This window comes from Dermacentor albipictus, chromosome 2, assembly GCF_038994185.2.
Source record: "Dermacentor albipictus isolate Rhodes 1998 colony chromosome 2, USDA_Dalb.pri_finalv2, whole genome shotgun sequence".
Classification (NCBI taxonomy): domain Eukaryota; kingdom Metazoa; phylum Arthropoda; class Arachnida; order Ixodida; family Ixodidae; genus Dermacentor; species Dermacentor albipictus.
Window position 1 is genome coordinate 73,105,623 of NC_091822.1, and position 111,479 is coordinate 73,217,101.

Genomic DNA, 111,479 nt, shown 5'->3' on the forward strand with positions numbered 1-111,479 from the left:
GTCCGCTCGAGCTTTGTCCGCGTGGCCCTATTATGACCATCGGCGGAATGTCAACAAAGCCCGCGTAAAAGCATTTTCTCCGAGTCCGTTTTGCGCCTCTGCACCGCGCCCCCCGCGGCGGCGCGCGCCTCGGCTCGTCACCCAACACCACGCGGGCCGTCCGACCCCTCAACCACAGAAACGGTTGCCGCCCGAGGCGCTGGGGGGTGGACGCTTCGCCATTCACAAAACGCATGGCCAACTCGCGGCACTGCAAAAGTATATACAAAACAATCATGCAGCCCTACGCCGTCCATTCTTCCTGTTCGACGATGAGCGGCCTAACAACGCCCTACTTCGTGCATTTCTCCGCCGCGGTGTTTGCTAACTTTTGCGCAGTTCGAGTGGGCAAATGTGCGGCCACACTTGCCCACCTAGATGGGCCAATGCCCGAAACGGTGCGTGGAACATCACCAAGGCCGCGGAGGCGTATCCGGTCGATTTCACCCACCGCGCGATCACATCCGCTGCGACGCTCGTCAGTCACGCACTGCGACAAAGCCGCACGCCGACCTCCAGACGACCCTCGGGATTTTTTTTATCAATCTGTAACAATGTGCCGTTGATTGCACTCGAGTGCACGCCGTGTGCGACAAGCACTAGGCAGGTGCGACGCGTACATTGCAGCGTGCGCGGATATGAAATGGGACTCAGAATCCTCTGGCGACCCAGTGACTTTCGCAAAAACAGATTAAAGCAATAGGGGTGATCAAATGGCGAAACTTATTTCATCGAATGCGACTATTCCGCAAAAAAAGCATTCAAATATCGAATCTAATGCCTATGATATTTTGCCATTTCTAAACAAAGTAATATACAAAGGTTCCGCAAAGTTTCTTTCGTTAAAAAAGGAAGCTGCATGTACATTGCTTGACGCTCGTAAATTTGCTCAGAACTATACTTCCGGTCAGCTTGTAAATGAGGACTGGCTGAAATGTGCTCGTATCTGGCGCAGCGTGACAGAAACTGCAAAAAACACAGCAACAGCTCGTCAGGAGGTGGTGTAGAAGCAAGGTATAATACTATAAGGCACCGAAAATATTGTTAGAGGGGTGCAAACACGTTGAGAATGTCCAAATGTTAGATTTTTTCTAAATCTTGAAACTAAATGTGTAGGCCGACGAAGGCGAGGCATCTGTAAGGACTGGAAATGATTGAGCAGTAAGCTCAAAAAAAACAATAAAAAATTAAAACGAAATAGCTCGTGATGATGGTCAGGAAGCTGCCCCTGACGAATGATTCAGCAGTTTCATGCGGTAGAATGCCTTTGGATTTCTCATTCTTTGCTACAATAAGTGGCATTGTTCATTATATGCGAACGGAACCGAATGTTCGACAACTCCGGGCAGAGTATTCGAATTTCGAATTTCGCGAAGTCTATAAAACACGGTTCTTCCCGCATACTTAGGTGCTCTGCATTTTTTTTTTTCATGCGAAGGAGTAGCGAGGCATCCCGTTTCCATATTTCTGCGTGGTTGCATACACGTAAGGAGCTTGAAGTTTATTTCAGCCTCGGGTAGATACAACGTACTCATAAACATATTCCGGGATGCATTGTCGAGGAGTACCAAACCAAAAATAACTGAGTCATCGTACAAGAATTCGTAGCAACATTGACAGCAGTTAGCAGGGCGAAAATATATCAAATTCTAGAATAGAACGGGGCCCAACAAGTAACCTCGTTATGATTTGCTTTAAGTCAGTGTGTCATCATACAATCACCTCGCAATCTTGGTCTCCGATTCGCTAGTGGGAGTATCTTGAGGAACCTGCAGGCGATGTCGGCTGAGGACAGAGCAGACCAAAACGAGGTGCTGAAGGTTCAATGAAGGTCTGTCGCCCTGTGCAATGCAGTTATTTAACGGAAAAGGCACTGTTTCCAGCAGTTCACAAAGCGATCCACAAAACTGCACCACGACATAAATCAGTGGCAATCCCAGTGTACTTGATAAGACAGCACACGTGCTAGTGCTGATATTTTAGGCTATCGGTCCAAATATCCCTGTATAAGATTTCCTTAATACGTAATAAAGTTTATTTAAAAAAAACAAGAAGAAAAAACGATGTAAAAGCGTTCCTCAGTGGCGCGAACGCCATCACGCAGCAAGATGCGACCTAAAGAAAACGCAGACGATGCAAAACCGAGCATGCAGCCCTTAGCTGTTCCGCCACGGTATCGATCGCGTGCTAAATATGAACCGTAGCCGGCGGCCAGGCCCTTAGAGATACCAAGAGCAGTCGGGATCCCACGGACCGTGAGAAACACAGCAGGACTTCGTGCTTCATAGTAATCATTCGGTGACCGGTGAGCAAACACGCCCTTCTGTTGTTGTTTCTTTCTGCGCCCCTCCGGAGATTCATTTGCATGTCAGCACTCCACTGGGATTCTCGATGAACCGGCAAGCAGTGACTAATATCCGCAGTCGCCCGACGTGCTACCTCCGTCCGGGACCGCCCTGTCCAAATACAGCTTCACTTCTCTAAAACATTACGGCATTCCCTCTTAGACATGACGTAAGGCCAACCGACAATGTTGCCAAGGAAAGCACCGGGGAAACTGGGTCTGGTTGAAATTGGATTGTAGAAAATAATGAAGGAAAGGGAAATGAAAGTGTACGAACTTGTCGCTGGTGGGAGCCGAACCCACAACCTCCGCATTACGCGTGCGTTGCACTGCCAATTTTTCTGTGGTGACGGCTATGAGCTTGCCCATTAACTTGGGTATATATACCAGATCTAGCCCTGGGAGTGTCAGCCAGTGCCATTCAAAACCATGGTGGCCGGACGTTGAACATCCTTCTTTAGCCCGATGGCGTTACGTCAACCATGACGCGGTTGTCTGTTGGCTTTATGCGGCCATGATTAACGAAATCGAGCTTCTCGGTTCCTCTTCTTCTCCCTCTTAGAGAGAACAAAGCTAATATCAAAAGGATCAAATTTACCTCTTCAAATATTGATAAAGCCGATTCAACTGATCAGCTAGTCGGCGACATCATCCCACGACACTCCCTAACGCGCACCGCCTGCGCGCAGAACCTGATAGTCGCGGAGCACCAGCTCATGCCCGCTTCTGCCCGTTAAGGTTGCAGACCATTTTTCATATTGATGCATGCATATTGCGTGTTTCTTGTGGCCGATGCACGCGGGCGCCCCTACGAAGACGACGAACGTTCTCTGGCTCTCGAGCTCTCGGCTGAACTGGCCAGCGCTGCATTAACCTTTGTAAATATACTTTGTAAATACTCTCCAGTCTTTATCCTTCGTTCGCTTTATCCTTCGTTCGTTTTATCCTTCGTCCTCGTGTCTGGTTCCGGACACACGAGGACGAGATCTCTGGCTGGGACGCTTTCAAAGAGAAGCTCGTCGACCTCTTTGGAAATCCCACCTGTCGGCAGCTGGCTGCTAGAAAAGAGCTTGCTACCCGAATTCAGTCTTCTACTGAATCGTATGTCTCGTACATACAAGACGCTTTGCCGGAAAGTCGACGAGAAAATGGCCGAGGTTGAAAAGTCGGCCACGTACTCAAAGGCATCGAGGACGACGCGTTCAACTTGTTGGTCTTCAACAATGTGTCCACCATCGACGTCATTGTCAAGGAATGCCACCGCTTTGAGCTCGCCAAAAGCCACCTCGTCATTCCACAGTTCTCCCGGCTCCCTAACACGGATGTGACGTCGTCTTTCGTCGACCTTACCGCTTCACCACCCTTAAGTGAGCACGCCGAACGTATTGTTGGCCGTGAGCTCGAGGCCACCAGTCCTGCGCCGTTGCATCAACGCCCACTAGACCCCACTATTGACCAACCAGCCCCAGCGATCTCTCTCATTCAGGCAGTTGTGCGGCAAGAATTTGCAAACCTAGGTTTTCCGGCTGCAAGCTCAGTCTCCCGACCTGACGCCAGACCGGGGCCGACTGCTACGCCTCACGGCCATCTGTATTCCCCTCCCAGATACCGTAACCCTATCGAGTGGAGAACTCCGGGCGACAAGCCCATTTGCTTCCGTTGCCTCCGCATTGGCCACGTCACTCGCCACTGCCGTACCTCCTGGACGTCGCCGTATTCAAGCTCCCTTTCCCGTATCCTCGCCCATATGCCGAGCTGCGCCGTTACTCTCCTCGCCGTATGCCTCCTACCTCTGACGTATCCGTCGATGTCAGTCGTCCTACTCGCTCGCCGTCACCTCAGCGCCATCGGTCCCCGTCGCCACAGCCTCGCCACTATTCGTCGCCGACCAATTATGGACCCTCCCAGACGAACAAATAGATCATGCAGCTCCTGGAGGTAGTGCTGCACTATCTTCGTCGTGTCGAAATCCTCCATTGACCCTCCCAACGAACCATAACTTACTTGATGTTCACGTCGACAGTGTCCCTTTGACGGCGTTAATAGATACTGGAGCCCAGGTGTCCATAATGAATTGTAACCTCCGTCGTCCACTGAGGAAGGTTCTCACGCCTCCTACTATTCGAGCCGTACGCGTGGCCGATGGCAGCACTGTTGACGTCACCGGAATGTGTACTTCCCGTATAAGTATCGCCAACCGCCACGTTCCTGTTCTTTTTACAGTGCTGGCCAATTGACCCCATGACCTAATCCTCGGACTTGACTTTCTTACGGCGAATTCAGCTTTGATCGACTGTTCTGCCGGTACCCTTTGCCTCGAACTTCCTCTACTCGCGCACATTCGTGCCGAACTGCCGCACCCCTTAAGTACGACCGCATTCGTCCGCCTGCCACCTAAAGCCTTGACTTTCGTCGATTTGGTATAATCTTTTCCTGTGCCCAATGGTTATTACGTCGCCGCACCTGTTCCTGAGGTGTTTTTGATGCGCAATATCACTATGTCCCACTCCATCGTCACCGTCGCCGATAATCGGACATGCCTCCTCGTCGACAATTTTGTCCTGACAAAGGAAGTTCTACCCAAAGGCATATCGGTTGCAACGCTCCGTGCTATCGGAGATGACCGCGTCAAGACGTTTTCCGTAGACGTCTGCTCCGATTCTTCACCATGTCCCCAGGATGCTATTTGCACTGACGCAACATTTCGGCCCATGATTACTGCGGACATATTGCCTGAACAAGCAGAAGCTCTGTGTCGCCTTTTAATTTCCTACCACAACATCTTCGACCTCAGCAATCGCCAAATGGGCCAAACTTCAATTGTTAAGCATCGCATAAATACTGTTCATGCTAGTCTTACTCATCACCGGCCATATGGAGTTTCTGCTTCAGAGCGTAAGCTTATTCAAGATGAAGTGAACAAGATGCTTGCCAAAGGTATTGTTGAATCTTCGTCCAGCCCTTGGGCATCACCCGTGGTGCCTGTTAAAAAGAAAGATGGCACATGGCGTTTCTGCGTTGATTATCGTCATCTAAACCGCATTACCAAGAAAGACGTCTACCCCTTGCCTCGCATTGACGACGCCCTCAATTGCCTCCACGGTGCCAACTACTTTTCATCAACAGACCTGCGGTCTGGTTATTGGCAGATTTCTGTCAATGAAAAAGACAAAGAGAACACCGCGTTCGAGCGTATGATGGACTCTTTGCTTCAAGAGTTCAAATCGTCAACATGCCTCTGCTCGTTAGACGGCGTTGTAATATTTTCGCCTACATTTGAGACACACTTTGAGTACTTATCAAATGTTCTTCATGTCTTCCGCGAGGTTATGCTTCAACTAAATTCCTCGAAGTGTCACTTCGGTCGTCGGCAAATTACAGTGGTGGGCCACCTCGTCGATGCTTCCTGTATTCAACCAAACTCGGAGACAATTGGTGCTGTCACGTCTTTTCCTGTACGTCAGTCTGTAAAAGACGTCCGAAGTTTTGTAGGACTCTGCTCCTACTTCCGACGCTTCGTTAAAGACTTCGCAGCGATTGCCCGACCTTATAGTGATCTTCTGAAGAAGAACGTGCTGTTTATGTGGGGCCCCGCTCAAACTGCCGCGTTTGCCCACCTCACCAACATTCTCATCACGCCACCTATACTAGCCCACTATGACCCGTCCTCCCCTACAGAGGTGCGTACCGATGCCAGTGGTCACGGTATCGGAGCCGTCTTAGCCCCGCGCCAACAGGGTCAAGATCGCGCTATCGCGTACGCTAGCCGCCTCCACACTGCAGCGGAGCGCAACTATTCGATTACAGATCGTGAATGCCTGGCTCTCGTCTGGGCGGTTTCCAAATTCCGCCCGTACTTGTATGGCACGCATTTCTCTGTAATCACGGACCACCACGCGCTCTGCTGGCTTTCCTCACTCAAGGATCCTACCGCCCGGCTTGGTCGCTGGGCTCTGAGGTTACAAGAATATTCCTATGCAGTAGTGTACAAGTCGGGCCGATTACATCAAGACGCAGACTGTTTATCACGCTATCCTGTGGAGGAACCACCCGCCGACCCTGGCCCCGGTACTGACGCTTGTGTTTTCTCCGTTTCTCAGCTGCTACACGCTGCCGACGAGCAACGCCGTGATGCCACTTTGCGTGCCATCATTCATGGCTTGGAATCTTCGCCTTCTGATTCGTCTTTTCACCTGTTTTTTTCTACGGTATGGTATATTATACCGCTACAATGTACGCCCCGATGGTCCTGCCCTACTCCTCGTCATTCCTAAGCAGCTCCGGTCAGCTGTTCTCGGAGAACTTCACGATTTACCAACGGCAGGTCACCTTGGCGTCTCCGGCACCTATGACCGGATTCGCCGACGCTTCTTTTGACCAGGCCTTGCCCACTCCATCCGGAAATGCGTTGCGGCGTGTCAAAAATGCCAGCGCCGAAAAACGCCATCGACGCTCCCTGCCGGGTGCCTTCAAACGCTCGACATTCCTTCAGAGCCGCTCTTTCGCGTTCGCTTGGACTTACTTGGCCCTTTCCCTCTATCCACGTGTGGGAACAAGTGGGTAGCTGTGGCGACAGATTACGCCACGCACTACGTCATCACCAGAGCGCTTCCAACAAGCTGCGCCACAGATGTCGCCGATGTTCTTTTACGCGACGTGATTCTGCAGCATGGTGCTCCACACCAACTGCTCACAGACCGTGGTCGGACATTTCTTTCTCAAGTCATCGCCGACATCCCGCAGTCCTGCTCCACCAAGCATAAGCTGACTACGTCTTACCATCCACAGACCAATGGTCTCGCTGAGCGTCTGAATCTCACCCTAACAGATATGCTTGCAAAATATGTCTCGTCCGATATTATTGATTGGGACCTTGCCTTACCCTATGTCACTTGTGCATAGAATTCTTCGCGTCACGACACTGCCGGTTATTCCCCTTTTTTTCTGTTGTTCGGCCAAGAACCTGCATTGCCACTGGACGCATCCCTTCTATCGCCTGACCACGTTTAGAGACCTCACCCAACACTACAGACTCGGAAGGCGCACATTCCGGCCACCACATGATAAATTAAACAAGAAGCAGGCAGTAACGTTACGCTTGCTCCAGACACACACCTACCCTGTAACACGGCTTTATATCTAACAGATGCGTGTAAAGCTTGCGTACAGAGAGCAACGCTGCGACACATGCTCTGGGAATGTGCCGGCAACCACGGTAAAACCACCTCCGTTCGCAACGCGTCCGTAATCGCGGCCGTTGCCACAGTACGGGAAGCCTCGAGCTCGCTTCTTCCCGACGCCGCTCCGGTTGCGGGAGCCGCCGGGGACCTTCTCCGTCGGCATCGCCGCCGCTGGGAGGCGGCTCTCAAAAGTTCAGAGTTGGCAGAACAGCTCTGGGCCGTGCGGCAAGCCGAAGATGCCGCCCGAGTCCAAGGACTTCGAGTCGCCACCTGAGGCCACCACAACAAAAACTGCCGGTGGTGGTGATGGTAAACTTTATTGAAAGGGGGAATGGTAAAAGGGGACGTGGCTGAGGGATCGGGCCCAAGTAAGGCTCTGGGCCTGCCTGGCCTTCTTCGCCCAGTCCACCAATTCAAGTTGTCGGTCGACGTCCCCGGAACTGAGCCAGGCTGTCCAGTCAATCTCGCTGTTGACGGGGGGATGAGAAAATGGGAGCGAGGTGCATTCCCACATTATGTGTGTAAGTGTTTCTTCTTCTTCTCCTGTTCGGTCCTGAACCCACACTGCCACTGGACGTATTCCTTCCATCCGCCGCAGCAGAGGCCAGCGAGTATGCACTTGACGCCCCCACCAGGGCAGCCCAAGCACGCGAAATTGCCCGCGCTCGCCTCCTGACCTCTCAAGAGAAGCAATGGCACTTGTACGATCACCAATACAGAGACATCTACTTTTCGCATAGATCTCTGGAACTCCTGTTGTCCCCGAATCGTCACGTTGGCCTGTCAGAAAAACTCCTGTCTCGGTACACAGGCCCACATCGAGTGCTACGGGCCGTGACTCCAGTTACCTACGCAATCGCCCCAGTCAGTACCAGTGTTTTATCTGCCCCAAATTCCACTGACGTTGTGCATGTCGCACGCCTCAAGCCATATTAGACTCTGGTTATCACCGATATTTAGACGCCCCGGGACGGTGCTTCTGCCTCCGGGAGTAATGATACATGCATACTGCGTGTCTCTTGTGGCCGATGCAGGCGGGTGCCCCGACGAAGACGACGAACGTTATCTGGCTCTCGAGCTGTCGGCTGAATTGGCCAGCGCAGCATTAACCTTTGTAAATATATTTTGTAAGTAATGTCCAGTGTTAATCTTTCGTTCGCGTAACAATATATTTAAGGAGCAAAATCCCCCGCATTTTCTCTCTCGTGCCCGCTCTCGCGCATGCGCACAATTTAGGCACCCTTGTTTCGCAATATATGCAAATTTGCACGTGGACTTCTTTGTTTCGGTAAGGTGCATGTACAATGTAGGCAACGTAGTGTTTTTCCCGTCAGGTTATAATATCATCTGCTTGTTTGTTCACGTAAGTTCGCAGGGAACCCAACTACTGCTAGAGAAACATATAGAAGGCTGCGAACACGAGGGTTGAGACACTTAACGTGGGAAAATTGGATTCAGAAGAAAAATTCAATGAGACAATAAAATGTTCCACGTTCTGATAATTTTTCACATCGCCCTCACCAACGGTGAGAAATTTTGCAGCATCCGCGTTTACTTAAAGTATTTCTGCGAGAAAAATGTACACTTGAAAGTCTAGAATTAATTGAACGACTTGTGTGATAAACTGCGGCGGAATATTCTACTCGCTTGAACAAATAATGAAGAAAAATAATGGAAACCAGTAGCGAGTTGCACTATACCTTAACGCGCAAAAAACTGTGAATGAACTTTCCAGAATTTATTTGCTACCACGTTATTTAAGTACTCTAAGAACTTGCTGAAGATGTATGTAATCTTTTTTCCATTAAAGTTATTCACAGGGAGTACAAAGCGACACATCAGTGACCGCTGTCGAAAATCGACATATTTTTGGTGCAGCAACAAAATTCTGCAGACGACTCTGCCTCTAGGCACAGACACCTGCCCATGGTGCGGGGCCACACCCACACTATATCATGTCACATGGGAATGTAAACAAAATCAATCATTCCACCAACACAGTAACCCGAGTGCGGAGCAATGGAAGAGTCGGCTTACCAGCTGCGAGCTCACGGCCCAAAGGGCCTTAGTGCAACACGCTAGTGAGGTAGCTAGGCTCAGTGGAGCCCTGGAATAGGGCCCCACCCTTGCCGGAAGAGGCTCCAAGTCGCCGGCGCCCCCCCCCCAAAAAAAAATTATGGGGTTTTACGTGCCAAAACCACTTTGTGATTATGAGGCACGCCGTAGGGGAGGACTCCGGAAATTTCGACCACCTGGGGTTCTTTAACGTGCACCTAAATCTACGTACACGGGTGTTTTCGCATTTCGCCCCCATCGAAATGCGGCCGTGGCCGGGATTCAATCCCGCGACCTCGTGCTCAGCAGCCCAGCACCATGTCCACTGAGCAACCACGGCTGGTACGCCGGCGCCCAAGACGACGACCGAGACCTCGAGACGCTAAATCCTTGAAGAAACCGAATGAAGTTTCTCTCTCTCTCTCTCTCTCTCTCTACTCTTGAAAAATTTAAGCAACTGTACCGAAACTCTTCTCATTGATTCCTCCTGGGATTGCTATACAAGGACAGCTTGGATACCTGAAGATAGTCTAGTGAATTTTTTTCTGCGAATTTCGCACCAATTCAGTAGGTTCCAATCTTGGTAGCACGATTGCAATGTAAATATCTTTCTAACTCTTCATCATGTTGATTCGAGTCTGTGATGTCTAGCAACTCTTGAAGTTTGCCTTTCGCTGCCACTCCCAACCGCCCTTATGTTGATAGGCTGGGCCAATGACGAACTCACAGCGCTGCCTCCGTCGAACGTCGGGTCATCCGTCTCACGCCTGAGCATGATCACCTCTGGGAATCCAAGGTCTTAATAACCTGGGAACAATCTTGACCAGACCTTTTTTAGTGCCGCGAAGACGAAAGATTTCCAGCACAACCCATCTTAAGATGGCTACCGAAGTTAATGCGATTAGCATTCACGCAACGTTGAGATCTCGTAGCGACACACCGCATTGACTAAGGCATGTTTGTTTCCAAACTGTATTGGTTCTCCCGAGATTTCAAGCGATTCGGCTATATGCGACACACACTGTCTCCGCACCGTTTTCTCCGTGGCCGAAGAGCGCCGCCAATTTGCAAGAACTTGTGCAGCGTACAACTGCTATGTCGTGGTCTGCCTGTCTCGGCTTTCTCGTAAACCGACAGACACCACTGACCTAAAATTTGCATAGGGCTAAAGTTTTTATAGTCCTCAGTTTTGTGGAGTTGAAAATAGCATGTCCGGGCCTAATCCGGGCCAGACTGAGGCACGAGCCCGACCCGAGTCTGGCCCGGGCCCGGGTGAACAATTTCTTAGCCGGCACGAGCACGGCCCGCGGTTCGGGGTAGGGTTCGGGCTTGAGCACTGCCCGGGCCCGTGCAGACCTCTAGCCTCGATGTCATCCTCGCCCGCCACTCCGTTAAAGGTGGTTACATTCTTTGAAGGAGCTGTCGACCTCCGCGACCGATTTTCGTAGCCGCTGTGCGTCATTGCGTAGCCCACTTCCCGCGGAACCAGCACGTGTTGGCATTGCGCGGCCGCCTCGCCGCGGTTTTCGGCACCGAATGTCCGGGCGCTCTGTGCCGTCGAGCCCATACCACTCCAGAAGTGGTTGGAGAATGTTTCACTTTCCAACAGAGCCGAAAAAACTTCAGTGGATCGTGAAAGTCAAGTGCGTCAAGCCTCGAAAGTTAAACGTCGTCAAAGCAGTTTACTCGGGTGAACATGTACAAGACGGCAACAGCCTTGGGGTCCGGCAGCAGCGAGTACGCATATCTGACAGGGCTGTAAAAAAAAATCATTTGTGACGGAAGAGCACCCCAATGTACCGTGAAGAGCATTCCTGGGGCATGACCACATCAACGGATAGCACGCTCACCATGAAATCGTCAGTTTAGGTCTTAACCGCATATCGGAGCAACACGGTGCGGTCAAATGTGGAAACGTGCGAGCAGCATAAGGATGTCTTGCTGCCGTGGAGAAGATGCTCATCTCAAGCTACGCCAGACTGCGGTTGCGCATACATCTTCGTCAAGTTGGAGCAAGATGACAGAATATTTCAGAAAGAAGATAAGAGCGTAAACTTGTAGAAGTTTTGTCCTGAGAGGTGGACGCTAAGGGCCATATCTATGAAGTCGATGGTTCAGAATTATCTTATCTCGCTTCTTCATGGCCTAGCATCAGAAGAACGGAATGACGCCGGAGCCACAGCCAGTAGGTTTCTGAAAGCGCTCTCAAAATTCGACACATACTTCATCCACACGCTCCTAACACTCGTATTTTCACGATTAGACACAGTAAGTATACTTACTGTGTCTCTGCAACTCAGTATACTGAGTTGCAGAGAGCAGCACTGAGACTTGATCAAGCAGAAAAAAATGGTCAAGGCCGTCAGGGAGAGCCCGTGCGGACTTAGGACGGAAGGATTTCGCCGATTTTGGAACACGACACAAGCGGAAGTGCGTGAATTGAAACTGAATAATAAAGCAAAAGAAGCTCCTCTGCCAAGACAAAGGAAAGCTCCGCAACGGTATAACGACGGGTCAGTACGTCAGGTATTTCTTAGCAGAAGGCACGCACCATCAGCGATTTTACGAGGGGTTGGACACAGTAGATTTCTGGCTGGACGAGAGGTATCCACCAGAAATGTGGCAACACATACACAGATTTAGCAGTTTTTGACTGGGAATGGCGACAGCACGAACCTGTTTAAGTTCCACGGGCAACATCTTGAACGTGCACGGCTCAACGTTCACCGTAGCATGCTCATAGACACAAGACAGCGCAATGAACCCTTGAAAGCGTTGCAGGATGTTGTAGAGATGCTTTCGGGCGATAACTTCGAGCAGCTGCGAGATCTTTTGCCCGAGCTGACTAAGCTTGTCAAAATTGCATTGACTATCCCAGTCACGTCATGCACATATGAGAGATGAGACGTCATTTTCATGCCTCCGTCGCGTCAAAACGTACCGGATGTCAACGATGGGACAAGCGCGGTTAAATCACATAGCAGCGCTCCATGGGCACAAAGAGCTCGCCCGCAAAATAAATCTCAGTGACATCGTGGACGAGTTTATTCAGAGATCAACAGCGCGTAGAAAGGCATTCTCGACTGTGCGGTTGCCTTTGTGTGGAAGGACAGTGAACTTCATCGGAGTATAAGGCGTCAGCTTTATTCAAAATGTCACAGCCCTTGACATTAATTTAGCCACTCCCATAAAAGATGCACTTCGTCCTTTCGTTATTACAACCTCTGCCCTTTCAGTATCGTTCTTGTCTTTTTGTTTTGTATCAAATTTGGTAATTCATTTACATTTCTGAAAGGACGAGAGTTTATGATCTGTCTTTAGATTTTATATTCTTAGTTGAATGTGGAAATGTTTGTATTGTCCAGTGGTTCTTACAAACGAAGGCTTTGTGATGAGTTTGTAATATTTGAATTGCTAGCTTTTTGAGGAAGTGTTCGCGTTGTCCGGTACCTTCTCTAATTTTGACCAAGGGCGTTATAAATGTCTACCAAGAGTTAGCGTATTTTTCAGTTTCTTTCATTTATTTATTTAGTATCTTAAGAACTACGCGGTCATTCTTTCTGGCATATTCGCCCGGCTTTAGAAACAAATAAAACTGACATTTGCATATATTCCCTCTCCGCCTGTGTATATCTCCTTCCAAGAAGCATGCGCGGAGGGAGGGAACGAACGGAAAAAAAGAGGGTGCGAAATGGGCTCCAGCTGCCACCCCAGCAGATAGAAAACTCGGCGCCTATGCGTGTGCCTGCAGCGCGCTACTGTATAGATATGAGTTAACCAATGGCGGGATGCGTAGCAGACGACGCAGTCGAGCTTCGGGCGAGCGGGACATCCAGCCACTCTACCAGCTCGCAGTTCCTCCATCTTCCTATGACGTCACAGAATTTCGCATTGCCTCTTAGGCTCATTAGTCACTGTTGACGAACGAAACATGGATTGCATTGCTACAAAAAGTAACTAAAGGATCAACTTACCAACACCAAGGTAAGTGAAAACTCAGCGATATTCATTTGAGACTGACGTCATCAGCGCCGCGATTTAAGCGTGAAATTTTGAAAGGGAGGTGCCACGTACATTTTCTGCGGAGTACGACCAACCTTCGTCACTGCTAAATATGCAGACATTGTGGCGAGGCGTAATCTACAGCTGTCAACTGAATTGGGGTTCTTGTGTTTGCAAGCAGAAACCCAGATCCGTACTGGTTCTGGTTCGGCATCGATTGTGCCATGTAAGCTTTGCTCTGTGCACTGCAGCTGCGTTATCGCGCCAGAAAACACAGACAGTCAACCACATTTCTTGTGACTAAGGCGTATCGCACGCAGCTAATGTCATCGGCAAATGCCACGCATGAGAGGAATTCTGGACGCGACGGGCGCTGAACCCAATTCATTACGCAACTTCTCTGCATGTTCGTTCTTAAGAACGGGTCGGGCTCGCAGCAACTTTAACGAGGCAGGTTACTGCAGTCGACGGGCCGAGCATATTCCCGTGTCACTTTTGGAACACAGCGAAAGCTTTTCCCATTATCGGTCATCGCTGGCACAGGGACATTCTACTTTTCAGGGGAAAGCGCACACGGAAAAATCGCAATGCGCGAAAAAGAGGACAGTCAATACAAAATAAATTGTGCAGATACCACGTACGCATAGTGTTGCACCTCAAGGGCGATCCTACCGCTAGCAACCAGTTTGTTGCATTTGTAGGCGATCCCACTGCTAGCGACCTGTCTCTTGCGTACTACAGGGTAGCGTAGCGTACTGCTGCCGAGAAGTAGCGACGCCTGCCTTTCGAAGCTCGACCGACCTTTCCTTATTGGGTAGCGTGGCGTTGTCGGCGAGCTGCAGGCATCCGGTAGACCATGGCAACCAAGCAAGGGCGAGACGACGATTTGCTAGTGCGAAACTTGCACTGTTTATTCAAAGGTAGTTGAAAGAAAATAAGAAGAGAATGAAGTATGAAGTATATATCAAAAGTTCATTTGGGAGCCCCTTAAATAGGCTCTCTACAATCGTGTGGGCGGGATCTTGCTTCCGTCGATGACACGTGACAGGCGCCGAGAGAAGGCCCCTCCTCCTGCAATACCTAGCACGGAAAGGAGAAGTCGATCCTCTTTTCGACGAATCCAGGGAGAGGGTCGGGTGAGTGACCTCTCCGGCGCCGTGGGGTCCGGACATGAGAGAATAAGGGTATGACGTAGCACCCACGGTGCCCCACCATGAGAGGGGAAGGGGATGACATATGGCCTTTGGCGTCCGGCCATACCTAACAATAGCTGGCAGTATAGCTTCGTCTAGCGTTGGCCAAAGTTCAGCCAGATGACATGACACGTTTGCGTACGCACAAAGAGAGCGACTTTGTGTGTTGGCAACGATGGCCCGACGCCCAGATAGCCACTATGGTACACCGTGACGACGACGGCAGCACGAAGCTTGCTGGGTGCGCTGCGGCCTCTGCGCCTCCTGTCTTAGCGACATCGACATAATAAAACTCCATGCTCTAGAACACTGCTCTACTCAGCCGCCCATTGACGTATGCGGTCACCGCTCTCCATTGACGCCATAGTTGATTATATCAGCTCTATGACTGACGCTCCAAGGCTATTCTCGAGAGAAGCGTAGCGTCCTTTTCAGTCGAGGGGTGGCGCTGTGCGCAACTCGGTTGAGTGGAAGAAGAGATTTGCACGGAGGGTCGTGGGTCGTTCGAGAACGCTGCTGTAAGTTCTCGGTGCCTCGAAGCTGCGGGAGAAACTGCATCGCGCAGCAGCTCTCCCTATTCAACAAACTGTCGTTATGAGACGAGACGCAAGCGCCGTTAGTTTGAGATCGCTCGCAAGGAGTGCGGTTATTCGCCCGTTTCACGCCAGCGCCTGTGGTGTAACGCGTCGGCCAATTGACATTAGGCCTCAAGTGCAGGCCTGGAAAGCGTGAATGATTGTCAACATTGCAGCACTCATTACCCCGTGGCAGCTAGTGCTACGAGACTACGTACAGGCTAACTCGCGCATACGTTCGTTCCCACCGTCTGCACCGTACATTTTCTCCGGAGTACGACCAACCTTCGTGCGACATGGGCGTAATTTTGGCTTTCTGCTCTTAGATCAGAACACGCATCACCTTCAGTGACCAAACTGGTAGCGACATCACATGGCATACCCTCGGGTAATCGCACACGTACGTATAGAGGTTTCCCTGTCGAATTTCGTTACGCGAGCGTCATACGTGAATAACGTACGGAGCTTGCCGAGGGAACAGAATCAGCATACGTTGCCCTGCTCCGCCCCCCCCCCAACCCCTTTCCAAGCTTAACGTACGTAATGCACTGTCCAGTTCCGACTCGATGGACCAGCTCAACCTGGTCAACCGAGCGAGGACAGCTAAGGCCGCTGGACTTCTGGGCTGATGTATAACCACTGCTGCGGAGCGGAGGAGCACCCTACGCACGTGTGCTCTTCTCTTACGAACGCTACGATTACGTTTAGCTTTGACAAACATGCGGCAACCATGGCTCTTGATTTCTCTTATTCAGCGTCATTTGTGATGAGTACGCTTTCGGTAATCGATAGTCAATAAATGGTGAATTAAGCTTTCGTTTTCTCTGAACCGACACGTATCGGAAGTAATTAAGCGGCTAGCGTGACCAATTTCCGAAATCTTTCGGCGATGCTGACATCCATATCTTTCACGAGAAACGCCGAGGGGCATATAAACCGCAGGGCGGTTGCATTGTCTTAGTTTGCCAGTTCTAAGTTAGCTGTCTTAAAGGTACACTGAAGGCAAATACTAAGTTTATGTGGCCTGTTTATATACCATTCGAGAAACCTCACAATGCTTGTTCCGTGCCAAGACTTAGTTTACGAGAAAATTGCATCTGAAGGGTCTGAATAACTTTATCACAATTCAAATCTTCCGGCACCCCACCAAGGGTGGCGTGCATGGTGAGTAAAATGGCGCCCGACAGACGGCGGTACCGAGCCAAGACAGAGCGGTGAATTCGCCGCTGCAGCTGTTCCTTCGTCAAGTGGTATAGAGCGTTCGAGCATACCGCGACATCACATGGAAGCTGAATTATTTGCTGCTTGCAGTTTGTGCGAGTGTCGCGAGCCGGCAAAGCCAGCACAGCACTACGCGATAACTAAACGGTGAAGGCTTTCTATAAAAATAAAGAAAAGGACAAAAGTATTTTTTAAAAAGCCATTTATTTGATCTCTTCAAAAAACCCGGCACAAAAATCTCTTCGGGTACAATGAGGAAGGAAGGTAGGAATATATATAGGAACGCGAACAAGAATCCACTGGGTGGACCGACGCGAAGGATAAACAGAACGGTACAATAACAGCTAATTCCCGAGGTATAGAAGGAAAAAAAAAAGAAAGGTTTACTTAAACTTTTAAAACACTTTTTGGGCCTTTTACGCACGAATGTCGCTGACTGATGACAAAAGCGCATCCTTTAAATCAACTTTTACGCAGGGTTGGAGGAAACACAAGACGAGGAGATGAAAAAAAAAAAATCAAGGCTGGAAAGCAGCACACGGATTGTCTTTGGGCAAGGAAAAAGAAAATAGAAGACAACTTGGAACCCGTGGCGAGACGCACACAAGCCTGCGGAGGCCCATCCAAAGCTCGAAGACAAGACTTCGTTTTTGGGGAGGGGCCCCCGCCAGCTGGAACCCACGTCGTCGCCGCACGCCGCGCGGCAGACCACACAACCCCGGGAGCGCGAGCAGCGAGGAGTTGGGAACCACAGAGCCCGTCGCCGTCGTCCGGCACGAACCGCGTGTGGGCCCGGGACTGCCTCGTTTCACCACACGCCCCAGGCGCGGGCCCGGCGGCCCAAGTGTCTCGAAGAGATCCGAGCTCACTCCTTCAGGTACTTGCGGACAGATACGATGTTATCCAAGGAGCACGTCTGTTCGCGAAGGGGAAAGAAAAAACGGGATGTAGATGCGGCTCAAGAGAACAGACATGGTGGGCTAGCTGGTACTGCATAACTTTGAGGCAAAGCGCAAAAAACGCGAGGACAAGAGAAGGAAGGCACCGTGTCTTCGTTTCCTTCTCTTGTCCTCGTGTTTTTTTTTGCGCTTTTCCTCAAGTAGAGGGGGCGTCCCGAGTGGAGCTTTAGGGGGGTAATGAGCAAATACATACGCGAAAGTTCTCCATAGGAATCACGCTCAGAAAAATGCCGAACCACGGCAAAACCGGGAAACTCGTGCGTACTAATATTTCAGTAAAGGCACATATACTTACATTGGCGTTTTACAGGCATTTATTAACGCTCACGCTAAAATCTGTGGAGGGACGTGCCACAACCAAGATCTGGTGAAGCACGGCGTCGTGGTGAGAGCTCCGGATTCATTTCGACCACGTGGGGTTCTTTAAGTGCGCACCTAACAGGAGCGAGATTGCGTTTCGGCCCCCCCTACTGAAATGCGGCCACCGCGTTACGGATCGAACCCGCGAATTGAAGCGCAGCAACGCAACGCCATATGTAGTCGGCCTCGCACGGTAAAAGCGGCTGTTCTGCTACTGGAGAAACGTAGTCAACTAACACAAACTTGGCGAGACCCTAAAAAGAAACGCTAAATCAGTTTATACACTGGTAAGACTAAAGAAACTAAATGTTCGTTAATTTCTCGATAACAGGTCGATTGCCAGGACAAAGAACGCAAGTGGTAGTTCCAGTATTCGAATTTCGCGCCGACACCCAAGCGCTGGTCTGTCAGTGTGACGTCACAGATGTCAACTTTCTTTTTTTGCGGGGGGAGGGGGCATTGCCGGGCACCGTGGTTCAGTACGAGTACAACGAAGGCACCAAATAAAACAACGGACGAAGGGAGGAGACACGAGACAACCACGTAGCGCCTACGTGGTTGTCTCGTGTCTCCTCCCTTCGTCCGTTGTTTTATTTGGCGCCTTCGTTGTAATCATGCATAACCAACTCGCCCACTAGCACGAGCTCAGTGGTTCAGTAAATCTTCTCGAAACTGCTTAATTCAGTCTGCCTTTTAAAATTCCATGTCGCCCATCTTTACCGATAGAAAGTAAGTGGCCCCAGGGCAGACGACGTCAAAAATTCGTGACGTCTCATCCCGCTGGTGCGAGAAGTTCAATGCGGCGTCACCACGTGTATTTTAGTTCTTGCGTCCTTTCCGGCTTGCCAAGCTTTTCGCAGTAAGACTGGATTTCTTTCTTTTTCTTTTGGTACGGTCAAAGGGTAATTTCCTAACAAGGTTTCAATAATCTGTACACTTTTGTACACCTCCTTACAGCGAGCCTTATCGACAGGCACGAGTCGGTGGCGTGTTCGAAAGAAGACTTACCACTTGGAGCTGGCCGTCCTTGACCTCACGGACGATGGTCACCTCCTTGTCGCCCGACTGCTTCTGAATAAGCTTGCCATCCTCCAGCGTCACTTTAGACTGCGGAAGGTAAAGATGAGAAGAAAAAAAAAAAACGGGGTCGTCATCGAACAAATTCGCAAGCATTGCACAGGTAATACAGATCAGGAATCAAGTCTCGGTCCATGAGCAGCGACAACGCAGAAAGACTTCAGACAATCGAATTTATTAGACCACATACATGCGCAGTAATCCTCAAGTGATTTACAGGTTTCCGCGCGAGCCTCAATTACCAAATAACCTTTAACGTCAGTTAACTTCAGCGCTGATCACAACGACTTCATCGCTGTGAGAATTCCAAGCGGACGCATGTTGAGACCTCAGCGCACGCCGCCAATCTAATGTGAAGCAGAACTTCCTGGTGCAGAAGCCTCAAATATGCACCCTTCCCGAGTATAGCAGCCATATGTGCTTTTTATTACGAGTGTCACATTACCGTCGAGAGTAGAGGCTTTGTCCAGGTTAAAGCTTGCAGTTAGGGAAACTAAATCTCGCGTACTTTTTTTTTTTCAGTTTTCCAGTTTTAGTAGAACACGCTCAACTCTACAGTGAATTCCTCCGCCTTCTATTCTCGTCACCAAGTGCGAATGGAACCGCAGTGTTGAAAGCAACGAAAAACAAGATCGCCAGGTAAGGCTATCGACGCCAAGCGCTCGCCTATCGCGGGGCAGCTTGCAATGTAAGCCTCTTGCGAGCGAAGTAAGCATTTGCAAAGTTAATCTGCAACCAAGAAGAAAAAACTGCACTGCAGGTGCAGTGCTCTTATCGCGCTAACTCTGTTCAACTGCCTACTTAAGATATCCCACGAATAAACGGAATAATCTGCACAACCTGAACGAACGGCCCACGTAATCTTTGCTATTTAGTAGACACTCCAGATAAGCGACAGTCCGTTAGACTGGCAGTACGGACGAGCCAATGTCAGCTGAGAAGAGGGCGGCGCGATGAGACTGGGGAAATTCGCGAGTACAAGTCGAAAACCGCTGATGCAAGAACAGGTATAAGTGAAAATCGCTGGGAAAGGCCTTTGTGCCGCAAGCGCAACTGAAATAAGTACTGGCGATTACGATAGTAGCGATGTACTCTAACGTACGCCAAATCTCCTTAGAAATTAAAGGAGCTAGACGATAAAAGAAATATATCACAGCGAAATCGGAGCGGCAGTGACAGATTACGAGCATCCACAGGAGAGGTCGCCGTCGAGCACAGGTAGACGTGCCACCGGGCGGGAAAATTAACAATGGCCATTGTTCGTGGAGGCCCGGAAACCGCTACTCCGCTATCGCTACTCCCTCCCCTCTTTTTTTTTTTCTTTTGATACCAACGCGCCGTCGCTCTCGTTCACTTTTTTTTTTCCTCCGCCGCCAGATAGGAAAATGCGTCCTTCACAACGCCCGACAAAGGAGGGGTCGTATATCAGTAGTCGCGTAGCGGAGAGCACAGCGACGCCTTCCGACGACAAAAAAAAAAAAAAAAAAAAAAAAAAAAAAGCGGACCGTCCACTCAAGTGCGTGCGTTCGAGAGCGCGTGCGCGCAAGTGGATTTAACAGTAATTTACTGTTCTGGTGTAACTCCTGCCCCCTAGCACTCATCCCTCTCTTCACTGCTGCTGCTGCTAGACTATTCTATTGGGACATTTCCCAGTGCTACACTAGTCCTCTTGCCACCGATGGCTGCGCTAGTCCGGCGTATACTCTTCCATGCTCCTACTACAAATAGCGTACTATGAATGAACTCGTTGAAATAAGTCTCGCGTCATTGTTACGCAGTGACGGCTTACCGTACGAGATGAGGATGCGTGAACATCGTGTGGCCAACGCGAGTGACGCCGATGAAGTGTTTGCTGGAGGGGCTTGTGTCCCCTAATGGTAACTGCACGATTAATTGGTTCAGTTGCAGCGAATGCATCGTTTACGCATGTTAATGAGCACCACTACCGTCGGCGGTTATATGCTTTCCACAGCAAGGTAGGCAGATACGTAAATTTGAAAGACAGATGTATGGGTGGATGGATGAATGAATGAATGGATGGATGGATGAATGGATGGATGAATGGGTGGATGAATGGGTGGAGTTTTGTTCACACAGCTGCCTGCGCCACAAACCGTTTCGTCGCTCAAGTGACGCGGAATGTGCAGCTGTGCGCCCACAAGAGGGAACGAAATAAAATCGAGCAATCCATCAACCCGTCTATCAGCTCCCTTATCCCACAAAGCAAGGCGTGCGGTGACATAACTCGCACCCGAGAGTTCCGCGAACGAGCTTGCGCGGTGGAAGGGCGCACGTACAGCATTCGGCGCCGCAGCGATAACTACAGAAATGCGCCTTGCCGGATCTTACAGCGGTCATAAAAGTTGCACAAGTCTCTCGCGCAGCGTATAGCTGCAAACAATGGACGCGCAGGCTCCCTCGTACTTTACGACCTAACACGCGGGCATACCGCGTGTCAAAGTATAAATAGACACTTCGCAATTTCACCCAACGTGGGACGCACGCGGGCAACGATAACCCGCGAGATTACCGGCGATATCTTGCGCTTCTTACGTCATAGCTTCGATTCGCAGAACTGCATTTCATGCCTTCCTTCCCGTTTATGCTTCCCAGCGAAATTGTATAGCAAAGTTCTAAAACACTTTTTTTTTTCTTTGCGGCGGATGGCAACGGGTGGGTCGGTACCGGATGTCGGCCAGCAACGTCTTAACGAAGCAGTCGGAACGCGCACTGCAGGGCACAGAAGCGCCCGCCGAATGTGCGAGAGTATAGAAGTACTACAGTATACACATATACACATATGGAAGCGCGGGTTTGAAAAGCCACGGGGGTATAGACTGCGGGGAATGCCTAGCTAGACACCTATAGGACTTCCGAAGCGTGTCAACTCCTTACGATGTATACAGGTTCGATGTACCAGCTGCTCGAATTTGCATATCGGCGCCTCGCAACTGCTAGTCCTCTTGCTAATACTAGTAGCAATCCTACTTGGTATACACGAGTTGCTCGGATCTGCATACACCTGCGAAGCTTTTATATTTTTCCTCGTTTTCGACGGTACGGCGCTTCGGCAAGGCACAGACCTATGGGGGACCGGAGCCCGACGTGTGGCCACCGGATGATGGCCCGGGAACGGGTCGGTATGCGGAAAAATTCGGGCACGAAACCGGGCTCAGACGATGGCGCCACTGTATTTGCCGAAAACCCAGGTATAGATATATGCCACGGAGCTAACGCTGGGGCGTACAGAGCGTATCGCTTTCCGCTCCGCTGGGCGTCGCCAGCGTACAAACGAAGAAAAAATAAAGCCCACCGCGTGATCGAAACCGAAAGTGCGCCAGTCATACTGTGACGGAAACCCTGCGCTTTCATCTCGACATAAAATAAAATGTTTCGCGTTAATCGCGCACCTATTGTTCAAATATCGCGGGAAAATCGCATTTATTGTTCCTGCTTCTTACATTAAACACCTGGCGCCGTTAACTGCGTCGCTTGCAAAGAAGGAAGAAAAGCGAACTCGGCTTCGTCCAAGGCACCTCGTGACGTCCACCACATCGCAATCCCTCGGCGAGTAAAAGCGGAGCCGGAGTGAGTGTCGAAAACGTCACAACGGTCCTGCTCCTACCAGGTTACCACCTTCTGCGGCATAACGTCACGGCACCGCAAGGTGTTGCAAAACTATTTAGGGCGCCCCGAGACCCGTTAGGATTTTTTTTTTCCCTAGGGTGTAGAGGTGGTCCTGGACCTCCATTTAAGGCAAAATAAAAGTGTCCAAAATATGTCAGTACGCCTTTAGTTAATCTAGGGACGCCGCACAGCGGGGGGCTCCGGGTCTCAACCTCGACCACGCGCTGTTACTTAACTCGCGCAGTGTCGGAGCACTTCGTTCTACATTCCGGCTCATCGGAATGCGGCCGCATACGAACAGAATGTGTGTATATATATATATATATATATATATATATATATATATATATATATATATATATATATATATATATATATATATATATATATTGGGTCCGCATATCACTGTTGAACCAGCCAGCACGGCACGTTAATTAGGGGAGACCCATGCATAAAGGTAAGCCATTCCTGGCCTACTCATCATGTTGGCATTTCTAGACAAAGTGGGCGTGAACAGTGGGCGGGGATGGTATCTGTTATGTGGCACTTTCGCGTCCTGCTTTCTTTTCCCGTTTTTGTATATACACCTTTGCACCAAACAATAAAATTTCGGTTGGCAACAAGCGCTCTTCCTCGTCTTTTTTGTGTCTGTCCTGCTTCGCGCTGCGCAACTGAACATTATGGAAAAGAAAAAAAAATGGCTGTGGTTTAGCTAAGGTTAAGCCCAGGATGCGAAGCATACTAGCCTTTATTTTAACGCGACAGCGTTAAGGAGCTCGTGTCGCAGAAAAGCCGGTGTCGTCGGCGTCGGCTCAGGCGTGCGGCGCTTGCTCAGGCGCACATTTCGTTGTCGCGCCGAACGCTGCGTTGCTCGACGCTCACCGCGTCCGATGCGGGGCGCGTAGTCGCTGCGCCGTAGCAAAGTCACCTAGAAACAGTCTCTGCAGCACGCCGCAACCTTCGCTTCTCATTCCAACGAGCAGCTCTGTCTCCAGGAGGCATCTCACCTCGTGAGTGTCTAGCAGAGGCAAGCGCAGCTGCTTATATACCGCCGCGACGGCGCGAGTTGGAGCCCCGTTTCTCCTCTGTCGTGACGTCACGATGTCACGTGGTATTGAAGGCGACACCGCCGCGCCTATGGAGCTGGGTTGAGCTCTCGTAATATGCTTCGCATAAAAAAAAACTAGCCAAAACAGCCACCCTTATTAAAACGTAAACAGAACCCGCAACTTCGCACTCATCAGCGGAACGCCATTAGCCACCGAGCCACCACGGCAGAGGTAAAATGAGGCCTTGCTCCGACGTTCAGGCGAAAGCAAAGCAGCGGTAACAGTATTCTTGTTTTTCTCGTCATAAAGATAAAAAGCGTGACCGACCGTACGCGCCTATCGGACTATATTTGGCCACACACATTTTTAACGACATAACATGCACTAAACCCCGAAGCACTGCGCTGGCGACAAAGATGCTGCAACTAACGGTTATCGCCGTTCACAGATCCATGACGCCGGCCGTATATGATTTACCTGCAGCTTTTAATGGAAACAACGCTTCGCAAGGGCAGGTTGTGCAAGGTTGACACCGGAAGGCTCCGACTACACTGCATTTGGCCTCGACGGCGAGGTATGCGTCAGGTAAAACGCCGCAAACAAAGAGGCGAGGCAACGAACAACGCGTGCGGATAACGATGCGAAACGAGGCGAGGCAAACGACTACCGAAGACGGAGGAAGTTGAAACAAAAGAAAGGGGGGGGGGATGAAACGCCGCATATGCGTATGCGGCGTAAGCGCGCAGTCATCTTTTTATTTTTTCGGAAAAGTCTCGCCGGCGACTCGACTGTTTTCCTCTTGCGATCAGGGATACCGCGAAATAGGCTTATGCACGCTGAAGATGTGGACGGAAAAAAACGAAAGAAAAGAAAAACGAGTTCGTGGGAGAGGTGGCGGGCAGATGAAGCCCTTCTGTCAAGTGTTTGGTTGATTGGCTAAATCAGCGGAAGGAGAGTGACCGAACAGATTGCACCACCTGTTGTCAGCGTTACCGTCACTGGTCATCCCGTAGAGGAATGCAAAACTGAGGAGAACGCGCGTCACCGGTCCAGTCGGGCGTCCGTAACCCCACACTTCTGGAGAATGAGCACGGAGCTACATCGACCAACGAACGAGCGTCGGCACCAGCGATTCCAAAAGTCAGTGACGAGCAAGAAACGTAACAGAGGCTCATTCGAGCAATAAATAAATAAATAAATAACATGATGTGATTGACAAATGTCCCTCCACCCTTCAAGTAATAAGTTCATTTACAAATGCGCCAGGTGCCCCAGCAGCACGGCGACAAACAACGAGCACTACGCAGACACGCACGATACAGCCAAACCCGCCAAGTACGAGGAAGAAAAAAAATGACAGGCCACAACACACGGGTTTACTTTACAAACGAAATTGAGAGAAAGGACCGTCCATACATGAGCTAGTCAAGATCCCGCCACAGAGGTGCCATCATACATCACGCAGCTAAACCCTCTAGGAATCGCCCCTATGCTATAACAATGCAACTGAAGTGGAGGACGGTAAGAGATAAGTCTATAGACGGCAGGGAGGTTGACAAGAATAACGTGACAAGGCCAACTGGCGCAACGACCATCGCAACTGACGGTATCGCAATCGAAACTCGCGGAAGTTCCATTATCCGGTCGGTCTGAAGCCATACTCAACACCCTAAGTAGGCCACGCGACGGCTGATTACAGTGACGCACGTACAAAAAAGCTGGGGCGCCTTTCACTGAATACCGAAGTGTTAAGATATTACCACCGTTATCACGACAGTGAGAAGTGTCTGAGAAGGACACTCGGACACTCCAGAATCGCAGTATCGAGGCCGTAACGACGAGTGTCTTGTCACAGCTGCCGTAGGTACGCCCGTCAAGTATGGACCTGATAAGTGGAACCGAAGACGCCCACCGACGCAGGCAGTGAGAATCGGCGGATCCTGTTCTCGGAAAAAGTGCACCTCGCAGTAGGCACACACACCGACCCAACTGTTCGTACAAGCGCACGCGCGAACACTCGATCCCGTCGCCGACCGCCCCGAGCACGCGCTTCGAGCGAGAGCCTCGCGTTGGCATCTTCGCCGCTGCTCCCGGAACAAGATAGTCGCGGCGGGAAGAGGGGGGGGGGGGGGGAGGGGCTCGACAAAAGCGAAAAGAAACGCCCACCGAGGCGTCCTCTACTTATCGCTCGAGGTCGCGCCCGCAGGGGGGGCAACGAACAGTGGCGGGTAGATTTCCACAAGCATCGGAGGATCAGCTCCCATCGAACAACCGCAAGTCGGAGACCGGGTCCACACCCCGCAACACCACCGAGTGCTCTGGAAAGCGAGACAGAATGGAGCGGAAGCGCGTTCGAAAAGAAATAAAGAGACAAAAAGGAAAAGCTCGAAGGATATTCCGGCCGCGCCATTGTACGCGTCTTCTTGAGAAAGACTGCGCACACGGACCAACCGACCACCCGAACCACACGCACACAATCGACGACGCCGCGAGTCTGAGCTCGGAGATTGAGTTTTTCAAAGACCAACGTTGAGACACAATACGGGGTGCACCCATTGTGTGCGCCTCGGGCAGACGGGGCGCGCCGGTATATGGCTCGAGGCGCTGGACAAAGGGCTCGATGAGTAATGACACCACGTGGTCGAGAGGGGGGATGACGACATCGGATGAGCGTGGTGGCGCTGGTAACGAAGAGAGCCGGGAGTGGTGACGCGCGTGCACAAAAGGCCGGCCACATACCGACGACATGGGGATCCGACGAAAAATTGGACAGACGAGAGGCGCTTTAACACGTCCCTTTTCTACAGAAGCCCATCCGTCGTCAGTTTAGATGGCCACGACACTACGTCTATTTAGATTGGCAAAGCATTCGTTCGAAAATCGGCGTTCACTGGCAGCAGAAAAAAAAAAATATCGATTACTAGCGGAGAAATCGAATGTCGAACTGCACCCCCTAGTTAATTTGTTATTTTCTTTCTTTGGCATACGGACGTCACGGTCTTCGAGGTATCTCCTCGTACTTCACCGATTTCGGCGCAGGCTATACGTTGTCCAAACTTGCTACGTTCAGTCAACGGTTCGTCTGAAATTCTTTACTGACAAGCAACTAGACTCGAGTACACTGTGCGAAAAAAAAAAAAATCCCCGCGCTGGTTCGAGAACTTGATCAAGCAAGCATCTGCCATTTCGCTCTTCGCGAGGTTTCCGTCCTGGGTGAGCTCCTCTTCGGCGTGGCCTCAAGCCTCAATGGCCCACGAAGCCGAATCAACAACACGACGAAACACCCCCGAGCATCCCTGAACGTTTGACGCGCTGCGACTCCCGATGAATCTGGAGTGACAAATGTTTGATCGTTTGTCTCCTGCGACACTTACTCACGGAACATACACAACCTGGGCATGGAAGAACGCAGAGGGTCTACCTAAATCAACGATCCACGTTCAAAGCCTCTGCCCCACGCCAACACCTTGTAACTGCTGCACGGCGCCAAATGACACTCGTGTCGAAATGACGCAAGCGGTCGTAAAACAGCTTTCTTTGCACATCGCGCGCTCACTTGGAGCGACACGACGCAGGCGAGGCCCATTTGCGCCTAAGCTGTTATCACACAGCCACGGCCCCGTACGGTAAATTAACTGTAATTAGCACATAGAAATACCAACGCCACGCCCAGTGGCGTAGCTAGGTCGTCTGGCAACCGGGGCCCATAGGTCTTTTGTCACCCCCTTCCCGTGTGTAGCCGGCGGAATGAGGGGTGTCTTCAGACGTATATGACACCCCCCCCCCCCCCCTCACTGGCCCCTTGCACCCGGGGCCCACGGCCCCCCGGCCCCCCTGTTGCTACGCCACTGGCCACGCCGCAACCTCCGTCACAAGTGCTAGGCGGCGCCCTGTCTTTCCGACCCCTAGCGCCATCTGACGAATAGTTGGGCGAATGTGGTAGGATTACTCGCGGCGTCAGCAGCCCGCGCTGCGTGTTTAGCGTCCTGTGAAACGGTAGCGATGGCGCGAAACAGCGTGCCGATATTAATTTATCCGGGTTTCGGGAATTACAAGATCTTCATAGCTTTTTTCGTGAAAAGAATTTAGAGAAAGGAAGTCGTCTATTTGAAGTGGGGCACGTCTACGATGTGAGGGAAGTGTTGAACTCGCACTGATCGGAAGTGACTGCTAGGTGTATTCCGCAAACGAAAAATAACGCACCAGCGAGATGCGTGAAGCTCAGCGTAAGTTACTTCGTTATCTACGGTGTGGACGCATGAAATTGTAGGCGACATTGATTCTTGAAGATCAGCGACAGCAGACAAATCCTAGCGGGGAGCTGCGATTGCCGTGCTGGCATAGCAGGGAAGTGCAAGGACGCCGCGGTAGTTTCCCTGTACATACAGGACGGCAAATACGAATCCAAAACATCTCTTCCAAGAAGGTGGGGCGTACGAACGACTCGTAAGACCTACCAGAGGTATTCTAACGTTGCTCTCCCCAAACACAATAAAAGGGGAGGAGCTTACCAGTTGTGTTAGACTACGCTGGGAAAATATTTTCGCCCAAGTTACTGGAAGTGCGATACTTTTATGTTGCGATTTTCCAGTGCGTGCAAAGAAGGTTCCAATAGACCACGCCGTCAAAAATTTTTGTGATCTCAACTGCCCCTTAGTTGATATGCTGGGCGCAGAAGGGAGTGGTTCCAGCTCAAACAGCTGCAACCCCTCCTCAAATCTCTCAGCAAGCCCTAGCACTCTTTGAATGGGAGAGGATTGGGAAAGAGTTCCACTGCTTTATTGCGGTACAGTGTGGAGTGAGTGAATAAACTTTTATTTGGTCCAGCAAAGCGCGATAAAACGCGCACCTGACTAATCCCACGACGGGACTGACAGATCTAGTCTGCCGGCCCGATCGCGGGCGCGCTGGACGGCCAGGATTTGATCCTCAAAAACGGGACTTCGCAGGAGGGCGTCCCACTCTTCCTTGGTGAACTTCGGGCCCAGCGACCCGCACTCCCAGAGCATATGAGGCAACGTAGCTACCTCACCACAGGCCACGCAAGAACAATTGGTATAAATCTCTGGATATATGCTATTAAGGGACGCCGGATTTGGGTACGAGTTCGTTTGCAGAAGTCTTAGTGTGACCGCCTGCGGCCTGCTTAACTTGGAGTGAGGCGGGGGGAAAACCCTTCTCTCTAAGTAGAAGAATTTAGTTATTTCGTTGTGTGTGAGAGGAGCGTCTCGGTGTCCGGGGAGAGAGTCGCCCGACCCGAGGGCAGCGCGGTCGGTAAAACCACGCGCAGCCTCGTGGGCAGACTCGTTGAGGTTCAGAGGAACCCCCTCAATCGCCCCGACGTGTGCAGGGAACCAAAAAATCGAGTGCATGGAGGTGTTGCCGTGTTTGGCGCCTTTCAGAATTTGAACTACCTGCCGGGCTACCCGGCCTTTCTGGAATGCCCTGATGGCGGCTTTCGAATCGCTACACGCCCTGTCTCTCCGATCGCAAACACAGTGTGGAAACAAACTACTTTGTTTGCTGCATATCCTGGTACACACTGCAGGTGTACCGTCATACGGTCGGCTTGGAAACCTGTAAAACTTCGTTTCTCGTGAGTTTGTGTACGTGCTGTTTCAGCACACTACGCAACAGCTCGTGTTGCACTTCGCCATTGCTCAGAAAAGGCAACAGCTACGCGCGAAACAATGCGCAGACAGGCTTTCCGAACGCAAGCGGGCCGATCGTATCCTGCCAGTTCCGCGCTCGCCGCCGCGAGGGGCGCCCTTGTAGGCGCGGGAACTACGTTCGCAACCTGCCTATAGCGCTCGCGCCAAATTTGGACGCCACGCCTCCGCAGCCGTTACATACCGCATGAGTATACATATGGTGCCTTCGGGCGACGAAGCGCACGCATGAGCAGGCTATGGAGAAATTGCTGTCATAAGAACACGCCATCGGGCAACCGTCGTTTCCGCCAAAAATAAGGCAACGCCTCCGGTCGCAAGGCGATGTCAACAGCGAAGGAATGCACGGTCTTACGCGATCGGAAGAAGCGACAGGGTACCGCAAATCGACACTCCCTACAGGCAGCGCTGTCAAGAAGCCGCATATACGACACGATGACGAAGGATGAATTGAGGGAAGCGACAATACAGTTATATTAGTACCATATAATCTAGGCGCAACACAAAAATATATAATTGTACAATATATATTATATATTTTATAATATATATTATATGTTATATAATTATATATATAATATTCACATGAGCATCAGATCCAGCTAGACAGGTGTCCGCATTCAGAGATGCGTTTACGATCAATTTAAATCCACGAGCTCGGCTCGGCTACCGATTATTGCACTTATACAATCCAGCTGCAGGCGCACCCGCAAGCAGACAGACACTGCAGGTGTCAATTTAAAGCAGACGGCGTAAACAGCGTCGCTGACTAGTCGTGAATCGGCACGGTGGTTTGGGGGAGCGTTATATATAAATAACGCAACGCATGCAAGAGACCCGGAAGCAGCCTGTGTCCCCCCCCCCCCTCCCCCGCGTCTCCGCACTCGGGTCCAGAAATACTGACACACGCGACTGAATAAGAACAGCGCTGTTAAGCTTTCCCATGGACTCGGGGCTCACCTGTGGTGCGACCGCCTTTTTCCAAGTAAAATGCGTCAGACAAATCGTAAACTACGACTTGCACACAACCTGCAGACATGATAGCGTCGGACTGTAATTTGAATATACGGGAAAACAATTACATTACGCGGAAACTCAAAACAAACCCCCTTTTTTGCGTTTCTACTATTAAAACCTTTTTTTTCGGCGTTACTACTATTAGAACCCTTTTTCGACGTTTCTATTATTAGAACCCTTTTTCGGCGTTTCTACTATTAGAACCCTTTTTCGGCGTTTCTACTATTAGTACCCTTTTTCGGCGTTTCTACTATTAGAACCCTTTTTCGGCGTTTCTACTATTAGAACCCTTTTTCGGCGTTTCTACTATTAGAACCCTTTTTCGGCGTTTCTACTATTAGAACCCTTTTTCGGCGTTTCTACTATTAGAACCCTTTTTCGGCATTTCTACTATTAATGGAGCGGTCACGGCCTCCGAAGTCTGCGCGCGCCGGCACGCGCAAGTCTCGAAGGCCATGAAGCCACGCGCCCGATCCAAATTAAAGCGCTCGCCTCCGCCTCATTGCGGCCCAAGCAAAAAGCCGCGTTTCAACCAGAAAGCACGCTATCGTGCACTGCGGTCGCAGCCAATGTGTCCCGGTAAACATTGCGGTTACATAAGCTGCAGTCTCCGGGAAGTGCGAGAAGCAGTCGGGGATCGTTGAATGCTATTGCGTTCCGCTCTTAAAGGCGAAGTTTAAGCGTCCTACAAATTTTCTACCGCTGCGTTAGATTGCACCACCTTTCGGATCGGCCCACGAGAACGCTTAGGCAGTTAAAAGAATTCGCCGTCAGTTCAAAATTCCGATACCGGTGTCACACGTACACAATTTTCGACTGCGATTGGCTGTGCGAAAAGGAGCCAATCACGACCGAGAAATTAGACCCGGATCGGGCTTGATCGCGATCAAAAGTCCGCCATTTGACACCCGTATAAGAAAAGCAAACGAATCCGTCCCTCGAAACTTTAGTAATGCGAAGCAGCAGAAGCTTGATGCGGCCGAGTTGGTTTAACACACTTGAAGAAATTAGCCTACAAAGAAGCGGACTAAGAGAAGAACATGTACAACGGACAAGCGCTCTTAGTCCGCGTCTTTGTAGCGCACATTTCTTCAAGAAGGTGTAGAGTAGAGAAATGACAAGGTCGAAATTAGCTCGCACGCGGTCCGATGAAAAGACAGGCCCGCTTCCGCGTGTGCCCATGCCTTACCTTGACCTTGGAGCCATCCATGCGGTCCTCGTCGAACTCCTTGCCCAGCGTGAACTTGAGGTCGGTCGTCTTCATAAGGGTGTGCGTCTTGATGGACCAGTCGTCGCCCTCGACCTTGATCTCCACCGTGGGCTTGGACGTCTGGCCCAGCTTGCGCCACGCCAGCCCAACGCCTGTCGGTCAGAGAGAGGACAAGCACAAAACGGACATTCGGATTAGACACACAACATGCGAGATGGGGCACATGGTGAACGGATTGCGGACAACTATGTTCGTGCCGAGAAACTCAGCTCGTAAACCAACTCACGCAAGGGAGAACACAGTGGAATAAGGCTAAGATGAGCTAAAGCGGCGCAAAAAAAGATCACCGACCTAATGAAACTCACGGGACAGAGCGCCAACTTCAACTTCCCGAAATGATTCAGTTGGCAATAATCGCCCAGTTCCTGTCCTTAACTGTAAGAGGACACGGTGCTCGAGTTGGAATCGGATAGATCACTCGCACAGTAAAAGTCTGTCATCGATTTCTTTGTGCCAATGCATGAATCTGTCACGTAGAAAATGGCCGCCGAAGGTCTCGCTACTACACCTCAATTTGAATGGTCGGCGCCCAAACGACGTGATCTTCACGTGATGTCCCTCGCTGCCACTCTTTGTGAATCGGGCAGCGCTAACGTCGCATGAGGGCATACCTATGTTTCCTACTACAATAACTATAGAGGGAAATATGACGCGGCGATTTTTCAACCCCCATGGGAGTGACGGGTAGCAGACGATTTTGTCTGATCTTCATGCGTTTATTAGGCTTTATCTAGACCTAAACTGGACAAAATTTCAAAGCAATCTATACTTTTGTTTAATGCACAAAACAATAAAACTCCGTAAGCACGCATAACCGCTGGTAATTTCAGTAGTTTCGCTTGTCGACGCGTCCATATGGCGCAATGGTTTCAATATCGAGCTTCTGTGCTAGAGGTCCTTGTGTTCGAATCCTTCCATCAGATAACTTTAATCTTTATTTCATCATTAGTAACGCAGTATACGCTCTCAAGAATGATCACCTTGCAAAGTCACGTGGTCACTTAAAGCCAGAAGGACGAAGTTTAGGCAAACCTAAGTGCTGCCCGTCATTCCCACGCTGGCTGAACTCACGCAGCTCCTGTAGACACCAGCGCCACAGTTCCCATTAGTAATTGTATGAAACTGTGGGCGTAGCATAGTGCGAAATAGGCGGAGCCATTGCGATTTATTCATTTTCGTCAATTTCTCGCTTACGAAAGCTCTGTTCCGCGATAACTAATTCTTAGTAGCAGAAGCCTAATCTTTCAATCCACAGCTCGACTTAATATTTTTTCTTTGGTGCGCCTCTACGGGCGTCTTTGTTTCCGCCCCCTGAAAGACGACAGCTCGAACGAAAACTCTGTAGCATGATTGAACAACCACATGTCTCGAAGCCACCTTCGGTATATAATTTAACGTCTATGCACACGCACATATTCGCGGTTTAGCGCGGGAGAGTGTGTGCATACGCCAATGGAAAGTTCCCCGCTCTGGCATTGCTTTTCCCCTCGCCTCCGCTTAACAATCGGTACGTTCGAGGGAGTCGAGAGTCACGACAAGCGCCGAGAAGGCGGAAGTTTACTATACGAACGCATAATTGCTTTAATAGCGCAAGGAAGCCGACGAGGCGAGAAAACGACAGGAAAAGCGTTCACTTGACAAACTAAAGCTGAGCCCCGACAAAAAGCATTCTTTCTCGAAGCACCGGCACAAAAATATTAACAAAAAAAAAACAAGAATCATGGCGCATCTACCTTGAGAATAACTACTATCCAAACATTATCCGTCGCATTACTGCGTATAATCGGAAGAAAAAAAAAGACGTCGCGGCAATAAAACACGCTACAGCTCGTGCGCTTGCAACAAACGCATAGACAGTACCAAGCTGATAGTACAGCTACACGACTTACATTTTGTACCCTTTATGAAGGCTTATATTCTTCCGCAAGGATTATGTTCCTCCCTTTGGATGCACTTCCTTTTTCGCAAACTGATCTTGCTCATTTCCCCGTCGAAAATGCCAGGTCAGGCTGATATGCAGCGCGCATACAGCTCGTGACCCGCAAGTATGCATTGGGAGCGCCGCATCAAAAAAAGGAAACGCAAGCATCGATGACGATTATCGTTGTGGCACAAGCCCCAAAGAGAGCAAAGTTACTTTTTTTTTAGAGTGTAGGGTAATCGCGATGGGTTGCTAACACGCGTGGGGTCATTTTATTCGATGCAGAGGAAAAAAAAAAAAAGGTCAACTATTTACCGAGCGAGCTTAAAAATGCTCATATTTTTTTTTAAATGTTTCTGCTTCGGCAGTTCGAAAAAGTGCCTTTCGTCGCGAATGAACTTCAAAGTTTCAAACCAGCGCTTGTCCCGTCCGTCTTCTGGCATTGTCTAGCTCGCGCTATTACATTACGGCAATCGTGGAAGTATGCAAACTCGCCCAAATTTCAGTTCTAGTATACAGTACGCACGTACGGCGAAAAAAAAGAAAGAATATTTAAAAATTAACGGACGAAGAAACACGAAGGTCGAGCGTGGCCTGGTCCGTGCGCTTGATCACTTTGCCTCTTTAAGTGCGGAGCCAAATTACTTCAGCTCGCAGTTATTTAGATACCGCGGTCGAGCTCACGCACAGCCGCACAATGACCTCGCCGCGGCAGGCGCTACACAGGAACTTTTAATAAGAGCCTGTTGAACTGCCAGGCGCTTTTTATTTTGCTGCTCCTAAACGTAATGTGTGTGTGTATATATATATATATATATATATATATATATATATATATATATATATATATATATATATATTGTATTCGTGCGCAAAGGAACGCGGGTTCAACGCACTCTTCACGCGGCTAGCTGGGCGACACGTAAGCACCTTTCAATCCGCAGCGCGAAATAGTTCGGCGCTTGCGGTTCGGGTTTCGCGTGCATGATTGCACTGGCGGGGTTTTTTGAGAGACGGGCGGAGGAGATGAGGGAACGCTCTTAAGGCCGACGGGACGCACGTTGCAGGCTTGCTTTGTCGCACATGCACAGGTGGTACCCACGCCGTTTTCGGACGCAGAGAGCTCGCCACAAAAGCGCTTGTGCGCTGCGCCTCCATGCAGGCAGCTCCGGATGCGAGTCGAACGCCGCGGGGGGCGCTGAACTGGGTGGGTGACCGCGCGGGGGGCGCCGTCGCGCACGCCCGTCGAATAAAACGCGCAGGATTGGAACACCGCAATTTAGCGTTCCCAATTAAAGCTGAGTACGCGTTCGAGAACGTGGAAAAAGAGAACTGTCGCTCCACAATATGCGGTGACAGCCTTTCTGAAGGTGCGCCGAGCATCGTGGAGAAAAGCGAGCGGCTACGCATGGACGATGCATAAAGAGTGACATTTTAAATGTTGGATACTTTGTTTTTTTATACGACGCTTTCCCACGACCTGCATACCTTTCACCGGAGTGTAATGAGAGAGAGCGTAAAGAACTGGGCGTTCTTGCGAGTAAAATCACGCGGGATGGTGGCTCCCGGTGTTCTGCCCGTGTTTTCTGTGAGCAAAACAAGAACAAAATAACTGCAAACGCGTGGCGGGCATTGGCTGCCCGCTCAAGAAACCACGGGTGGTCAAAATTAATGAGGAGCCCTCCAGTCCTTTCCTCGTAAGCCCTCCTGCGTCGCTATGGGACGTTAAACACCTCCGCGCCATTCACACGTGGAGGATCCTCGCCCCCTGCGCTTCCCGCACAGAGGCCGCAGCGCAGAATGCAAAGGAGCTTAGGAACAGCTACGCCGAGATGGCAACGCCGAGCGTGAATCGGGCAATCACACGAGACAAGCAGTCGGCAGCACAAACAGCTAATCTAACAGCCTGTCGCCGAAGATAGAGGACCCGCCGCCGCTTCCCCGCAGCGACCGAAAAAAGCATCAGCAGCTACTCAAACACAGCGCGAGGGGGCAAGCGTTATCGGCGCGTGCACTGGGGACCGACCGGCGGACGAGCGGTGCGAAGGCCACGGAGGAGGAACAGGAAAGGAGGCGTCACCACAACGTCTCGGGCGATAAGATGCATCGCTACCGGGGTCGAACACGCCGGCGACGGGAGAGAAGGGAACCAAGTGCGCTCGAGGAGGAGAGAGCGCGCGCTCGACGGCAAGAGGATCCTCTTCACTGTCTGTCCGTAACCAAATATATGCGGGACTGCGAGCACGTATACCACGCAGGCACGTGCCGCGTCGGCGGCGACAGCCGAGACACGCAGGAAGGGCCACACGTACGCTCCGCGGATAGTATCGACGACAGCGACTGAGGGGAGGGCGGCGTAGAGGTGGTAGGTAGAGAGGGGGGGGGGGATGCGACAGGAGGCGTCACATTCATGAGAAGCAACAAGAACAGCAAGCGAGCACGTGCTCGGACTTGCGCAAGCACTCGTCCGTGCCTAAACCCAATCGAGCTGACAAGTACGGACGAAGAAACGTGGTCCAGTTTAGTCTGTAACATCGTTAAAAGCCTTCGTCTGAAGTCGATCGAAGTAGGAACACCTTTCGTCGGCCACTGTGTCAAGGCGATGCGCTTCTGTAGTACGGCGCTCCAGCGATCGTAAAGAACTGGAAACGCGGAAGTCTCCCGCTTCTCTCTCCGTCGTCGTAAACAGCGACATGGATGGATGGATGGATGGGATGGATGGAATAACTTTAATGAAAGGTCCTGCGAGCTGCGGGGCGCAACGTCCCATAGAGTGGGGAGGAGCCGTTGGGACCGGGAGACGTTGGGACCGGGAGTTGTAACTCCCTCGCCGCATCGTGGGCTCGCTGGACAGCCCAGAGCTGCTCCACCTCGTCCGTGTTGCCTAATGCTTCTTGTAGCCTGGCGGAGTCTTGATCCTTGTCGGCCAAACGTTATAACACCGCATGATCAAGTCCCGTGGCGCACACAGGAATTTCGGAACTATACTCTCTGGACGCTGGTGAAGTCAGTCTCGCATCAAGTGCGTTCCGAGAGAATGAAGCAATGAAGCGGAGAGAGACTCGAAGCTGTCGAGCACTCCACTATAAGTGCATACTATAAGAGCACACCTTGGAACTGTCGAGCCGTCAGTGTAACACAAAGCGCAATATAATCATGAACAGGGGTAGCAAGAGGTTATAGGGGTATTACTCAGGCTCGCGCGTGCGCACCTGACCCTTCTCTGGATCGCACAGCGCCGACGGAGCGGCAGTCGCTCCCTAGCACTTTCGCAGCAGCCCTAGCAGTCAGAGCTGTGACCCCTAACCCGCGGTTCGCAGTGAGTTGCGACCACGGCGGGTTCAGGCCAGTGGGGACAGGGTGAGTCTCGACCTAAGGTGTTTATTCACCTTAGAGTACAAAGATTCCAACAGACAACAGCCACAACACACACAAATACAACACAACACAAAACCTCAGCGGCGGAGCATTCCGCACGTCTGGGGCGAAACAAACCGCACAATGTGGGAACCACAAAAGAGGCTGATAAGAGTTCAGCTCACCCAAAAGTGGATCCGCGCTCGGGCCCTGGGGCGGTGAGTCGCACACAAAGGCCGGGCGCAACAGGGGGGGGGGGGACGGCGTGCGGCGGTCTCAGCGGCTGATTTGAGATGCGGCCGTTCGCAAGCTCTTCTACCGTGAGACAAAAATGCGTCGGGGGAATAGCGCTTCTACCCGAGCGGCGGAGAGGAGTCTCCCCAGTTCCAAGAAAGGGAAAGGAGGGAACTGGGTGCCTTGGCTGCAGCGTCGCGGCCAGGCGCGAAGTGTAGCGGGAGCGGCGGGGGTGCCCTCTCCCCGCTACCCTCCGCGAGCGAGCACGTGATTATCGCGTGATAACCGCGTGGCCGCTCCGGAGATATCGGGATGCGCGTGCGATCCCCACAAGGTATACCCACGAAACGTACACGCGATCATCATTCTTGTCACCCCATCTGCCTCTGCTGAACGGCAAGGCCATAATCCTTGCTGCAGAATGTTGTTGGTGCGCAAGCAAGGAAACGCACGTGCCGGTATGTGCAGGAGGGGAACTGCTAACGATGTGCTGGCAAATGAAGGATTGTAAGCAATCCATGACGCAAGAGTGAGAACGACCTTGCCGGAAAATACGGATTCATCGAATGCGCGTAATTGAAATTTTTTTGTGCGTGTGATGAATGAATAAAGTTGGTGACCTTGACCAAATATTGTATACTATAAATAGCCCCCTTTCTCTTCCCTGCTTGTCATTCCTTTCTCGTTGCCCCATTACCCTATTCCAAATATGGCGTATGTTCTGGTGTCAACCGTCGCTACGACATTTACGGTACGACCAGCAGAATCATCCCCTACTTTCCGTTCTCCTCTCAATTACAAATAAATAGAACAGCAACCAGAATAGTTATAACCACGAACATCCTCGGCTTACACAATTTTCAGCGAGAAGAACGTGCACTTCACCAAAATGTCGTCCCGTTGGAAAGCGGAAATGAGAATATTTTTCTGGAACATCAAATGAAGGCTGCAATAGCACGTCTTACGGACGGCGAACTACGAGAAGAGAGGCTCACGTGGTGAGCCACAGAACGCACAGACAACGTCCTTTTTGTACCGCACTAATGCGTGCGTCTAAGGCACACACGCTAACGAGCGGTCACCGTTAGAACAAAGTCATGCAAGCGACCTACGCAGAGTCGGTCAAGTCATATCCAAGGGGGGCGGCAACGAAACGCGGGCTGTGAAATCCAGGACCAAACGGCCGAACTGGAACCGCGGTTGCGATAAGGAGGGATAAACTTTGATTGACGTGGAAAAAAAAAGGGGGGAAGGGAGCGGTGCAGGGTGGGTCCCTATTCCAAGCCTCCAGTGGCCACCGCAACCCGCCCAGCTTGATCCAGGAGGAGGCCCTTCTGGGTCTCGAGACCAGCAAGAGCGAGGATGGCCTCCCAGGACTCCCTTAGCGAGGCGAGCACCAAAGGTGAATTAATAGTACGAGGACTTTTGGCGCACTCCCATGTTACTTGAGGCAGTGAAGGCCACGACCCGCACCACGGGCAAGAGTTATTGCACAAGGTTGGGTTTAGTCTATGGTACCTACCTAAATGTGGGTATGTATGCGTCTATTCTATATTTCTGCGCCTGCTCTACACTGAGTAGTTTGTGTGTTGGGGCGTACTGTTGTCGGGTTCTTCGATGGTGCTCCAGTATATATCGCGGACCAGTAGGGGATCGCCTTTTTCATCGTTGTGCGTATCTCCAGCTCTGTTTGTAAACCCTCGAGCTGGAGTGTGTGCCTGTTCGTTTCCCGAGATACCCTCGTGGCCAGGACGAACAGCTCACAATGACGGACGCGAACAAACAAAAGCTCACGGCGAGGAGAGAGCTGTGCCATTGACGTGACGAACGCCAGCTGCGCCCGGGGGCCTCGGGTGTTGCTGTCATTTGCAGCGTGAGCGCCTTCTCTGTTTTAAGCGGTCGAACAGGAAGGAGGCGCCGAAGTGAAACAAACCGATCGCTTTCGAGCTCACCGCGTCCGCTAAATTAACCATATTCGCGTTTCCACACAGTTTCCAAGGTTTCCCTGTCACCTCGCACCAAAGTTACCCGGCGCCCACAACGAGACTCAACGTTTTCGGGAAAGCCAAAGCGATTGTTTTTGCAAAGCGTCGACATGTTGCCGTTAGCCAATCTCTTTGGAATATTTCTGTGCAGCGTGTCTTCAAGATAGACAGGGTGCATGATTCAGTGCTGCAACTAACAGCACGCATTTCACATTCTAAGCACTACTCGGGATATTGCCAACGTTCACAATGTCTTGCCTTCGGGGAAGAAGAAAAAAAAGCTTTTTTTTTTCTTTTTTAGCCATCGTACTTGTCTCACTATATATAAGTTAACAGAGTTCCCTAAGGGCCATTTAGTTGAAATTCTCTGCCTTTTCCTCACTGTTCTTTAACCAATGAAAAATGTTCCGACTATGCTGAGCCTTCGCTAATGGCAGACCCTCGAGAACGTTCACCACAACGGCGTCCGGTACACCCAGAACTTCACTCGAGGCTGTTTTCAATCTCCCTATTAATACCTGGATTGTTGCAATGGATGTTGTTTCCATCTCTCTAGCATACTGCGCCTTTTCTAAAGGTATGGTCGCACATCACACCATGGACCAACAAATTTCCGTAAATTACGAAACCCATTGTACATTGCTTCGAACTGGAAAGCGATTGCGCACGGTATAAATTATGCACATGTTGTCAGATGCACTTCGAATTGTACGAAATTGGTCTATTTGCCGGGCAGCTTCTGAGAATCTACACTAATTTGACATAGGCCGTAGTGTCGTCACAGACAACTAAAAACAATCCATGAAGAGAGTTTCGAATACCGCGAAATGATACGAAAATCTAGGAGGCTACATGGACCGTTTCAAACCCAGGACACAATTTTGCATCTTCACATCTGTGTTTGTGCAAGAAGACAAGCAGTTTGTACCGTATGAAACACGAGGAAAAGTGTTACTTTGTCAATATACACACTGAGGTGCTGCATCTGGCATCTCAACAGTGGCATGTAAACAAGAAAACAAGCTTCTTTCACGTTCCTAAAAATACTTTTCAGTAGCAAAAACCGACTTGTCAACGTCGCTGCCGCCCCCGCCACCGCAAATCGGATGAGCGTTTCACGTCCCTGCGCTTGCCTTCGTGCAGGTGTAAGGAGAATAAAGCAAAAGGCCCGAAACGTGGGAAATGCGCATGCGCAGTGGACTAGCCGGTTCTTGTGGTTCTGACGGGGAGGGGTGCAGGTGGTCGACGGCGACAAGTTTGAGGAGGTTTTGTGGGGCCCAAGGGAAGTAGGGTTCGCGTTTGTAGCTTAACGGGCCGCGCAATTTAACGAGGGTCGCGTTTCACTTTAATGATGTGAATGAACGACGTCTGCGCGGGGAATACGACCAGTAAGTCGGGCATTGTGCTCCATGGCGCGGCGACGGCTTTGGGGCACGGTCAGGTACAGGGTCGACGGGAGCGATGAACAGCTTTCCGTCACATCTTTTTGCCAGCGGTAGCTGGTGCGGCGACAAAGACGTTCCCTTTGTGTCGCTGATGGCGAGAAGCTACGTCCAATACAGGCAATGGTCGGTGCAGTACAGCTTTGTCGTTTTTTCCTCGACTTGGCTTCTCGTCTTGCGGTTCGCCGAAGGGGAGATTGACGGGTAAACAGAAGCGCAGTGAGTAGGGGCGAAGGGAGGTTAGGGCACGGCCGCGAGATTCGGTGACGTGCTGTACGGCCGAAGTACAGAGTCGAGCGAGTCGGCAAGGCGCTCGGCCAAGAGGTGCTGTGCAGGAGAGATCAGCGTGCTCTTGGACATTCGCTCGTCGTTCAGTCGCAGCGATTGAATACGGTTCTCCAAGGGCATCCAATCTGCAGATTCCTGCGTAACGAAAGGGCCCTCGCAGCCAGGTCAGAGTCTGGCCCGACGATGCCATCGATGCTCTTTCGCGACATCCTTCCTTCGTCACGAGACAATTTAGTTCGCGATGCGAGGAGAAAAATAACGTGACATCATTGGTGACTTAACAGAGAGAGGTGCCCCTCGTTCTCCGACTTCTACCCCGCCTTCGCATCCGGAAATAACGTATCAAACGCCAATTTGCCTGCCGCCTTTCAGGGCCCTCTTGCGGCTGGTGTAGCGTGCAGGGACGCAACATTGCGACATGCTTCTTAGCCACACAACCATTGCAAATTTCCTGACATGATCTTTGGAGACGACATACAGAGGAATCTGTCATGAGCTCCATAGAAGAAGAAAAAAAAAAAAACTTGTCTAAACGCAGACAAGGTTTTTGCCTGCCATGTCAAGTTACCCAGGAAGCGCAAATCGAAAACGCGAGATTAAAGCGGACAACAATGTTAAAACATCTGTGCACGCGTGCGACCACTCGGATTGCCCGCTTGGTAACCGCTATAGCTACACGCGGTAAGTCCCTCTCTGTCTCTCTGTCTGATAACGGTACCGCCGATGACGGTGCCCCGAGAGCGTATCTGCCGCTGAGAATGGCGCCTTCGGGGCGAGGCCCGTTGGCAACTGCGTGCTGGCGGGGTCATTCGGCCGCCGCGCAGCACACATAGCATAGCGTGCACCTCGCGAAAACAAAAGAGGACGACCGCACCACGCATCCGTTCGCGATGCAAGGCTGGCGAGGAAGAACGCGACCTCACACAAAAGGGTATGCGCGAGCACCGCTGTATGCGCCGTACGATAACGCGATCGCGCGCAGCTGCGTAAAGGCGGGCGCAGCTGTGTAAAGGCGGGCGCAGCTGTCTCGGCGGGCGCCCGCGTATAATTGAGGAAAGCACGGCGCGAGTTGGCAACGCGAGCGGTGGACGAGACAGCGAGCGTCACCGGGAAGCGGCTGTTTCGAGCACAACAACACACCGCCCCTACAAACGCTGCCCATAAAGGTTTTATGATGATGATGATGACGCTCTTCGGATAGGCATGCGCGCATGGAGAGCTGTGCGCGCAATTCTGCGCAACAAGATATGGCGAATGAAAAAAAAAAGGAAAGTAAGAAAGGTCACTGCTGAAAATGATGCACATACTTGAAACGTATCGCATATACACGATAAAGCCATTCTTTTATTAGACCTGTCGTGCAAGTTCGAATATTATGCGTTAACGGTGATTTTATAAATCCAGGCGGAGTGTAATGTGGCTAGAAGTTGGCGCACTTTAGTGTCATGTTACTGGTTCACGCGTCTTTCTTGCCTGTTAAAGCAATAGCTCTCCGTGGGTCTTGAACCAGTCCAGCCGACTGTGAAAGATTATATATATACATATACATACATACATACATACATACATACATATACATACATACATACATATACATACATACATATACATACATACATACATACATATACATACATATATATATATATATATATATATATGAATGACCGGCGAAGTTGATGCGTCATTTCTCGCTCCGGTGTCCAATATTTGTTGCTCCAGAGCGAGACTCGAGAAGCAAAAGCAGCAGCACACAAAAGCACTCGTCCTTGCGACAGACAGAAGACAAAAAAAAAATTTAAACAAACAAAAGTTAAACGAACAAGACGGAAAGCGACAGACTTCGCCACGGATTGTTCTAGCGTAGCTCTTGAACTGCGTAAGCTCCGTACAACGCAACCTTTTGTTCTAAAGCTCCTCTTTCAACATCGAACAACGCGACAATAAGAGCAGCCGCAGCAAGCCGTGTCTACGAACAAGCAGGTCGCAAGCTGAACAGCGAGGCTGTTCGCCTTGCCGCCGACGCGATAGGTATTGCAGACGCCAATTCTCGCAATGAACAGCCCTTTACATTCCCCCGATTGCGACAAAGAACTCATTGTTATTTTTTTTTTCACAGCATCATAACGTCCAAGAATTGCCCAACAGTGAGAAAAAGGAAAGAAAAAAAATACGATTCAACTCATTGGCACCTGCAGCCGCGTTCCAGCAATATGTGCCCACGTAGTGGGGGGGGCGGTGTTTACTACTATTAGAAAAACTCAGCTCAGCGGGAGCAGCCACACGGCACTGTCCGCACCGGGGGCCACAACAAAGTCAAAATCGATCGCGCGTCACAAGACAATGAACATTGTGCGCTGCGAGTCTTCGCCTGCGCATTGCTGTGCTGCAAAGGAAGCCGGACGAGTCACACGTGCACTGCTACGTCGTGTACAATGCTAAGCGTGACAACACACCTCGTGCGTAAGACACTGCCTGAATGGCGTTCGCGCAAGGCACTTCAGAAACGGCGAAAGAATGTGTCGGCGACTACACAGACGTCGTCGACGTTACCAGCCCAATTTCCACTGCGGGAACGAAGGCCTCTACGTTCGGTCTCCCTCCTATTACCGCCGCCTCGCGACAGCCGGCTCCCATGTTCGCTCATTCTCGCTCATCCCTAAACGCGACGTAATCACCCGTCATCCTCGATTGATTTTTCACTTCGCTTGGCACTTGTTCTCTTACTATGTAGTATATGATACTTGACTATCGGCTCTATGCATTTCATTTATCACTCCAAACTCGACTTCCTACTCTTAATCTTAACTAACGTGAGCCACACACGTTCGATCCCTAATCCATGCCGCCGTTTTTGTGTCTCTTATTAACGTTAGCATATTTTCGCACAATTACTAGAGCGAACGCTGGTGCTGTGACGATTCACGCACCAATAATGAGAACGATGGTAAGAATGCGTGCATTCGTTGGATTTTTAGTGTTCGCCGCTTCAAACTTTCTTGAGGTGCCCCGGCCCGGTGCCCATATATTGATGTGGGCCAAGACTGACGTTACTTTAATCCCAAAATTCACGCCTCGCCAGAAACTTCGACCTTCACCGGTTGCGCACGCGCGCACCTGACTCGATGACGAACGATGCATTTTTGAGACCGGTGCCACTTGTAATGCACGAGGCGAACTTACAGCAACCGTTGGAACGAAGGCCACAGAGCTAGCAGGTTCCCAACGCTTGGGACTCAACTGCACATAGACGCAGGTTGGCAACTGCAAGACACCATCTTTATATTAATCGGTGCTCCTGCGGTCCTCCGCTTCTTTCTTCTCCTACTAGTTTCATCTGTTTAGTACTGACATAGTGCGCCGATTGTACGCAATTCAAAGGTATCACAGTGTCTGTCGTGTTCACTCCAAACACATTTTTATTCGTCCGGGTGCCCCTGTATCCACTGGGCCTAAATAAATGTAAATGCACTCTTGCGCAGCTACAAGAGACGGCGACTACCTATCGTACAGCTCGTTTCCGCGTCAACGTACTGGACATTATACCTTACATAGCCTTGTAATGCTATATCCGACTTTCAACCACTTCAGCGGAACGATCGACAGACACGAAGACATACACGAAATTGTCAATCTCGCTGTTTACAAACAAACTACCGACAGGCGCCGGCGTTACACACGTACGTTGGCACCGCGAGCCTTGCATTCATATTCATGCCACTGGCTTGATTTCTTTTCACTTCGCAATTCCCGTATTGAATGAACAAATCCTGTTTTTTTAACGTCGCAATCTTACAATGTAAAATACATAAGTTATAGAAATTCACTTCATCGTCGTATTGTGTTGTACAAAAGGGCCTGCCGGAGCCCCGTTATAGACACGCCGTTGGAACGAGGGAAGCAAAATTGACGCTCTTGGCCTAAAATAGATGAAATTCGAGGTAACGACCTTCCTCCCACATACCCGTAAAATCGCAACAGTTGTCTTCGCTCCTTCGGTGTGCACACGTGGAAACTAGCGAACGGGCGTTGAGGAAACACTAAACGATGACCGCGAATACAAGGAACTTGCCGTCGACAAGGAACGGCGCCTGGACCGAGCCAGGTGATCAACCAGGCGGGTCCGAATGGCCCATTGGAACCGCGAGAGGCATTTACGGAAGCAAAATTTGCGGCCGCAATCAAGGCGCATTGGAAAGAATGCCGTCGTTCAGGGAAGAAAACACTCGTGCACCAGCGGCGGCGCGTCAGGAAAATACCAGGCTCGGTTCACTATGCGAGAGAGAGAGAGAGAGAGAGAGAGAGAGAGTAGCCGATGGATATTCCAAGATTCAATGTATGCCACACGTGGCCACCAGATTACTTCCTCTGCAATGGAGACGTCAAATGCGCGCGTCGGACGCCGAAAGTGCAGTCGGCACACACAATCGGCAGCGCCGCCTTAGCAGGCCATTCAGTTGTTTACAGAACGACGCCTAGCCATGCAAAAAGAAATAAATAAATAAAATAAAAGAACAGAAGAAGTAGTAAAACTACGCGTTTATAAGCCGCGTTTACATGAATGCGACAGTGGCGCATCGCATTTCTAGCGCAACTCATTCATGTGAACAGCTGTAATGCGCTAGGAACGCGCATCGCATTAATGCGTGAGGCGAGGGTAGATTTACGGGCGCGAGTGCGTGTGGCGCGGCGTTCGCGCGATGCGCTATGTGAACGGCGTCGCGTCGCCTTTCTCAAATGCGCCTGGAAATGCGATGCGCCACTGTCGCATTCACGTAAACGCGGCTATAGATTGTGCGTACACACACGCAAAATACGGGGAAAAAAACCGCGAATTCCGTTTACGACAGCCGAGTCGCTAGCATCGCGTCGCGTACGGAAGCCCCCAGAGCGGAGAGAGAGAGAAGGAGATTTTTGATGATGGGAAGGAAAGGTTGGAGTAAAGTGCAGCGCAGTAACTGTCTCTCAGCAGAGGACACCTCAACCGCGCTGCACAGGGTGTAGGGAATGAAAGTAGAGGGAGAGAAACAGCGCGCGGACGAGACACGATGCGCGCAAAGGAAGGAAAGGGTGTCGCGAATCCCCGCGCGTGTCGAAAGGAGCCCGTGCGAACGAGACCCATGATGCCCCCTTTCCTGCTCCCTCGTCTTGTCACGCCGGCGCTGCGACGAAAGGGGGCGGCTGCGGAAAAGACGCAGGTGGTCGTGGAGGCGGAAGTTCGCGGCGGTGGCGGCGTCGCCCACTCCCCCGGGCACCAGCGAGGCGACGTCCAAACCGCGGGAGAGCGGCGACACCTCGGGCGACGAAATGATGAACGGAGACGCCGACAGCAGGGCGCTGCGTTCCCGCCCACGTTTGGCTCGCGCTAACTCCTTCCCGATGCTTGCAAAAAGAACACGAAAGCGAGCGAATTTAGCACGATTTAATTACTGCGCCGCGCAAGGGTGCATTGGGGTGCGCTATCCATAAAAAAAAAAATTTAAAAAATGAAATAGAGTTATGCCATTTGACGTCCCACGAGCTACGAGAGAAAGCGAAACGACTCCGGAGAGTCGGATTTTGACCCTTTGAAGTTTTAATGCGATTTTGGATTTTGACTATGAAGTTTTAATGCGAAAGACTGGGCTAGTTGGTCATGGACGAGTCAATGTAAGACGGCGCGACTTCTTGAGCGAGGACGGAACCGAAGAACACTTTGTCGTTCGTCCGCGTTTGGTTGTTTCGTTTTTCTCTCTATTTTCATTCATCTATTTTAATTTCGCCCCTTCCTCCCCACATCGAAATGCGGTCGCCACGTCCTCAGCCGGTGCGTCTATGCACCGCGAGAAGGCTGAAGCCGCTCACCTCACATTGCAAGCATTGGCCTGAATGTTCACGCATACGAACGTCACTTATTTGCAAAGCTCGCGTTATTGAAGATTGCTCGGCCCGCCGACACGAAGTGTGCGTCCGCAGCTTAGTCGCTGAAAAGTTGCGGACAAAACTACAAAAACAAGCTTAAACGCAATGAAGAGAAAAGCACATTCTTGGACACACGCGCTTGGCGATGTGAAAAAAAGGGTCAGCGCGCGTTATGGACATACGTACATGAAAGGTCAAAATTAAAGATGGCAGTATCAAACTGCAATGTACTAGAACGATTCTGCTCCCCCCCCCCTATTTTTATCGGCGTTCGTCATGGACTCGACGCGGGTTCAGTTGCGGAATCTCGGCGCCGGAATGCATTTAGCTCTCGACCACAATGGAAGCAATCAGGCGTAACAGCTGGGCTATCCTGCATTTCAGTTTCCCTAAGGGTTTTCGATTTTTCCTGACGGCATGTCTCTTCTTTATTTTCCCTGCTAATGGACAGCGTGAGGGTGCAATGACCCCTCAATATGACCGACTACCATACCGAGAGCTTCGACTAACGCACGCTCCACTGACTGAGTCAAAAACTCGAGGCCGCAAAAACAATGACGCCAATGTCAAAAAGTACCGAGAGGTGAAAGCATAGCGAAGCGCAGCAAGAGTGATGGAAGCAGTTCAGAGCAGAAAAAGAAACAAGAAAGATGGTGAAATTAAAGAATGACAGCTTTGAGAAATACGAATACCATTGCTCTGTCAAACCAATTTTGAAAGTTTTTTTTTTTATTTTGCGACAGCAGACATTGCTATTGTAGGGATGAAAATTATGGGCATCCTGCAATTGAGACGGGAATGGTTGCTGACGCCAAAAAGCTTGTTGGAGGTAACCTGCTCTGTATTATACGTCCACTTCAAAACGATTTTTTTAAGGGCTCTATCGTTTCTGGACATCGGCGGCACAATATAACACGTATTCATCGAACAAAACTGAAGTTTGCGCTCACGTAAAATCCTTTCACCGTCCTCAACCTACCCAATGATGCACAATACGTAACACAGTAACACAAACAACTAGCTCACATACACATTAATTCGCACATAATTTAACACGATTCCTCACGCTGAGGCTTCTTTAGTGTTATACACGTTTCCGCTTTATTCGTTCCCCAATAGAAGTTATGTCCACATAGACTACAAGCCGCGCCCGAATGCGCTACCATCTGTGCTCGAACATGAGACGACCAGAATTACGCAGCGTGCCAACGAATTCACCGAGCCCTGCGGCAGACACCTGCCGAAGCCCTCGATAACCGCCGAAGGGCTCGGAGCGCCGTGTTTACGTCATCCGCGCAAAGCAGCTGCCGCGAGTCCGCTATTACATTGTTACACGTTTGAGTGAGCAGCTTAACGATCGCCCACCTGTGCCGTCCATTGAAGCTAGACAGCACACTATAATGCACCGGTGGAAAGCGTGTGGCAGGGTACGAAACACGTCTGCCTACGCATCGGGTAAGTGCGCTATACCCCCCGTGGCAGCGCGCGCGTAACCATAACGACAGTGAAGCCAAACCAATTTTACGCTTCTCGGCCTCGCGTTTCCATTCCTCACGTCGCACAATAAAGGTCCGGCAACAACAAACACTCTCCCCACGCGAAACGTTCGACAAAGGTCAATCACGTCTGCTTGAAAAGGCAGTAATATATATATTACACACCCACCGACAGTGCGAGCTAAGCAGAGCATGCCAAAGAAACTATACCACATCGAGCTAACCGAGAACGAGCACTCAACACGCACGCGGTGGCAGCCAAGGTGCTCTAAGCACGCGCCGCACCGCACACCTGCAGCAGGCGTGCGGTCGTGCGAAAAACTACGCATGTCGGACGCAGATGCACAAATTTCAGTTTACACTGTTTGTGCGGACCGAGTGTAAACCGAAATTCGTGCAGCTGCGAGCGACACGTGCAATTTTCTTTCGCACGACCGCACGCGTGCGGCAGGTGTGGGACGCGGGTGGGGCGTAAATCGATCCCTTGGCGATCCCATTTTGGCGACAGCACGGGGCGGAAAGCAAAGTGACTAGTGAAAAGAACGCAGAGGGTTGATCGAAATAACTCGCACTCGCCAGCGCTCACGTCAGTCAAAGTGTAAAGCACGCAACGATGATTCCTATAGTTACGCACTTACGAGAGAAATTAAGCAAAATTTGCGGTTGCATAACAATGCGAGAGCCGACTTTAAGTGGCAAGGCTGTATACTGCGCTCTATAACTGCATTGCCAGGAGTTGGATTCTGAATAATCCAGCACGCAACGAAATTATGCACACAACTTTGTTGCTTTCCGACGACATGGTAGTGGGGGTACCGCAGCCATGAGTCCAACCCACGACCTTGAGATCAAGTGAAGAAAAAAAAAAGCACCGCAGCCGTTGATTCACTGCGTGGGAGGTGTTGCGGATGACTGAAATAACTGCTCGCGAAAGAAAGTCCAGCTCCACCGGGCTGCAGAGGACTGTCCCGTTTATAGTGTCCTTGGAGTCGCGCCGCACCGAAATGCCTACACCGATCTCAAGACAGGAGCCGATGCCGTGATGGCCCCCGCAAGGGCACGGATAGACAAATCTGACAGCGATGACCGCCGCCAGGCACAGAGGCGACGCGTCAGGAAAATGCGTCACGCAATAAGGACGCGTAACATCCAGCCAACGAAGCTATCCCGTAATAGGTACACAGAGGCGAAGCGGAGAGTCGCTCTTGCGACTGTACAATAAAACCGGTCTCGCTCGATGGTTGCAACGTTTCAAGTGCTGTTCTCAATTACAATGGGCAACCGCTAGTCCATCTCCAAGGCCTGCAAGGCGCGTTCGCGTGGTCCGTTAGCACGCACGCATGTCACGTACTACAGGTAATCGTTATTCGGCAGACACTGTCTCGGGCTGTCCTACAGATCGGGTGACGGATTTCGGTCCATGAGCGACGCCGTCTGAAACTGTGGAACGAAGAGTCCTATTCGAAACGTCACTACGTCTGATTTCGTGCAGCGGTAATTTCCTCGCAGCACAAGAATCGCACATTTAAAAGAGAAGCCTTTTCTCAGCGAACATCGGCGGGTTTCGGGACCGCGGGCGCTGTGGCCTGGCTGTATCCTTGCCGCAGAGACCAACCAATCAGAGCGGAACACGCGCGCCGCTGGGTTCCTTGCAGCACCGCCTGAGGGCGCTCGCTCCGCGGCAGTACGGTAAAGTGAACACTACATGCGGACAGAATGGATACGGATTGCGCTACGTACGTATGTGCATGTTGCCCCTGAAACCATGACGCGTTCAAAGCGTCCGTCGTACTCGCTAGTAGTCAGTGGCTCCGCTTAAGAAAGCTTCGGTACGATTTGTATGCGTCTCTCTGTGTGTGTGCGTGCGTGCGCGCGTGTGTGTACGCGTCTGTGTGTGCCTGTGTGTGTTCGACTCTATATGCACTTGCACAAAGCTCCGCTGTATATAGATTCCAACCCCGTATTTGCTGCAGTTTCTTTCCTCTTCATTTCAACCAGAGGATGAGCCACACTTGGCTCGCTCTACAACCCATACAACCCCCCCGTTCACGCCCATCAACGCCACACCTGCGCCGTTTGTAGCTCGTCGTTGCACGGTCGTCAGCACCGAGTGCTGTCTGCAATCATCCACATAATTTGGAGCTGGTGGAATGCACCGATAGGCAACTCTTGAATGGCCCGTCGAAACTTGGTCACTTACGTTGCAAAGTCATTCCGCACCTTGTAGTGATTGACCTGCCAGGTGTGAGAAGCCTTCAAACGGGCTTTCCCACGTTAACATACTTGCCCTCTTTTCCGAATCGACGCCACCTCGTTCTCCACGAGCTGACACAAAAGGATAGAAGCAGAAACCAAAGTTCAAGATGCCGTCACCTCTTTTTCTCCATGCTGACACCAAGGATGGGCAAAATGGAAAGACGGGCTCCGGAGGAAGACGGCGACGACGACAGGCCTGCCAGTGGTTACTTAAGGCCGTGCTCGCACACGTGTTAATAAGACCGCTCGAGACTCGTTACATCCATGTACCAATGAAGCGAATACAACCTTTTAACTCTTTTTTCCATCCTCACGTTGCCCGGCTTCGTCGTCGTTTGCGGATTCCTGCGGTGAAGACCCGAACCTCCCCCCCCCCCCCCCCCCCGGTCGAGATTATATACTCGACCCGCCAGTGTAGAAGCGTATAACCAACACGACCTCCGGGTGACACCCGAAATATTGGTTATATTGACCTTAATGCAGACGCCAGCGCTTAATATCAAGGTTCCTCGCCGATTCGTTAATCACGGGCGTCACTATCATAGCAGATCACTTTATGAGAGTATCCGCCATCTATGTACACACAACCGATCCACGCGGTCAATTTAGAATGCTTGCGCGATTTCTTGGGAACATCGCCCTACACACGTGAATGGTGGGAGGGACGGGAGTACGCCGCACAACGTGGACGAGTTCGCGGGAGCGGACGCTGTCGAAAGCAGGGACGGGGGTGCCACAGGACGGGTCCCTCGCTACTCAAAACAGGCGAGGCACGGATACAAGACATGGCGACGACAGACCAGATCCTAAGCAGGCGGAGCCGAAAAGCAGCAGGGGGAGAGAGCCTCGAAGATGGAATCCACCACGATGCCCAGCATGTAGGCAGAGCGTCGCGGTGCAAAATGTTCGGCGGCGGATGAAAGGAGGGAGCCTCCACACGCGCGAGGGCAAAAGCACGACATCAGCTGGCCCCTTTCCCATCAATCTGTCTCTTCTGCCGCTACAGCCACCCGTAATTCGCATTTCCGCCTGCCTCCGCTCAATTAGACGCCGCCGCGCAGTTTGCGTCGTCGCAGTGGTGCGAGCGCTGTTATGTGTTGCACAAGAGGAACCCGTTGAGAGCGCCGCTCTCGACGGACTCCCTCCGCCGGTGCCCCAGAAAGGGGCCACGTCGGCGGTCGGTGCCTCCACCGAGACACCAAGGCTCTCGAATTGCGGCGAAGGAATGCCAGGGACCAACTGTACACACTCTGAAAACAAGACTCGAACTACAAGGAACCGGTGCCAGAAGACAAGGGGGCGGGGGAGTTACGTAGTAACCGTCGCCGACAGACCGCGTGACGCATAAGTGCACGACGGGCTGAGCCGAGACGCACGTCGCAAGAATGCGCCGAGGGAGAGGGTGAAGGCCACTCCGCAACAGAGCGGTGCACACAGCATACTGTCGCGAGCACCGACCATTCATTCATTGATTCATTCATTGGGGCGGCGCCGCAGCAGACGCGGGATGCTTGCGTCAAACGGATGAAGGAGAGTGGGGGGGGGGGGTCGCTGAGAGACGGCTGGCACTGGTACACTACATAGGGAGCATACACACGCACTCACAACGGGCGACACAGGCTAGGCGGGGTGCGCAACGGCACGGGAAACTCGCTTCCTGCATCCAGCCAGCGTAACGGAAGCACGCCGGCGAACGCACGGAGTGCCGCGGCGGTGGGTGCAGTTCGCTCGCCGCTAGAGCCCCTCCCCCTCGCCACTTGCGCTGCGCGCCCGCTAAGGTCGAAACAGGTGGCGGTGGAACCTGGCGCGGCACGGATTTCGGGGTGTGTGCGCGCCGTCCCGAACTCTGTTTCCACTCGAACGTGTCGCCACAAATTTCACGAGGGGGTTAAGCTGCACGTGTGCATGAACACCTTTTACTGCGCGCTCCGCTCCGCGTGCCGATGATTCGCGCCAAATTACATGGCCCGTGATGAGCTGCGTTTCCATGGTTTCCACGCGGATTAACGTTACGAAAAAGTTACCAGCGATGGCAGCCTGCGCCTGCTGCGCGAGCAGCGCCACCCAACGTTACTCACGACCGTTAATTCTACTCGTCAGCCAATCGAAGTCGTCGCGCTTCTGAAACGAAGTCACACTCCACTCCAGCGGAGAAAGCAGCCCGCACTAGCAGACGATTCTAGCCTAAACCATAGGCTTCGGCAATGACGTCAGTGCTACGTCACCTTGCTGTGTCATCTTTGTCATCGAGAAACAGAAGCTTGCTTGTTCCCGTGAAACAAGTTGCCTTGAATAAACTGCAAGCACATAATAGTTTCGGTTTCAGTTAGCTAGGTCTCCATATGATGTCATAGTTCAAGCGATATTTAAGAAAGCTGCTTCGCCGAACCATGGGATGAAGTTACGAGGTAAGAAACGCAATACAGCCTTATATACCTCAAAAACGTGCCACTAAACCCACGTAGGTGCCTCTAAGTGTAGGCGGTTGAACAGTCACGACACGTGATCATCGGGAACACGAGACTCGCTAAGCCCTTTCTGAAGGCCGCTCTGGCACGAGGGCAATGTCCCATTGACTGTACACCGGGGTTTCGAAAGGAAGGTTGAAGGAGGGCGCTAACGAGAAAAGCAAAAGCGGAGAATGCGCAGTTCACGGCTGTACGGCGCATCGATGAGCCAACGGATCCCGTGGTGACCGCAGACGTCGTCCCACTTGCATGGGTTTCTTGCGGGGCACCAGCGGCCGACCGCATCGTTGGAACAGTCACGCGGCACTTAACGCGAGGACACGTTCAGCTTGTGCAAGCTGCAACGCGGGTTAAGGGAGGCGAGAAAAATCGCACCCACCGCGCGCTAGGGCGATAAAAACCATCTCTCACGATGCCCGCGTGGAAAAAAAAAAAAAAGAAACGCGCAGCATTCGGGCGTTGATAATCGACACTAACCGCAGCGGTGGGGAAGCGAAGTAGAGCGAATGCGCGGCGGAACAAACGAGCGATACAGCAGAAGCTATGGAGAACTCTGAAGGTAAGCAACCCTCTCCGTTATTGGCGAACGTAAGGAACGGGACATTGTTGAGAAGACGTGGAGAAATATGGACGTGCTGTCATAGATCACGGGTGGTAAGTATTCGTGTGAAGTGACACCTGCACACTGAACACCTGAACACAAGCAAGCCTCGAACATTTAGGAGGGGAAAAGAACTTTTTTTTTTTCGATCTACGAAACGCTAAGCGGTAGGATCTTCCTGCCTTGTAAGGAGAAGGCGGGTGGGAGGGGATGTTCATGGCTGGATTCCTGAAACCCAGGACTCTGGAGACAACAGAACTGGCGCGTCTTGCAGCGCGTTGCAAATTGATAACAGTGATAATGTAATGAAAAGCAGTCACCGTCAAAATGCAAAACAATGTACGGAGAGCAGGGGGGGGGGGCTGTACTGTAAGAGTCCACCTAGTGGACTCGATTTTGGCCGCTGCCGATTGGATGCAGCTCTACGAGAAAGGAGGCGACGAGCTGCCCTAGCCAATCAGCAGCGGCCGAAATGGACAGTCCACTAGGTGGACTCGTACAGAATAGCCCCCTGGTGGTGATGGCAAACTGATCTAAACCGGCTGCTGTCGGGATCAGTTGCTATGACGGTCTGCAAAGTCGCTGGTTCAGCGTGCCCGCATTTCTTAATGAAGTCGGAAATAAAAAGAAAAAGACATGTGGCTGAATTGAGTGCACGTTACAGAAACCCGGGTAGTCAAAATTAGTACGGAGCACTCCACTATGGCCCCCGCCAGCTGATGTGTTTCTTTTGGACATACATACATAACCGCACACTAAACTCAGTAACATTCCACTCTGTGATGGATGACCAGCGAACCTGTGCATGGGGGACCCTTACTGGCAAACTGCGCCTCCGCCGCTGGTCGGCTCGGCATTGCACTATCTTCGAGATATTGTTCTACACGTGGACGCGATAGTGGGGGAAGTGCTCTCAACTGCTCCGCTGTAAAAACCCCCAGCGCACTAACTGCACAGATATGTAGCACCAAGGGCCGTTTGCTATTTTAGTGCACAGAGCACAAACGCGGTATAGCGAGTCGGATCGGGTTGGCCGTTCGTAGCCTGTAGCAGCAAATACCGGCACATTCCCTGATCGCTTAGGTTCACTTTTCACATATGTGCAATGGCCGGACGGCTATTCGGCAGCATCTCTCAGCGCGTTCGCATCGATTAATAAGCAACGCATCCTTCCTACTACTGCCTCGATTCGGCAAGGAACTAACCTAAGGAAAGCGCATACGACAAAGTGGCAATCGTTCGCAGAGTCGCTTCAGTACGGCGACGGCTCAAGAAAGGCGCAGCCTGCCTAAGCATTTCCAAACGCGAAGCCCGAGGCTTTCTCTCGACACATGCGGCCACGCGTGACATCGTCGCCGCAGAATTACAAGTCTCGGCTCAAAGCCACCAGAAAGGCACGCAAGGGGAAGATTACAAAACCGGAGGGCAACAAACCATTCCCGGCAAATAAAGTAACAAAACGAAGAGAGTGCAAGTTGCGTAACTCCAATCGAGCAAAGCTGGATTACCCCGAGGCACGCAATTCTCGCGGCCATCGCAATTAGTACACGCTCCAGAACGCACACATTTAAGCGATCGCCGCGTCAGCTATGGGAGGAACACGGCGACGTGCAAGTCAGCCGTCGGAACACGTTTGGCGGGGTTGAAGATGACTTAGGGCAATTGCGCAACGATAGTATATCAACTCTCGCGATAGCTCACTGTAGGGGTTGGAGGACGGGACTTCGGGATGAAAACCACAAACTTGGGAGGGATTTATTCTACATTCTATGTACAGGGAGGTGAGCGTCAATTAACAGGCGTACACTCATTACGGGGCGGCAGCAACTCGGACGCTGCGGCCCGCGGCAAGAAGTTCGAGAGAGGTGAATCAGGGAATCAGGGCATGTCCCAGAATGCTCAGGTCTCTCTGGAAGGCTTCTTATAAGCCCTTCGAGCACTGCAAGTCACGTCATGTTTGACCAATGGGAGAGTCCACTCCGATGACGCCACTTGCAACCAATGGTAGGCGCCCGTGTCGCGGGGCACACCTGTCGGGGCTCTCTGCGGTCTTGCCACGCAGACTGGCAATCACTTCTAGGCCGGAGAAGGAGGGGGGCCGCACCTGCTCCATTGTCCGATGCCCACCTGCAAATCCCGGCGACTCGGCTCCGCAGCGGTGGCAACAGCCTTCTTCAAAGACGAAGGGGGTCGAATGAGCTCCATTGTCCCAGGGCCCCTTCTAATCCCGGCGGGACACGACCTGGGGGTCGCAAACTTGTTTGCACGTGTCTTCTCTGGAATGCGCTTTCCTGCTTCTGCATTCCTCAATTAGCTGTGCTGCAATCCGATGTGGTCTGGGGAACTCGAAGTAATCGCAGGAAACGGCGCCATATCTAACAGCTCGTCCTCGCCCCGGTAGTTCTGAATGGCCGGTGAACTCAATTCGCTGGCCATGAGGAACGCTGAAAGAAGCTGCAGGGTACTGGGGTCGAGCCTCGTTTGACAACCCTCGGGATCCTGGACCCTGGAAAACATACGTCAAACAAACCAAACAACACAGCGCTGCCCCACGTGTAAGCGCAGGCTCTTCACCCCTGACTCGCCAGGCTAGTACTGAGTCAAAATCAACCCTGATCATTTAGTTCCCCAATTTTGACAAAACAGTTGTAACCACCCTTCCAAACAGCCATGCATTTCTCCTCGATTGCCGACAAGACCAGAGCACTATTGTTGTTGCAAAACAAAAGGGTCGTCGAGGATGCAAACAACAAATGAAAACAGCCGAACATAACATAAGTGGCCTAACTACACGAACAGCATGTTTCCAATCTATCGCAGTGGCGTACTTATCACACGTATTGGTGCCACTGAACAATCTGGTCAACCTTACAAGTACGTAATCACAAGCGCACTAGCCTTGCGGTCACTAAACAAAACGCGTACTTGCATTGTAGGCAAACTTTTCATTTACGCTTACTCACGTTTCTTTCCTGAAAGTCCTGCAGGACACGTGACATAAACGAACAATTAAACTTGCGGGACTTACACACTCCGCAGAACTCTTAAAATGATGCGTCTTCTACTAACTCTTTCCACGCACGTTCACTAAAGAAGTCAGAATACGGCTGCCCTCAACACACACTAGCAACCCAGTCATAAATCTGCTTCCTTCCGTCCACACAGGACACGCGCTAAAGGAACTAAAAACGCTTCTCCGTGCAACTCATGCACTCACTGAAAATCTACGCGCTTAACCTTAGAAAATTCAAAAACACTTAAAAAGAAAAGGTTAAATAACACACGCGCTTTACGATAGGCCTCTCAACGATAACCTTGACCTTCAGGTTACTCACACAAACACAAAAAAAGAAAGCCTATCTACTTATTAATGAGCATCTCGCGAGACTACATGTTTACATAAAAACGCGTCTTTCAAATCTCGGAGCTTTCTCAAACGAAAACACAAACAAAGCTCAAACCTTACACATTGAAAGAAATCCTAGTCTCAATTCGCGAAAACTTTCCGATGCTCAAAAATAAAACAAAACAACTCGCTTCATTTCTACGGAAGCTCTCCTGGCCTCCTTTTCCGAACGCTTACGACTGACTCATACTTTCAGCCTGACCCGCGGTGGGCGAAGTTTCAAAGCTACTCTGGCTGCCGAGAGACAACAAAAGGGCCGATTCACTATGAGCTCCCCCAAGACGTTACGGTCTCCTGCCAATTTGCGTCCTCGCGCCCCGCTTTCAACACAAACCCGATTGACCGCGTCGCTTCTCCCCACCTGGTCTCGTCCTGCCACCTTGCGTTTCTTCGAACTGCACGCTGAGCTGTGAAAAGAACTACGGAACGACGAGGAGCTTAACTGCCTCGTGCCCTTTGTCCGCGTCCGTGCAGAACATTCTTCGCGGTCCCCCTTTGACCGGTGGCTCGACCATTTTGGATGCGTCAACATCGTCCTAGACGACCGCACCTTCTTCCTCGCGCCCTGCCCTCTTGGGGCTCTCGCCATCTTTGGCGGCGCAACATAAGTTACCGACTTTCGGTCTTTACCGCGCCTCTTTTTACGGCGCTTTCTCCTTGCACTCGTTTTCATGTCGCCTCGTGCCTCGTGCTGGCCGGTACACATTTCGTCGGCCCGGATCGGTCTCTTACCCGCACAGTCTGATTGATTTTCCTTTAAATCAACATTCTCTCTGCCTCGACTGGCGGACAGCTCAACCGACTCTGGCACAATGCAGTAGGCTTTACTCGAGTAAGACAACTCACACTCTTGCGAACTGCCCTCTACTACATTGCCCAGCTCACGCTGTGAATCGGCACACAGCCCGTCGGTATCGATCGCTGTCTCACGCGCACAGTCCGAATGATTATTAACTGAACCATCCCTCTCTAGGCTATCTAGACTGGCGGAGAGCCGCACCGATCCCTGAACAATGCAGTTGTTTTCTCGTGAGCTACGGAGCTCGCCACCCCGAGAACTATTCTCAACTGCATCGTCCAGCTCGCACTTCATTTCTGCATGCACATCTGGCTCTACATGGGTGCTCCCTTCTGTCTGGTCAGCAGTACCCTTTTCCTCGCTAGCAACCTCGCTAACCTTACTAGCGACGCACACACGTGGTAACTGTGCCAATTTGTTCGCAGCTGGCCTAGCTGTCTCCACAGTCATCTGTTGGCACAGCACCTCGTCGCTCTCACTCTGGCCTTTAACGGCCTCTATTGCCACTAAGGCATCGTTAGCAGCTAGCCTTTTCCCTTCACTTATAAATCTGCAGCCAATCTCACAGGCACTACTCTTTTCGTCGGCTTCTGGCGAAAATCCGCTAGACACTTGCTCATTCTTTCGCTCTGTACTTCCTACAGAATTCTCAGACAGCCGTTGTCTCTGTGCCAATAACTGATCACAATACTGTATCTCTTTGATCAGTGCTGCCTTCTCTCTCTCATACTTTTCCTCTCGCTCACGTTCGCGTTCATTCTCACGTCCGTGACGCTCACACCTAAGAGCAAGTTCTTGAAGCTCCTGCTTCCGTTCATTCTCGCGTTCTTCACGCTGACGCTTACTCCTAAGTTCACGACGCTCTCGCAAACGTACACGACGTACACGCTCCCGTGGCTCCTGTATCACTTCCCAAGCAAGCTCAATGCTTTTGTCATCATTGCCACTATCATTAATCGCCTTTATGATAGCTGGCGTTTCCATCCGTTCGTCCGCCTCAACTCCCAAATCGTCGCACACCAACAACAAGTCTAACCTCGTCAACCTTCTAAGATCCATGGCAGCTGCCCCGACAGGTGGTTAAAACTGTTTTCCTTAATTAATTTGTGCAAAGACACAATGCAACAAACTCCCGATTCCCAGAACTATCAAAATTGAACACACAACCTTTGAGTCTGGCGAATCATAAGGAAAAAACCCACGCGCTCACTTACGGTTGCAGCACCCTGCCATCCGGTTCGTTCGTCCGCTGTTGCCGGTTCCTTCCGGACTCCCTGGGTCGAAGGCTCGCTCCTTCTTCGATACTCCCAGTCTCTTCGGACCTCTTTCGACGAAGGCTCTCTCTTCTTCGCTCTTCCCGGTTCTTTACGATCTCTCTCGACGAAGGTTGATTCGTAGCGCTGCCACCAGCTGATGTATTCGGAGGCGATCCCACCGCTGCCACCAGATGTAGGGGTTGGAGGACGGGACTTCGGGATGAAAACCACAAACTTGGGAGGGATTTATTCTACATTCTATGTACAGGGAGGTGAGCGTCAATTAACAGGCGTACACTCATTACGGGGCGGCAGCAACTCGGACGCTGCGGCCCGCGGCAAGAAGTTCGAGAGAGGTGAATCAGGGAATCAGGGCATGTCCCAGAATGCTCAGGTCTCTCTGGAAGGCTTCTTATAAGCCCTTCGAGCACTGCAAGTCACGTCATGTTTGACCAATGGGAGAGTCCACTCCGATGACGCCACTTGCAACCAATGGTAGGCGCCCGTGTCGCGGGGCACACCTGTCGGGGCTCTCTGCGGTCTTGCCACGCAGACTGGCAATCACTTCTAGGCCGGAGAAGGAGGGGGGCCGCACCTGCTCCATTGTCCGATGCCCACCTGCAAATCCCGGCGACTCGGCTCCGCAGCGGTGGCAACAGCCTTCTTCAAAGACGAAGGGGGTCGAATGAGCTCCATTGTCCCAGGGCCCCTTCTAATCCCGGCGGGACACGACCTGGGGGTCGCAAACTTGTTTGCACGTGTCTTCTCTGGAATGCGCTTTCCTGCTTCTGCATTCCTCAATTAGCTGTGCTGCAATCCGATGTGGTCTGGGGAACTCGAAGTAATCGCAGGAAACGGCGCCATATCTAACATCACCCAACCCGATAGTGATCTGAGCTGGCTTTATGAACCAATTCGAGGCAGGCGAAAGGGAATAAACACCGGGCGGTGTACGGTGATGGAATGTGCATACGTTAGCAGGGATTGATTGCATCCGCAGGGGGAGGGGGGGGGGGGGGACAACCAGTGTCGCAACGCACAGTGCTCCGTCCCGGAGGAACGTGGCAGTGCGTGAGAGGGGAGGTCACGCATGCACGATCGCGTTGGCCGTTGCCAGCGCAACGCTGGAAACCCAGACCAACGGCAAATATATCGCATGCCATGTACGTACTGGCAATGCATGTCTTTGGGCGCCGGGACTGCGCGCCAATCCCTGCAATTTACGGCATAATCCTTGCCAAATGCTCCCCCCGACTCGCCCACGACTGGCACAGAGAGGTCCAGATTCGTTTCGCGTTCCCCTTGCGTTAAAGCAGGACCGCTCGGGTCCCAGCAAGACTATAGAGCACAGTTCGGGTGATGTCGCGTATACGTCATTTCCGGTATATATAGACCAGCTTTAGCGTACACACGAATGCCGCCGGTGCTCCCGGAATCAACGCTATCTAATAACGAGAGCTTATTGGTGGGATCGGTGCCCCAAATGGATACGGGAGACGCCGTATCTTGGAAGGATCTGTCTTTTTTTCGTAGCCGAAGGCGGAGGGCAGATAGAAAATGGTGTAATCTAGGCAACGCTTTCTGTCTATATCGAAGCAAGACGCTAATTAGCTAGACGTCTGCTGCCGCAATTGCTTTGCATGTTCACACCGCTCTTCCGGCTGGAGGGAGCGGGGAGGGTCCGGGTCTGTGGAGTACTCCGCGAACAGTTATCTTCGTAGATGGGGGACCGCCGTTGCTTTTCTTGTTCTCCACACGCATTTAGTCGCTGGCCAGATAAGCGAGCGTCTGATTGCGAAGCACCGCGTCCTCTTAATCTCAGCCGTCACGAGGATCGTGACAACGAGTGACGGGCGGCCATGTCGAAAGCGACGAACGCCGCCCGACGCCGCAATCAACGCGGTGACACAAACACATGCCGGTGCGGTGCGGGGAAGGGGGGTTGAATACAGTGCTTACGCTCACAAATGTGTCTGCTGCAGAAAAAATAAAGGCTGTAAGTAATTCCGCACGTATTTTTGTTAGTGTCACGAGTATGGTCAAACGACCCCGACGTATTTTTCGCAAAACTATACACATCCGTGCTTTGTCGGATGGCGTACAGTATGGAGGGCTCCAGATAAATTCTTACCACTCGGGGGTTTAGCGAAGAATACGCACCCGGCAATAAATACCATTTTCTTTATTCTACATTCCGCCCCCATCGGTATGAGATCCCCGCGGCTCAAGAACCCAAACCCCGACCTCGTGTTCTGCAACGAATCGAGCTTCCATCAAGAGCGATTCAAATGGGTCGCGAAGAACCGGAACGAAAAGCGGCCCAGAACCAATTGTCACCGCCACCAGCAAAGGCGGTTATGGGAGCAGTAACTGAAGCGTGACTTATAGGTGGGGAGGGAGTAAGCATTAGTGAAGAAAAACTTTTTTCTTTAAATTGAAGACGAGACAATTTGAATATATTCTAGGAGACGAAATTTCTAATTCATTTTATATACATCTTGTCCGGAAAGAAAGGATTCTTTCATTCTGAAATTAGAAATTAATGCCAGTTTTGTTTATAGCGCCCGCTAAAGTGCTACGAAAGGCAGGCAGCTCTTGCAGAATCCAGAAAGGCGCGGTCGTATAAGAGTCCACCCGCTACACGCCCCCTTCACGCGTCGCGCTCGTTTAATTGCTCGTCAGCGTTTCGAGTTCTGGTGCCGTTGTGCTTGCAAGGTGCGTTTCAACGTCGGTAACGCGTCCAGTCAGGAAAAAAAAGTAACGAGTTACGACCGCCAGATTATTTTTGTCACTTAGCTGCCTTCGTGCGGCTGCGCTGGCCGACGGGCTTGGCGTCCGACGATGCGACAATCATTCAACACCGAAAGCTCTCTTCGGCCCGCAAACAAACAATGCGTCGTGCGTGGGTGCGACACCTGTTCGCTGCGTCACTTTGCGCGTTTTCAGCGCGCAATGACCATCGTAATGACCATGAGCATGCGCCCTATACCGTCGCCCCCGGTTCTTGCGTACGCAAGCTGCTTGCGTCCCCAAACTAAAACTCTATTGACTTTGGTTTCTTCGTATACAAACAACCGAATTGGCTAGCTTCCACGTGTGGCCGCATATTTGTGCAAACGCAAAAGAGCAGAAAGAAATAAGTCAAAGTTAACACTCGTTCATCTATTTGCCTTATTTTGGTGTTGTAATTAACATGTTTACGTCATCTGTTCCGCAGTTTAAGCTAACGCGGATGACAATATACGAACGATGCTTCCCAAGGCTAAGCTTCGTCCCCGCACACATGCCACTTCTCAAGATGCCTGGAGGCCACCAGCCCACGACGGCGTCATTGGGTGACGTAGTGTTCCGCTGTGCTGCGGCGAAGACGCTAATGCGTGCAACATCCAATCGTATTTCGCTGCACATTCTGAAACAATAAGGTTGTATCTGGAACGGTGCGGGCATCAGGATTTCCGACACGCCTTTAGACACGGGAACTGCTAACGTGCGACGCGCTACCAAAATACGGCTTAATAGTTTATAATAGAATAGTTTAGTTCAAACAGCTAATCGGCGTATGTTACTTAACTTCTGGAGTTGCACTTGCGAAAAACGTGCTGTTGGCGAAAGAATTATTCTGTTCTGGTCATCAAAAACGTTTACTGGTCTCTGCAGGATCTTTTGTTGTAGTCTGTCGGGGTCCCCTTGCACGCTCTTGACTGTTTAGCATGGGTGGGGCCCTTTGTCCAGGACTCCAACGGCCCCAGAAGCCCTGCGTGCTCGCCGCACTAGACTAATTTGGTCCTCGCAGCGGTCGCTGACCAGCAGTGCCTCCCATTGCTCCGCACTTGGATTTACGATTTTGTGGACTGCTGTTCTAAGTTGAACACGTGGTGCGATACAAGGTGGGCTTCTCTGACCGCACCCAGGGCATTTAGCTGCGCGTCTGGTGGGGTACATTTCACTAAGTAGGTTTAAGTTCGGCAAGGTTCCTTTCTGCAGCAGTCTCCAATCAGTGGCCTCCGCCCTGGTGAGTGATCTATGTGGGGGAGGATATCGTATCCCGGTTCCCCTGTAGTGTGCCAATAAAGCCGAGTATTCATTTGAAACAGACGGTAGACTTTCGAGTGTGAATTCTCCGGGTTCTCGGATTGCAAACCCTCCAGCAAGCCTGTCCGCCTCTCAGGTCCCCGCTATTCCTGCATGTCCCGCACCCGAAGCATGTTGTGTTGGATCGGCTGTAATTGTGTCGTGTTACGCCGCCTGTTGTCTCGAGGAGTACACGGTGGCTTGTTCTACAGTTCAGGAAATGCTGGCAGGCCTCTAGAGAATCAGTTAGAATTGCTAAGAGATTTGCCGGTTCTGAAGCCCTCCGCCGCGGCTAGAATAGTCAGTACATTTTTTTTTCTGTTTGTCTCTGCTGGCATGCGTTATGAACGCCCTCAGGCGCACAAACATTGGACGACCTCGTGACGAAAATCTGTCGCATATTAAAATGCCGATCCATAAGGCTGCTTAAGCACGCGTCAATTGCTGTGAATCTGGTTGGGCCAGAAGGCTTTCTGCAAATAACAAATATATAACGCGACCCCGGCGTAACAATGACCGAGAAGTTGAATAGCCACTGCGTGCCAGTAAAATAAAGCCCGTTCCTGGATATGTACCGAGATAGCATGCCAGACAACGACACAAAAGTGCGCTAAATTGGCCTCCCCGCCGGCTTGCTCAAGCATTGATGGGGACGAGACAATGGCCACAAAAGAACGGGCGATCAACGAATGTGAGCGTACCATGTTTTTGTTTGTTTTTTTTTTCCTTTCTCCTTTTTGTGAGTGCTCGTGCAAGTGATGCGTTGGGGACGGGACAGTAGGAAGGAAAGCGGGAATCGACCGTCATAGATGGACAAGGAAGAGGGGCGGTGACGTCACGCTTTAATGGTACCGTTACGTGCTTAGGAAGCGCTGGATCAACATAAAAATGGGACGAGGAAATAGAAAAAAAAAATTGCCCCGTCTGTCGGCTAGAGAAGGGGCATAGGGGTCACGGATGCGAGGGGGGCGTCAAACACATGACGTCATGTAGCCACCCCAGCCCAAAACACACACACACAGAAACACTCGCATTCTTGAAAAGGGGCGCGACCGACACTATGAAACCGCGTTGGAACTTTGTTTGCGCTTGAAGTTCTGGAGGGAGGGACTACGGCGGGTCACATAGCTTAGTGGAAAATGGAGCACGAGTTGAAGAAAACGCCCCGAGAAAGCGCACGGTGTGGCGAGCCTGCCCGAGTTAAACAGCGAGAACCGGTAGGCGACAACGGTTCGCGCGCCGAGACGATGTAAAAAAACAGGTTCGCCCCTGTGTGGTGCCTTTTGTCGGGCGAAAAGAACTGTGCACGCGGTTGGGCGCTCGGAACGACGAGCTAAACGATGGAGCTCAATGCAGCCTGCCAGAGGCACTGAGCCTGCACAAGCTAGCGGCAAAATGCCGGGCGCCGCGGCGTGGCAAGATCGCGTGACACGCCTTCCCCCGACCGTCTCCATCTTATGCTGAATAACTGCAGCGCCTCGGAAAAAAAAAATGCCGGTGCAAGATTAAGCCGGCAAGGAAGCAAACGCAGTTTCTTTCGCTATCGACAAACAGTTTTGCGAAGCAGCAGCAGCGGATTTTAATTATTTTTTTTTTTACCCCCAGCACCGGGACGAAGTTCGGCTTTCCGGCCGAACACCGGTCGTAGTATGGCAGCTGCCACTGGGAGATTCCGGAAAGAAAAGGCCACGTGAGACGACGCCGGCAGTTGGGTGGCGTGATACGACGGCGCGCCGCTATATTCGAAAACGCGGTACCTAGCGGCCGCGATCGATGATATCCGGAAGAAAAAAGAACGGAGAAAAGTGAACGAAGCATTGGCGTCCGTTGCCACAAATGTTTCTGCGTTCGCATAACTTCTTTTGATTCTAGACGCACGTGCAAGCAAGCAAGGTGGCCGCGTTCCAACGTAAAAGAAAAACCATGACAAAACTCACCGAGCGCCTTGAGGAACTCGTCGAAGTTCTCGCTCTCGGAGAGCTTCCACTTGCCGACGAAAGCTGCTGCCATGGCTCTAGCTACGGGTGGGTTGGTAGGTCGGTGCTGGAGGCGTGAGACGCTGGCGGAGGGGCGGCTGCGAGCGTTCTGAGCGGGACGGGCTGCAGTCAACTTGTGATGAGGGCTTCGCCGATCTTGCCTCTCGAGACTAGCTCAGCACGGTAGACGGAGGCGGGTGGAGAGGGCGCATGGGCGCGTGCAAATTGGCAGGGAGAGAGAGAGAGAAAGCGAAAGCGCGCTGGACAAATCACACGCACTACGCGAGGAAGAGGAGCGGTGCCGCGATCCCGCGAAGCTCTCCTCCTCCTCCCGGTTTCTTCAGCAACGCTAGTTCTTTTTCACCCTCCTCCGCGTTTTCACCCTTTCAAGTTCAAAGCGCTTGTGACAAACAGCAACTGTCGCCAGCGGCACGTGGGGAACAGTGCATTTACCCGGGCGTTTTGAGTAGAAATATGCGGAGCAAAGTTCGAGTGGATCACGCGTTAGTTATCGTTGGTTGATGAGCAAGGACCGCGTAGTGAAGGAGCGCTTGATACGCCGCGCCGGAGGCTGCACCGAGGAATAGTTCTATACAAATAATCACAATGTGTAACACACGTTGCTGTTAATTGTTGTAGTTTCCACTGTATCTGCTCTCCGTTTTTTATAAAAGTGTGTAATTATTTTTTCTTTGTCAGCGAGCTTTCTCGTATCGCCACCGGGGGGCCTCTTGTCGCAGCGGCGTTCGTTTTTGTTCGATTTTTGCTTGGCTCGTTCGCGAGTGCTTGCACTGGTTGTAGGCACTTACGTCGCAGTCTGCGAAATATTATCCAACGGTAAGAATGGCTTTCGTATGAAGAACCTCTTAGAGTTATACAAGTAATTAGCGTTATGCGCTGAAGTACACATTCTAATCGTGCGCAAAGTACGTAGATCTTCACCAGCCACCCAAAAACAACACGGGAGTTTGGGGCGTTAGGCCTAGCGTGTTGCGAGCTAATACTCGTCGTAGCAAAAACGATGGCTTGTTGCAGTCGTTATAGTGCAAAGGGCTCGAACATTCTTCATTCCAAGTTGCACTTGCGTGTTTTCTCTTTTTCACAGATGACGCGCAACTCGCCGACGCGGTCCGACAGAACGCCACCGAGCGCCTACAGCCGGACGGTAGGCCTCACTCCTAACGGAGCCCAGTTTCCTGCCTCTTTTTTCGAGCTTGCAAAAAAACAAAAAAATAGAAAGTCTGCCTGCTCTTTTACGATATTTTCACTGTCGCAATCGGCATGTTGTGATCTGTGATTGTCGTGATTTTGTGAATGTGCGTGCGTAAATGTTGTAGTACCCTAGCTAACAATAAAGCGACTGGGATTTGCTAGCAAAGCAGCCGCTTAAAGCAGAGAATTTGAGATAACACCTATGTTCTCTTGTGTTCGGTCTTTTGCGTTGAGAATCGCATAAAAAAAAAAAACTTCATTTCAAGTAAAGTTGGCCGTGCTTTCGAGCAGCTGTTTCAGCGCGATGTAATAATTCTCCGTCCAAAGGTCCTTGATCTTGTAAGCGGGCTTTCCCCGAAGAGTAAGGCTTTAAGCCGCGCAGCTTCGTTGATAAGGGGGTAAGGATTTACGAACCATGCTAAATAAATTTAAAAATCAGAGAGCCGTTCGTGATGTTCTTTTTTCACGCGGTATTAACACGTCTTGTATGACCATTGCTACCCAAGAAACATCTTGAGATTGGCACCGTCATACTGTCGACCACAGGCGGATGACACCCTCCCAGCCTAGCGGGGCGAAGGTACGTAACGCTACTCACGGTAAACAGTCTGTCGTTCTTGTCTCTTAGACTGCCTTATTTGACGCCTGATATCCCTCCCGTAGAGGTAGCCTTTGTTCATTTTTCTTCTCCCCTTGCTCAGCTTAAAAAGAAAAAAAAAAAGCCGGCGAAGCCTGCAACGGTGAAGTAGTAAAATAGTATAGTTTAGGAGCCTAATTCAGTCTTGTTGCCATTTAATGTACTTCATTTGCATGTAATTTGCAGCCGCACACTTTGTTGTGCTGACTAAGTGCTCATGAAAACGTGTGCTGCTGCTTGCTTGAATTATGCAGGCACTAAGTATTTGTCTTTACAAAGAGGCAAGTAGGGCAGTGAACTTTGTTTTGTAACTTCTCTTCCATAAGGAAAAAAAAGGGGGGGAGGGGTACTAGCTAGGGTGTTAGGTGTGCATGGCACAGGGTTGCTGATTCGTATTTGCAGATGTCTTGGCAGTGGGGCAGGAATGTTACGGGGGGAAATGCGGTGGTTACATCTCACATATTCTTTTGTTGGTTGGTGGTGGTATTGCATTTAAAGCAACATTTCACTTAGCCATGTGCTGCCTGCAGTACTTCATTACGGAATCCTTCCTTATGTGCCACGTCTGACATTGATGTTTGCCATGGCATTTAAAAACTACATCTGGCATTTAACGTGAACAAGATTCCCTTTGTATCTTGACTGGGTTTTCTTGGTCGCAGCCTTTTACACAAAAATTTCGCGACGACACCTAAAGGAACAAACTAGGCGAAATTGAGCACATGTGGGCTTTTGAACGCCACACAGTGCGCAGAAAGCGCCTGTAGCAATGTGCAGCTGTAAGGTGTCTCTGTGGTCTTAGTGCAAGATGAGCGATTTCCCGAGGGTCACATCAGTGCCAGGACTGTGGATTCTTGAGAAAATGCAAGAAAGTCTAGCAAAATCGAATATTGTGGGCAACGTTCATCCAGTGTGCATTGGTTGCGTGTAGATGCTGCCCCTCAGTTGCTTACCTTGTATGTAGCAAAATCGATGTACAGGCACGTGAACCTTGCAGTTCTTTGAGAGAGCCAGAGATCACAATGTAGGCCTAGCCTTAATTGGAATAATAATGCCTCAGTCATCTATTTGTTTTGGCCAAAAAAAAGAAAGGACCATGTCAGACTATCCATTTGAAGGTTGCGGTGCAGCAGCAAGATGCAAGTTCTGCTTTGCAAGTGGCCTGATGTGAATTCAGTTCACAATGTTTTTTTCTCATCTGCTTTCATACATAACAGCGACGATCATGCTTTAGGAAAATAGTCACCTTACAATTTCAGACACCATCCAATCTTTATAAAATAATTTTATTGCTACGGCAGCTCTAGTACGGATTGTAGGATTAAACGTCATTCTTAGCACGGAACCAAACTTTGCCTTTGTTACGTTGCCTCTGCGAAATGTATATGAATGTCTGCAAGCATCTTTGTTTGCATTTGTGCAAACACACTACACTTATGTCCAAAATTCCTCAGAGTCCAGCTTCTCTCAGCACAGCTCAAAACTCGGTAAAGATTGTGCACTGTTTTTCAGCAGCACATGTCACCTAAACTAAGCTTCATGCTGCTTTTTCTGTGCACTCTCTACGGGTTTCTTTATAGCAGTCGTGACAGATGGCAAGTACCAGGCTTCATTCATATGTGCTGCCTTGTCTTTTCCTTCCTCACGTCCTGTCTTTTCGAGCTGTTGTGAGAGTGGACCAATACCAGCTTGCCCAACTTTGCTGCAAACTCGCTGTAAGTGCAGGTCGTCACTAATTGCAAAGCGTTCTAGTGTTACGTTTCACTCCTTGATACAGTATTCCCAAAGAATTGTATTAGGGGCCTCTTTTGATAAATTCAGGCCCTGTTTTTTTCCGGTCTTACTCTGCACATCATTGGGCTCAGGGAACCCATAGTGACACACGCCCGCCTTTATCCCCCATGTTAGATGTTTCTCTTTCCCAGGATAGCGCCAACTCCAGGCGTGGCGCCAGTCGCCGTCGAAGCAGTTCAAGGAGCCGCAGCCGATCCAGAAGTCATAGCCGAGACCATCGCGCCAGCTCCAGGGGCAGTGGAAGCCATCGGTCTCACAAGCGTCGTGGCGACCGTAGTCGCAGCCGGGAGCGTTCCCATCGTCGAGACCGGGAGCGTTCGCGGAGCCGGGAGCATTCGCGGAGCCATCGGAAGAGCCGCAGTCGCAGTGGGAGCCGAAGCCGGAGGGAAGTCCCGAAGAGGTCCTCTGCGGAGAGGTTGCAAATGGAGGTCGGACCACCTGCCCCCCCAGCAAGCAGCATGGCTGCAAGGGCTTTGCTGGCAGTCACAGCCTGTGAGTGTTAAGGAATTGCGTTTAGGCTTGGCCTGGCTGTAGGGTGCCTTGCTAAAGTTGTACTATAATACAGCTAGACTGTTAAGAATTCTCTCCTTGAAACCTCGCAGTGATTGTCTTAGAGCCGCAAGATGATTTAGCTGCGTAAGTAAATCGTGACATATTCTTTTCACATCGGCTGTGACGAACTGGGTCCTGTTATGTGGCTGTCCTATGCTGAACCAGGCGCCTTAAGTGCCATGTATAGCCAGGCACTAGTGTCAGTTACAAGCCAGTCTTTCTTCGAAGAGGGCACTGCAGTTGTGCAAATATTGACAGGGCACTGCGAGTATGCATTCTCTCACTGTAAAGGTCAGTGTGCCTCATATACATTTTCCCTTAAAGTAAAAATTCAGTGCAATACACTTGTTATCTGTGGTTGGTTCACATGAAGTTGCCGGCTATGAGTGGGACTGTATACTGCACTTTCACAATTGCATTGTGAGCCTTCACCTGCATTCACGTCACTTCCTTGCTTGCAGAAGCTCTGTTCATGGTGATCATAACTTTTTTTAGGCTTCTTGAAACTGTCCCTTGTCACTTGCATTTGAATTTAGTGTCCTATTAGGTCACCTAGTGCACTCACTCTTCCGCCAAACGAGATTTCCTGCGCCATCCTGAGGGATGGAACAAGAAACGTTAGGCGTAACATGAAGAGGCAAGAAGGCAGCGGTGTTACGCTTGTTGACAGTATGAGGAAAAATTTAGGCAGGCTTTGTAATTCATAGGGCAGGTAACCGCTGGTCTATTAGTCGCAGAATGGGTGCCCAAGACAAGGGTAGGTCAGTCAAGAATGGCAGAGGACTAGGTAGCGAGATGAAATGGGGAAATTTGCTGGTTATGAGACGGGGCCAGCTGGTGCAAGACTCGGGGAAATAGGAGATCGACAGGATAGGTGTTCATTCTGCCGGGAACACGCCGTATTTATTCGAGTATAAAGCGACGGTTTCTTGCAGAATCCTTAGCCTCGGAAGTCGCCTCCTGCCTTATGTGTGGATTTTGCTTTTAGGTGTGGCGCCACGGCAGTGCGACTTTTGCCTTGTAGTCTGGCTCTGTGGCAGGTGGCAGGGTGCCATGATGCCCTGAAGCCACATTATAAGGCGAAGTTCGTGCTGTCATGAAGCCATAGCTCAAGGCAAAATTTGCATATAACAAACATTTTGCATGTTGAAAATTCCAGTCCCCTGTATTTCGTGGTTGCAATTTTGCCTTTTGGCTGTGTTAGTAATTCAGTATTTCGGGCAATTCCCACAGAGTTTGAGTAATTTGTCAGCTACTCATATCACCTTATAACATTATTGTGCATACATTAGCTTTCTTTTTTTTTTTTTTGCTTTCATCCCCAAGTGCACCCTGGCCTTTATAATCGTGACTGCCTAATGATTGAATAAATATTGTAAATAGGCTGCTGCTGATGTTGGTAACAACAGCCTGGATTTTTAGCACGCTGGTCTTGACACATAGTTCACATTTGTTCCGCAGCAGCTGCAACGGTGTCCCAGCAGGCACCTGCCGTGAGTGTGGGTGCTGCCGCCCCGTCTTCAACCTCGGCAATGCCACCCGGCGTGTCGGCCGCTCTAGCAGCTGCCAGGGCAGCAGCGGTGCGCTCCGGCCTGATGCCTCTCGAGGCACTCAATGCGCCCCCGCCACAGGTTTCCAACTCGCTGCCCAGGTAGGGCAGTTCCTTGCTCTCGGTTGGTTTGTGTAATGAAGCCTTGCTTCAGCGACGGCAACAGTAGAGTTGATGTCTAAAACGTGGTGGTCATGATACGTTTCCCTCTGCTGTGCAAATGCTTCTGGCTGCTGCAGCCAGTAAAAGCAATTGGTTTTAAAAACATGGTAGACATTTGTCACTGTAGGCCATAATAAATTCAACATCCGATTTTTCGGACATGCTCGATAACTTGGAATCCTTCGCGGCACCGTCCCACACACGATAGACCAATGTACGAGGATGAATCTAAAAATCTTTGCCCCTATTTTTTGCTTAGCCAAATTATGGCTGTAAATGTGAAGTCAACATACCATATTTATTCGGATCTAGGCCGATAGTTTTACTTTCTTCTTTTTCAAATAATCATATGCCAAACTCTTGGGTCGGCTTTTTAGATTCGAGGATTTAAAGGGACCCTGAAACGATTTTGGCGATTTTCTACAAACGTACTGAGTCGTTAGAGTAGGTTCTTCTGATCATTAATTGATGCATCTAAGTGCTCTGCGTAAAGCGTGTAATTTATTATAAGGTTTTAAAAATACCCATCGCTGCCGATCGCAGCGCACTGCTCGGCGGAATTTTAAGCCGCCCCTACCCATATGATGCAAATAACCCATATTACGTCACATGGGCGAGCTATCTGATTGGCTGACCAGGGCGCGTGGTCGATAATTTTTCCAACTTTATGGTGAACAAATGATGCTCGTAATAGTTGGAATGTTAGTTACTTTGTTTTTGTAAAAAGAAAATAAGTTAAAGAGAATACACAAGAATAGTTTTTTAGTACACTTCAGCACTTCCGGCACACAGCAAGTGTCGTCTGCTTGTGTTACAACGTACTCCATTTTGACGAGAGCTCCGCGGTCAGAGTCGGTCTCAGTCTTTTCGCGAGCACTATGATTCGACTTTGTTGCCTTGTGGACTGCAAACCTAGCGACCTGCAAACCGCGAGTCCAGTACAGTGAAATCTCGTTATAACGAACAGTTAAAAAGTCGGAAATTAGTTCGCTATATCCATAATTCGTAATATAAAATTCCGTAAAAAATACATGCAAGAGGAGCAAAATTCAATCAGAGAAGGCACAGCAACTCGAATGATGCTTACTTGGGTGACGTTCATTTATTTACACACAAAGAACTGCGTTATTGCAGCCTGCTTCTTGGTGTTGATCGCATTCCGTATCACGCCCTGTTCCACAGTTTGCAAAAACTCAACAAGGGCAAACCCACTGCCCTCAATAGCACTGCAGTGGCGGCGCAGTAAATCCAACGCAGCAAGTGCTTCTTGTGAAGTCGGAGTGTTCTCATCGTCTACAGGGTCAGCCTGAGCTTCGTCTGAGGGCGAGACTTTCGCAGCAGTGGCGCTGTAAGTGCCTGCAAGGTAGTCCTGAACATTTGCTGCGCCGCACAACACATTTGTAGTGCAACGAAGCCTGCCGCCTGCTATTATAGTGAGGTAGGGCTTGGCGTCGCGAAGTTCGTTATATCCGTTTTATGCCATACCGCGTTCGCTATAGCAAGTTAAATGTACATGTGTTTGACAAAAATATTTCGGAAGAGTTCGATATATTCAATAATTCGTTATATGCGTGTTCGTTATATCGAGGTTTGACTGTATTAGGGCAAACGCAAGCGCAAGGGGACAGGCTCTGGCCGCTTGACTGTGCCGGGATGAGCCACGAGATGAGCAGAAGGGCAAATGTGAACGGTCTGCACGGTGCAGCCACCTGGTGGCACAGAGCTCAACCATACACAGTAGCAGCAACGAAGTGTATTCTTTGCTGCTGGTGTGTATTTTTCGCAGGAGTGTAATCATCAACACGTTGATTTATAAATGTTTAAAATGCTTTACACTTGGTTAGAGCAATATTAGCGCTTTGTTTGACTGGTTAAGCGCTGCGCCAGCAAGTGTTTGGACCGTGCAGACCGATCAGGCTGCTCACGTATGTCTACACTAAAGTTCCTTCATCAGCTTGAGTTTATGCCTCCAGTCATTTGCCGAAATGACCGGCTTGCCTGTTTTTAGCGGAGTACCGGACACGTTAGGCGCTACGACAGAATGCTCGCAACGCACGCTGCTTCGATAGCTCTCGATCGACGGCCAAGCGGCTAGCGGAGAGGTCTCGCGCGGGAGGGGGCGTGCTCCTAAACAACCGGAAGTGAACGATGTGACGTCGCATCGTGACGCTGAACCAGTGAAGGCGGAGCTTAGCGCCGCTCGCTCGGCGAGCGAGTTGAGGAGGAAAAGCATAGCTAGGAAGGAGGGTAACTTCTAATCGCTTGCAGCTCCATTAATACGTAACGCTTCACTTAAATTGTGGTGCGAATGTTCTACTTAAGCTGTACCCTACGCGGCTACAAAATTTGTCCGAACCGTTTCAGGGGCCCTTTAAGGCAGGACACGGGTCTTTTGGGCGAAAAAGTAGCAAGACTGACTTTTTGAAAATCGTATTTCCTTTTTACGCAACCAGACCGAATTTCTAAACTGTATTGTCTTCCTTCACTTCATTGATACTAGCAAAATTTGAGCCGAAATTAATACTAAAACGGCACTTCTCCTACAAAACGCAGCTGCCGTTTCATGCATCATAGCGCAGACATCTTGGTCTCGCTTCAAAGAGCAGTCGTTTTTCTCCAATTTGCCGCCAATGCATGCTCTATGCAGCCATTGGATTCCTTCAGTTACCGCGCCAAAGAAGCGTCCCAGCACGCTATCTTATTTGTTACTGAGCGTACCTGACTTGAAGGCGCCATACGATTGGCAGAATTCCTTTCTTGTCGTCTGCTCCCCGCTTCAGTCAGCCATGCACCATCCGCCATATTCTGCACGATGGCCCATTTAGGAAGAAAGGTGCGACATACATTGATTGAAAACTGCAAGAAGCGCTCCACAACCCAGCAAAGCGTCGAAACTGTGGCGCCCGCCGGCACTATCGCCAATCCGATCGCCAATAACTCCGATGTAGGCCTAGGCCTAACAAGCCCTTCGCCCTCTTCGCCTCACGGAGGTACCGAAAGTAGAGTGCGTCACGACACGAAATTTCTGCAGCCAGTAGAATTGGAAGAGGGCAAAAGTAAAACGCAAGAAAAACTGCAGCGCCTCTCATCAACTCTCGCGACGGAGAGGAAGCTAGATTTACTAGGCGATAGCACCGATTCCGCGGTGTGTCCTGTTGACGGGACTCTGTTTACCATTGTCAGTTTAGATGCAGTGAAGACTATGCTTGCAGTGGCCAATTGCAAAATATATAGTGGGGACTTGCATATAGTCAGAGAGGAGCATGAATATGAACTTGCTGTCAAGTTGCTTTTTACGTGCGGGAACTGTGGTGTGGTGTTGTCGAAGTGGAGCTCACTGCGCATGTGCGGTGCAGAAAAAGTTAGCCCATTTGCTGCGAATGTTCTCACTGCTCACGCTATGCAGGCAACTGGAAATTGCCGAACAGCCCTGAATAATGTGTTCTCAATAATGAACATAAGCCGTCGCGGACTCTACACGAAGACAAGGGAAAGCTGGCACCTGCAGCAGATCGCGTGGCCCGCAACCTGACAAGCCAGTGTGCGCAGTCGGTTCGCAATCTTTACAGTGAATTGTGCCTTAGCAATCCCGGAAACATCGAGGTGGCGCACGATGGATCATGGATGACCCACAGACATTCCTCGCACATCGGTGTTGGCACCGTGATTGAAATCTTCACTGGTTTTGTTATTAACTATGTTGTCTTAAGCAATTTCTGCGCTGCATACGAGCGAGGCCCCAAAGATGATGATAATCCTGCCTTCGAAGATTGGAAGGCCAGTCACTAGTCCCAGTGCGAGAAGAACACTGAATAGAAGTCGGGAGAAATGGAAGTGGAGGCCGCTCTTATTCTTTTCAGGAGGTCTCTCGAACGGCACAACCTTCGCTACACCGCTGTGCTCAGTGGTGGGGACAGTCGCTTGCTGCTTGCCTTGCAAGAAGAGAAAAAAAAAAATTACCGACGATTACGTTACTTCCTAATGCGAAATTTGAGCGCAGCAAATAAGCTGTTTCACCTTTTCGATAGATTGAGGCAAAGAAATCGAGCAACATATGTATGCGCTATCACAGAATTTTTTTTTTTTATTTTTCACACGTATTCCTTTAACAAAGACTCCACTAACAGTTCTTGACAGTCATGAAGGAAGCTTTGTGGTCGGAGAAATAGACTGATATATGTTCGACTTGGTACACCAATGCTTGATTCTCAGACGAGATCTATACAAGTGCCTCGCGAGGTTGTCACAGCCGTGGGACGCGTTACGAGCGAGAGGAACGGGATGTTCTCCCGCATAAGTGTTAGGAAATTGCTGTTTGTCTTTATGTCAACATTAAAGTCCCCCACTACTAACATCGGTGTGGATCGATGGACGGTTAATGCGAGTTGCAGGAAGTGCACGACGTCTTTCGTGAGTGCGGTAGCGTTCTCACGAAAGCGGTATCAGTCGGTCGCTGCTAGCGCTGGGGGGATGAAAGGGGGGCGGAGCTGGTTACGAGGCCGACGATAACGCCGACGACGACGCGAAACCCAGGAACGGACGCCAAAGAGCCATTTGTGTAGCCAGCCCTCCTCCACAGTCTCTCCTCCTCCCTTCCATCATCCTCCCTCGCCCGGAGAGCCGACAGCGCGCATGCGCGGCGGCGGAGCAGCAGATTCGTCGGCGAGCTGGTTACGAGGACGACGACGACGACTCGAAACCCAGGAACGGACGCCAAAGAGCTGCGCTCTAAAAGGTGTATGGATACATAGAGGTTGACCAGTAGGATTGCGTAAATCATTTGGAAAAGCGCATGGGCACAGCTTTGCGCAACCGTGTAACGAAGCACGAAGCACCGGGCTTTCAGAGCCTCGGCAGGAAGGGTCGACTGACAGCAGACCTTATTACAAGGCTGAGCGTGTACTACGGGTGGGCGCTGAAAACGCACAAAGTAAATGTGGATGGCATGCACAAGGCAGTGATGGATACGTACCATCACATCACCTCCAGCAACACTGTTGCAAACCACACACTTTGCCCAACAGGCCCCAATTCCTGGTGCCGTCAAAATGCTGCACAGGCCAGTTGCGAGCTTGTACCGAAACATCCTCGCAACTTGCCTCCTCGTGTTTGCCAGGCCTTACTCCTCATATACGAGTGCTTGAGTTATAAAACACTGCTTGAAAGGTGCCAACGGGGAAAGACCCCAAACAGCAACGAGAGCTTCCACTCGATGATCTGGTCTCCTGCACCGAAGCAGTGCCGTGCCTCTCTCTTCACTGTGGAGGCAGCTGTGGCAGAGGCAGTGCTGAAGTTTAATGCAGGCAACTGCAGAGCGTCGGAATTTATACTTGAAGAGCTGAGCCTCATCCCCAGCAGAGTAAGCAGTGACCGCATGAATGAGAAAGACCAGCGGCGAATGAAGAAGAAGAAACTTCAATAAAGAATAGTCGGGCAGTTCTTGCTGTGGTGGCCTTAGGTGACGGCTCGAAGTCCTTGGACTCAAGCGGCATCTTCGGCGTGCCGGACGGCCCAGAGCTGGTCTGCCAGCTCTGAACTTCTGATAGCCGCCTCCCAGCGGCGGCGACGCCTACGGAGAAGGTCCCCGGCGGCTCCTGCATCCGAATGAAGGCTTCAGCTCGAAAGCGGGGATCTGTCGAAAACATGAATCGAGCCTTGCAAAAGCGCCACTCAGGGAGCAGTTCCCAAGCTGACTATCTGCCAGGGGCGTACTAGCCTGTTATGGCTGGTATTTTATGATATTCCTGTATAAATGAAGTTGTGCGTTTTTTGCAAATTTTTCCAAACATGTTTTTCATTCACCCTGCTTGTTTGTGGCAACAATATCTCGAGATCAAGGACAACCAGAGCTGTAATATTTTTGGTATATGAAGCTAAATGCATAAAGCTTGAAAGTGCTGCAAGCAGATTCTTGTTTTTCATTTTCCTATATTTTTTTTCCTATTGTTCTTGTGACCTAGTAGCCATGCTGTAAACAACGGACTTTGATGAACTGCTAAATTGCTAATTATTGTGAGATTTGAAAACTGCTTGCAGCATTTCACTCCTTAAACATTCAGCTGACCACTCATGCATTAAGGGGAGACGCGGGTCTTGAAATGACAAAAAATCGCAAAAAAGTCGATTTTCGGAAAAGTGCATTTTCGCTACGTTTATACATTCAAGAATCCCTCCGCGAAATCTAGAACCTAAATTTAATCGAAAAATAATTAAAAAACGCACTTATACGGGCCAGGGTGGCCGCGGAATTAGCAAAAAATTGCCAAAAATGTTCGAACTTCGCGCCGTCGTCATTTGCGAACGCGTTGGCCGGCGGACGCCATCTTGAGCTTGTTTGAAAGCTGCTTTCTTTGTGCGTATTTTGCGCCGGTTCAAAATGGCGTAGGTGAGGAGGAGCCGACGCTATCGCGTCATTTCTGAAGGACGCGCCCGTGCCGCTGATAGGCCAAAGCACGCACGCCCCCCGCGCGCCTCGCTCCTATTGGTCTGGCGCCGTTTGAGTGCTGATTCCCGCGTGCCCGACAGGCTGGTCGCTCTCGTGCACGCTGCGAGTTTCTCTCTCTGGATTTATCCCGCCGCTGTGAAAGTTTGTTCAGCCGCTCGCTTCTCGACAACGATTGATAAGGTGTCTTTTGCGCTGCCCGAATGGCTGGAGGAGATCGTCGGCTGAAGACTTCAACGCGTCAAGCGTTCGGCAAGGCGCGAAGGCGGCCGTGGAATGCGCGACAGAAGATGGATAAGCCTGTCATGCACCCGGAGTTGCCGGCTGCTCTGCTTGAAGATTCTGCCGGATCGAGTTCCGAGCTGCAACCCGGTACGTCTAACAGCAACACATCTAGCACCCATGCCTCGCGTGTTGACGCAGACCGTGTAGACACCGTTTTCTTCACGACCGAAGAAAGAAGCAAGCGCGCAGCGATCGCCGACAAGGCGAAAACGCGCCTGGCGTCGCAGTCTGCAACGGAGCGCAAGTTTGAGTTGCTCGGTGTTGACACGAAAGAGGACGTCAACGACAGCGGAACGGAATTTGCGATTGTTGATTTATCCGTGGTACAATACTTTTTTGGACTTATGCCGTGTCCCGAGTGCGGCAAGAAAACGCTGACGCTTTCAAAGGATTCCGCCAAGGTGTACGGGCTCTGTGCCAAGCTTGTGCTGGAGTGCTCCACGTGTGGCATGCGCGAAGAGCGATTTTCTTCCCCAAGAGTGGCTGGTGACACAACAATAACGCCGTTCGAAGTAAACGTCCGAGCTATGAAGGCCATGCAGAGCATTGGTAAGGGAGCAACAGCCCTCTCCGACTTCTTTGCCGCAATGAACATTTCTCATCGTGGCTTACACCACAAGACCTATCAGGGCCATATGAACATGATGGTTCAAGCGTGCAGCAGTGTTGCCACAGATTGTGAGGCTGCAAGTGTGGCCCAAATCAAAGAACTGTACAAGGACTTGGGAAACCCACCAGGGAACATAGATGTCATTTATGATGGAACCTGGCTGACACGCGGCCGCAGTTCGCACGTCGCTGTTGGGTGCATCATTGAGATGTACACCGGGCTCGTCGTTGACCACGTCGTGCTGTCAAACTTTTGCTTGGGCTGCTCACATGGTCCAAAACCCAATGAGCAAGGGTATGTGGCTTGGCACACAAAACATCTTCCAGAGTGCCAGAAAAACATTGACTGTAATGCTGGGCAAATGGAGGTGCAAGCTGCACTGCTCATGTTTCAAAGATCCCTTGAGAAGTACAAGCTGCGTTACACGACAATGCTCTCTGATGGTGACAGCAGGACATTTCACGCCTTGACCGAGCAAGCTGTTTACGGCTTCATCAAGATAGACAAGAAAGACTGCATAAATCACGTGCACAAGCGCATGGGAGCAGCCTTGCGTGGGCTGGTTGACAAAAAGAAGGCTCAAGGTGAGACACTTGGTGGAAAGGGACGGCTCACCCAGGACAGGATCAAGAAGATCACAAATTACTATGGCTGGGCCCTGAGGAGTCACAAGAATGACGTACCAGGCATGAAGAGGGCAGTTGAAGCTACCCTGCACCATATGTCGTCAACTGATGATGCCCCCAAGCATGACCTTTGTCCCGAAGGGTTAGACTCCTGGTGCAGCTACAACCGAGCTATGGCAAAGGGCGAGCAACCTCCAGCACACAAAAACAGCCTGCCCGACTTCGTGTGCGAAGCTCTGGAGCCAATTTTCAAGCGGCTGGGTGAGGAAGCCCTCTTAGAGAGGTGCAGCGACGGCGTGACTCAGAATGCCAGTGAAAGCCTGCATTCCGTGATCTGGGATCAAGCCCCGAAGACTAAGCATGCCTCACTGCACTGTGTCCAGAGGGCAGCAGCTGAAGCCATCAGCCGATTCAACCAGGGTGTAACAAGAAGCAACACTGCAATAGCCGAGAAGCTGGGCTACAGTGCCGGTAGCTGTATGGTGCGCCGAAGCCTTGAAAAGGATCGTCGGAGGCTCCTCATGTCCGACAAGGACCACACGAATAGAAATGCTTTGACAAACAAGCTTGCAAAGAGGCACAAGCCAGCAACAGACTCGGCCTACAGTCCTGGGCTTTTATAGGTCTTGGTGTGACCTGTGCTGAATGCAAAATTCTGTGAGTGTGCAAGAGATATATACATTTTTTTTAATTTGAATTCTGGGATTTTACGTTCCAAAACCATGTTATGATTCTGGATTAATTTTCACCACTTGAGAAGCGCTGCAACACAAGCACGTGAATTTTTTTTGGATTTCGGCTCCATTGAAATGTGGCGACCTCCACTGAGATGTGATCCAGATTTTTTGTTGTAGCCATAAACTTTGTGGAAAGGACATATTTTGTTGTGGCCATGAAGTCTGTGCAACTTTACTTGCATAGGGATGCCATTTGTGTGCCTTCTGTTCAACAAGGAACTAAAATAGGAATGTGAAGCTCGTGGTGCTAGCTTTCTGGCATTGCTTTCAATGACTATGCATGATGTTGCAACCAATATCTCAGTGTTATTTTTGCACAATGGCCATATATATGTCATGAACTTGTTGCTGAAAGACAGGGCTACATGGTGATGTAATTTATATTGCCATATTGTTAAACCATTCAAAGTTACAGTGAACTGAAAGTTCAAACTCGTTTTTCTCAGCTTCATTTTTTTGGTCACCGCACACTGCCTTACGGGGGATTTTCATATGTTCTTTCTAAGTACCAGCAAAATGTTTGGTATCAAAATATTTGTGTCGAATGGATCTAGCCGGTGATGCTATTTATTTATTTCTAAAGTTGTCGGCTAAATTTTAATTGCCACTAAATACAAATGAAAATTAGCAAATATATTGCAATTATGTTTACATGTGGTCTTTTTGCATTATAAGTGCACTGAGAACAATAAAAATAGCATCACCGGCTAGAGCTACTCTCTAGTGTTCTGGCCGTATACTTTGTTTTTGCTTTTGACAACGTTAAGTTTTTGAAAAGTCCCGTAAGAAATTGACTGAATTTCTTAATTAAAAACTTTGCATCATTTGTTCTAATGAAGATATACAAAATCTAATTAGATATTTGCAATCAGCAGAAAAAACTGAACAATACTGTTGAATATCATCCAGTTCACACTAAAATTAACAAAATTGGTTTTAAGACCCACATCTCCCCTTAAGGGGGTATAGTAGGGCAAATCGACCAAAAAACTGATTTTTTTATTTCATCAACAAAAAATAATACACACTGTTGGGAGCAAAACAGTGCAGCAGCGAGTGCGTAGGAGCGCTCTAAGCCATTTAAAAATGGCGCCATAAAGCGCGCCGCCTGGTATTTAAGCGTGACAGACTCGAGGGTTTGTTTACATGTTATTTTCCGTCATTTTTTCAATGTGTACGTAATTATGTTTATTTCATGTTTACGTTTATGTAAACTTGAAGAAAGGCTTTGGGGAAGACACCAAAAAAGCCAGAAAATTTCTGTACTCTGCTGGTGCATGCTGAACGGTTGTAGTGAAGGTGCAAGCATAAAAATGCGTTTTTCTCAAAATAACTTTTTTCAAAATTTTCGGAACTTGATGTACCTTTTCTGGAAAACTACTCAGTCCATTACGCTGAAATTTTCCCAGAATATACTCACATCCCTTGCAAGTAATCTGAACCTAAATGTGTGAAAAAATCACTGGGTTATAACTAAAAAAAAAAGAAAACATTATTAGAAAGACCCTCCACAGTACGAGACGTGTGACGGCAATATTTCTTTTCTTGTGACGTAAATGTAGCAAAGCATTTTTTAAAGGTTCCAGTTAAACCCACTATTATACAGAATTATTGTGCCAAATTTCACGGTAATGCTGCTTTTTGTTTCTGAGAAAAGGTACATTTTATTTTCCATCATAGCTTAAAGTTTGGTTCTCAACTACACAAAAAATAAAAAAGGCCTGCAGTAAAAAATTACACCAATTAAGGCCAACACTATTGCTATTGAGCGTGCAAAATTTCACGCTAATATATAAAACAGTTGTTGACGCTAATATATAAAACAGTTGTTGAGATATAAAGCTGAAACCAAGATAGTTCATGCACCCTACCATACCCCCTTAAGGGGGGAGGCTACACTTGAAAGACTGCTTCTTTATTTGTGGACAGATCTGAACGAAATTGTCACACTTTGTTTATTTTAATATGCAGATTCTAAAAATATAATTAATTTTTCCATAGCTTAAGCAGTTTCCGATATACTCTTAAGCTGGGTCCTTTGTTTGGAGGAAAATTAGCATCTAAACAGAAATTCCTAACACAATGGTTTGAGTATAAAGACTATCTAGAATGTTCAGGGAGTGTCGTAAGGTATTAATCGATGTTCTACGCTAATTTGAGCAAGAGTTGGAGCTCATCAAAGTTTTGAGAAAGAAATGCCTTCTTGACATGTCAAACATGTGACCCATTTCAAAAACTTCTTAAGAAGAGTACTGCTTTAAAAAGGGGCACATTGCTTACTGCATACGTTTCTCTTTGTGGAAAAAAAAAAAATATGCTGATAGCTGAAATAGGACAGAAGCTATTTTACCTTCAAAATTGGAAGTCTGTCAGAATTGTTGTCTTGAGAAATCGAGGAAAAACGTTCTGCAACATCTTTATTGTGAACATGGCAATAAAATCTCAAGTAAATGCACCAGGGGCATAATCTGGATGCATCCCATCTTTGTGCCGCTGTTTGGCCAGCTTCCTTGCACTCAGAGAGGCTTCTCGCTTCTTGCTGGAGTTAGCACTCCGATAGCTTTCTTTCTCCTTTGCTCGCTGAGATGCAGTACCAGGAATATTCATGTGTAGCTGCTGTAGAATTGCAGTGGACGCAAGCAGGTTCCCAGTGTTGAAGTGTAGGACAGCTTCCCCAACAGCAGCTTGCACGGCAATGAGAGATGCATGCTGTTCCTTTAAGACACTCCAAATCACTGAGTGAAGGCTCCCATTCGAATTCTGTGTCTTGCCTCGCTGGCATCTTTAGAGCAGGTTTTTTTTCAGATAGCCGCGTATATACAGGCAGCATTGCTTCTGCCACATGTTCTGGCAAGTTGTAGTGGTGCCTGGGTTCAGGCTCTCCCTTTGCTCTTGCAGCATTATGATGACAGAACGTTGTCAGAACATTGCTGAGAGCCCGTACTCCTTGGCGGGGTCCTTGAAAGCATCATCGCTTTCTAGCTGCACCCGGTACACAGAACAAGTCCAAGGAACTCTTGTATGACGGATAAATCCACGATTGCGAACTCGGTTCCGCTGTCGTTGACGTCCTCTCTCATGTCGACACCCAGCAGCGTGAACTTTCGCTCCATTGCAGACTGCGACGCCAGGCACATTTTCCGGCGATCACGGCGCGCTCGCTACTTTCTTGAGTCATGAAGGAAACGGTGCCTACACGATCTGTGCCAACACACGTGGGCGGAGGAAGTGTTGACCCTAGACGTGCTGGTTTGCAGCTCGCAACTCGATCCGGTAGAATGTCCAGGCAGACCAGCAACCGGAAACTCCACGAGTATGACAGGCCTAGCCGCCTTCCGTCGCGCATTCCACAGCCGCTTGACGCGTAGTAGCCTTGAGACGACAATCTCTTCCAGCCATCCGGGCAGCGAAATGAACAGCTTATCAAAGGTCGTCGCGAAGCAAGCGGCTGAACAACCGTAGACAACATAGACAGCAGCGTGATGAAACCAGAGATAAACAAACGTACCAAAACGTGAGAGCAGTCGAGCGCGCGCCAAGGAGTGCCAGACCAATAGGAGTGAGGTGCTCGGGGGGGTGTGCACGCTTTGGCCAATTAGCGCCACAGACGCATCCTTCAGAAATGACGCGATAGCGTCGGCTTCCCTTTACCGACGCCACTTTGAACTGGTGCAAAATGTGCCCAAACAAAACAGCTTCAAAACAAGCGCAAGATGGCGGTCACCGGCCACCGTGTTCGCAAATAGCGGCAGCGCGAAGTTTGAACATTTTTGACCAAAGTTTGCTGATTTCGTGTTCACCCTGGCCCCTTTAAGCACAATTTTTTATTTTCCGATTAAATTTAGCTTCTAGATTTTGCAGAGGGATTCTTGAATGTATAAATGTAGCAAAAGTGCACTTTTCTGAAAATAGACTGTGATTTCTGGCCGTTTCAAGACCCACGTCCCCCCTTAAGTTCTGCAGGTTCGCGTCCACCTCGAGATGTGTGTGTGGGCTAGGCACACTCTCGACCTAGTACAAATGCAGTATGTAATGCACAGTTAAAGAATAGTTGTGTTGCTTGATTGTAGCTGCCTGTAGCCTGGTCAGTGGCACAGGCTGTCTGCATACACTTGAGGGGAACCGATCGTGTGTTTCCTCACTGACATTTAAAGGGTCCCTCACCAGGTCTGGCTCATTTTGAGCTGACAAGCGCAGAGCATACAATGCGCGCTAACAATCATGTTTGCAAAGAATTACAGTGCTACAAGCCGCGGGAATGTCTGAAATTTCAATCCGAACGCTGTTTTTCCTTCTCGCGGCCGCTGCGCTCCAAGCCAGACGGTAACGTACTCGCGTCCCTGCACCTACATACTCGGGTCAGCTGTGTAGCGTTGCTCGTGGTGCCACGTGACTTCGAGAATTATTCAAGGCACCATCTGTTATTTGTGTGATCTGTTGCTTGAATTGACAAATTGATGTTTAGGGAAATAATAAAACATGCAAGGGGAATGTCTGCATGTTTCTTTGTTTTACTTTGCACCAAAGCAAGAGAGATTACTTCCACTTCGTCCGTTTGTTCCCACTGCTGTGAAGTCACGTACACAGGTACCGAAACTATGCAATCTTCTACCGTCTTCCAGCGCGTGATCATGCTCTGCGATCCGCTTTTTCTGCCTAAGGTATTCGTGTAGCGCTGAATTATACCGCTAGTCATGTATCCTTGTGCACAGCGCGCAAAATCATGCACTGCACGTAACGTCGCCAGCTGAAATGCGCAGTGCCAAAAAAAATAAATGATGGCAGGGGGGAGCCTATGACGTATGTGTCACGCAATCCTCGAGGTCCGGCATGGGAGAACGCAGGGAAGGAATTTCGCTTGCAGAGGCTAGGCTGGGCGATTGGAGAAGGAGCCTCGCTATGCAGTGGAGCTAGCCTGCTGAAATGGGTTCGCGGCACTGAAATATTTGTATCTCGGCTATTAATCAGCAGATTTGAAAATTTTTTGAAGCAGGACGCTCTCTAGAGAGCACGGAACAACTTGCAGCTTATAACCAAAATTTGCTACGGGGCCTGGTGAGGGGCCTTTTAAAGGCGACTGCAGGCCGTCTGCCTTCATTGTTGGCAGTGATCAACAGTGGCGAGCAGCCGGGCCCAATAGCTGGAACGTTCAAACTTGCGACCCACAATCATCAGCTTCCTCGGCTGCCATCGCGAGTGTCATGCTACTAGTACCACTACGGGGCATTCGTGTCTGAGCCCATGTGTGCTTTGTCTCTGTGCAGCTACTACAACCCAACAGCTGTGAATGCCGTCAAGTACACAGAGCAGATGCAAAAGCGCAAGCTCCTGTGGAAGAAGCCCCAACAGGAAGAAGTGGCTGCTGAAACTGAAGCACCCAAGGTGAGCACGGGCATACAGTGATATGTCTGCCTGACACGTGCGCGGGCGGCATATTTGATCCTCCACAGGGAGCATTAGAGTAGAAAATTGTAGGCCAAGGGTACTGTTAATCATCGGCAGTCAAACGTTGACACAGTGAAATCTCGGATTTCACAAGATCCAGGGGACCACAGCAAATTGTTCATTATTCTGAGAGGTCATTATAGTGAAAGCCTCGAAATTAATCGTGCCTCCCATCAACCCATCAGTTGTCACGGTATGAGCTAGCCGCAAAAATGTCGCTGTTGGCTCTTGGCCCCCTCTGTTCCTATATTCCTTAGATTCCACCAGGACGCATCAGCAAAGCACCATCTAGTAAGAGTGGCGCTTGCAACAGAGACGCTGAGGTAAGAAAACCGTCGGAGGAAGCACCACGTCTTCTCGAAAGCAGTTTTCTTTTTTTCACATTCTTTTCCTTAAACACCGAAGCTGTCTCACTATAGGCGAACGCCTGAAGTATTCTAAAAGCATAAGCGTGTGTAAACAGCACCGTCTGGAAAGTGCGATCATGTGGCATCCCTGCGAGCACGGAGGTTAAATTTCTCCATGCTTGTAGCTGGTATGGCCGCAGAAAGAAGCACGAGAGAAAGAAGAGGCATGTGCAGAAATCGTGGCAAAAGAATAAAGAGATGCACCTTTGCTGCTAGATGAAGAGAAACAACACAAAGCCTGATTTGTTGTCACCTCCGCAATTAAAAAAAAAAGTCCCCTCCTATGCTTTTGCATCCGGTGCCGCATCTCAGGTTTTCCAAACGCATGCACCACGGCATTTGCTTTCTGTGCCTTGTCAGCTAGACTACTGTTCTGGCTGCCATGCAGGAGACACGAAAAGCTAAGAATCCCCAGATTTTTCAATATTGTACTGCTGAGGCGTTGTTAGCATGACATGGAAAAACTGAATAATGATTGTTGTTCTGAAAAGATAAGTATTCTGAATTTTGTAGTACTGAAATATTTTTGCATTGTGCAACTATAAGCAGTCGGCAGAGCATTTCTCAGGGTGTCTACTAACTGGGAAAACCGGGACAACCGGGAATTCTCAGGGATCTTGAGTAGACTGGAAAAACGCGGGGAAAACTCGGGAAATTTGTGCTTCTATCGGGGAAAATTAGCTGTATTTTTATTGAAAGGGAACGAAAGTCGCGGTAACGCTGACTCAAGTAACGGAGAGGAATCGTAACGAATTGTCTTTGACGCCGCGTCGTTGGCTGGAGGAGTTGCCAGAGTACAGTCAGTGAGCAACTTTCCAGACGGGTGGCTTCGCAGCATCACTACACACCCCACAGGGTCAATGTATAAGAACGTCCGAAATTTCGGACACAAGAATCCTTCGCCGTCTGATTTTCCTGACTTTTTGCCGTGACCGTTGGTCCGAAATGGCATTAATAAAAGCCACAACCGCCAATAACCTCGACGCCTTGAACGGACACACTTGCACGCAGATCTGCTAGCAGCCGTAGCCACCACCGCGGCAATGCTAGGCCTAGCTGCTTCAAGGTTCAGTATTAAGCGTCTTGTCATTTTGTGCCGTGTTTTAAAGTGAAAGCTTTACTGGCCGCGAACTTGCGATTTCGCCGTGACGGTGCTCCGAGGAGGCACATGACATCACAACACGTGCCTCATCGCGGATATTTCTCTCTGTCGCTCCCTAGTCACTACTGCGCCACTAGTAGCACCGAGCCACAGCTGTTCCGCTGCTGCGCAGCGCCGTGCCTTTCCACCGCCGCCGGTATGACATCACATCGCGTTCCTCATCGTTGTGCTTGCCTCCACTCGCTTCACCAGCTGCGTCGCATGCCTGATAACATGTCGGAGGATTGAAAAAGGAGAGCTCACGCGCGCCGCAACTACAGTTGAGGCGGCAGTATGAACGGCGACTATTCTGATAAGCAGGGGGAGGCCTGGAATCGACATGGGAATGAGATGAAGAGGAAACGAATCGCCCATGAAACAGATGAACAGCGCGCCGAACGACTGGCTGAACGCCGCAACATAGCTAGACGACCAGACTAACCTGGACTTCCAATCAAGATTAACCAAGGCTAACCATGCTATGCCTTAGCTTTCGCTACGTATATCCTGGCATAGCCGAACTAAGCCACTGCCAATTTCTTTATTGAAGGAATTCGCCGCTGTCAGCAATGGCACTGACACACCTCCTTTGTGGTCATCGTGGTTGGCTTCGAAGTTTAGACAGCACGGCGCGTTGCATAATTCCGGTTCACGAAAGTCAGCTTTGCCTCATTGCAGCAGTGTTACGCTGTGAAGCATAACAAGTGCGAGAAGGGGCAGCTCTCGGGGGACAGTGTGTGTGTGTACAGTCGCCGACCGATTTTCCGGACTCCGAAAATTCGGACATGCCCGATTATTCGGTCAGCCTCGCGGCACTGCCGTTCTCCCCATAGACCATAATGTATAACAACTGCCGAAAGTTCGGACACCTTGCAACCTCTCGTCTGATTTTTCGGACACTCCTTGAGCCAACTCGGTCGAGAGCACCATGCACAGACTCTGACCGGTGCATGGTTCGACTTGCTGAACGCCATTTTTGTTTTGAACGGAGCTTCCTAACTGCCCCACGAAGTGGCGCTACTGGAAATCCCCGCTCATCATCATCGTTTCTGCCTGGTTAGATAGAGTGGCTCTGCAGCAGTTCCCGTTTCAGCTTAGTAAGCCATGTCAAGACAATCCAACAGCTGATTTGTTTCTTCGCTGACGCTGCGAGCAGGCCGCGTTTTTCGTTTGTGCGACTTGTGTTGGCACGGTGGTGTTTGCTTTGTGTGAGGTTTCGGTGAGCCAACGCGGCATACGTAAACATCGCGTCAAAGGTCTAATGGCGCCGGCAGTGCCCGCGCAGACTGCGCTGGGGAATGCCGGCAAGCGGTTGCCGGGAGGCCTAAGACTTGTCGCCTTCCGATGTGCTCCCTACTGACGCGGAAAATGTTCTTCCGAGACCTGCGCAGTGGTTGCATTGGGATTCCGGACACCGTCTCATTTGACAGTTTCATAGGTGCTGACACTGCTGTATTGACATGCGCAGAACTCGACGACGGCAAGATCATTCGTCAGGTTTCTGCTGCACCGCCGGAGATGACGCACCATGTGCTTCGCTGCCGTCGCATGCGGAGCGTGTACAAGCAGTGACTGTGCTTTCAGCCGCTAATAGTGACCGTACGACTCTCTCCGAGATTCAGGCTTATCTGATTGCGCGTAAACGGAACGGCGTGCAACAGCGCATTCACGATTTCTTCCAAGCCTACTGCCGAGCCCGAATAAGTGCGTGGAAATAAAGGATTTCTTTTTTTTTTTTCTTAATCTGCTTTTTCGGACACCTGTTTATTCGGACATTTTCGCAGTCCCCGTGAGGTCCGAATAAACGGTCGGCGACTGTATTCCTTAATTGTGCACACTCCCGTCACAATACGAGTACCGATATGCCTAATAAGTGTACTGCGGTCATTCAGATGTTTTTTGGACGTGCCTGTGGCGATTTGAGCCCTTAAGGGCTGTAAAAGACATGCATTCATTTTTTCGGATGCTTTCACGGCCCCTAGGGAGTCTGAAAAATCGGATGCTGACTGTACAACTGTCCAAGAGGATGCTTCAAATAGTCTGTGCGGCGAATGCGCAGCTGAAGAACAAGAAGACAGAGGACGAACACATTGAGAAATGAATGGGAAAAGGAGCATGCCGCCACTTTTTTGAAGGGGCTTGCACTCTTAAGGGGGGAGGAGGGGATCAGAATTAACTTTTTTGTTTCTTGACAGAAAGGGCTGAAATTTGGCACACGCACTGCACATTGCAATAAAGTGACAAATCTAAAATTTCATTAGGATATCTTAATTAGTTTTTGTTTTATAATAATTTATAAGTTCCTTGCTTGTGGAAAGCCTGGCACAGTAACAAAACATGATAGGGAGCTGGGAATACTTTGCATGTTTGCCCAGATGTATAATCCACATTAAGACAGTGTTCGATTTTTTTTTTTTTTTTAGTGCGCTAATAACTTTTTGCTCAACATAACATGCACATGACTGTGCTTCACTGAATGGAGCCATGTAGTAATTGTGAAATAATTAAGTAATCGAAAGATAAAGAAACATTTCAAGACTGTCTTTAAGCACAGCACAGCTTGTGGATCACAGCAAAACAAACTGGGCCAAAATCGGTCCAGCCATTGTTGTGCTACGCTTTCCACGAGCGAGGTGATTGACAAAAAAAATGCAATTGAGAAAACTGGCTGCAAAGTTTTAAAAGCACTGCAAATTTATTAAAAAGCACCAGGGCTGTAATATTTTGGATCATTGCTGTCAGGCATCTTCTTACACCTTTGCCGCATTGTTTGGTGGGCTTTGGATGCCTTCTTCAGGCGTTCTTTATCCTTTTCTTGCACCGTCTGGAGTAGTGCATGACCACCATTTTCACTGCCAGACCGAGCCTGCTATCGCAGTGTACACCCACAGAACGCTGTTGGCATCTTAAGGGGGGAGTTGGGCCATGATCAAAAAATTTTTACTTTTGAAGATACTAACCTGAAACTTTTCAGAAGTATGTAGTTTTGCATGCCGATTTCAAATATGCAGTCAGATTTAATCTCTGATGTATAGATCACCTTTTATGCTAATTACTCTGTGTGATTGTTATGAAAACAATAGAAAAAGAACTGCTACATAGAAATAGTTAAAACTTATATAGCCATGTTTCTGGAAGCCTAAGGTTTGAAATAAGACTTGTTTCATCATTTTCTGTTCACTTGGTACAAAGTTATGAAAGTTTGAATTTTCCAGTCGATAACTGAAAACTGCCTTTTTGTGATAGCTACAGAATTTCAAAATGTTCCAAGTCAAATATTAGTTGCACTGTGATGTTATTGCAAACATGACACATATAGGACTGAAATAAAACAAGAATGATCAAAATCTATTGAGTAGATGTGAAGCCACACCTCTCACAAAATTTAAAAGTACAAGAATTTTGTTTTTGAGAAAAACGTAGACATCTAATTGCAATGACATGCAAGGGTTTATTGAGGAGGAAAGGTTTCAATTATACATTGTGAAGGCTTAGAAAGCCCCAGGGCAATAGTCTTCATCAGGTTTTCCATGTTGCCTTCTCTTCACGGAAGTCTGGAAAGCTTCCGAGGCACCACGCTTTTTCTCGGACTTCACAGCACGAAACCTATCTTTCTCAGCAGCTCTAGAGCTACCTTTGCCACTTTGTTCCAACTGCAGCTCCCTCAATATGCTGGAGCTGGCATGCTGTGTGCCATGGTTGAAATGCATGACAGCTTCTGCTACAGCATTCTGCACTGCAAAAGGGGACACATTCTTGTCTTTAGGTGCAAGGCTCCAGATGAGGGAGTGAAGGGCCTCGTTAGAATTCTGAGTTTTGCCACGTTGGCATCGCTGCAAAAGGCTTTTGTCAGCAAGACGCTCGTACACGGGAAGCAATGCCTGGCACACATTTGGAGGCAGATTGTACCTGTGTTTGGGAGGGAGCTCATTTCTGGATATGGCTGCATTGTGTTTGCACCAGGATTCAGTACCACTTGGACAGAGGGTGTGGTTGTGCCTTTCATCACTTGATGTCACATGATAATAGGTCGCCATGACTGCCCTCTGCATCCTGTCAATATCTCCTACATTTGACTTCAGTGCCCATCCATAGTAGTTAGTCAGCTTTGAAATGAGGTCTCCAGTGAGCCGACCCTTGCCACCGATGCGCTCATCAGACTTTTTTGAAACGAGGTTTCGAAGCGCTGTGCCCATTCGTTTCTGAACGTGGTTGACACAGTCCTCCTTCTCAACTGAAATAAATCCATACACTTGGGCCTCTTGTACAGCGAGGTACGACCTGCTGTCACCATCGGACAGCATTGTGGTGTACCTCAGGCCGTGGCAAGAAAGTGACCTTTGAAACAAAATGAGGGCTGCCTCAGCCTCCATTTGGCCTGCTTTGCTTGTAGTGTTTTTCTGGCACTCATTTTTTTCCTTCCATTGAGGATACTCTAGGCTGTCAGGTGCTGGTGCACACTGACATCCAAGGCAGAAGTTGGACAAAACAACATAATCAAGCACATATCCAGAAAAAAGTTTGATCACTGCGGCAACTCCAATGTGAGAGGAGTGCCCTCGCGTGTGCCAGGTTCCATCGAAGCTTACCGCAATGTTCCCTGGATTTCCAAAGTTCATTTGCTCATAGAGGTCTTTCACTCTCTTAGCGCACTCATCCAAGCTCTTGCTGCATGCTCGTGTTGCCGCCGGATTCAGTTTCTGTTTCAGGTAGTCCTGATATGTCTTTTTATGAAGGCCTCTGTGCGACACTCCCAGATTTGCGAAAATGTCGTTTAGGGCTGCTTGTGCAAGTCCGGTGCTTTGAACAGCACGCGCCGCGAGCAGATTTATCTTCAAAGGCTTGCAATTTGCCTGGAACTGCCCTGCGACCCGAGGCGAGCTCCATTCAGCACCAACATCACCACAGTTGATGCACTGCATTCTTAGTTTTGCAGCTAGTCCGTACTCGCGATCATCCTTCGTAATTTTCAAGACCCCGCCGCACGTCCGGCACCCAGCAGAATGCAGCAAACTGTTCACTGCATCGAGGTCCACTATCGTGAACGCCGTCGACGAAACGCCCGGCGCACTAGGCGTTGTTGCGAGAAGTTCCGTTTTACGCTTCGTTGCCGAAACAGATGCCAGCTCAGCCGTTCTCTCCGCCGCTCGCTGCGTCAGAACATCGCACTCTTCGCTTGACAAGAAGTGCGTGTCCACTCTTGTCCGTTCCGGTTGCAAGTTGAAGCTCGTGGAAACCGCCACTCCGGGAACTGTCGAGGCAGCCGCCGCACTCGCTGAACCGCGTTCAGGCGTTCGTGGCGGGTCCGAGGCCGCCGCACTTGCCGGACCGCGTTTAGCCGTTGCTGGGCGCTGTGGCGTTCGCGGAGAGTCCGCGATGGTTTCCACTGAAGACGGAGGCACTTTGCGACGCTTTGCGGCACATTTCTTCCGTTTTTTGCCGAATTTGTGCACGGTGTGAAACTTCCGAGGCATCGCGATGAACTACGCCTTGTCAAGATGGCGCCGCCCGTGTTTCGGCATGAAGTGGGTGGAGTCAGCCGCCGACCAATCAGATGCGGTCGTTTGAATTCGCACCACGCAGGAACCAATGAAATAGCTCTGTGCTGCTTTCCTCTTTTGCCTTGTATTTTGTTTGCAGGGTAGTCTGGGATGCCTTGGTTTGGCGGGAAAGCAAGCCGAAAGGATGCTCCTTCGAATGAGACCAAGATGGCCGCGATCCGCCGCGGGGTCTTGAAATCGCGGACGCTTGAAAACGGGCGATTTTCGCGCTTTGCTTGCGCGCGATCCTCGTCGTTTGAGTTATATTATAGCCAATATTACAGTTATAAAACGTTTTCAGGGGCTGAATTTTCTGTAATAGATGCAGGAAAGTGTAAGGAATCCAAAAATAATTAAATTGAAAAATCGTTTTTTTCGCGATTTTTTCGTCTCCAAGACCCGGCTCCCCCCTTAAGCACAGAGTTTTAGCGATCAAAGAGTTCATCGCCGAAACAGGCATAATAATGAACTCGCAGTCGAAAGGGGCCGAAATTTGTTCTTGGCATTGCTGCTTCCGCTCAGTCGCGGACACTGCGCGAAGCGAGTCGCGAACACTGCATGCCTGCGCTTCTGCAGTCACCGCTGACACAAAACGCGGGTCGAGGCGCGTCTGAATCGTGTGACGATTCGTCTGGTGAGCCTTGAGTCACCATACAGCATGTAGCTCGTCGACGGTTGGGGCTCACTCGCAGGCTGCGTGTCCCTGTCGCACGATGCATCGGAAACGCACACCGTCTCTGCCAGCGATGGAGACCTTCGACCCGCGCCGCCTCCAACAACGCGATCTCGGTTGCTGACTCGCGCGGCCGTACGCACAGGTGCGAGAGCCTCCGTTGGCACGTCTTCCAGTGGCTTGGTTACCAGTGTCGATGTTACAGGGCGATTGTCGGCTTCGCTGCTGGAATCGCACGGTGCAAGATAACGCGGCACATTATCCGCGTGTTCAGTCGGGTTCTCCGCTTCTCCCGCTGGCCGCCTTCTTTTTCTCACTGTAGGAGGCCTGGGCTTCCGTTTTCCGAAGGCATGCTTCATTTAGAAGTTATTCTAGAACGAGCGACGATCCATCACTGACCTGGGTGCTTTCATAAATTCGAATTCTGTGAGTGTCAGATGAAGAAAGGCACCGCCGTGGTTTTCAAAGCAGACAACTGTGGTCCGCTGTGGTTGCCAGCTTGCCCGCTGCTGCAGCAGCAACCATTAGGCAAGATGCCTTTCAGTACGGCAGCCAATCGGAGGCGCGCTTTTATCGCAGGGCCCGTGTGACCGCCTCTAGCAGACCCGCACTCCTTTTGTGTTTGTGTGTTTGTTACAAGATGGCGACGACCGAAGAATTCAGAAACGGAATGGCGAAACTTCGAGCTTTCGAACGATACCAAGATGGCAGTGTTTGGTGGCGGGAAAGACGAGTTAGGGCTCTGCGAACTGCGGTAATTTTACGCGATTTAAAGCTGTTTTCTCGCCCTATGCACTGATAAATTAATTTTTTGGGGGCACTTTTAGTGCGTTTTCAGTCAAACCATTTTGATACAATGTAGATTAGGCATTGCAGATACCGAAACGCGTCATTGCCAAAATTCGATCGATACGCAGCAGGCCATGCTTCAACACAACCTAAAGTGGCGGGTCCATATTGTAAACGTGCTTTCCGAAGCAGACGACCGAGGTTGGTACGACCCATTTGAGGACAGAGGGCGCTTTTTAGCACCTTTCTCGCAGCGCCCCCTGGGCAGTGCAAGAGCCCCATGGTCGTGCGTTTCTCCTTCCTTTAGCCACCATACTCACGCTTTCGCTCTGCTGTCGGCTCTGTCTTGGCTCTGTTTCTGGCCGCGTGTTTGCGTTTTGCACAGAAAAGCCGTAGCACTGTCTGCGGACGCCGTTCTACTCGCCCATGGCGCAACGTCACTATGAGACCATGATGTCAGTACTCATCGATCGGAGGGCAGGCGATTTGAACAGCGCTAGAGGTACGCGGACGCTTCAGAACGCATTTTCTCTTAAAATAAGTCTCTCCTTGGCACGAAACAAGCGTTTCGAGGTTTCTGTGATGGTATTTCAACAGTCCACGTTGACTTTATAGTAACCTTTAGTGTCCCTTTAACAGTGGTAACAGATCCAAAGTCCAAGCGAGCTGTGCGTGCGGCCAGGCGGAGATGACTGCGTGTGTGAACGTGCGTTCTCACTCCTACCCTGTAGAATTCGTGTCATTGGCTTAAATGCATTTGCGGATTTACTTCTTTCAGGTGTAGGTAGCTCCTCTCTTTTCATTCAGTTTTGACTGCCAGTTTGCGTGTTTCTAATAAAACAATATTTTAAATGAATCGGTTATTTTCAGTGGTCCCATGAGACCTGCTATACGGTCGAATCTTATTACAACGAACCTTGATATCCAACAAAAAATGGCAGTTTTATCCGAAACGCCTCACTTCCGAAACTTTCTTCCAAATGTCTGAACTTTATTGTGAAGAGTGAGTGACAAACGTCCAAAATAAAAAGTCAGTTTCGCTCGAAAGGCGAAGCATCGATTACGATAGCAAATTAAGCAAGATAAGTGCAGCATCAGTGAGCGAATCGACTTTCGTGCTCTCCCTCTCGCCTCAACGCGAACTAAACGTCGAAAGCACAGCGAATACGAAGCTGCCAGCCAGGCACGTACCCAGGGGGGGGCCAGGGGGGGCCCGGGCCCCCCCCCCCCCGAAATCAAATGGCATACCCCCCCCCCTCCCCACCCACGCCACCACTCCTCACACATTCCTAAAGCGCCGCCAGATCAGTGTTGAGACTTCGCAGCTGTTCATCAGTCAGCATTATGCTGCCTTTTTCACTCCTTTTAGATGGCGGTAGTTATCGGCATCTCTTGTTATGTGAAGGACAGTTTTCTCAGAGATTCCGCACCCGCACGATTAACTCGAGATGCGTTCAGTTGTCACCATCTATTCAACCGTCACGCGCATAGCTGTTGCTTTTGTTAGTTCAGCCTTCTTTGTTTAGGCTGATCCTGGGACCAGGAGAGGGATGCGGCTGTTACTCAGCTGGTCTGTACTCTCATGGAACGAGTTGCGGCTGGAGAAAACGCAAATTGCATTTAACTTATCCCTTTGCTTCATTGTTTCCTTGAGTTACGGCTCGCCGCGACGCTGGCAGATGCCCGGAACCATATACACGTGATATGGCTTAGATAAGGTGAGAAATAAAATAATGTGAAAGAGCGTCCATCATGAAACCCTGCAATAACCCTTAAACCCATAAGCAAGATGACTGTCACCCGTTACCTCGTCTGTTTTTCCCTAACTGTATAGCACTTTTCGTGCAAAATTGGCAACTGGAAACAAAAATCGCAAGGAGTTGAGAAATTAAGCGATCTACTAAGGGAGAGAGCCAAGGCAACAACGAAACTGCAAGCAAAAGCGAATAATAAAAAAGTTAACCGTTGTTTATGAGAATATTTATGGATCAACATCTTTTTATTTAAAAAAGGAAGTAGAGAAAACGCCGCCGGAAGTGGAGAACAATTACTTGTTTTGAATGACGCTTCTACAGTTATCGGTCGAACCGCCTCACGTAGCCACTTCTCTGCTGTGCTTATGTGGGTGTTTTTCTAACCTTTCGCGGTGAGCGCAGTACGTATAGAATCGCAGAGTCCTGCGCTCGACGCGGTTGCATGGGACTGGCGGCCGCACAGCGTTACGAAATTCGCGGAACTGTCAAAACTGATCAAGGCGAAAATAATTGATATTCGAAACTATAACATGAGAAAGACTGAAGAAGCCGTAAAAAATGGACGCAGCCTGAAATCAGTAAAAAAGAAACCTGGCATACGACAAACCGTGATGTATGCACTAAAAGATAAGGAGGATAATATCATCAGCAATCTCGAAGATATAGTTAAAGGAACGGAAAATTCTAAGCTGACCTGTATACAGTACCCAGAGGAGTCACGATAGTTCACTTAGAAACAGTAATGAACAGGATACAGAAACTCTCCTATAACTAGCGATGAGGTCAGAAAGGCCCTGCAAGACATGAAACGATGAAGAGCGGGAGCATAAGGTGGAATAACAGTCGATTTAATCAAAGATGGAGGAGACATAATGCTTGGAAAACTGGCGGCTCTTTATACGACGTGTCTATCGACTGCAAGGGTCCCAGAAAACTGGAAGAATGCAGACATTATACTAATCCACAAAAAAAGGAGACGTTAAAGAATTGAACAATTATGGGACCATTAGCTTGCTCCCAGTATTATATAAAATCTTTACCAAAATAATCTCCAATAGAATAAGGTTAACACTGGATTTTGTCAACCAAGGGAACAGGCTGGCTTCAGGAAGAGATACCTTACAGTGGATCACATCCATGTCATCAACCAGGTTATCGCGAAATCTGCAGAGTACAATAAGCCTCTCTATGTGGCTTATATAAATTACGAAAAGGCATTTGATTTAGTAGAGATACCAGCAATCGTAGAGGCACTACGTAATCAAGGAGTACAGAACGCTTACGTAAAAAGCTTGGAAAATATTGCTACAATGCGTGAGGTATTTGTTTGTTTGAACGGGGCGCGAAGGCGCCATCACTCCAGAAAAGAGGAGGAAGAACGAACTGGGCTCGCGCTGTGAATCTAACCGGTCAGCGCTGCAACCTTTGTTGTAAATATAATCTGTAAATAGTTTCTCGTCTTACTGACTCGTCTTTCGCCTTAGAATATCTACGAGGTTCTACAGCTACCTTATTTCTACACAAGAAAAGCAGGGGTCCGACAGGGAGACACAATTTCTCCAAAGCTATTATCTGCGTGCTTAGAAGAATTCAAGCTATTAAACTGGGAAGGCTTAGGAGTAAAGATGGACGGCAAATATCTCGGCAACCTTCGGTTTGCCGATGACATTGTTGTATTCAACAACAATGCAGACGAGTTACAACAAATGATTGGAGACCTTAACAGAGAGAGTGTAAGAGTGGGGTTGAATATTATTATGCAGAAGATGAAGATAATGATAAATAGCCGGGCAAAGGAACAAGAGATCAGGATGGCCAGTCGGCCACTAGAGACTGTGAAGGAGTACGTTTACCTAGGTCAATTAATCAGAAGGAACACTGATCATGAGAAGGAAATTCACAGAAGAATAAATATAGGTTGGATCGCATACAGCAGACATTGCCAGCTCCTGACTGGAAGCTTACCATTATTATTGCAAAGTAAGGTGTGCAATCAGTGCATATTGCCAGTGCAATATGTCCAGTGCGAATGTATTTTCCAGTGCATTTCCCAGTGCATTTTGCCAGTGCATATGGGGCAGAGACTTGAGAGCAAGTTAAGGACCACGCAAATAGCGATCTAATGAAGATTGCTAGGCATAACGTTAAGAGAGAAAGAGAGTGGTTTGGACCAGAGAGCGAACGGGTATAGATAATATTCTAATTGACATCAAGAGGAAAATATGTAGCTGGGCAGGTCATGTAATGCGCCAGTTAGATAACCGTTGGACCATTAGGGTTACAGAATGGGTACCAAGAGAAGGGAAACGCAATCGAGGACGACAAAACACTAGGTGGAGCGATGAAATTAGGAAATTCGGGGGCGCTAGTTGGAATCGGTTGGCGCAGGACAGGGGTAATTGGAGATCGCAGGGAGAGGTCTTCGTCCTGCAGTGGACATAAAACAGGCTGATGATGATGATGATGGTGGTGGTGGTGGTGGTGGTGGTGGTGGTGGTGGTGGTGGTGCCCCCCCCCCCCCCCCCCGAAAAAAAATCCTGGGTACGTGCCTGCTGCCAGCACAGGGCACACTTTGTCCACATTGCAGATCGCTTTGAAGACAAGGCCCCTGCGCTCGCACTTTGTCCACCTCGCAGATAGCTTTCAAGATACGGTGGCCACGCCGTAAGCAGTTGCTGCCAGAGTAAAACCCCTCTTCCGCCTTGCCCCCCTCCCACCCACCCCACGTGTCTCGCGCACAGAAAAACACAGCGCATTCTTGCTCCGCCTTCCTTCCTCGCACGCGCGCTATATTTATCCCAAATCATCAGCTGACCCTTGCAAGTCAGATGTCAGCCTGTGTCGACACAGAAAAAGTCAGGTTTATACGTCTGATTTTGACAAAATCTGCTGTAGCCAATAGTTGTAGTGTGGTCTGTTAAAAGCGAACTTCGTTGCATTAATAATATAAGCAGAGGAAACTAAGGTTGAAATAAGGTTCATTATATTCTAAAGTTTGTCGTACATGGGTCCGTTGTAGACTGTAGAGATTGCACGGTAGCACTTACTAGTTTGTCTTGGTGCATATGTAAGTCTCCAGAATGCCATAAAATAGCACGTTTTGAATTAGCTTTTGTAATGATAGTGACGTATAGCTGTCATAATGTATGAGTGAAAAGTTCCGGCACGGACTTCCGATGAGTAGCGTTCGCAGGCTCCAACAGTAGCAATGGTAGGCTGTTGCCAACATCCTGAATGCTGTTCTGCTTTTATGTGTAATTGTAATGTGCACAGGGTGTATACCAACAGGGAAAACTTGGAGAAATTGTGCTTCTGTCAGGGATAATTAGCTGTCATTTTATTTAAAGGGAACGAAAGTCTCCCTAATGCTGGCTCGAGTAAAAGAGAGGAATCGTGATGAATTGTCTTCGACGCTGTGTCATCGGCCGTTGGAGCTGCCAGTGTACAGGCAACGACTGATTTTCCCTTCGGCATGCGATTTTTTAGACTTCTTGCCACGACCGCAGGTCCAAAACAGCATTAACCAAAGCCAACACTGCTATTTTGATTATCTTGCTTCGCAGATCTGCTGGCAGCCGTAGCCAGCACTGCGGTAGTGCTACGCCTAGCTGCTTCGACGTTTGCTATAAAGCTTCTTACCGTTAGGGGCTGTGCTTTTCATTGAAAGAATTTGCAGCTGTCGGCAATGGCACTGACTCTGCCTCTGTAATCCTCGCGATTGGCTTCTAGGCTTAGAAAGCCTGACGCGTTGGGTAATGCTGGGATAATGCTGGGCAATTGTTATGGGACACAGTGTGTATTCCCTAATTATACACACGTGCACCCGCCATGTTCTGTTGTAGTACGAGCACCGATATGCCTAATAACTGTACTGGCAGGCCTTCAGAGGTTTTTCGGACGTACCTGTGGCAATTTGAGCCTTTAAGGGGCAGTAAAAGACATTCATTCATTTTTTTGACGTTTTCGTGGCCCCCCGGGAGACCGAAAAATCGGACGTTGACAATACAACTAACTGACCAAGAGGATGCTTCAAATGGTCCGTATGGCGAACACGCGGCAGAACGAGGACAAGAACACAAAGGACCGATGCTTTGAGAAATGAACAGGAAAGGAAGCACTTCTTATAAGGTGCTTGAGCTCAAAAAGCAAAGTGTTGGCTGACATCGAGATGCAGGTGACCCTTATCCAACACAAAATAAGCTCTTTAAATCGGTGACACGCAACACCGGCATTGTGTGCAGGAGAGTATGTCGGTACAGTTGAGGTTGACTTTCCAGCTGCTGAGAGAATCTTACTTATGACAAAGTTTGGGCCTAATACCAATCAGCTTGCTATCCGTTTATAGAAATAGCTAATTTTCTCTTCTTATTTGTATTTTAAAATGTTTGACTGAATTTGCAATAAGCTTTACCATTTTTTATTCGAAGATATTTTATTCGCTGTGCATTTTACTAACCCCTCCCCTCAGTTTTCTTTATTGAATAAAAATAAAGGCTACTCCTTTCTATTCAAACTGGATTAACTAGCTTTTTTTTAGTTTTTAACATGCTTACTAGAGAGTGGCAGCATTGGGCGACATGGTATCAACCAGTCCTAACATAAAACAGTTCTGTGTGACTCTGGCAATATGCAAAGGCACTCGGGGGAAAACCAGGAAAACTCGGGGAACTTGAAAATGTCAACTTGGTAGGCACCCTGCGTGCCGGTAATTTCCGGAACCACGTCTTTCGAAAAAAAAAATGAGAGATCTGTGTTCTAGAATCTGTTAAATGGGCCAATGACTGTGTAGCACTAAAAACAGTCTGGTATTAGTCCACATTGTGCCACTCCATGTTCCACAAATAATGCAGACCTGCAGTCTGAACTGTGATTGATTGTGCCTCTTATGTGCTCATTTCAGCCACAGCCCAACTCAACATGTGCCAAGGTGTGGGAGAAGATGACCTTTGCCCAGGACGACGATGGCAAGATGACCGCCAAGTTCCGCAAGCTCATGGGCATCCGTGGCGAACCACCGCCACCCACTGATAAGCCAGACCCTGCAGTCAACCCCCTGCTGAAGCAGCAGGAGAAGTTGTTTCATGACCTGGACCAGCAGTACGAAGCAGCGCGCGTCTCCACACACACGCACCGTGGTGTCGGGCTTGGCTACAGCTCACAGATGGCAGCCTTCTTTCAGCAGACCAACCTAAACAATAAGTGAACAGTGAAGGCCCCGGATGGATGACCGGCTTTGTACATACAGACATTTCGAGGAGTTGTATTTGGGGGGGATGTTTGCGTCGTCCTGTGCAGTGCAGCCTCAGAGGTGACATTTTGTTGAAGCGTCACTTGCCGACACCCTGTAACCCCCCACCTTTGAGCCGAACAACCCTGAACGGGAGAAAACGCTTGCTAGGAATGGGCTGCTTGGGCTACCGACAGACTCTTGAAGAGGGCGGGCTCTCGGCAGAGGGCACGTGATCACACTAACCTGCACGACGGGAGAAACAAGCTACGGATCAACTGTGTTACGTGGTGTACATATACAGACGGCGTTTTTCTTGGCAAGAGAGTAGGCCTCAGCTGTCGCACTAAGCGGAGTGACTTTCAGTAAGCTTGATGTCTGCATGACTGGTGCCACTGCTGATGGATATCTCGGCAGGTTACGAGAGAGTAGCCATGGCTTTATTCGGCACGTGGCAAAGTGCTCTGCTCTGCCTTACAGAGGAGAGATTTGGGTGGGTGGCACTGGAGGAAGCAGGCATCTCATGATCAGCAGTCCGTGGGACATGTTGAAGTCCTTCAAGATTCTGTTGCTGCAGAGTTCCCCTACCCTTGGCTTTTGCACAGCAGTCTGTGCAAGATGCTAGCCTGGCATGCAGTGAGGTACATTTTTTCGTGGAGTCCCCACTGTGCCTCACTTTATGCTGAAGCTGCATAACACTGCACGACTGTTGCCCACTGAAGTGTCTCATTTTGCGCGTGTGTCGAGAGTTAGACAGGCCAATGGCCTTCGAGGCATACGAAGCGAGCTACACTATTGGTAGATTTGGCTAAGGGGGTCGTGCTTGTATACTACTGTGGCACTGTTTCATGTCTGTACAGTCATGTTTGACATTTTTCACTGATGTTTGAGAGATTTGACCAAAGAAGCTTCACCATTTGTTCATCAGCAGCTGCCTTCAATTAAAAATGAATACTTCCTTGGTGCAAAATTTGGCAGCACTGGAATAGTATATGAAGTCCTTAAAGATGCCTCGTGTCTATTCCTTTAAAATCATGACGGGGATCTGAACTGTTGCTATCGTAGATTGTTTCTATAAACAAAGTTTTTGCAGCTGGTTTTCAAATTGTAAGCGTCAGTGTCTCGCATAAAAGTAAGACGAAGCAATTGATCAGAAACACTTTAGTAACCACATGGCTAACTATTGTACATACTTGTTGACTTTGCCAGCATTAGCAGAGTCGTTGAGAGAAGTTTCACTTCTCCACAAATGACCGTATTTTTCAAAGGGCCCCTGACCAGAGCTCACGTGAAAGTTTCGTTATACACTGGAAGTCGCAAGGTGCCGTCGGGGGGACATGTTACTGCAGTAATGTTTCAGTTGGGTGCATTATTAAACGAGAAATTGAAATGTCACATTGTCATGTGGGCAGGAGGCCAAATTCACTGCAAACATAGGCCCACTCTCCCTTGGCCTCGAGTAGCACTGCAAGCAACATTCCTTTGCCATGTCACTGAGCCATGCTTTCTAGAAGGTTGCAGAAATTTGCACCTCTTCCTGTTTACCATCCTCCTTCCTCTCATTTCCTGCCTTGGCAAAGAATGAGAGGGAGGGACTGCGCCCCATTTACATCGTAAACTGTATTCCCCCCCCTCCCTCCCCCCCCCCCCCGTTTTGCATTGCAGCACTTTTCGAGTTGAAGTTGTGCACCCAAGCCACATACCACATTTAATCTAATCTGGGCCAGCTCAATTCTAAGCCAACCCCTGAAGCCAGAACGTAGGCCGAACAAAAAAGAAGTGAGGGCAGCATTCGCAAACTGAAAACATTTATTCAATATGCACATGCGGAGCTCTCTCAGGCATCGCTGCTAGCCTCATCGCCATCTTCCTCACGAAAAGTGTTTCCCATTGCCCCCTCCAACAACTGATTTCTTTCTCATCGATACTAAAGTCCCACCTGACTTGAATGTTTGACAGTGCATCTGCGGATAGCACAACTTTTCATTTGAAAGCGGCACTATAGTTGCATCGCCTGTTTGGTGCCGTTACGATAATGCCACGCCACATGCTGATGTGACACGGGCCAGAATGGCGACGTCGCTTCTGTACTTCAGTTTGCTATTGGCGTGGCTAGTAGCAGCTGCAATACTGACTTTTCTAGATGGCACTAGATATGCAGCACACTTCAGGAAAAAACAATTTATGGTAACTCAAAGGGAAGCTCATTACTTCTCGAAACGAGATCAGGATGCCTTGGAACACACACTTGTAAAGTGAGATATAAAAAGGAAGATGCATGTGCTTGCTGCGGTAAGGCTAGGGAAGCTATGGAGCATGTTTTAGTAGAATGTGAAGATATCTTCCCAGCGGACGGTTTGGGCACCTCTGGCCTCTTTGAAGCCCTTGGTTAAAACATGTCCGCAGTAGAGATTAGTAAGAGGTGATGGAAGATTGGTGAAAGAAAAGTAGGGGAACTACAGACAATGGAGGTGTATACAAAAACTAAATTCAGAACAGGGGTTCAGAAAGTAAGTTTTGTTATGGGAATTCGTGTGTGTGTGTTTTACCATAGGTAGGACATAAGGCAATATAATAGCAAGTGCTTGCTGGTGCAACCCACTGCCCTGTTCCAAAGGGGACACTTGGAGCATCCATCCATCCATCTATTTATTATTTTAAATTAAAAACTGGCGTGTTTTTTAATATCCTCAAATCTAAGCCGACCCTAGAGCATGGTATATGATTACTTGAAGAACAAAAGTACCGGCCTAGATTCCATTAAATAAGTTAATCGGTCACGTTGCAGGCAGTGCGTCTGACGTATAGGCGTTCATGTGTGTGCGACCTTGATTTAACACCGGCAGGAAGTGGGACTCCAAATGGAAGGATTCACAGCTTTAGTTGGAAATGTCGGCTGTTCCCTTGCCATTACACGGCGATACTTTGTAGCTGCAGTCATCAGCTTATGTTTACACACTGCGCTTGTCTGTATGCAATGCTGAAACTTTGTGAGAGGCCTGTTAAAGTGTGGTGTGCAGGCTCCTGATGCCCTCAAGACTCTCTGGGGCATCAAAGGGAAAGTTGCTGGGGTGGCATTCAGCGCATGTATTCACAGGGCCCCCAATTTAAAGGGCAACGCTTGCGGACTCGCATCTTTAGGTCACGATAACTGCAGAAATGTGCGGTATGTTTAACCAAATTTCGGAGATAGAAACAGGTCAGAAATGCGGAAAACGAAAATTGAAAATTTGAATTTAGGCAGATTCTCGATCCCGAACACTCGGGTCCCCCGCCCCTTAATGTGGCATGGGCCTCAAGCTTTTACGGTGCAAACGGGAAGTCTTGGGCCTGTGTGCTTTGTCGAACACAGCTGTTGTAGCAGGTCAAAGGGTTAACTACTAGCGAAGCGCTCTGACATTTTCAAAGAAATGAAATGAACGGTCGTTTCTGAGCATGTAAAAAAGGATTTACTTTTTTTAACAAGTGTGAATTTTCAAAGGTTTAATTTGCACACAAATTCAACAGTGCTGCCACATGTTAGTCTTTAGGGAAGGCTGTTGGAAGTTTCGTGCACCATTCAAATGTGCCGCATTTGTCATGTAAATGGAATGTCATATTTTCAGCTGTAAATATACAACATTGTGTGCGCATGCCTCATGAGCTGTGTGCTCATTTTTTTGAGCTCCTATAAACAGGCGCAATAAAGTTTTGCTGTTTATTCTGTGTCTAACTTGTGTGGTATGAAGTGCTCAGGCACATTACACACTTGTCCATTTAATTAGTATAGAGGAAAGGGGTGGGGCATGGATCATTGTCATCAACCTATTTTATGTCTACAGCAGGACGAAGGCCTCTCTCTGCAGATACGACTGCTCGAAGTAGTTGCAGTGCAGTTTTGTAGGTGGAGCTTGTACTGAATTCTTGGTTGTTATCAAACAGCTTCCGTCGCTTTTTTCATCATCATCATCAGCCTGGTTACGCCCACTGCAGGGCAAAGGCCTCTACCATACTTCTCCAACTCCTGTGGTCATGTACTAATTGTGGCCATGTTGTCCCTGCAAACTTAAGCTCATCCGCCCATCTAACTTTCTGCCACCCCCTGCTACACTCTTGCTTTTTTTTAGTCTGTAGACCAAATTTTTTTTTTCAGTTCTGTACTTTTTTTTCAGTTCCCCATATAAGTGTGTATGCACCATCAGTAAAAAAACGCCAAGTAACCAGTCATCACTGCACCACTTCACTGGATTTCCCCCTTTCAAGGACTTGGCCTGGACTTGACAGTTCCAGTATTTTTTGGGGAGCCCCGACTTTGAAATTTCAGTCCCAGGGATCTTTGCTCTGTACTGTTAAATGTGCATCTTTTATTGTTGCTGACAATTTATGGGCGCCAATTTACTTTCTCATTGCTGCTGGTCTTGTATGTGAACGTGTAATCTTTAGCTTTCCACACCATTTACTTGTGCCTATAAGTTTGCAATGGATATCATTTTGAGTAGTCCATTCGACTGTTCTTCGTCTTGCCTACTCCGTGTACTGCAACGAAGACTAAGGTTTGTGTCAACGAATTAAGGAGCGGCTGCATCTTGCAGAGGACAGAGGAACGTTTGCCCATCGTGCCCTACTGCCTAATTCTTCTGAGAATTCTTCTCAGTAGAGTGGAGGGTGATCAGAGGGGAACAATAAAGCTCTCATTCTCTTTTCCGGTTAAAGGCAAACAGCAACAAAATTCTACGCCGCTTAAATGCCCTAGTTTCAGATTTTGTAGATGGAGAGAAGTGTATCTTTTGTGTAATATTTTAAAGGGACACTGAAGAGAGAAACTGAATTGGGTTAGATTGTCGAGGTATTCCTGAATAACTGCTTGATCTTGCGGTAGGACATAAGGCAATATAATAGCAAGTGCTTGCTGGTGCAACCCACTGCCCTGTTCCAAAGGGGACACTTGGAGCATCCATCCATCCATCTATTATTTTAAATTAAAAACTGGCGTGTTTTTTAATATCCTCAAATCTAAGCCGACCCTAGAGCATGGTATATGATTACTTGAAGAACAAAAGTACCGGCCTAGATTCCATTAAATAAGTTAATCGGTCACGTTGCAGGCAGTGCGTCTGGGTTAGATTGTCGAGGTATTCCTGAATAACTACTATTATAGTAGTATTAGAATAACTAGTATTAGGTCGATTAGCAGAAAAAGTTTCATTGTAATGCAAGGGTCAGTACGTCTGTGTGATGTTATGGACAGCAAAGTAATCACGTTTTGGCCATTGTGATTCATTAAATGTTCTTAATCCAAGTTCGGTGTTAGGCTCTTTTGGAAGATAAACATAGTCTGACACATCACCTTGGCTGCCAAGACCTGAATGAAGCATACGTTTTCTTTACAGGTATGTAACTAATGTAGCGAAACTCTGAGCGCATGTCTGTGGCTGACAGTGCTCACATCACACTGACTCTATTTTCTGAGAATATAGAAACAATGGCTGTTGAAAAGTGTAGCCTCTATTGTCTGGCACATTCTGGAGATTGTACACAGCAAGGACTGTTGCGCTGTTGTTTTGAGGTGATTTAAACTAATGATACAAATACCCCAGGAAATGGAGTCAAAGTTTACAACGGCCCAGTAGGATGGCCACTTTTGTCACGATGTGCATCGTTATTGCGTTTTTCGTGACTTGCGAAGCATCTGTTGGCAGTTAGAGTGGCATTTTTGTTACTGTGTAGGGATAATTTACTAGAACAGCTGAAATAATTTTTCCCTTCAATATGCCTTTACATTTGATCTACAAGTGAATGCATCACAATAATGCAAAAATTCAATTTCGGTGTGTGGGAATTAGATGTACAAGGTGTCTTTTTTTTTTAGCTGCACCAAATTTTAAATTTCGAAAAATGTAAATTGCGGTAATGTTATGTTTACCATTTATGTCTGCAGATAAGCAGCCTCTAGATACAGAGCAATTGCTGTGATTACGTGTGTAATTAGCAAAGTTTCGGTAATTAACTTTCTAATTATCAACAATAGGTGGCTACAGCGAATGAGTACTTTGGAGCCCGTTGTCGATGCTATCTGTACCAACGATTAAATTTTGAACACAGTGGCCTCCTGATCGGCCAGCGTCATCGGTCCATAGCTAACGACAGCCATCTTGCAGGCAGGCCCCCACCTCCGAGCAGGGCTTCATGAAACCGTCTGCTGTTGCGCTTCTTCCTTGGAGCCAGGAAGAAGCGCGAACTGCAAATGTTCCAAAATCCATTTAGTGGCAACATGGGTGCACTACCAGGTTACTTTCAAAAATTGAGCTGCATGCAGCCAAATGACATCTTGAAGTAGAGGCATAAAGAATAAAAGCTAGTCAATTTCAATTAATTACAAGTCTCTGAACAGGTCCCAAATTCAAAGCAATTTGCCCGTGAGCATGTGCCAATTTTTAGCACTGTACCTACCTTTGTATGCAAGCTTTCTCCAGAATGAAAAATGGGAAGTAGAGATGCAGGGCTAACTTGACTAACCAACACCCAAGTTCTCTGCTTAATACACAGGCTCATCAGGCTTGCCGCAGCAGCTCACTGGAATAATAAAGTCAAAACACAAGGGCTACCACTTACATTAGCCCCCGTTCTACATCTTGGCAACGGAACACAATTCCCATGCATTGAAATACAGTGTTTTTTTGTATGCCCTGTGAGGCATTTTACTGTCATCACATGCCTCTTTGTAAATAGTTAACACTGCAAACATGTGTGCATGTTAATGTGAATATGTGAATACTTTCTTCCCTCCTGTTTTTCTTGGTGGGAATTCCACTACACATTTACGTATTAGCATGATGATCACCTTTTATATTTTTGTATGTTGATTTGCTGCTGATTTAATATGTTGCAATTTGATTTCGTTACAATTGGTGCCATTCTGAGAGTACGTGTGTATTATATTTTGTAGTCGGTGTCTACCATTGGTCTGCCATCGTACCATACCGCCTGCGTCAAATTCTTCACCATTCTATGGTAATTATGCTGTCATCATTCAGTCGGGATCATGCCGCCATGTCATGCCATTGTTGTCATTGCCTCATCGTGAGACGGTTGCGATCATGCATCCCTTGTCATACTGTCGCCATCGTGATCGCACAACCTTCATCATCCGGCTCGTCTTGCTGACATTGACACCCCATCATTGTATTCATCATAGTCTTTGTCACACCATGGTGGTCATACATCAGTTGTCATCCATTCGTTGTCATACCATCATCGTGATGTAGTCGCAGTCATCCCCATCATCACCATTCTACTTCGACAACTGATTCTCGGCATGCCGTCATCGTCACACAAATCTTCGTCATCATGTTTTGCCATCATCATCACATTACTACCGTCATTTTATTGTCATCATGCTGTTTCGATTCACAGACATAATTTCTTCCTATTGTAATTACACTTGTTTTCATTCAGTTGTGATGAGGCCGCCGTTATCACGCATATGGCATCGTCGTCATTGTGCCATCGTCAGATAGTCATCATGCATTAATTAATTGTCATCATATTATGCTATCAGGGTCATACAATTGAAGTCATTCCAGTTGTTTATCGAGTTCTCATACCATTTTATCATGTCATCGTAATGCTGTTGACATTATACATTTGCCATCATTTCATCTCATTGTCGTCATGCCACCTTTGCTATTCCATCAACATTATTCCACTTCTCAACTGACTGACGAAAAGGCCAGTCCGCTGTTGTCACTGCGTCAGCATCATACAGTTGTCGTCATGCTGCCATGCTCGTGAGCAACCTTGGAAAGCAATTGCCATCGCTAACTGGTACGATACCGGAGTATGTTGCATATATAGCCAAAGCAACGGATGTCTCAGAATGACTACTGCAGATGTTAAATGAATATGTCACTTCAGAATGGCAGTGTGTCACTATACATTGCGCGAATGCTAATTGCATTACCATCTTCATCATGACATTAATCCTGCCATAGTTTATTTCATTTTTTATTGTCCGGCCATCGACATCGCCACTGCATGGTTGTAAATCTGGCCCTATGGCCAAAAAGTTCGGACACCCTCATGCATGCATGGTTTAAAGCATAGATTAGGAGCTGGCAAGTATGCATGTGCAGCATAGTTCTTATTTACGGTGCTTAAGAGGGGCATAACTGATCTGGATCGCATTTAGTCACTTGCGACGTGATATGGTCCATTAGTGTTCATTAGGTATGCATGTCTTTAACATACAAGGAATGGTGTTTATTTCAATAGACAGTTAAAGCGTACGCGCATTGCCTGCCAGCATATTGTTGGGGTGCATTTGGACAGGACCATGCACGCAAGAGGGAGACGAAGAGGAAGTGGAAGACTGTCTACTGGAGTCTACTGGTCACACGTGTAATATATGCTATAGGAAGGGATGAACAAGCAAAACGTTTCCTTAGATGGGGTAGCAGGGGCTCACTTCACCCTTGCATATTTTTACAGCAGAGCTGTACATGGTTAGCCTCCCATACAAGTTTCAGTGTCTGTGCCTCAAAGCTCCCACGCCCTTTATGAGGAGGCAAAACAAACCACTAAGACATGTGCTGACACCTGGCGTAGCAAGAGAAAAGCTAAGAAACCACCTATACAATAATTACTAGAGGGAACTCTAGCGCTAATGTCTATGAGAGCTGCAATTGGGGCGGTTCAGCCAGCATGGGAATTAAGGGCAAGAACATGGATTTGGATGAACTTCGTCCTTCTGGCTTTAAACGTCTCTTCGGCTTCGTAAATTCCTTATTTTCACCAGCATATTGTGCAATAAAAATTAAATGAACAATATTAGGATCACGCACCGGCACGATTAAAATACAGGACCTCTAACACAGAAGCCTGACATTGAAACCATTATGCCACAGATGCATTTTTCTTTTTTTCTTGGTATTTATTAAAGTAGCATGCAACCCGATAAAGCATTCGCCAGTTGCGCACATTCATATAATGGAAGGCACAATGACAGTCACACACAGAAAAGGCAGCGTTCATGTTTTGGGTGTAAATGTTGGTTCCACTTTAGAAGGGTGGTAAGGTTCGGCACCTCACCCAAAAAAGGGGTACCAGTCTAGTTGAATATCGAGTCCATCATGAACATACACAGTCATCTGGATGAAACGCATCCTTGTAGGTACAACCATTTCAGTGTTTCAGTCCATCATTCTCGTTTTGTGCATTCCCATGAGAAAGTGTGCATTCCCATAAGAAAAAATGCCGAAAGGTGCATTAACGTCAGAGGTCGGCAGCAGATATCGCACAGATGGGGGTTTATTTCAATGTCTATCTTTAAAGACTGTTGGAGGACATCCCAAAATAGGATGGTGTCGTTGCAGTTAATAAAACTATGTTCAATTGTCTCTGGCACATCACAAAGGCAACACTTAACCAAAGAGACGAAGATACCCTTTTTCTGTAGCCATGTTTTTACTGGTATAGTTTCACTATGAAGCTTATAAAAGAATGTTTTGCAGCATGGGGATATATACATTTTATGAACTCGCTTTAGCATATTGTAGCCTGGCTATTTAATGTATAGTGATCGGTAAAATGGAGGCGGAAATAGCATGGACAGTAAATCTTTGTACAACGTTTTACGCGACACAGAGTACAAGCATTCAGTGAAAACCAAGCTGTCAGGAAATGAACCACTAAGTAGCAAGAGCTACTGCATGGTTGCATGAACCACCCGAAGCATAAACACAAAGAAAAATTTGAAGAAACAACTAAATCGGTTAAAGCATTAACAAGTGTGACTTGCACGAATGGCAGAACTATTGGATGTGGAGTATCGCAAAAAAAGAATGAGACACCGTCTGCCGAACATAAACATGTACTATGCCCAGCCCACGTTGACTAACAGGCCTAAAAATATTGTCTCACCTCATGGGCCCAAAAGTGGAAGACCATACAAAGGTTTGCAAAGATTCAGTGAGAGCATTGGATATAGAGCCTGGCACAATGAATAACTTGCAATTCATACTAAATTTTTGTTCCCAAAAACTTATTGCAGGCTTCGGCTTTTCCAAAAATACAGTCGGTGTGGAAAGAATGTCTGGGCACAACTTTGCAGGGCCGAAACCCACTATTTTCAATAGTGTGTGCTTAATTTATGCGTGTCTAGAAGAACACCAAGATGCTTCAGCGGACATCAGACCACTTAATGCCTGCTAACTGTTCTGGTATATGGCACAAGGAGCCAACCATAAGCCTAAACTTTTCAACGAGTTCATTCGTGCTTCTCATGCACCTTCAAATTCCTCTATTGTCAATACTTTCCAACACTGGGCTTATCCGTGCAGAAGAACGCTAGATCATCTGCACAGACTAAGGCCCTTACCTTCATTACTCAATATATTGAAGCCATGGATGTAACCAGGCTGAAATACGCTTAAGCATAGCGGTTCCAGGTAAAGGGTGAATAGTAGTGGGGACATCGGGCATCCTTGTTTCACTGAAGGGCAAATAGAAACGGGTTCAGAGAGATGGCCATTAATGACAAAACGAGTAGAACAACAGGTGTAGCACAGCCTTTAAGCACAACAGAGCCAACATTGGCATGATCCAGAAGAGAAAATAGGAGTGACTGACATGATCAAAAGTTTTAGTAAGGTCTACCTGGAGCATTGCAAGCTGCTCAGTGGGGCTTTTCGCTTCAGCGTCTGCAGAATACTCCGCGAACACGCACAATCGCCACCAATAGCTGCTCAACCTGTCGAGGTGCCCAAATTGAAATGCATCAACATCAATGCGTGACAGTATTGAAGAAGTATATGGGCGATATGTAGG

The 111,479-nt window shown here is 49.3% G+C and overlaps 2 protein-coding genes across 4 annotated transcripts; one reads left to right on the forward strand and one right to left on the reverse strand.

Annotated features, from left to right (window-relative positions):
• Positions 1–16,794: 16,794 nt before the first annotated feature.
• Positions 16,795–65,270, reverse strand: fabp (fatty acid binding protein). Its single transcript, XM_065439961.1, has 4 exons — positions 65,056–65,270; positions 31,557–31,729; positions 18,937–19,035; positions 16,795–17,525 (listed from the first exon to the last, which is right to left on the reverse strand). The coding sequence occupies exons 1-4, from the start codon at positions 65,126–65,128 to the stop codon at positions 17,475–17,477; spliced, it is 396 nt and encodes a 131-aa protein (XP_065296033.1). The 5' UTR covers positions 65,129–65,270; the 3' UTR covers positions 16,795–17,474.
• A 277-nt stretch (positions 65,271–65,547) lies between these two features.
• LOC135908205 (arginine/serine-rich coiled-coil protein 2-like) lies at positions 65,548–104,376 on the forward strand. Of its 3 annotated transcripts, XM_065439959.1 has the most exons (8): positions 65,548–65,931; positions 66,200–66,259; positions 66,813–66,886; positions 68,869–69,229; positions 70,751–70,940; positions 84,965–85,082; positions 85,403–85,468; positions 100,350–104,376. In XM_065439959.1, exons 3-8 carry the CDS (start codon positions 66,857–66,859, stop codon positions 100,650–100,652), a joined length of 1,068 nt encoding a protein of 355 aa, XP_065296031.1. In that variant the 5' UTR covers positions 65,548–65,931; positions 66,200–66,259; positions 66,813–66,856; the 3' UTR covers positions 100,653–104,376. The 3 variants fall into 3 exon arrangements, with proteins under 3 accessions (XP_065296031.1, XP_065296030.1, XP_065296032.1); XM_065439958.1 differs by lacking the exon at positions 66,813–66,886; XM_065439960.1 differs by lacking the exons at positions 66,813–66,886; positions 85,403–85,468.
• The last annotated feature ends 7,103 nt before the right edge of the window (positions 104,377–111,479 follow it).

Bases quoted from the DNA above. Each gene is read 5' to 3' on its own strand.
- fabp (XM_065439961.1), bottom strand. From the start codon at position 65,128: ATGGCAGCAGCTTTCGTCGGCAAGTGGAAGCTCTCCGAGAGCGAGAAC. The intron at 31,730-65,055 runs GTGAGTTTTGTC...TCTGACCGACAG, and splicing joins CGAGTTCCTCAAGGCGCTCG to GCGTTGGGCTGGCGTGGCGC. The intron at 19,036-31,556 runs GTAAGGCATGGG...TACCTTCCGCAG, and splicing joins TGGATGGCTCCAAGGTCAAG to TCTAAAGTGACGCTGGAGGA.
- LOC135908205 (XM_065439958.1), top strand. From the start codon at position 66,200: ATGACGCGCAACTCGCCGACGCGGTCCGACAGAACGCCACCGAGCGCC. The intron at 70,941-84,964 runs GTAGGGCAGTTC...GTCTCTGTGCAG, and splicing joins GTTTCCAACTCGCTGCCCAG to CTACTACAACCCAACAGCTG. The intron at 85,469-100,349 runs GTAAGAAAACCG...TGCTCATTTCAG, and splicing joins CTTGCAACAGAGACGCTGAG to CCACAGCCCAACTCAACATG.